This window comes from Salvelinus sp. IW2-2015, unplaced genomic scaffold (assembly GCF_002910315.2).
Source record: "Salvelinus sp. IW2-2015 unplaced genomic scaffold, ASM291031v2 Un_scaffold560, whole genome shotgun sequence".
Lineage (NCBI taxonomy): Eukaryota > Metazoa > Chordata > Actinopteri > Salmoniformes > Salmonidae > Salvelinus > Salvelinus sp. IW2-2015.
Genome location: NW_019942573.1, coordinates 271,841 through 407,311, shown reverse-complemented (window position 1 = coordinate 407,311; position 135,471 = coordinate 271,841). Strand labels below are relative to the sequence as shown.

The following is a 135,471-nucleotide window of genomic DNA, read 5'->3' as shown; positions in this document are numbered from 1 at the left end:
AGAGAGAATGAAAGGAAGAGACTTTGTGGACGCAGTATCAACTGGGAGCCAATGCATATTGAACGCTTCATGGAGATTATCTAGCCAAATATTCAACCAAAAGACCTGACTCACACACAATAACCACAACATCTTCACTGACAACACTATGCACACCACACCTGAGACACAGTCAGAGTAACCAACCATTTACACAACATACCACAGAAAGAAACCAAGCTTCCATGGTATCAGGAAGAATGTCATCCGGCTGCGCGGCTGCTTGCCCTCAAATCCCTATTGTACAAGAAATCTCTATGAAGACCTAAACACAGGAAAAGTCACAGTGACCAGAGGTGAAAGTGAGTGAAATGGACTCAGTACACAAGTACTGGGAGGGAACTAATAGCATTGCAGGTGTAAATATGTTCAGTCCCAAACAGACCATGAGCAATCTACGAGGCCAAATCCAAAGGTCTTCTAACCCTGGACCTCCCTGGTTCTGCTGGAGGCTCAGCTGCCACTGGATTTGTCATTGACCCAGTGAAGAACAAAAGCTCTCTGTAGAAGAGGCAGCCGCTCAAAGGTGTGGTTGGGACGAGTGGAAGAACACAACTGCTTCAGCAGAGAGAGCCAGTCACTGGATACAAAGATCCCTACACAGGACACTAATTTCCTTGTTCCAGGCCTTGAAAAAGGATCTAATTGTCAAGGACCATGGAATTCGCCTTCTTGAGGCAACAGATTGAACTGGTGGAATCCATCGATCCAGTGTACAGTCATCAGAGTGGCAGTAGAGGTGCGTCCAGAGAGGATACTTTGATGAGGAAATGACACCAGATCCTCGATGACCCTGACGATGCCACCAAAGGTTTTTTGACCCCCCAACACAAAGAGAACCTCACCTACCTGCAGCTTGTGGAGAGGTGTGTGACATGACCAGATACTGGCCTTAGCTTACTCGTAATTGTCAAAACGGAGAGTTTTCTTCTTCATTGATGAGCAAACCAAGAACATTCAAAGGCTATGACAACAACTAAGGCGGAGGCAAATTTCAAAGGACAGAAAGTGTCTCTATGGGATCTCCTCTACTCAAAATACATCACAGAGGAGAGAAGGAGAGAGCTTGTGCAGCAGTATAAATCTGGAGCAATCGCTATTGACACGCTTCCATGGAGATTATCCTAGCAATATTCAACCAAAAGACTACCACACAATAACACTAACATCTTCAGTGACACATGCACACCACCACCTGAGACAAAGTCAGAGAAAACACGCATTACACAAACAACCACAGAGACAAGCTTCCATGGTATCAGGAACGAATGTCACGCTGGCAGAGCTGCCTTGCCTCAAAAATCATTGACAGAAACTCTATGAACGACCTAAACCAGGACAAAGTCACAGTGAACCACGTGAGTGAAATGGATCCAGTAACACAAGTACCTAGGAGGGAACTAATAGCAATTGCAGGTGTATATGTTCAGTCACAAACAGACCATGAGCATCTACGGGCAAATCCAAGGTCTTCTAACCCTGGAACCTCCTGGTTCTGCTGGAGGCTCAGCTGCCACTGGATTTGTCATTGACCCAGTGAAGAACAAGAAGCCTCTCTGTAGAAGAGGGGCCGCTCAAGGTGTGCGTTGGGAACGAGTGGAAGAACAAACTGCTTTCAGCAGAGAGGGCAGTCCTGGATACAAAGGTCCCTACACAGGACAACACTATTTCCTTGTTCCAGGCCTTTGAAAAAGGATCTAATTGTCAAGGACCATTGGAATTCGCCTTCTTGAGGCACGATTGCCACCTGGTGGATATCATCGACCAGTGTACAGTCATAGAGTGCCAGTAGAGGTGCGTCCAGAGAGGATACTTTGATGAGGAAATGAACCAGAATCCTCGATGACCCTGAAGATGAAACCAAGGGCTTTTTTTGACCCAACACACAAGAGAACCTCACCTACCTGCCAGCTTGTGGAGAGGTGTGCTGACAGACCGATACTGGCCTTAGCTTACTCGTAATTGTCACAAAGGAGAGTTTTACTTCTTCATTGATGAGCAAAGCCAAGAACATTCTAAAGGCTATGACAACAACTAAGGCCGGAGGCAAATTTCAAGGACAGAAAGTGTCTCATGGGATCTCCTCTACTCAAATACATCACAGAGGAGAGAAGGAGAGAGCTTTGTGCAGCAGTATAAATCTGGAGCAATCCCTATTGAACGCTTCATGGAGATTTCATACGCAAATATTCAAAAAAGATACACCACAATAAACACAACATCTTCAGTGACAACATGCACACCACCCACCTGAGACATAAGTCAGAGAAAACAACCATTACACAACAACAACCGAGATAAGCTTCCATGGTCATCAGGAAGATATGTCACCGCTGGCGAGCTGCTTGCCTCAAAAATCTTGAAAGAACTCTATGAAGACCTCACAAGGAAAAGTCTACAGTGAACCAAGTGAGTGAAAAATGGACTCAGTACCAAGTACCTGGAGGGAACTAATTGCATTGCAGGTGTATATGTTCAGTTCCACCAAAACAGACCATGAGCATCTACAAGGGCCAAATCCAAAGGTCTTCTAACTCCTGGAACTCCCTGGTTCTGCTGGAGGCTCAAGCTGCCACTGGATTTTGTCATTGACCGCCATGTTGAAGAACAAGAAGCTCTCTGTAGAAGAGGCAGCCGCTCAAGGTGTGGTTGGGAACGAGTGGAAGAACAAACTGCTTTCAGCAGAGAGGGCAGTCATGGATAACAAAGTCCCTACACAGGAAACACTATTTTCTGTTCAGGCCTTGAAAAAGGACTCAATTGTCAAGGACCATGGAATTCGCCTTCTTGAGGCACAGATTTGCAACTGGTGGAATCATCGATCCAGTGTACAGTCATAGAGTGCCAGTAGAGTGGGCGTACCAGAGAGGATACTTTGATGAGGAAATGAACCAGATCCTCGATGACCTGAGATGACACCAAAAAGGGCTTTTTTGACGCCAACACACAGAGAACCTCACCTACCTGCAGCTTCTGGAGAGGTGTGTGAGGGACCCAGACACTGGTGCTTAAGCTTTCTGTCTCTGAATAAATTAAGGCTTATCAGGATTTGTCGTAAAATCGTCATCAAAGATGTGCAGATATAATTCTGAAGTATTTTCATTAAATTTTATATTGCATTCCATCTATATTTTATTACATGTAATTGGCTTTCGGTGTTTGATGGGAGAATTTATTTTGAATATCATTTAATAAAAGTGATTTTTAAGTGAATTTTTGTTATTGTTGAAGTAATCCCACAATTTAATTTTACAGTGCCTTTGGAAAGTTTTCAATACTCTTGACATTTAATTCTAAAATGTAATTAAATCTTTCCCCCCCTCATCAATACTAAACAATACCCCATAATGACAATGCAACAACATTTTTTTTAACATTTTTGCTAATTTAAATTAGAAACCCCGTAAAAATTACATTATTATTCAGACCCTTTACTCAATACTTTTTTTGAAGATCGTTTGGCCAGCGATTTTAAATCTTCTCAAGATCTGTCAGGTTGGATGGGAGCGTTGCTGCACAGATATTTTCAGGTCTCTCCAAAGATGTTCGATTCGGTTTTCAAGTCCGGGATCTGGCTGGGCGCTCAAGGACATTCAGAGACTTGTCTCCGAAGCCACTCCTGAGTTGTCTCTGATATGTGTTTAGGGTTGTTGTCCGTTGGAAGGTGAACCGTCGCCCCAGTCTGAGGTCATGAGCCATCTGGAGCAGGGTTCTTCATCAAGGATCTCTCTATACTATGCTCCGTTCATCATTGCCTTGATCCTGACTAGTCTCCAGTCCCTGCCATTGAAAAATATCCCCACCACCGTGCTTCACCGTAGGGATGATGCCAGGTTTCCTCCAGACGTGACGCTTGGCATTCAGGCCAAAGCGATCAATCTAGTTAGGTGTTCATTAGACCAGAGAATCTTGTTTCTTCATGGTCTTAGAGTCTTTAGGTGCCTTTTGGGAACTCCAAGCGGGCTGTCATGTGCCTTTTTCTGAGGAGTGGCTTCCGTCTGGTCACTCCACCATAAAGGCCTGATTGTGGTGAGTGCTGCAGAGATGGTTGTCTTTCTGGAAGGTTCTTCCATCTCCACAGAGGAACTCTAGAGCTCTGTCAGAGTGACCCTCAAGGTTCTTGGTCACCTCCAAGTCCCCGATTGCTCAGTTTGGCCAGGCGGCAGCTCTAGGAAGAGTCTTGGTGGTTCCAAACTTCTTCCATTTAAGAATGATGGAGGCCCTTTGTTCTCGTGGACTTCCAATGCTGGCAAAAATGTTTTGGTACCCTTTCCAGATCTGGCCTCTACCAATCCTGTCTCGGAGCTCTACGGACAATTCTTCGACTCATGGCTTGGTTTTTTGCTTGACATGCACTGTCACACTGTGGAACCTTATATAAACAGGTTCGTGTGCCTTTCCAACATCATGTCGCAATCAATTGAATAACCACATGTGGACTCCATCAAGTTGTTAGAAACATCTCAAGGATCATTAATGAAAACAGGATGAATCTGAGCTCAATTTCGAGTCTCTAGCAAAGGGTCTGAAATACTTATGTAAATAAGGGTTTGTTTTTTTTTTTTGCTTTGTCATTATGGGGGTATTGTATGTTAGATTGTTGCCCCCAAAAATGATTTAATCAATTTTATGAATAAGGCTGTAATGTAACAAATGTTTGAGAAAGTCAAGGGGTCTGACTATTTCTGAGGCACTGTATACTGTAATTCTTGTCAATGCCAATCTTATTCACTATTGCATGTATATATGCTATTCTATCCTACGTATTCTACAGATATAATAAATTATCAAATCAAAATCAAATCAAATTTTTTCAGTCCTACACATGGTTAGCAGATGATCAATATGCGAGTGTAGCGAAATGCTTGTGCTTCTAGTTCGACAATGCAGTAATAACCAACAGTATTAACTAACAATTCCACAACACTAACCTTATACAACACACAAGTGTAAAGGGATAAAGAATATGTACATAAGATATATGAATGAGTGGTGGTACGAACGGCATGGCAAGATGCAGTAGATGGTATAGAGTACGGTATATAACTATATGAGATGCGTACTGTAGGGTTGTAAACATAAAGTGGCATAGTTTTAAAGTGGGCTAGTGGTAGACATGTATTACATAAAGATGGCAAAATGGCAGTAGATGATATAGAGTACAGTATATACATATGAGATGGGATAATGTAGGGTATGTAAACATTATATTAAGTGGCATTGTTTTAAAGTGGCTAGTGGTACAATTTTTACATAATTTCCATCAATTTCCCAATTTTTAAAGTGGCTGGAGTTGAGTCCAGTATACATTGGCAAGCGGCCGCTAATGTTCTAGTGGTGGCTGTTAACAGTCTGATGACCTTGAGATAGAAGCTGTTTTTCCAGTCTCTTCGTCCTGCTTTGATGCACCTGTACTGACCCTCGCCTTCTGGATGATAGCGGGGTGAACAGCGCAGTGGCTTGGGTGTTGTTGTCCTTGATGATCTTTATGGCTTCCTGTGAATCGGGTGGTGTAAGGTGTCCCTGGAGGGCAGGTAGTTTTGCCCGCGGTGATGCGTTCTGCAGACCTCACTACCCTCTGGAGAGCCTTACGGTTGTGGGCGGGAGCAGTTGCCGTACACGGCGGTGATACAGCCGACAGGATTCTCTGATTGTGCATTCTGTAGAAGTTTGTGAGTGCTTTTGGTGACAGCCGACATTTCTTTCAGCCTCCTGAGGTTGAAGAGGCGCTGCTGCGCTTCTTCACAACGCTGTCTGTGTGGGTGGACCAATTCAGTTTGTCCGTGATGTGTACACCGAGGAACGTTAAAACTTTCCACCTTCTCCGACTACTGCCCGTCGATGTGGATAGGGGGGTGCTCCCTCTGCTGTTTCTGTAAAGTCAACATCATCTCTTTGTTTTGTTGACGTTGAGTGTGAGGTTATTTTCCTTGACACCACACTTCGAGGCCCCTCACCTCCTCCCTGTAGGCCGTCTCGTCGTTGTTGGTCAATCAAGCCTACCACTGTAGTGTCATCCGCAAACTTGAATGATTGAGTTGGAGGGTGCATGGCCACGCAGTCGTGGGTGAACAGGGAGTAAGGAAGAGGGCTCAGAACGCACCTTGTGGGGCCCCAGTGTTGAGGATCAGCGGGTGAGATGTTGTTACCGTACCCTCACACCTGGGGGGCGCGTCAGCAAGTCCAGGACCCAGTTTGCACAGGGCGGGGTCGAGACCCAGGGTCTCGAGCTTGATGACGAGTTTGGAGGGTACTATGGTGTTAAATGCTGAGCTGTATCGATGAACAGCATTCTCACATGGGTATTCCTCTTGTCGACATGGGTTAGGGCAGTGTGCGTGTGGTTGCGATTGCGTCGTCTGTGGACCTATTGGGTCGGTAAGCAAATTGGAGTTGGGTCTAGGGTGTCCGGTAGGGTGGAGGTGATATGGTCCTTGACTAGTCTCTCAAAGCACTTCATGAATGACGGAAGTGAGTGCTCGGGGGCGGTAGTCGTTTAGCTCAGTTACCTTAGCTTTCTTGGGAACAGGAACAAATGGTGGCCCTCTTGAAGCATGTGGGAACAGCAGACTGGGATAAGGATTGATTGAATATGTCCGTAAACACACCAGCCAGCTGGTCTGCGCATGCAGACCAGCTATCCACATACTGTCCATAATGTATATACATCCCATCACAGATAGATATATATTTATATTTATACTCCGGACTCCGACATTGCTCGTCCTAATATTTATATATTTCTTAAATCTATTCTTTGACTTTTAGATTTGTGTGTATTGTTGTGAATTGTTCCAGACATTTCGGCTTTTAATTTTGTATTAATTTGTACGCATTTCTAAAAACCAAATTGCACTTTGACATGATGGGGTATTGTGTGTCACAAAATCTCATTTTAATCTATATTAAATTCAAGCTGTAACATAACAAAATGTGGAAAAATTCAAGAATTGAATTTATTTGTCGTTGAATTTTTACACATTTTGTTGTGTTCCAGCCTGAATTGAATATAGATTAAATTGAGAATTTGCAACTATCTACACACAGTAATCATCATCTGGCCTACTATGGTGCAGTATTTGGACCTTTGTGTGCTATAGTGTGAGTGAACCATCATTATGTCTATTGACATGCTCTTTGGCCTACCTAAGAGTAGTGGACGTTAATACTATCCAGTTACCGACAGCTGCCACTAAGGCTCTGAAAGGCCTTCTCCGTCACGCCTGTACAGTATGACAGCTTGGGTGAGCGGAGATGAGGGCAGGACTGGGGCACAATCTGTTAGGTTTACAGTGGGATGTTAATAATGATATTGAGAACCTGACATGCAATCAGACTTCAACAGGAAATAATAATAATAATATGTCATACTGACTTTCACAGTGTGAATTTAATATCAAACAATTAACAGTGATTGAATGGAAAAGTATGTCAAACTAGTCTTAGTCTACATTCAACATTAGTAAAGTGCACGGATCCCAAAAAATGTTGAACAGGTATGAGGCAACATTAGGCTAATGGTGGCAGTAAATGGCAAAATAAACACTCATGTCACATTTGTATTTTGTAGATTAGATCTTATCTCTATAACATGGTCAACATTATTTTTCCAGTGATTAAGAGAAGTTTCTTAGTTGGGAGAATAATCAAAACAAAATAACAGAAATGGACCATTGTTACTTATTTATACAGGCATAGTTAGTAATCAGTTAATGTTCCCTTTTCAATTACTAAATTGTTGTAGGGCCTAGAATACATTTACTCTATGGGTCTGTCGATTTCCTGGACACAAATTAAGCCATGGACTGAAAGTGCCTTTTAGTCCATGATAAGGCTTAATCAATGTCTGTGAAACCCCAGAACTAGCCTATCCAATCCACATTTTACTTAGTAGGCCTACATACAGAGTTTCCCACCCAGCAAACATATTGCCAGCGGGCCAGTAGCGGTCCACCGGTGGCAAAGTTAGTGGCCCACCAGTGGGCACCGCCTGCGGTTTGTCGGCTTTTTGTTCATCGTTTTTTCCAGCGGACCACCAGCGGCAGCCGGCACTTTTCCGACAGAGGTCAACTACTGGGCCGCTGGTTCATAATAAGTATTTGTTGGCGGTCCATGGTCGGTCCGCCGTTCATATTTTCAGTATCTTTCCAAACAATAATGAACCCAAAATAATGTACACCACTCTCAATAATCGTTGCAAATTTATTGTAAAACACATTACAATATAAAAATATCTGCATTGAATACATGGTAATGATGAATATGCATTTTATACATTTCATTAAAAAATGTATAAGTGATATACAATTAGAAATAATAATAAAATAAATATACAGTTGAAGTCGGAAGTTTACATACACTTAGGTTGGAGTCATTAAAACTCATTTTTCAACCACTCCACAAATGTATTGTTAACAAACTATAGTTTGGCAAGTCGGTTAGGACATCTACTTAAAGCATGTCACAAGTAATTTTTCCAACAATTGTAAACAGACAGATTATTTCACTTATAATTCACTGTATCATAATTCCAGTGGGTCAGATGTTTACATACATGAAGTTGACTGTGCCTTTAAACAGCTTGGAAAATTCCAGAAAATGATGTCATGGCTTTAGAAGCTTCTGATAGGATAATTGACAACATTTGAGTCAATTGGAGGTGTATCTGTGGATGTATTTCAAGGCCTACCTTCAAACTCAGTGGCTCTGTGCTTGACATCATGGGAAAATGAAAAGATATCAGCCAAGACCACAAGTCTGGTTCATCCTTGGGAGCAATTTCCAAACACCTGAAGGTACCACGTTCATCTGTACAAACAATAGCCCACAAGTATAGACACCATGGGACCACGCAGCCGTCATACCGCTCAGGTAGGAGTCGCGTTCTGTCTCCTAGAGATGAACGTACTTTGGTGTGAAAAGTGCAAATCAATCCCAGAACAACAGCAAAGGACCTTGTGAAGAAGCTGGAGGAAACAGGTACAAAAGTATCTATATCCACAGTAAAACGAGTCCTATATCGACATAAGCTGAAAGGCCGCTCAGCAAGGAAGAAGCAACTGTTCCAATAGCCACTGCTCCAATCAATCCCATAAATTTGTGGGCAGGTATGCAAAAGCGTGTGCCAGCAAGGAGGCCTACAAACCTGACTCAGTTATCCCAGCTCTGTCAGGAGGAATGGGCCAAAATTCACCCAACTTATTGTGGGAAGCTTGTGGAAGGCTACCTGAAACGTCTGACCCAAGTTAAACAATTTAAAGACAATGCTACCAAGTACTAATTGAGTGTATGTAAACTTCTGACCCACTTGGAATGTGATGAAAGAAATAAAAGCTGAAATAAATCATTCTCTCTACTATTATTCTGACATTTCACATTCTTAAAATGAAGTGGTGATCCCAACTGACCTAAAACAGGGAATTATTAAGAGGATTAAATGTCAGGAATTGTGAAAAACTGAGTTTAAATGTATTTGGCTAAGGTGTATGTAAACTTCCGACTTCAACTGTATATACACTACAGTTCAAAAGTTTGGGGTCACTTAGAAATGTTCTTGTTTTTGAAAGAAAAGCAAAATGTTTTTTCCATTCAAATAACATCAAATTGATCAGAAATACAGTGCAGACATTGTTATTGTTGTAAATGACTATTGTTGCTGGAAACTGATTATTTTTTAAAGGAATATTTACATAGGCGTACAGAGGCCCATTATCAGCAACCATCACTCCTGTGTTCCAATGGCACACTGTGTTAGCTAATCTAAGTTTATCATTTTAAAAGGCTAATTGATCATTAGAAAAGCCTTTTGCAATTATGTTAGCACAGATGAAAACTGTGTGTGATTAAAGAAGCAATAAAACTGGCCTTCTTTAGACTAGTTGAGTTTCTGGAGCATCAGCATTAACATATGACAGTGCGCTAGTTATAAACTTTGGAAACCTATTCCTTTCTATTCCTATTCATTTTTCATCAATCCAAGATGGCATTGCAGTCAGACGTCCTTTGTCCTTGTCTTGTCGTGTCCCGTGTATATATATATTTACAACTTTCTTCGCATTTCTTTATATATTTTATTTTCCAAAAACTCAACTTCAAAACACTCTCCTGCAACCCGCCTCACCAATTAAAAATAATAATATTATTTACCTCAAATCTGGAATCCACAATAGAAGCTAGCCAGAAGCTAACCAGAAGCTACCCAGAAGCTAACCAGAAGCTAGCCAGAAGCTAGCCAGAAGATAGCCAGTTTACTGGCTAACGTTAGTATTCAGCTAACCACGGTTTGTGGTCATCAGCTKTCCTTTAGCTCGAAAAGCTATTGCCAGTTTTGTACAACGCGACTCAGACCAGAACATACCGGACCTATTTTTCTCTCCATATCCCCGGATTTCAACCGCAAGCTCTGGACATTTACACCTGGATCTCACAGTAGGCTAGCTGCTATCCGTGTGACTATTGGCTTACGTCGATCCCGGAGCAAACATCAATTATTCCGGAGCTAGCCAGCTGAAGAGTTCCATCAGCCACTCCTGGGCTACAATCACCTATCCAGACCCGTTTTACTGCCAATGCGGAGCCCCACCGGGCCTTCACGACTGGACTACCGACGTTATCTGCCCGAGGGAGTTATCCAACTGGCCCCTCCGTCGCGACGTTACCTGAACACCCATCTGCGGCTCGCTAATCGTTAGCTGCCTTATCGGCTACTATCTGAATAGGTCTATCGGACAATTTTTCTTGGGTCACTATAACTATATCTATTTTGCCAATTGGATTGATCCCCTCTACCACACGGAACCCCACTAATCTACCGACGGAAACGCACAAGGTGGCTAAAAACAGACCTCCATCCTATGCTAGCTTGCTACCGATGGCCCTGCTAGCTGTCTGAATCGCCGTTACCCCAACCAACCTCACTACTCACTGGACCCTTATGATCACTCGACTAAGCATGCCTCTCCTTAATGTCAATATGCCTTGTCCATTGCTGTTCTGGTTAGTGTTTATTGGCTTATTTCACTGTAGAGCCTCTAGCCCTGCTCATTATAACTTATCCAACCTTTCAGTTCCACCACCCACACATGCGATGACATCACCTGGTTTCAATYATGTTTCTAGAGACAATATCTCTCTCCTCATCACTCAATACCTAGGTTTACCTCCACTGTTTTCACTTCCTACCATACCTTTGTCTGTACATCATACCTTTAAGCTATTTTATCACCCCCAGAAACCTCATTTTACTCTCTGTTCCAGACGTTCTAGACGATTTACCCTTATCCTACTCCTCCTCTGTTCCTCTGGTGATGTAGAGGTGAATCCAGGCCCTGCAGTGCCTAGCTCCACTCCTGTTCCCCAGGTGCTCTCGTTTGATGACTTCTGTAACCGTATTAGCCTTGGTTTCATGCATGTTAACATTAGAAGCCTCCTCCCTAAGTTTGTTTTATTCACTGCTTTAGCACACTCTGTCAACGTTCTAGCCGTGTCTGAATCCTGGCTTAGGAAGACCACCAAAAATTCTGAAATCTCCATCCCTAACTACAACATTTTCAGACAAGACAGAACTGCCAAAGGGGGCGGAGTTGCAATCTACTGCAAAGATAGCCTGCAGAGTTCTGTCCTACTATCTAGGTCTGTACCCAAACAATTTGAACTTCTACTTTTAAAAATCCACCTCTCTAAAYACAAGTCTCTCACCYTTGCCGCCTGCTATAGACCACCCTRTGCCCCCAGCTGTGCTCTGGACACCATATGTGAACTGATTGCCCCCCATCTATCTTCAGAGCTCGTGCTGCTAGGCGACCTAAACTGGAACATGCTAAACACCCCGGCCATCCTACAATCTAAGCTTGATGCCCTCAATCTCACACAAATTATCAATGAACCTACCAGGTACAACCCCAAATCTGTAAACACGGGCACCCTCATAGATATCATCCTAACCAACTTGCCCTCTAAATACACCTCTGCTGTTTTCAACCAAGATCTCAGTGATCCGTAATGAGTCAGCGGTCAAACGACCTCCACTCATCACTGTCAAACGCTCCCTGAAACACTTCAGCGAGCAGGCCTTTCTAATCGACCTGTCCGGGGTATCCTGGAAGGATATTGATCTCATCCCGTCAGTAGAGGATGCCTGGTTATTTTTTTTAAATGCCTTCCTCACCATCTTAAATAAGCATGCCCCATTCAAGAAATGTAGAACCAGGAACAGATATAGCCCTTGGTTCTCTCCAGACCTGACTGCCCTTAACCAACACAAAAACATCCTATGGCGTTCTGCATTAGCATCAAACAGCCCCCGTGATATGCAATTTTTCAGGGAAGCTAGAAACCAATACACACAGGCAGTTCGACAACCCAAGGCTAGCTTTTTCAAGCAGAAATTTGGTTCCTGCAACACAAACTCAAAAAAGTTCTGGGACACTGTAAAGTCCATGGAGAATAAGAACACCTCCTCTCAGCTGCCCACTGCACTGAGGACAGGAAACACTGTCACCACCGATAAATCCATTATAATTGAGAATTTCAATAAGCATTTTTCTACGGCTGGCCATGCTTTCCACCTGGCCACCCCTACACCGGTCAACAGCACTGCACACCCCACAGCAACTCGCCCAAGCCTTCCCCATTTCTCCTTCTCTCAAATCCAGTCAGCTGATGTTCTGAAAGAGCTGCAAAATCTGGACCCCTACAAATCAGCCAGGCTAGACAATCTGGACCCTTTCTTTCTAAAATGATCTGCCGAAATTGTTGCAACCCCCATTACTAGCCTGTTCAACCTCTATTTCGTGTCGTCTGAGATTCCTAAAGATTGGAAAGCAGCTGCGGTCATCCCCTCTTCAAAGCGGGGGACACTCTTGACCCAAACTGCTACAGACCTATATCTATCCTGCCCTGCCTTTCTAAGGTCTTCGAAAGCCAAGTCAACAAACAGATTACTGACCATTTTGAATCCCACCATACATTCTCCGCTATGTAATTTGGTTTCAGAGCTGGTCATGGGTGTACCTCAGCGACGCTCAAGGTCCTAAATGATATCTTAACCGCCATCGATAAGAAACAATACTGTGCAGCCGTATTCATTGACCTGGCCAAGGCTTTCGACTCTGTCAATCACCACATCCTCATCGGCAGACTCGATAGCCTTGGTTTCTCAAATGATTGCCTCGCCTGGTTCACCAACTACTTCTCTGATAGAGTTCAGTGTGTCAAATCGGAGGACCTGTTGTCCGGGCCTCTGGCAGTCTCTATGGGGGTGCCACAGTGTTCAATTCTTGGACCGACTCTTCTCTGTATACATCAATGATGTTGCTCATGCTGCTGGTGAGTCTCTGATCCACCTCTACGCAGACGACACCATTCTGTYTACTTCTGGCCCTTCTTTGGACACTGTGTTAACAACCCTCCAGACGAGCTTCAATGCCATACAACTCTCCTTCCGTGGCCTCCAATTTCTCTTAAATACAAGTAAAACTAAATGCATGCTCTTCAACCGATCGCTGCCTGCACCTGCAGGCTCGTCCAGCATCACTACTCTGGACGGTTCTGACTTAGAATATGTGGACAACTACAAATACCTAGGTGGCTGATTAGACTGTAAACTCTCCTTCCAGAATCACATCAAACATCTCCAATCCAAAGTTAAATCTAGAATTGGCTTCCTATATTGCAACAAAGCATCCTTCACTCATGCTGCCAAACATACCCTTGTAAAACTGACCATCCTACCGATCCTCGACTTCGGCGATGTCATTTACAAAATAGCCTCCAATACCCTACTCAATAAATTGGATGCAGTCTATCACAGTGCCATCCGTTTTGTCACCAAAGCCCCATATACTACCCACCACTGCGACCTGTACGCTCTCGTTGGCTGGCCCTCGCTTCATACTCGTCGCCAAACCCACTGGCTCCAGGTCATCTACAAGGCCCTGCTAGGTAAAGTCCCCCCTTATCTCAGCTCGCTGGTCACCATAGCAGCACCCACCTGTATTACGCGCTCCAGCAGGTATATCTCTCTGGTCACCCCCAAAACCAATTCTTCCTTTGGCCGCCTCTGCTTCATGTTCTCCGCTTTCAACGACTGGAACGAACCACATAAATCTCTGAAACTGGAAACACTTATCTCCCTCACTAGCTTTAACCTGTCTAGCCCCCGGGTAGCGGATCCCCCCCCCACATTCCACTGAAAAGGCAGCGCGCYAAATTCAAAAAATATTTTTTTGAAATATTTAACTTTCACACATTAACAAGTCCAATACAGCAAATGAAAGATAAACATCTTGTGAATCCAGCCAACATGTCCGATTTTTTAAATGTTTTACAGCGAAAACACCACGTATATTTATGTTAGCTCACCACCAAATACAAAAAAGCACAGACATTTCTTTCACAGCACAGGTAGCTTGCACAAAACCCCCAAATAGAGATAGAATTAGTCACTAACCAAGAAACAACTTCATCAGATGACAGTCTTATAACATGTTATACAATAAATCTATGTTTTGTTCGAAAAATTTGCATATTTCAGGTATAAATCATAGTTTTTGTCACGACTTCTTCCGAAGTCGTTGCCTCTCCTTGTTCGGGCGGTGCTCGGCGGTCGACGTCACCGGTCTTCTAGCCATCATTGATCTATTTTTCATTTTCCATTGGTTTTGTCTTGTCTTCCCACACACCTGGTTTCAATCCCATTCATTACCTGTTGTGTATTTAACCCTCTGTTTCCCCTCATGTCTTTGTCAGAGATTGTTTTATGTCAGTGTTGTTTCTTGTTGTATAGGTGCGCGACGGGTCCTCGTACCCATGTTTATTTTATGTATGTACATTTTAGTGTTTGGAGCATGTTAAGTGGACATATATTAAAAGACTCCATTTACACTCCGTTTGACTCTCCTGCGCCTGACTACCCTGCCACCTATACACACGACTCTGACAGTTTTACATTGCAGCTACAATCACAAATATCACCAAAGCAGCTAAAACAATTACAGAGACCAATGTGAAATAACTAAATACTCATCATAAAACATTTATGAAAAATACATGGTGTACAGCAAATGAATGATAAACATCTTGTGAATCCAGCCAATATTTCAGATTTTTTAAGTGTTTTACAGCGAAAACACAATATAGTATTATATTAGCTTACCACAATAGCCAAAAACACAACCCATTTATCAGCAGCAAAAGTTAGCGATTGCAAAAAACCAGCAAAATATATATAATTTTTCACTAACCTTGACAAACTTCATCAGATGACAGTCCTATAACATCAGGTTATACAATACACTTATGTTTTGTTCGAAAATGTGCATATTTAGAGCTGAAATCCGTGGTTATACATTGTGAAAACGTAGCAACTTTTTCCCAGAATKTCCGGATATATTTCTGACACTCACCTAATCTGACCAAATAACTCATCATAAACTTTACTAAAAAATACATGTTGTACAGCAAATGAAAGATACACTAGTTCTTAATGCAATCGGCGTGTTAGAATTCAAAAAATAACTTTAGTACGACATACAGCTTACGTTATAGCGAGACAGCGCCTGCAATGAGGGCGGAAAATAGTACTAAACATTTTCCACAGAAATACGAAATAACATCATAAATGGTTCCTACTTTTGCTGAGCTTCCATCAGAATCTTTTACAAGGCGTCCTTTGTCCAGAACAATCTTTGTTTGGTTGTAGAATGTCCTTTTCTCCTGTCGAATTCGCGCCACAATGCTAGCCAATGTTGATGAGGTTCCCATTTTCTCTCGACGCAAAGAACGGAAAACTCCAAAAGTCCCAATAAACGTTGAATAATGATAAAACTCGGTTGCTAAAACATACTTTACGATGTTATTATCACATGTATCAAATAAAATCAGAGCCGGAGATATTAGCCGTGTATTCCGAACGCTTATCAGAAGACAATATGGAGGTCCTTCGCGCCCCTAGGTAGAGAAAGGAAATTCCTGACCTGCCACTCCAAAAGCTCTTGTTCGACCTCAGATCAAGCTAGACACCCCATTCTACCTTCCACTGCCTGTTGACATCTAGTGGAAGGCGTATGAAGTGCATGCATATCGATAAATATAAGGCAATTGAATAGGCAGGCCCTGGAACAGAGCATCGTTTTCAGATTTTTCACTTCCTGTATGGAAGTTTGCTGCAAAATGAGTTCTGTTTTACTCACAGATATAATTCAAACAGTTTTAGAAACTTGAGAGTGTTTTCTATCCAATAGTAATAATAATATGCATATTGTATGATCTAGAATAGAGTACGAGGCCGTTTAAATTGGGCACGATTTTTTCCAAAGTGAAAATAGCTATTGACAAGAAGTTTTAAGCGTGTACTGTAAATGTGGTAACGGTTTGATATCTGTGATATTCTCTGAAGTTGCAGATCCAGAGGACTTGAGGCCATGTGCCACCTCAAGACAGAGTGACAGTACGTATCCGGTTGTAATTTGTTAGGGTAAACAATTGAATTGTATGAAGTATTATAGCTTTACAAACCTTTCAAAGCAACTCAATAGAATACAATTATCATCACATTTTTACATATTAGGTTATTTAAAGTCTTATTACTACTTGGTGCATAATGTTCGAACTTTCCAAATACTTGTATGGGTGAAACTTGTACTGACAACAGTAGTGAAATCACCATATTCTTCTGGGGTAAAACACAAGTGTGATGCATTGCTTGTAAATATCTGTATTTATTTGCCATCAAACTAAAAGCATTAGTTAAAAAATTATTCTTAGGATTTATTTGTTGGGATTCATTAACCTTTCCACTGAGCTCCTGACTGACATCCCTTCACTTTTTGTGCTGTGCCAGTTTCAAAAGCATGCAAAGTATGTCTTAATTATGTCCAAGTGCCAGTGAGGAAGAAGCTGGCCAAGACAGAGAATCAGAATCAGGTTTCTTTAGCCATCAAGATATTGATCTTGAAATCGTAAATGTAGAAGGTTTAAACAACAGCATGCATTTTTACTTATATTTTAGTGCAAGATCTGCCATCCCTGCTTGATGAGCCCGTGACTTCTGAGATGCCCACTGGAAACATTAAAGGTATATTATATTATTCTAGCCTATATGTTATAAAATGTTGCTTCTCTTTTATTATCAACATCAATTCCATATTGTATGGCTGTCAGCAGCTAAACTCAGCAAAAAAAGAAACCTCCCTTTGTCAGGGCCCTGTCTTTCAAAGATAATTCGTACAAATCCAAATAACTTCACAGATCTTCATTGTAAAGGGTTTAAACACTGTTTCCCATGCATGTGCAATGAACCATAAACAATTCATGAACATGCACCTGTGGAACGGTCGTTAAGAGACTAACAGCTTACAGACGGTAGGCAATTAAAAGGTCACAGTTTCGAAAACATAGGACACTAAAGAGGCCTTTCTACTGACTCTGAAAAACACCAAAGAAAGATGCCCAGGGTCCCAGCTCATCTGCGTGAACATGCCTTAGGCAAGGAGGCATTAGGACTGCAGATGTGGACAGGGCAATAAATTGCAATGTCTGTACTGTGAGACGCCTAAGACAGCGCTACAGGGAGACAGGACGGACAGCTGATTGTTCTCGCAGTGGCAGACCAGCTGTAACAACACCTGCACAGGATCGGTACATCCGAACATCACACCTGTGGGACAGGTACAGGATGGCAACAACAACTGCCCGAGTTACACCAGGAATGCACAATCCCTCCATCAGTGCTCAGACTGTCCGCAATAGGCTGAGAGAGGCTGAGGGCTTGTAGGCCTGTTGTAAGGCAGGTCCTCACCAGACATCACCGGCAACAAGACAGGACTGCCAAAAAGTGCTCTTCAATGACGAGTCGCGGTTTTGCCTCACCAGGGGTGATGGTGGGATTTGCGTTCCTTGTTTCTTGTCAATCATTGGCTTATTGATGAAATCAGCAGTCAGACAATATCTTCTTTAACTAAATCAATCAAATCTTTATTTAATGCAATTGCAGACAGAAGTTGACAATGTAACCATAGCGTGTATGTTTCAGAGTAAGTTCTGCACCCCACCTAAGGGCGCAGCTGATTTTATACATGTGATCACTCCCTAGTGGAATGATCACCTACGTCAATGTATGTGTGTATCAGTAAGCGGAGGTTACCTTATAAGGCAACCTAGTACAGTAGCTTCTCTGAACATATTAGCATTGTCCACTGTCACACAAGATCAAAATGTCAAAACCAGACAGTGGTTACTTCTCTTTATCTAGTATAGGTCTGACTCAGACCTAGTCTGCAAGCACACTCTCGCAACAGCCAGGGCTTAATTGAAACTTCTTCAGGCTAGAGTTGTTATCAAGATATCATATGAATGAAATTTTGCAATCGTGCAATTTATCCAGGATGGTATTTTGGCCTTAATGATATTTCTTTGAGTCATTCCTTATGTATAATGTTTTCCTAAGATTTTTTTTTCTAGATCTTTTGTTACTACATTCAGGAAAGTTTTGCCTAGTCCTTTGTGTAGTTTGGTCAACATTCCAGGAGATAGCGCTATATAGATAAAGTAAAAGCACTGCCTGGCTTTCTTTATTGCTTTGGTACATTTTTCACATGTGTTTATGAATTACATTTCAAGATCCATCGCCAATTGAACTTCCTCTGCAAAGCAGTTTGTGAACCAAAGAGAAAGTGAAATGAGTGAAGTAATTAAGTATTACCTCAACAAAAGTTAAAGATCAAACCATTTAAAAAACGTATTTGAGCTCTGGAGAAATGAATGGAATTTGTTTGTGTATATGGAAAAACAAAACAAATTGTCCGTCTTCCAGTTTAGCTAATCCCCTTTAGCTCCTTAGATAGAATTACAGAGATGTTTACATACAACAATGTGTTGACTGAGCTATAACAAGTTGAAACGAAACATTGAAATTGGTGGTGTGATTCTTGTGAATAATTACATGTGATGTCCTCAAATGTGCATATTCACTGTGGATGAAATATGTGCCTTGGTTGGTTATCAATTGCACACCCATCAAGGAATGGGGCTATAATCCCCAGGTTCCCTCAGAGTAATCCCTCACCGCAAGACTCATACATAGGACTTTGGCTTCTCTGCTCTGCTGAACCTCTGACTGAACTCCCTGCTGTCTATGTGCACAGATGCATGCTATCCTCTTCTTAATGTTAACTTAAAAAAATAAGTGCACAATCTATTTTCTTGTGGTTTATTTTGAGCACAATGCAAAGTTGTGAAATATAATTCAAAGATATGGAATATATTTAGAAATACATATATTTTTTTTTTATTATGATATATGCATATGGTCAAGTCCTTTTTCATATATGTGTGATGTTGTTTTTTTGTACTTTTGAGTAGAATGTACTATTTTTAAATCCATAAATCCTCCCAAGAGACGGTCACCCACCAAAACTCACGGACTAGGCAAGGAGGGCATTAATCAGAGAGGCAACAAAGAGACCAAAGATAAACCTGAAGCAGCTGCAAAGCTCCACAGCGGAGATTGGAGTATCTGTCCATAGGACCACTTTAAGCCGTACACTCCAAGGAGCTGGGCTTTACAGAAGAGTGGCCAGAAAAAAGCCAAAGCCTGAAGATAAAAGTAAGCAAACACGTTTGGTGTTCGCCAAAAGGCATGTGGGAGACTCCTCAAACATATGGAAGAAGGTATTCTGGTCAGATGAGACTAAAATTGAGCTTTTTGGCCATCAAGGAAAACGCTATGTCTGGTGCCAACCCAACACCTCTCATCACCCTGAGAACATCATCCCAGGCCTCCCGTGTGGCGCAGTGGTCTAAGGCACTGCATCGCAGTGCTATCTGTGCCACAGAGATTCTGGCCCATGGGGCGGCGCACAATTGGCACAGCGTCGTCCCGGGTTAGGGAGGGTTTGGCCGGGAGGGATATCCTTGTCTCATTGCGCACTAGTGACTCGTGGCGGCCGGGCGCAGTGCACGCCGACCAGGTCGCCAGGTGTACGGTGTTTCCTCTGACACATTGGTGCGTTTGGCTTCCGGGTTGGATGTGCATTGTGTCAAGAAGCAGTGCGGCTTGGTTGGGTTGTGTTTCGGAGGATGCGTGGCTCTCGACCTTCGCCTCTCCCGAGTCCATACGGGAGTTGCAGAGATGAGACAAGACTGTAACTACTACTAATAGGATACCACGAAATTGAGGAGAAAAAAGGTCTAAAAAAAWTTATTAAATAAATAAATTAAAGAGAATCATCATCAGTAAAGCATGGTGATGGCCATCATGCTGTGGGGATGTTTTTCATCGGCAGGGACTGGGAAACTAGTCAGAATTGAAGGAATGATGGATGGCGCTAAATACAGATAAATTCTTGAGGGAAACCTGTTTCAGTCTTCCAGACATTTGAGACTGGGACGGAGGTTCCCCTTCCAGCAGGACAATGACCCTAAGCATACTGCTAAAGCAACACTCCAGTGGTTTAAGGGGAAACATTTAAATGTCTTGGAATGGCCTAGTCAAAGCCCAGACCTCAATCCAATTGAGAATCTGTGGTATGACTTAAAGAGTGCTGAATACCAACGGAACCCATCCAACTTGAAGGAGCTGGAGCATTTTTGCCTTGACTAATTGACTAAATCCCAGTGGCTAGATGTGCCAAGATTATAGAGACATACCCAAAGAGACTTGCAGCTGTAATTGCTGCAAAAGGTGGCTCTGCAAAGTATTGACTTTGGAGGGGTGAATAGTTATGCACGCTCAAGTTCTGTTTTTTTTGTCTTATTCTTGTTTGTTTCACACACAATAAATATTTTGCATCTTCAAAGTGGTAGGCATGTTGTGTAAATCAAATGCTACAAACCCCCCCAAAAATATATTTTAATTCCAGGTTGTAAGGCAACTAAATAGGAAAAATGTCAAGGGGGGTGAATACTTTCGCAAGCCACTGTAATATGTACATTAATGTATTGTTAAAGTGACTATGCATAGATGATAAACAGAGAGTAGCAACAGCTTAAAAGAGGGGCGGAGGGTGGCGGGACACAATACAAGTAGTCTGGGTAACCATTTGATTACATGTTCAGGAGTCTTATGGCTTGGGGGTAAAAGCTGTTGAGAAGCCTTTTGGTCCTAGACTTGGTGCTCCAGTACTGCTTGCCATGCGGTACCAGAGAAAACAGTCTATGACTGTGGTGGCTGGGGTCTTTGACAATTTTTAGGACCTTCCTCTGACACACCTAGTATATAGGTCCTGGATGGCAGGAAGTTTGGCCCCAGTGATGTACTGGGCCGTAAGCACTACTCTCTGTAGTGCCTTGCGGTCGTATGCCGAGCAGTTGCCATACAAGGCAGTGATGCAACCAGTCAGGGTGCTCTCGATGTTGCAGCTGTAGAACCTTTTGAGGATCTGAGGATCCATGACAAATCTTTTTAGTTTCCTGAGTGGGAATAGGCTTTGTCGCGCCCTCTTCACGACTCTCTTGGTGTGTTTGGACCATTCTAGTATGTTGGTGATGTGGACACCAAGGAACTTGAAGCTCTCAACCTTATCCACTACAGCCCCGTCGATGAGAATGGGGGGGGGTGCTCGGTCCTTCTCTGCAAACTCAATGATGGTGTTGGAGTAGTGCCTGGCCACGCAGTCATGTGTGAACAGGGAGTACAGGAGGGGACTGAGCACGCACCCCTGAGGGGCTCCAGTGTTGAGGATCAGCGTGGCGGATGTGTTGCTCCCTACCCACACCACCTGGGGGCGGCCCGTCAGGTAGTGCAGGATCCAGTTGCAGAGGGAGGTGTTTAGTCCCAGGATCATTAGCTTAGTGATGAGCTTTGAGAGCACTATGGTGTTGAATACTGAGCTGTAGTCAATGAATAGCATTCTCATGTAGGTGTTTCTTTTGTCCAGGTGGGAAAGGGCAGTGTGGAGTGCAATAGAGATTGGATCTGTTTTTGGGATATGCAAATTGGAGTGAGTCTAGGGTTTCTGGGATAATGGTGCTAATGTGAGTAGTCATTTAGGCAGGTTACCTTAGTGTTCTTGGGCACAGGGACTATGGTGGTCTGCTTGAAACATGTTGGTATTACAGACTCAATCAGGGACATGTTGCATGCCCTGACCTTAGAGATCCTTATTATTCTCTATGTTTGGTTAGGTCAGGGTGTGACTCGGGTGGGAAAGTCTATGTTTTCTATTTCTTTGTTTTTGGCCGAGGATGGTTCCCAATCAGAGGCAGCTGTCTATCGTTGTATCTGATTGGGGATCATATATAAGTTGTCATTTTCCTTTTGGGTTTTGTGGGATCTTGTTTTCTGTTTTGTTTTCTGTGCCTGACAGAACTGTTCGCTTTTGTTTTTTGTCTTTGTTATTTTGTTTTGTGTCATCAATAAAAATACAATGTACGCCTACCACGCCTACCACCAACGAGAGCCGTTACACATGTTGAAAATGTCAGTGAAGACACCTGCCAGTTGGCAGTGTGGTTGGAGCCTACATCATGGGCATGGCCGTGCTGAGTCCATGTTCTCTGCTGGTCAATGTAACTACAGGAACTTCCCTCATTGTAAGTTTCACAACATATGTTCATAGATGAAAGCATAACATAGAGCAGGGGTAGGCAACTAGATTCAGCTGAGGGACGATTGTTGTCGGAGCGGATGGTGATTATAATAGAACATTTATAATAATGTGTACACTGCAAATTGACCACAACTAAGCACAAAAGGAGATTGTATTTGAAAATAACAATGATTTCATACCTTGATATCATTGAGACATGATCATGTCTGTTTTTTGATTGTGGGAATACTTGGTGAACAGATTTCCTAAATGAAACCCATTTTTAGCTGAATTCCTGTTGATTTGTCTTTTTGACCAAAAACTCAAATCCTAATATTAACTAAACTAAAATATAAACGCATCATGTTAAGCATTGGACCAATGTTTCATGACTTGAAATAAAAGATCCCAGAAATGTTCCATACGCACAAAAGCTTATTTCTCTAAAATGTTGTGCACATATGTGTTTACATCCCTGTTAGTGATCATTATAAAGTTGCCTCTTGTGCTGGGGAAAATAAAAGGCCGCTCTAAAATGTGCAGTTTTGTCACACAACACAATGCCACAGATTTCTCAAGTTTTGAGGGAGCGTTCAGTTGGCATTCTTACTGCAAGAATGTCCATCAGAGCTGTTGCCAGAGAATTGAATGTTCATTTCTCTAACACAAGCCGCCTCCAACGTCATTTTAGAGAATTTGGCAATACGTCCAACCGGCCTCACAACAGCAGACTATGTGTAATCATGTCAGCCCACGACCTCCACATCCGGCTTCTTCACCTGGGGGATTGTCTGAGACCAGCCACTCGGACAGGTGATGAAATTGTGGACAACCGAAGAATTTGCGCACAAACTGTCAGAAACCGGAACGGTTTTGGTCTGCGGGCTGGCTGTTGTTGACCCCTGAAATAGAGGACTCCACATCTCATGTAAATAATTATATTACACATACGATATATAGTGAACATTACAATGGATTGAATAAGTACATTTTATACTTGTCTCTAATCTCAGGTGTGCTCCTGCATGTGAAGGTGATCATTGGCGTTATCCTCTGTGATGAAGGCCACAGCGCGGTCGTGTGGTGGGGAGCAGTGGTGTAGTTGGGCTCCTTGATGGGTGCCGTCACCATGTTTCCCTTAGTCAGTGTGTATAGTTTATTTTTGTCAGGAGACCCATGTAACACAAAGTGCCCTTGAATGATGCTCAACAAATAAGAATGAAGGGTGCTCAACAAACAACCAGGCATATTCTGAGGAAAACACATTTAATGAATTCTTCTGAACTGTCCAAAGCATGTCTACTCTATTAGTAAAATGCAGTTGAACAACTAACCAGTGAGCTGAATTCAACCAAATTGTCATAGTACAGTACAGTAAGTATATATAAGGTTCAGGGTGATTTACTATTTGTACAACAACCTCCAAATATCTTGTCATGTAACATTGGTGCTATTTGATCAGCTACCATGGGAGTCTATTTTCACTCACTAGCAGCTTGTGGATAGTACAATTAGGGACTGTTGTCAGTGCATGCAAATAATACCAGGTAAAGAGTAAGCACATATCAGGTAAAAATAAAGAACATTCAGCTCTCAGGGGGGTCAAATTCTAGCTTTTTGTAGTAGACACTACGTGTAGTAGACACTAATGTAACTACGTAACATTCCGTGTCTTATGTTCATGTGCACACAAATCCATAACAATAAATGCAATTGCAGAATCGAATGCTTCTAATCAAAAGAGTCACCTTACCTTCATTCATAAAACCTAAATTGATACTGTCATTAACGTGGTTCTTCAGTAATGATGCATAATACTTGGTGGATGTAATTTGGTGTCCAGCTGATTAGTTAGGCCTACACCATGATATTTTCACACATCATCTGATCTAGGAAGGAACAGATAGCACATTGGATCTAATATCCTCTAATATCCTTAGCGAATTGATGTTGATCATCTGTTTTTTTATGCTTGATTTACATCAGGGTCTAGTTAGATTTAAAAGAGAAAACATCAAGGTAATGTGTTCATGTTTTTGTGCCTCGGATTAGACACAGTATACTGTGCGCAATTGTGTAGGATAGACTATTGCCCACTTCCCAACGCTATTCCTATTAATTATTCTGGATATGACAACAAATGACATAGCCTAGTGGGTTTATTCATAATGTAATGACAAATACATTTTGTTTTCCATGTAACACTTGCAATTTTAAACAATACAAGGGGCTTGAAGCAGCCTACTTGAATTTGGAGCTCAGAAATTCAAGTAGACTAATGGAATAGGCCTACCTTGAAAATCAGACATTTCCTGAATTTGGTACTTGAAAAGTCCTTGTAATTATTGTAGCCAATTTATAAGTTATCTTGCTCCCTTAGAATTATCTGTGATTTAATTTTTGATCAGTTTTTGTGAGATATGTGGCAACTTTTGTTTGTTTCCTGCCGCTTCAATTGAAGGTTGTTGCACTACTCTGTTGTGGTAAAAACATGTGTGGTTATTATTAGGATGACATCTAATGTTGGTTCAACTTGGCTTTCCATACAAATCCTTCCTTTAAAAAAGGAAGCTGGTTTTTGGTCACTTTCTCATTATAAAAAAACGGCAATGGTGAGATTTAAATCTTGTGAGATTTTTGCTACCGCTATTCATAACTTGCCTGTGTCGGCTAGAAAAATAACCAATCTATTTAGTTAGGCTGTTCTCATATTATTCTCACATATTTTAGAATGTAATAATAATTTGAATATCAATGCATTGGCAAGGCCTAAAAAATGCATTATTCTAAAAGTGGTAATGGACAACTTTTTTGACACATTTCGCATGCAAATGTTTTTTTTTTTTTGGGGGGGGGTGTTCTATATTAGGCTCTATATGTACAGTTATATAAAGTATACAATGGTTTAACATTGAGGTCCTTGAAAATTGCTTGAAAAGAGCTTGAAACTTCAATGAATTTGACTTACCAATGTGTGTATGAGAACCCTGCTTAAACGATGTATGAGCCTAAGCCTATGTTGTTGTGGGTCAATTTGCATATATTCCATGAAATGTAATATATATATATTTTTGGGGGGGGTGGTTGGGGGGGGTGGTTGGGGGGTAGATAAGCTTAATACTGAAGATAGATTGTAGCTTCCATCAATGTAATTGTCTGCATCATTTCCAATCCCCCATATATTTTTTTGTAAATATATAATTTTGAAGTTGGAAGTTTACATACACCTTAGCCAAATACATTTAAACTCAGTTTTTCACAATTCCTGACATTTAATCCGAGTAAAAATTCCCTGTCTTAGGTCAGTTAGGATCACCACTTTATTTTCTGAATGTGAAATGTCAGAATAATCATCAGATCATCCTGCCTACTCTGACCTTGATTCTGCCTGCCCTTCGGTACCTTTTGGATCTGAACTGGTTTTGACCCTTTTGCCTGTCCACGACCATTCTCTTGCCTTACCCTTTTGGAATAATACATATTGTAAGACTCCAACCATCTGCCTCCTGTGTCTGCATCTGGGTCTCGCCTTGTGTCATGATAATATAGCCTATATATTATATGCAGTACAAGTCAACTTTGGACACAAGGGTTTTTATATATTTTTACTACTTTCTACATTGTAAAATAGTAGTGAATACATCAAAACTATGAAATAACACATATGGAATCACGTAGTAACCAAAAAAGTGTTAAACTGCCTTGACAGCTTTGCACACTCTTGAAATCCTCTCAAACAGATTCATGAGGTAGTCACCAGGAATGCATTTCAAGGTGTCCTATGTTAATATGTGGAATTTCTTTCCTCCTTAAAGCTTTTGAGCCAATATGTTGTGTTGTGACAAGCTAGGGGTGGGGTACAAAAAATAGCCCTATTTGGTAAAAGACCAAGTCCAAATTCTGGCAAGAACAGCTCAAATGAGCAAAGTGACACGACAGTCCATTACTTTAAAGACATGAAGGTCAGTCAATACGAAATAGTAAATGTACAAATATAAACACTGTCTCATTCCCTATATGCAATCCAGATGTAACGATGTTTTTTTTTTTTTTAATGTACAGATAGCCAGGGACACATTGCAACACTGACATAATTTACAAACGAAGCATTTGTGTTTAGTGAGTCCGCCAGATCAGAGCCAGTAGGGATGAACAGGGGTGCTCTCTTGATAAGTGTGTGAATTGGACTATTTCCCTGTCCTAATAAGCATTCGAAATGTAACGAGTACTTTTGGGTGTCAGTGAAAATGTATGGAGTAAAAAGTACATTATTTTCTTCAGGAATGTAGCGGAGTAAAATAAAAATATATAAATAGTAAAGTAGAGCTGCCGCAAAAAAACTACTTAAGTATTATGTCACGTTCTTCGTCCGACGAAAGAGAGGAGGACCAAAATGCAGCGTGGTGTGTATTCATTTTAATTAGAATACTTGAAACCAAGAACAAAACAATAAACCGACAAATGAACGAAGACGCAACAGTCCCAAATAGTGAACACCGAACACAGGAACAGGAACAATCACCCACAACCCACAATACAAAACAGGCTACCTAAATATGGTTCCCAATCAGAGACATCTACTAACACCTGCCTCTGATTGAGAACCATATCAGGCCAAACACAGAAACAGACAAACTAGACATACAACATAGAATGCCCACTCAGATCACACCCTGACCAAACAAAACATAGAAACATACAAAGCAAACTATGGTCAGGGCGTGACATATTACTTTAAAGTATTTTTACTTAAGTACTTTACACCCCTGGGTGGTACACAGAAGATTGTCTTTTACCAAATATGGCTAAGTCCATATTATGGCAAGAACAGCTCAAATAAGCAAAGAGAAACGACAGTCCATCATTACTTTAAGACACGAAGGTCAGTCAATACGGAACAATTCAAGAGCTTTTAAAGTTTCTTCAAGTGCAGTGGCAAAAAACATCAAGTGCTATGATGAAACCGACTCTTATGAGGACCACCACAGGAAAGAAAGACCCAGAGTTACCTCTGCTGCAGAGGATAAGTTCATAAGAGTTACCTGCCTCAGAAATTGCTGTCCAAATAAATGCTTCACAGAGTTCAACATCAACTGTTCCGAGGAGACTGCGTGATTCAGGCCTTCATGGTCGAGTTGCTGCAAATAAACCACTACTAAAGGGCACCAATAATAAGAAGAGACTTACTTGGGCCAAGAAACATGAGCAATGGACATTAGACCGGTGGAAATCTGTCCTTTGGAGCCTGAATTTGAGATTTTTGGATCCAACGGCCGTGTCTTTGTGAGACGCAGAGTAGGTGAACGGATGATCTCCGCATGTGTGGTTCCCACCATGAAGCATGGAGGAGGAGGTGTGAAAGTGTGGGGGTGCCTTGTTGGTGACACTGTAAGTGATTTATTTTGAATTCAAGGCACACTTAAACAGCATGGCTACCACAGCATTCTGCAGCGATACGCCATCCCATCTGGTTTGCACTTAGTTGGACTATCATTTGTTTTTCAACAGGACAATGAACCAAAACACACCTCCAGCCTGTGTAAGGGCTATTTGACCAAGGAGAGTTGAGTGCTGGATGAGATGACCTGGCCTCCACAATCACCCAACCTCAACCCAATTGAGATGGTTTGGGATTTTTATTAAATTTTTATTTCACCTTTATTTACCCAGGTAGGCTAGTTGAGAACAAGTTCTCATTTGCAACTGCGACCTGGCCAAGATAAAGCATAGCAATTCGACACATACAACAACACAGAGTTACACATGGAATAAACAAAACATACAGTCAATAATACAGTAGAAATAAAAGTCTATATACAATGTGAGCAAATGAGGTGAGATAAGGGAGGTAAAGGCAAAAAAAGGCCATGGTGGTGAGGTAAATACAATATAGCAAGTAAAACACTGGAATGGTAGATTTGCAGTGGAAGAATGTGCAAAGTAGAAATATAAATAATGGGGTGCAAAGGAGCAAAATAAATGAATAAATACAGTCGGGGAAGAGGTAGTTTTTGGGCTAAATTATAGATATGCTATGTACAGGTGCAGTAATATGTGAGCTGCTCTGACAGCTGGTGCTTAAAGCTAGTGAGGGAGATAAGTGTTTCCAGCTTCAGAGATTTTTGCAGTTCGTTCCAGTCATTGTCAGCAGAGACCTGGAAGGAAAGATGACCAAAGGAGGAATTGGCTTTGGGGGTGACCTGTGAGATATACCTGCTGGAGCGCGTGCTACGAGTGGGTGCTGCTATGGTGACCAGTGAGCTGAGATAAGGCGGGGCTTTACCTAGCAGAGACTTGTAGATAACCTGTAGCCAATGGTATGTACAGTTGGATGACTTGGACCGCAGAGTGAAGGAAAAGCAGCCAACAAGTGCTCAGCATATGTGCATATATGGGAACTGGGAACTCCTTCAAGACTATTGGAAAAGCATTCCTCATTAAGCTGGTTGAGAGAATTCCAAGAGTGTGCAAAGCTGTCATCGAGGCAACGGATGTCCAAACTTTTGACTGGTACTGTGTATATATACACGAACGTTCAAAAGTTTGGGATCACTTAGAAATGTCCTTATTTTTTAAAGAAAAGCAAAAAAATGTGTCCATTAAAATAACAGCAAATTGATCAGAAATACAGTGTAGACATTGTTAATGTTGTAAATTACTATTGTAGCTGGAAACATCAGATTTTTATGGGATATCTACTGTACAAAGGCGTACAGATGTCCATTATCAGCAACCATTACTCCCGTGTTCCAATGGCATGTTGTGTTAGCTAATCAAAGTTTATCATTTTAAAAGGCTAATTAATCATTAGAAAACCTTTTTGCAATTATGTTAAAACAGCTGAAAACTGTTGTTCTGATTCTTTTTTATCTAGTTGAGTATCTGGAGCATCATCATTTGTGGGTTCAACTACAGGCTCAAAATGGCCAGAAACAAATATATGTCTTCTGAAAATCATCAGTCTATTCTTGTTCTGAGAAATGAAGGCTATTCCATGCAAGATATTGCCAAGAATCTGAAGATCTCGTACTACTCCCTTCATAGAACAGTGCAAACAGTCTCTAACCACTATAGAAAGAGGAGTGGGAGACCCCGGTGCACAATTGAGCAAGAGGACAAGTATATTAGAGTGTTTAGTTTGAGAAACAGACGCCCTCAACCGTCCTCAAAAGTCCTCAACTGGCAGCTTCATTAAATAGTATCCGCAAAACACCAGTCTCAACGTCAACAGTGAAGAAGCGACTCCGGGATGCTGGCCTTCTAGGTAGAGTTGTGAAGAAAAATACATATCTCAGACTGGCCAATGAAAATAAAAGATTAAGATGGGCAAAAGACCACAGACACTGGACAGAGGAACTCTGCCTAGAAGGCCAGCATCCCGGAGTCGCCTCTTCACTGTTGACGTTGAGACTGGTGTTTTGCAGGTACAATTTAATGAAGCTGCCAATATTTAACACTTTTTTGGTTACTACATGATTCCATATGTGTTATTGCATAGTTTTGATGTCTTCCTTATTATTCTACAATGTAGAAAAAAGTACAAATAAAGAACAACCCTTGAATGAGTAGCTGTGTCCAAACTTTTGACTGGTACTGTATACTAAATATGACTGAGCGTATAATTATTTAACTAAAGATAACTTTGTAAAAGCTAAACTACACGTATGCACATTATTCGATGCAAATAATTGAGACTATAATTCAAAAAATAGTATTTATTGACAGTACATGAAGCAGAATTGGAGCCCACAAAAAAACTTTGAACAATTCATCTACATATCTGAACAATATAATTGTCATTTTTCAGTAAACATGGCTCTATGGCTTTTAAGTTTGTGGATTAAGACTTAATATAAATACACATAAACATATGCAGTTCTAATAAGGGAACTTGTGCTAGCTAAAGATACAATCAAAGCTGGAAGTATAAAGCAACAAAAAAAATGTTTCACGTATTCAGTCTAGCTATAGTGCATTCTACAAACGGAATATTGGTATTGCAGTGTATTATACAGTTAACCATTTGGTAATATGAGGAGCAACATGAAACACTTGAATAAACAGAATACATGCTATAAGAATAAATACATACGTTCATCTCGGAGGTTTTTGATCTCCAACATGAGAATGTATTGCTTTTCACAATTGTTACCTATTCTTCGGATTAAATAGTTGTGCAGAAGAGACAAACCTTTTCCTATTACAATCTTAAATGCATACATTCTTTGAGAGACAAACGCAATACCTGCATACTGCATAGGTATCAAGGTATTATTTTAGAATTTACAATTTTAACCAAAGTGTGATGATTCCTTTCCGTTCATATCAATGAAATAATTATTGCTAATGTACGTATTATCAGCTTCCCCCACTGTCTGTACCAGCAAAACAAACCTAACAAAACTGAGTTTCAGGGATGGCATAATTAGCGTGGAGAAAACCTGCTGCAGTTGCTCTTTCCCATTCACTTAGTTTTCAAGCATAATTCTTTCCCTTAGTATCTTGTAGACAAGAAATACACAACTATGTAACAACTATGTAAAGGCAATACATTTAAATTAGCATATGGCAACCATATGAAGCATATGCAAATCAAGCATTAGCCAGTAAGCAACAGTGTTACGATCACAAACTGACTATTAGCTAATCAAGAATATGAAATGCAAACATTCCATTGTTCTAACAGGACAGAGGCAGCACTGGTACTTGCGATTACATTTTGGCTTTCCAAAAGGCACTAGCTTGGTTGAATATCTTCAAAATCCTCTTAGCAACGCATTGCCATAGTTTTATTTCCTTAAAATAAATATACACCTGAACAGATTGAGGTCTCTGTCTTTTTCAAGGCATGTGCTTTTAATTCGCTATACTCAAGGACTCAATGTAGATGCCATTTCTAAGTCCTTAGGCCACTTGAAGAGATGACTCAAGCCACAAACATACAAAGCTGTACAAAACAGATCAAAAGTAAAATGTAACACGCAAGTAAAGCTATCAGTGGTGAGTGTGAACAAGTGCTTAATTCTCACCATGAATGAAAAAACGTGACCTCAAATTTGGTTAGTTTCCCTATACTCATTTACTTCCAGTCAAAGGCACTTCTTTTGGCTGAAATTATCTCATTGTAAAGCCAAGAATGCAATCTGAAGCTCTGTACACAAAACACACACTTAGGCATTCAATAATTTACAATATCTGCAGACAGAAGTTAAAAAACACTCCTTGGTCAACTGAAAAGCATACTTCTTGGAATTGAGCCTGGAAGGGGGCGGTGCTACATAATTTTTTTTCTAAGAGGTCAGCCATTTAATTACATTTTCAATTTCTGTACACTGGAAAATCCTCTGAAACGGAACCTTCTGAAAGGCACACATTGGATTCTGATCTTCAGGATGCTGAATCTCTTGTTTGTTCCACATAGTTGGTTTTTGGGCAGACTGTAGTCCAAGCATGCAGATGATGTAAAAACTATTGGTATGGTATTTTCCTCTTTCTTCCCCCTCAGTCCTTCTGTGTCCATAATGAAAGTGGTGCTACGCATGACTTTGGACGGAGATGGTTGAGAGGTCGTTCCTGATGATCTCATTAACTGTGAAGAAAGGAGAAGGAAGATGTCAATATCTCACAATCTACATCAAAGCATCTCCGGTAGAGTTCATAGTATTTGAGAGCTATAGGTGTTTTAGCAGGTAATACGTCAAAATACGTTCAATGCGTTCAGTGTGAAAAATATAGTCATTTGTTCAAACAGCACAAAATAAATGGAGCCATGTTAACACAGATGAACAGCAGTCTCAGACGGTTTGGTTTGGAGAGGATGCAGCTTCTTGCCCTCTACAAAAGATCCAAATGCACTTGTCTCTCCTCTTTTCCAGCCTACTGCCACTCTTTCAGTGTTCGCACACTTGAGGAGCCCTGTCCCCTTTAATCAGCTGTGTTCTTTGGCTGATGGGAGGAAGTGACCAAACACCAAAGGGACCAACTGGAGATAAACAAACAATAAATGTGCCAGTGTGGGCCTTCTGATCAAGAAGAAGATGGCAATGGCAGCCATCTTGATTGAGGAGTCCACCATGAACCGCTCACCAGGAGGACCTTGCTCTCCCTTACAGTGCTGATTTTTTGGCAAGCTTTATCAGCTCTATAGAGGAGTCTGGCAATATTTCACAATCTGGTAACACCTGAAAAACCAAGAGTTTGTAGTAAGAAAGGTCTCCTTTGTATTAGAATAAGCTATGCCCCTTTATTACGTATAAGACCACATCCCTTCAGCTGTGTTATAGTTGCTTCAGTGTCTGTATAAAAACAATACATTATTTTCCTATGACGATGATAGGATAATGGGTCAATGGTACAAGGCACTTTTTAAAATTTACACAGACGCCTGATTGAGGAGCTCTAAAATGCCTGATATATTCTTTATTTATTTTTGGGGGCCCTGGTCAAAAGTATTGCACTATATTGGGAATAGGGTGTTATTTGGTACTGAGCCTCTAACTGCCTCAGCAGCAGGTCCTCCTGGACTCAGATCTAGCAACAGGCCCAGGATGTCTCACTGCTCCACCAGAGAGCAGCCATATAGGAAATGGGTGAGAGGAAGACCCCTGGAGCCTGGCAGCGGAAGCCAAGCGCACAAGCTTACAGAGGAATTCCCTCTGACCGAACACTGGCTCTGCGGCGTTAGCTCGCTCCCGCCGCAGCCAGGAGCTGGGGCCTGGAAAAGCAACCTGGAAATGTGAGATTCCCTCCAAACAATGGAGTGGTGCTTGTTCATTTGAGGTTGTGCGGTGCAGCTGTTCCCTGTGTGACCCAGCACTGACACAGCCACTTCCTCTCAGCGTTTTTCCTTCACTTCCCTCCACAAGAAGAGTGGCTGGGTGTGCCTTGCAGTGTTTGGCTGGTCTCAGAGGACAAACCCCGGAGGTGTTAACATGGAAGTCTTTGTGGTCCAAATCATGTGCAGGTCCAACTAATTTGACATGGTCGCCACAGCTGAATGTGAAACATTAAAACCACATAAGCAACCAATAAACTAAACTAAATAACTAAAGAGGTATTCCATAACATGTACAGGGATCTCGAAGACAAATCACTAGAATTTTGAAAATAGTGAAGTTATTTTATTTTGGCTACAGAGTACAGTACAAAACTTCCCTCTGAATCTGATCTGTGTTTGGTTAGCTGATTGACTGCTATTAATAAAGAAATAGGATCGGAGTGTTGGCTAAATGAAGGAGTAGAGTTCTCACACGCTTGTGTCATAGAAACACAGACACACTGAACCTATAATGTGTCTTTGAGGACAGGGGTATATTTCAATGTGATACGACTTCATGAGTAACTTGGCAAGAGCAGATACTTGTCAGTAGAGTTACAACATTTATATTCAGGTGCATTAAATCACCTTTTCTTGATCTGTCATGATATGGTATTTAGAAAAAATGGATGACTATTCAGTTTCCAATGGTTCACCTCAGTGCTACAGTTTAATCTGTGTAATACATCATCAACAGACGGTTTCCAAGCCCATCTTTCAGATATGAATAAGGTATGTGCTATGAGAGATGGGGCTTTTGTGAAGAGCAGACTTGCCATCTGAAGCACAGATCTTCAATCTTATTGATTGGGAATAGTCCAAGGTCTCTTTCAACAGTGTGGAAAATGTACCATATTAGGACTTCAATTTTATTAACATCTTTAGCTCTATTGAGGTATAGGTACATTATACACTGCTCAAAAAAATAAAGGGAACACTTAAACAACACAATGTAACTCCAAGTCAATCACACTTCTGTGAAATCAAACTGTCCACTTAGGAAGCAACACTGATTGACAATAAATTGCACATGCTGTTGTGCAAATGGAATAGACAACAGGTGGAAATTATAGGCAATTAGCAAGACACCCCCAATAAAGGAGTGGTTCTGCAGGTGGTGACCACAGACCACTTCTCAGTTCCTATGCTTACCTGGCTGATGTTTGGTCACTTTTGAATGCTGGCGGTGCTTTCACTCTAGTGGTAGCATGAGACGGAGTCTACAACCACACAAAGTGGCTCAGGTAGTGCAGCTCATCCAGGATGGCACATCAATGCGAGCTGTGGAGAAGGTTTGCTGTGTCTGTCAGCGTAGTGTTCCAGAGCATGGAGGCGCTACCAGAGACAGGCCAGTACATCAGGAGACGTGAGGAGGCCGTAGGAGGGCAACAACCCAGCAGCAGGACCGCTACCTCCGCCTTTGTGCAGGAGGGCAGGAGGAGCACTGCCAGAGCCCTGCAAAATGACCTCCAGAGGCCTCAAATGTGCATGTGTCTGCTTCAAACGGTCAGAAACAGACTCCATGAGGTGGTATGAGGGCCCGACGTCCGCAGTGGGGGTTGTCCTTACAGCCCCAACACCGTGCAGGACGTTTGGCATTTGCCAGAGAACACCAAGATTGGCAAATTCGCCACTGCACCCTGTGCTCTTCACAGATGAAAGCAGGTTCACACTGAGCACATGTGACAGACGTGACAGAGTCTGGAGACGCCGTGGAGAACGTTCTGCTGCCTGCAACATCCTCCAGCATGACCGGTTTGGCGGTGGGTCGTCATGGTGTGGGTGGCATTTCTTTGGGGGCCGCACAGCCCTCCAATGCTCGCCAGAGGTAGCCTGACTGCCATTAGGTACGAGATGAGATCCTCAGACCCTTGTGAGACCATATGCTGGTGCGGTTGGCCCTGGGTTCCTCCTAATGCAAGACAATGCTAGACCTCATGTGGCTGGAGTGTGTCAGCAGTTCCTGCACAGAGGAAGGCAGTGATGCTATGGACTGGCCCGCCCGTTCCCCAAGACCTGAATCCAAATTGAGCACATCTGGACATCATGTCTCGCTCCATCCACCACGCCACGTTGCACCACAGACTGTCCAGGAGTTGGCGGATGCTTTAGTCCAGGTCTGGGAGGAGAATCCTTCAGGAGCCATCCGCCACCTCATCAGGAGCATGCCCAGGCGTTGTAGGGAGGTCATACAGGCACGTGGAGGCCACACACACTACTGAGCCTCATTTTGACTTGTTTTAAGGACATTACATCAAAGTTGGACCAGCCTGTAGTGTGGTTTTCCACTTTAATTTTGAGTGTGACTCCAAATCCAGACCTCCATGGGTTGATAAATTTGATTTCCATTGATAATTTTTGTGTGATTTTGTTGTCAGCAAAATTCAACTATGTAAAGAAAAAAGTATTTAATAAGAATATTTCATTCATTCAGATCTAGGATGTGTTATTTTAGTGTTCCCTTTATTTTTTTGAGCAGTGTATATCATGACATTTTCTGATACATACAAGGTGCATAGTTTACTTTCAGCATAATCTTAAATTGAGAGCACCACATTAAGTTTCTTAGTCTTTGTCAGCAAGAAAGGTGCACCTGTGTGATGATCATGCTGTTTAATGATATGCCACACCTATCAGGTGGATGGATTATCTTGGCAAAGGAGAAATGCTCACTTACACGGATGTAAACAAATTTGTTCACAACATTTGGGAGAAATAAGCTTTTTGGGCGTATGGAAAATTTATCGGATTTTGTATTTCAGCTCATGAAAAATGTGACTAACACATTACTTGTTGCATTTATATTTTTGTTCAGTGTAGAAAGAAAGTTGATTAAATCTGTAAAAACACATTGACAGAAGTTTACATGAATCAAAATGTAGGATTGATTATTTAAGAGTAAGTGTTGAGTTTAACACCAACTATATTGGTGGAAGACTCTACAGCGCTGTAGCAAGTACAATGTCCCCTTCTCTGAATCAGTGCTGTTCATTCTGACTCTGCAAAAGCAGGCTGACCTACTGACTACAAGCAGAAAACATGGTTTACCCCCACTGAGCCCATATTGTTGTCTGTATACTTACGTTGCCATGGACTACATTTCATTCTGTTGCTACATTTCATGTGAGGGATCTAATTAAAAAACGCTAGCCGTTGATCTGTGTATGTTTACGGATGACTCAGGCTCCCCGCCCTCAGCATAACACAAAAAATTGCCTCCCGTACCAAACATCAGTAGCATGTGGATCTGCTTACTTTGATGATGTTCAATACAGAATCTGGCGATAGAGACATTTAGAAAAACGATGTGTTGTCCAAACACCCCAGATGGGAATTTGTGTGAATGGCAAGGACGGCTATTGAAGGAATGGTGCAAAACGATGACTCTGCATGGCTAGAGAAACTAAGTCAGTCACTCTATTCACAATTTGTCACACCTGCTCCCGCTCTCCCTCTCTGGAGCTCGAGGGTGCGCCAGGCTGCCTTTCATTACGCACGGCTGTCACCATCATTACGCGCATCAGCGATCATCGGACTCAACTGGACTCCTTCACGTTTGGATTATTTTGGTTATTAAATGTTCACTCCCTGTACCTGCTTCTCGTCTCCAGTGTCGATCCTTACAGAATGCTGACACCACTATACGAAGCATCAGGGAGGTTTTTGTTTTTTGTTTTGTTGGTGACATCGGGTCCGGGTGCTGCTGCCGCAAATGGTGCCTTAGCTGGCTCACCGGGCTCTCACGCCTTAGCTGGCTTGAGAGGTTTCCTTTCCCCGGTTGGGTCGGCAGGCTCCCATCCCACGTCATGCCTTAGCCGGCTCGTCAGGCTACTACGCCTCAGCCGGCCTGTCGAGCTCCCACGCCTCAACGGGATCGTCAGGCTTTCACGCCTCAACGGGATCGTCAGGCTTTCACGCCTCAGCGGTATCGTCAGGCTCCCACGCCTCAGTCAGATCGCCTGGCTCCCACGCCCCAGCCGGCTTGTGTCCAGCGCCCATGCCTTGGACGGCCCATCATGCTCGCCCAGGCGCCCCCGGGGGGGGGGGGGGGTTACTGTCACGCCTGTTCCCGCTCTCCTCCTTGGGGCTCGAGGGCACCGGCTGCCTTTCATTACGCACACCTGTCGCCATCATTTATGCGCATCAGCGCTCATTGTACTCACCTGGACTCATTCACGTTTTGATTGCCTTCCCTATATCTTTCTTTTCCTCTGTTTCATCCCGTGTCAGCATTATTGTCGTTTCGACTGGGGACGGGGGACCGTCGCTGGGGCTCCGTGCCTGGATATTTCACTGTAGGCTCCGGGCCATGGATCATCACGCTTCGTGCAGGATCATCATAGGCTGCGGGAGAATGGATCATCACTGGAGGAGGAGCTTCGTGCATGGATCATCACTACAGGCGTACCAAGAGGGCCATGGATCATCACTGGAGGCTTCGTGCCATGGATCATCACTACAGGCTCCGGGCCATGGATCATCACTGGAGGCTGCGTGCCATGGTCATCACTACAGGCTCCGGGACAATGGATCATCACGTGGAGGCTTCGTGCCATGGATCATCACTACGGGCTCCGGGCCATGGATCATCACTGGAGGTTTCATGCCATGGATCATCACTAGAGGCTTCGTACGTGGAGCCGGAACAGGTCTCACCGACTGAGGAGACGTACTGGAAGCTGGTGACCATACCAGCCAACAGAGATAAACACCTAGATAGGAACACCCCCCTAGTCACACCCCGACCTAAACAAAAGAGAATAAAAAAGCTCTCTATGGTCAGTGCGTGACATAACCTTAGGTTGGAGTCATTAAAACTCGTTGTTCAACCACTCCACAAATGTCTTGTTAACAAACTATAGTTTTGGCAAGTCGGTTAGGACATCTCCTTTGTGCATGACACAAGTCTTTCCAACAATTGTTTACAGACAGATCATCATCATGTATGAACAAATCCAGTGGGTCAGACGTTTACATACCCTAAGTTGACAGCTTGAAAATTCCAGAAAATGATTCATGGCATTAGAAGCTTCTGAGTAGGCTAACTGACAACATTTGAGTCAATTGGAGGTGTAGCCTTGTGGATGTATTTCAAGCCACCTTACACTCAGTGCCTCTGATTGACATCATGGGAAAATCAAAAGAAATCGGCAAAGACCTCCAAAAAACAATTGTAGACACCACAAGTCTGGTTCATCCTTGGGAGCAAATTCCAAACACGCCTGAAGATACCACGTTCATTGTACAAACAATAGTACGCAAGTATAAACACCATGGAGACCACGCAGCCGTCATACCGCTCAGGAAAGAGGCGCGTTCTGTCTCTAGAGATGAAGGTACTTGGTGCGAAAAGTGCAAATCAATCCCAGAACAGCAGCAAAGGACCTTGTGAAGATGCTGGAGGAAACAGGTACAAAAGTATCTATATCCACAGTAAAATGAGTCCTATCGATATAGGACCCATTTAACTGTGGATATAGATACTTTTGTAATAACCGACATAACCTGAAAGCCACTCAGCAAGGAAGAAGCCACTGCTCCAAAACCGCCATAAAAAAGCCAGACTACGGTTTGCAACTGCACATGAGGACAAAGATCGTACTTTTTGGAGTAATGTCCTCTGGTTTGATCAAACAAAAATAGAACTGTTTGGCCATAATGACCATCGTTATGTTTGGAGGAAAAAGGGGGATGCTTGCAAGCCAAAGAACACCATTCCAACCGTGAAGCACGGGGTGGCAGCATCAGGTTGTGGGGGTGCTTTGCTGCAGGAGGGACTGGTGCACTTCCAAAATAGATAGCATCATGACAATGAAATTATGCGGATACATTGAAGCAACATCTCAAGACATAATTCAGGAAGTTAAAGCTTGGTCGCAAATGGGTCTGTCCAATGAACAATGACCCCAAAGCATACTTCCAATGTGTGGCAAAATGGCTTAAGGACAAAAAAGTCAAAGGTATTGGAGTGGCCATCAACACAGCCCTGACTCAATCCTATCGAACATTTGTGGGAAGAACTGAAAAAGCGTGTGGGAGCAAGGCATACAAACCTGACTCAGTTACACCATGCTCTGTCAGGAGGAATGGCACAAATTCACCCAACTTATTGTGGCAATGCTACCAAATACTAATTGAGTGTATGTATACTTCTGACCCACTGGGAATGTGATGAAAGAAAAAAAAGCATAAATGAGTCACTCTCTCTACTATTATTCTGACTTTTCAAATTCTTTAAATAAAGTGGTGAGCGTAACTGACCTAAGACAGGGAATTTTTACTAGGTTTATTTGTCAGGAATTGTTAAAAACTGAGTTTAAATGTATTGGCTAAGGTGTATATAAACTTCAACTGTATATATACAGTTGAGGCAAAAAAGTATTTAGTCAGCCACCAATTGTGCAAGTTCTCCCACTTAAAAAGATGAGAGAGGCCTGTAATGTTTATCATAGGTACCTTCAACTATGACAGACAAAATTAGAAGAAAAAAATCCAGAAAATCACATTGTAGGAATTTTAATGAATTTATTTGCAAATTATGTGGAAAATAAGTATTTGGTCACCTACAAACAAGCAAGATTTCTGGCTCTCACAGACCTGTAACTTCTTCTTTAAGAGGCTCTCTGTCCTCCACTCGTTACTTGTATTAATGGCACCTGTTTGAACTTGTTATCAGTATAAAAGACACCTGTCCACAACCTCAAATAGTCACACTCCAAACTCCACTATGGCCAGACCAAAGAGCTGTCAAAGACACCAGAAACAAAATTGTAGACCTGTACCAGGCTGGGAAGACTGAATCTGCGATAGGTAAGCAGCTTGGTTTGAAGAAATCAACTGTGGGCAATTATTAGGAAATGAAGACATACAAGAACACTGATAATCTCCCTCGATCTGGGCTCCACGCAAGATCTCACCCCGTGGGGTCAAAATGACACAAGAACGTGAGCAAAAATCCCAGAACCACACGGGGGGACCTAGTGAATGACCTGCAGAGAGCTGGGACCAAAGTAACAAAGCCTACCATCAGTAACACACTACGCCGCCAGGGACTCAAATCCTGCAGTGCCAGACGTGTCCCCCTGCTTAAGCCAGTACATGTCCAGGCCTGTCTGAAGTTTGCTAGAGAGCATTTGGATGATCCAGAAGAAGATTGGGAGAATGTCATATGGTCAGATGAAACCAAAATAGAGGAGGACAAAGAATGCTGAGTTTATCCAAAGAACACCATACCTACTGTGAAGCATGGGGGTGGAAACATCATGCTTGGGGCTGTTTTTCTGCAAAGGGACCAGGACGACTGATCCGTGTAAAGGACAGAATGAATGGGGCCATGTATCGTGAGATTTTGAGTGAAAACCTCCTTTCATCAGCAAGGGCATTGAAGATGAAACGTGGCTGGGTCTTTCAGCATGACAATGATCCCAACACACCGCCCGGGCAACGAAGGAGTGGCTTCGTAAGAAGCATTTCAAGGTCCTGGAGTGGCCTAGCCAGTCTCCAGATCTCAACCCCATAGAAAATCTTTGGAGGGAGTTGAAAGTCCGTGTTGCCCAGCAACAGCCCCAAAACTTGCACAATTGGTGGCTGACTAAATACTTTTTTGCCCCACTGTATATACAGTGGGGAGAACAAGGATTTGATACACTGCCGATTTTGCAGGTTTTCCTACTTACAAAGCATGTAGAGGTCTGTAATTTTTATCAGGGTACACTTCAACTGTGAGAGACGGAATCTAAAACAAAAATCCAGAAAATCACATTGTAGGATTTTTAATGAATTTATTTGCATTTTATTGCATGACATAAGTATTTGATCACCTACCAACCAGTAAGAATTCCGGCTCTCACAGACTTGTTAGATTTCTTTAAGAAGCCCTCCTGTTCTCCACTCATTACCTGTATTAACTGCACCTGTTTGAACTCGTTACCTGTATAAAAGACACCTGTACACACACTCAATCAAACAGACTACAACCTCTCCACAATGGCCAAGACCAGAGAGCTGTGTAAGGACATCAGGGATAAAATTGTAGACCTGCACAAGGCTGGGATGGGCTACAAGACAATAGGCAAGCAGCTTGGTGAGAAGGCAACAACTGTTGGCGCAATTATTAGAAAATGGAAGAAGTTCAAGATGACGGTCAATCACCCTCGGTCTGGGGCTCCATGCAAGATCTCCCTCGTGGGGCATCAATGATCATGAGGAAGGTGAGGGATCAGCCCAGAACTACACGGCAGGACCTGGTCAATGACCTGAAGAGAGCTGGGACCACAGTCTCAAAGAAAACCATTAGTAACACATTACGCCGTCATGGATTAAAATCCTGCAGCGCACGCAAGGTCCCCCTGCTCAAGCCAGCGCATGTCCAGGCCCGTCTGAAGTTTGCCAATGACCATCTGGATGATCCAGAGGAGGAATGGGAGAAAGGTCATGTGGTCTGATGAGACAAAAATAGAGCTTTTTGGTCTAAACTCCACCCGCCGTGTTTGAAGGAAGAAGAAGGATGAGTACAACCCCAAGAACACCATTCCAACCGTGAAGCATGGAGGTGGAAACATCATTCTTTGGGGATGCTTTTCTGCAAATGGGACAGGACGACTGCACCGTATTGAGGGGAGGATGGATGGGGCCATGTATCGCGAGATCTTGGCCAACAACCTCCTTCCCTCAGTAAGAGCATTGAAGTTGGGTCGTGGCTGGGTCTTCCAGCATGACAACGACCCGAAACACACAGCCAGGGCAACTAAGGAGTGGCTCCGTAAGAAGCTTCTCAAGGTCCCGGAGTGGCCTAGCCAGTCTCCAGACCTGAACCCAATAGAAAATCTTTGGAGGGAGCTGAAAGTCCGTATTGCCCAGCGACAGCCCCGAAACCTGAAGGATCTGGAGAAGGTCTGTAGGGCCAAAATCCCTGCTGCAGTGTGTGCAAACCCGGTCAAGAACTACAGGAAACGTATGCTCTCTGTAATTGCAAACAAAGGTTTCTGTACCAAATATTAAGTTCTGCTTTTCTGATGTATCAAATACTTATGTCATGCAATAAAATGCAAATGAATTACTTAAAAATCATACAATGTGATTTTCTGGATTTTTGTTTTAGATTCCGTAGAGACCGCTACATGCTTTGTAAGTAGGAAAACCTGCATCGGCAGTGTATCAAATACTTGTTCTCCCCACTGTATATACAGTACACACACACTACCAGTCAAATGTTTTAGAACACCTACTCATTCAAGGGTTTTTCTTTATTTTTACTATTTTTTATATTGTAGAATAATAGTGAAGACATCAAAACTATGAAATAACACATATGGAATCATGTGGTAACCAAAAAAGTGTTAAACAAATCCATCCATTGAGATTCTTCAAATAGCCACCCTTTGCCTTGATGACAGCTTTGCACACTCTTGGCATTCTCTCAACCAGCTTCACCTGGAATGCTTTTCCAAAAGTCTTGAAGGAGTTTCCACATATGCTGAGCAGTTGTTGGCTGCTTTTCCTTCACTCTGCGGTGTGACTCATCCCCATCCATCACAATTTGGTTGAGGTCGGGGGATTGTGGAGGCCAGGTCATCTGATGCAGCACTCCACCACTCTCCTTCTGGGTCAAAAAGACCTTACACAGCCTGGAGGTGTTTTGGGTCACTGTCCTGTTGAAAAACAAAGAATAGTCCCACTAAGCCCAAACCAGATTGGATGGCGTACCGCTGCACAATGCTGTGGTTGCCATGCTGGTTAGGTGTGCCTTGAATTCTAAATAAATAACAGATAGTGTCACCAGCAAAACACCCCCACACCTCTTCCTCCATGCTTTACAGTGGGAAATACACAAGCAGAGATCTGTTCAACCACAACGAGTCTCACAAAGACATGGGGGTTGGAACCAAAAATCTCCAATTGCTCATGTTTCATGGCCCAAGCAAGTCTCTTCTTATTGGTGTCCTTTAGTAGTGGTTTCTTTGCAGCAATTCGAACATGAAGGCCTGATTCACACAGTCTCCTCTGAACAGTTGATGTTGAGATGTGTCTGTTACTTGAACTCTGTGAAGCATTTATTTAGGCTGCAATTTCTGAGGCAGGTAATTCTAATGAACTTATCCTCTGCAGCAGAAGTATGTCTGGGTCTTCCTTTCCTGTGACGGTCCTCATGAGAGCCAGTTTCATCATGGTTTTTGCGACTGCGCTTGAAGAAACTTTAAAATTTATTGAAATTTTCTGCATTGACTGACCTTCATGTCTTAAAGTAATGATGGACTGTCATTTCACTTTGCTTTTTTGAGCTGTTCTTGCCTTAATAATAATACTTGGTATTTTACCAAATAGGGCTATCTTCTGTATACCAAGAGTGTGCAAGAGAATGAGTGCCAACAGTGTGCAAAGCAGTCATCAAGGCAAAAGGTGGCTATTTGAAGAATCTCAAACATAAAATATATTTTGATTTGTTTAACACTTTTTTGGTGATTCCATATGGGTTATTTCATAGTGTTGATGTCTTTTAAAAATAAAGAAAAACCCTTGAATGAGTAGGTGTTCTAAAACTTTTGTCTGGTAGTGTATAGATATTTTTTTTCCTGAAGGAACGCAGTCCGGTATTAAACTTACTCTTGAAAGTTGTAATAGTTAGAACGCACAAGGTTCAATTTCGAAATTGGGTAGTGCATCATCAATTCCTCTTGTCATGTTAGTCATTGCATACCTTAGAGAGCTCTTTATAATCTGTCAGAAATGTCCAGATCAGCAAGCCCATATCAGCTAACTTTTATTTTTATAAAATGTTTTAATAAAATGTAGCCCATAGATTTAGCTGTATTAGACATTAGACATAGCTAAATGTATAGAATGGCAGAAAATGTTTTGTAAAACTGCAAGATTTTCTTTGAACCCCATCACAAAATGTGTATAATTACAGGAAATAAACTTTAAACCTGCAAAATTCTCTCCACCAACAAAAGGGGTGTGAACAGTTTGTGTCATGAACAATGCTTGTGCCCATAGAAATAGACGTGTGTGCGTGAGATGTTCCCCAATGCTGGATGGGGGGCCCAAGTAAAACATTTGAGAACCCATGCTTTAATCTACTGTATCTCACCATTTTAAAATAATACAAATCCAGGAAGCATGACTTCAGCAGCCAACTTAATGAGAATTTTCACAAATCAAATTTCCTGTTAGTGCTGAATCGAATAAGTTACTAGCCCATGGACAGTAGGATTCTCTGCACAAAATAAAACGCTTTCTATTTGTTTATGTGGGCTTCAACATGTATGGTCGACAATGAATTAACATGACACCACACCTGAGTGAGTCTATAAAATACAAATCCACATGTAACCGTGCCAAAAACATTTGCTGAAGTGAGAAGCCACATTTGATTGGAACGCCTAGTGTTTCTAAAAATCCTATTTGCCAAAATACACTGTGTAATTGGGAGGCCTTTCTCCTCAGAAACTCACATCCTGTTCTCACATCCTGTCCAAGTATACCACTCCTGGTCCAAATCCACCATTGCTCACTAAGTATACAAGAGAAGCACAATTCCTGATAAATGTGGTTAGTGATGACATGATTATTAGATGAGCAATGTAAATAACCTACCACAGCATGAGCTCTGCTGCTTGATTTTCCCCAGACAGACAGAGCAGGCTAACAGAGCTTCAGTCAGTGTGTTATTTACCCAGACTGTTAGCAGGAAGGGGACCATGAGAATGGTTGGACCGTAGCGCCAGCATAATAACCAATCCACCAGGGCCAGGAAGCCCCAGCCCAACATTTGAGCTCAGTTCAGTGGGGGGTGGGGTCTGGTCAAAGAACTCTAATTTCACTGCTGCTGATAGCTGCTGGTTAGCAACTCCACATCTCCAACTCTGAAGGATGGTTTCCTCCAAGTGATTGATATTGGGACAGGCAGCACTGTTGTCTAGCTAACCCCAGGGAAGAGAATGTATTCCATGTATTTCAAATCAGCAGCACACAGCCCAGAACCCTTAGAGATGGTGAATGCTGGAATCCTAGACCAGTGAGATCATAATACTGGGTTTCTAAAAATCCCCAGCTTGCAGTCTACTTGGGAGGAATAAAAGAGGTAGAGGAGGAGAGATGTTTATTTTATCAGGGCTTTTAAAAGGCCTGGCCATTATTCATGGGGTTCAAAGTACAATATTTCCATCACAGACCTACCAGGGTTCTATGATTTAACTGTAACTGCCTGTTCTAGTCAGCTGATAGCAGTGGGAGGACAAGGACCAGAGGGTGTTAATCATATAAGCCTTTCTCACCAAGTTCATGAGAAGGCAATTGCTGTAAATAGTAAAAGAGAGTAGAATAACATAGTATTGTATATCAAGTGTGCATTTAGGTAACTTCTAAGCACCTGGCTTTACAATAAATAATTTACCATATGACAAGAATATGACTTACTGTATGTTTCAATGGTGGCTTTGATTGTCACAGTGATCCACAATGCAATAGGATCACCTGGAGAGGTGTATGATTAATAACTCACCATCATCTAGGTACATCTGGTCCAGTTCCTGTGGCTCCTGTTTGATGTTGATAGCCAGCGTGGGGCTCGACGAGCGGCCGCCTCTCTCTGGCACTTTGGGTAGCTGTTCGGTCACTGGGCTAGAGCTGCTACTGATGGGCTGGGACGGCGTCAGGCAGTGGGTGGGGGAGAATGGGGCTTCTGGGCCGCTGGTGCCAGGGGTAGAGGGCTGCGAGCCTGGGGAGGATGAGGCACTACTGGGTGGGTAGAGGACAGGTTGTGGCTGGTAGCGTCCAGGAGTCTCCTGGATAATGGAGACATGTGGGATCGGAGACTGGGATGGGCCTGCTGACAGGCACTTGGAGAAGGGCGTGGTGGGTGACAGGTCATGCAGTTTGGGACTGGTGCTGGGGGAGGATGAGGAGGACAGTGAGGAAGGCTTCCCTCCCAGTCTCTGTTGGCAAGCGGGGTAGGCACCCCCCATGCACGGCCGGAGTTCTGTGGGTATCATGGAGGTCATCACCTGTGGAGTGTAGTAGGGCTTGGGGTGTAGCGCCAGGCCAGGGCAATGCTTGGGACACACCTGAGGGGGGTCGCAGTCATCATGCGGCTCCATTTTTATCATTGGAACTGAACAAATTAGAAAAAGGAGAGGAAAAGGAGAAAATGTATAAACATGCGGTTCGATCTCCTGTCGAGCGTGAGCGGGTGAGAGAGTGAGCAAGTGTCAGTGAGTGAGTGAGTGAGTGGGTTTGTGGCTAGGATACCCACAGACAAACAAACACTCTCATCAATGAGACTCTGTGTCTGGGCCTAAGCGCTCCCACCCTGCTGAAAATATTTTTACAAGAAAAAAAGGGATGAATCATCACCACAAGAGACTTCCAGCTGGTTCTATAATAAAAAGGCCTATTTTCCTTGGATCTGACCCAAGCACTAGTATCCTGTAAATGTGACCGATCGGCTTGATTCGGTATTATGTATCAAAGTTTGAAATTGTGTTTTTTTACATTGGATAAAAATATAGTCAGAGCTAGAACATTGTATATCATACACTACAGTTGAGGAACAATAGGAAAGTAATTCTGCTTTGAAAGTTAATAAACGTGTAACCTCAATTTTGAAAAAATGGCCTTTGAATGTTTTGGTACACCTATTCAGCATCATTCACACCCTCTTAAGCTTTAACCCTGGCCATCTCTTTAAGGATTCAGATGTGATGACATATACTAAACAACCAAAGATTTCAAGACTAAAGGCTGGTTTACACTACGGCAGTGGCGACCCGTCATTCCGGGCAGGTGGGGCAGAGACCCAACTGTTTTGAGCCCCACATTTTTGCCAAAAATGGGCTTGCCTGTTTTGTATGTTATTTTGGCATTAACTTCTTTGGGACAAGGGGGCAGTATTGAGTAGCTTGGATAAAAAGGTGGCCAGAGTAAACTGCCTGCTACTCTGTCCTAAAAGCTAGAATATGCATATAATTAGTAGATTTGGATATATAACCCTCTGAAGTTTCTAAAACTGTTTGAATGATGTCTGTGAGCATAACATAACTGATATGGCAGGCAACAACCTGAGAAGAAATCCAACCAGGAAGTGGGAAATCTGAGGTTTGTAGTGTTTCAACTCTTTGCCTATCCAAGATACAGTGGAAATGGGGTCATGTTGCACTTCCTAAGGCTTCCACTAGATGTCAACAGTCTATAGAACCTTTTTTGATGCTTCTACTATAAAGGAGGGGGGAATGAGAGGGAATTGAGTCAGAGGTCTGGCAGAGTGCCACGAGCTGGCCATGCGCATTTACATGAGATGTAGCTTGCGATCTATCGCATTTCTGAAGACAAAGGAATTCTCCGGTTGGAACATTATTGAAGATGTATGATAAAAACATCATAAAGATTGATTCTATACTTCGTTTGACATTTTTCTACAGACTGTAATATGACTTTTCGTCTGAACTTTCGCCTGGACCTGCCAGTGCGTCGTCAGTTTGGATTGTGTACTAAACGCGCAAACAAAAGGAGGTGTTTGGACATAAATGATGGACTTTATCGAACAAATCAAACATGTATTGTGGAACTGGGATTCCTGGGAGTGCATTCTGATGAAGATCATCAAAGGTAAGTGAATATTTATAATGCTATTTCTGACTTTGTTGACTCCACAACATGGCGGATATCTCTTTGGCTTGCTGGGCTCTGAGTGCTGTACTCAGATTATTGCATGGTGTGCTTTTTCGGTAAAGTTTCTTTGAAGTCTGACACAGTGGTTGCATTAAGGAGAAGTTTGTCTAAAGTTCCATGCATAACACATGTATTTTCATCAACATTTATGATGAGTATTTCTGTAAATTGATGTGGCTCTCTGCAAAATCACCGGATGTTTTGGAAGCAAAACATTACTGAACATAACGCGCCAATGTAAACTGAGATTTTTGGATATAAATATGAACTTTATGGAACAAAACATACATGTATTGTGTAACATGAAGTCCTATGAGTGTCATCTGATGAAGATCATCAAAGGTTATTGATTCATTTTATCTCTATTTATGCTTTTTGTGACTCCTCTCTTTGGCTGGAAAAATGGCTGTGTGTGTGCTTTCGTCGTAAAGCCTTTTTGTAATCTGATACGTTGGCTGGATTCACAACAAGTGTAGCTTTAATTTGGTGTATTGCATGTGTGATTTCATGAAAGTAAAATTTTTATAGTAATTTATTTGAATTTGGCGCTCTGCATTTTCACTGGATGTTGGCCATGGACGCTAGCGTCCCACATATCCCAGAGAGGTTAATACATGTCACATATCAGTTTGCAAACAATGTAAATATATATATATATATATATATCACTGAGTTAATAAAGCCGCATACAAACATCGTCTCTTTTGTTTTTTGAGTAAGGCAGTTCCAAAATACAGGTGTTTCAACCTACCTCAGTGCTTTCTGTGGTGGTAGGGCAAGTCAGCAGAAAATACATAGCATTGGCTCAGTGTGATTGGCTCAGTGTTCTGTCACTCATGGGGACACTACATCACCGCAAAGTTTAAGGGTAGAGCTTGAAAATTCAAACCCCTTGGGTGCTGCCATAGATATACAATAGACGTGCCCATCCAAGAAGGCTCAAGGTCATTGGTCACAGATAAATTACGTCAAATCACAGTAGCTACCGTTATATCTACGGTAGCTCATACTTTCTAAATCTCAGCTAGCAGTCGTCATTATGAATCAAGTTGACAATCTACTGGCAAATCCTTGTTAATCCTTGTCATATGAAGAGACATAATGAAGAGAAATTATAGATAAAACGTATTGGTGCTCATACAAAAACATTACACAACAAGTTGGAAATCGCAAATTCAACAATGACTGATTTGGAAGGACTCAGTGGCGAACTGCAAGCTTTGCAAAGCAATTATTAACATGCTATTCAGTGGAGAGGCTGTGTGGTCACAAGTCTAAGATTAAGGGTCTCTTTTCCTAGTTTAAAATTATTAGCATTCAACATTGGCCATGCTGTCAATGAGCATGATTTGTGCCGCGCTCAAAACAACTGTTAACTCGGAACTACAAAATCTGACTTTAGTGAGTTCAAGACAACTGGGAACTCTTGCCTCTTTCTAGAGATACGACCTGAAGATCACTGACATCATCATGATTCAACCTTTTTTCAGTTGTCTTGAAAGCACCATAAATCCAGAGAATGCCAGACTTTGATGACAAAGTTTGCCCACGAAGGACCGCCGCGCCACCTTTAAGTGAGCAAAGCACAACAAGGTAAGTTCAAGAATTTATTGTATGCTGCTGCATAAATGATGTAATATGCCAGGGAGATATGTATACTGTAGCTAAGAAAGTAATAATAAGTGTATGTTGTGTAGTAAGCTGATAGTAGCTGACCCTAATAATTTGGTCTATTTTCACCTCTTAATTTCGCCTACTGTTCTGATTTGGTGGTGCACATGTTTTTGAGAAATGTAATAATTTTGTATTGTAAGAGCTTTCATCGTCTGCTTATATGTCCCCTTTATTTATCCTGCGGTTCTGACTTGGTGTACAGGTAGAACACTGTAAGAATGGCCCATGTTCTGAATTCTGTCTCTGTACAATTCAAAAGTGCCGAATAAATAGTTAATGACTACGTCTGTCCTAGCTCGCTCATTAACGTCTTAAATCGAAATTACGAATTTCCACTTATCCGCTTGTCATCCTATTATGCCAAAGTTTGTACATCTCAAATGTCAGTAGAAACCACATTTGTTTAAGCAAGTCAGCCATATTAGCTATGTTTTTTGAAAAGGCAGTAAACAAGACTGAATGAACAGTTTCGCTGCCAGACAAGGCTCTGCTGATAGCCAGGTGTAGCAGTGGTATAGTGCAATCAATGTATTGTTTAGTGTTGTGTAGTGACTTTGCTGGTATGCATCCCACATTTAAAAATATTTGCCGCAGCGAGATTTACATGCTAAAATCACCACAGACTACGGGTGTGTTCGTAAATTTAATCTGAAGTGTCAGAGTGTGCTCTGGGCATTCGTATCACAGCATTGTCATATTGTCCGTTTGTAAATTCAGAGCATTTCGCTGTCGGAGCACACTGGACGCCTTGGCTGAGGAGTAGGGTTAATCTGAGCATTCTGTCCTAACAACAGCAGTCAATCACCCAAGCTAACTGGCTAATGTTGGCTAGCTTGCTAGCTACTTCCAGACACAAATGAGAGAACAGCTCACTCTGACCATTTTACTCGCACTAGCAGAGCTGGTTATGCTGTTTTTATGTTATCCAGAGCATTGGTGACTGCAACTGTGCTGCTGGCAACAATTTAATTATGCTTTTTTCCAACGTTTATTCACACCGGCTATATTCAACGGACGTTGGACATTCATAAATGTGTCAGTTATTCTGTGCTCTTGCACATTCAGACAAGAGTGCTTTGAAATCAGAGTAGATAGACGTAGCTGGTAAGTTTACTCTGGCTATCAACAGTTGTCCCAGTGACATCATGAACATTCTATTCTATTTTTAAGAGAAGTAGCTAGCTAGCTAGCTAAATACTGAATGGATGGACGCTACTCCCTCTCTGTTACGGATGCCATGGTTGCCATTAGTTTAAAGATGTTTTTTATTTTCTTTAATTTCATGTTTATTTAACCAGGTAGGCCAGTTGAGAAGAAGTTCTCATTTACAACTGCGACCTGTCCAAGATAAAGCAAAGCAGTGCGACAAAAACAACACCACAGAGTTACACATGGGATAAACAAAAGTACAGTCAATAACACAATAGAAAAATCTATACACAGTGTGTGCAAATGGAGAAAGGAGGTAAGGCAATAAATAGGCCAATAGTACCGAAGAAATTTCAATTTAGCAAATTAACACTGGAGTGATAGATGTGCAGATGAGGATGTGCAAGTAGAAATACTGGTGTGCAAACAAGTAAATAAAAACAATATGGGAATGAGGCAGGTAGTTGGATGGGATATTTACAGATGGGCTGTGTACAGCTGCAGCGATTGGTAAGCTGCTCAGATAGCTGATGCTTAAGGTTAGTGAGGGAGATATGTCTCCAACTTCAGCGATTTTTGCAATTCGTTCCAGTCATTGGCAGCAGAGAACTGGAAGGAAAGGCGGCCAAAGATATGTTGCCTTTGGGGATGACCAGTGAGATATACCTGCTGGAGCGCATGCTACAGGTGGGTGTTGTTATGGTGACCAGTGAGCTGAGATAAGGCAGAGCTTTACCTAGCAAAGACTCATAGATGACCTGGAGCCAGTAGGACTGGCGACGCATATGTAGCGAGGGCCAGCCAACGAGAGCATACAGGTCGCAGTGATGGGTGGTATATGGGGTTTTGGTGACAAAACGGATGGCACTGTGATAGACTGCATCCAGTTTGCTGAGTAGAGTGTTGGAGGCGATTTTGTAAATGACATCGCCGAAGTTGAGGATCGATAGGATAGTCAGTTTTACGAGGGTATGTTTGGCAGCGTGAGTGAAGGAGGCTTTGTTGCGAAATAGGAAGCCGATTCTAGATTTAATTTTGGATTGGAGATGCGAGTCTGGAAGGAGAGTCTGGAAGGAGAGTTTACAGTCTAGCCAGACACCTAGGTATTTGTAGTTGTCCACAAGTCAGAACCGTCCAGAGTAGTGATGCTCGTCAGGTAGGTGCGGGCAGCGAACGGTTGAAGAGCGTGCATTTAGTTTTACCCATGTCTGGAGTGTTTAAGAGCAGTTGGAGGCCACAGAAGGAGTGTTGTATGGCTTTGAAGCTCGTTTGGAGGTTTGTTAACACAGTGTCCAAAGAAGGGCCAGATGTATACAGAATGGTGTCGTCTGCGTAGAGGTGGATCAAGGAATCACCCGCAGCAAGAGCGACATCATTGATATATAGAGAAAAGAGTCTGGATGTAATCTGGAGACTCTCCATCTCCTTAGCTATCATATTCTAATTCCACTGATTTCATAAACTCAGTCCTCCAGAAAGTGGAGAGCAACACTTATGCAGTTCTACTACGTGATATCTTTCAAAAAAAGCTACACATACTGACCAGCTCAAATAGAAAGAAGCCTGCTACACGGCAGACCAATCTGAACTCATCTCTTGGAATGTCCAGCCCACTCATTATCTCAGCCAATCGGGTTGCTGTCTTTTTCTTTTGCTAAACCAACTAGGCTTATAATTCAACAATTTCATTCATATTTACAGATGGAATACACGTTTGTTATTAAGGCACATGAAAGTTCACATGTTCCAATTGACATTTCTGCCAACAAAAGCATTTAGATAAAAAAAAAAAAAAAAAAGACATACACCTAGTATCCTGAAACGAGTCACAAATGTGCATTATGAAATATGTTGCTGCTGCAGAAGCTTCATACTGTACCTCACTGAGATCTACAACTTGAAATAAATGACTGCGCTCTCAAAAACACACAAAAAACGTTTTTACTCAATATACTACATAGTGCTGTGCTCCTTCAAACGTGACAGACCACACAGCTTGTTTCGTGAAGAGACTCTGAGTCTAACCCTTTAAGAGATACTGACCAGGCCCAATGTCACCTCTCTCTCCCCTCTCTGACTCTCACCAGAGGCTGAGGACAATGCTGCACTTTCAGAGGGGACAGAGACTGAGCCACATCAGTGCCCACATACAGGGCTGGGACCGCAGTTAAATCAGAGCTTTGAACCACCCACTGGATGCTAGCTAGCTCCAAGCCGGCTACAATTAGAAGTTTTTTATTTTTATTTCTTTACAATGGAGCTGCTTTTTCAATTTGGTCTGGCAACAGGTTGGCTAGTCAAATAACACAGCGTTCCCATATCCCTTCTCCACCCTGGTGCAGTTCACTCCATGTGTTCTTATAGCTACAGGTATGGAAAATAATAGATTTTATTGAGGTGCCTTTTTACAATGGGAATAACTCAAACCATCGCTTTGTTCCACCCTTGAACACCACCAGACAAAGAGGGAATACAGAATGTTTGTGTTCTTTTCTTCAGATGTAAAAATTGGTGCTTAAAGTTGTATTATTGGTCTGGGATATGAAAGGACAAGGATAGACAAAAAGAGGAGTAGGGGATAGGGTGATGGTAGAGAGACACAGAGAGAGAGAGACGGAGACAGAGGGAATGAAAGAGAGTTTACCATTGGCAGGCACATAGGTGAATCCCTGGTACTGGCTCCTTTTCCTCTTGCCATTGCACACATAGAAGTTCACCTGAACAGGACTGGATATCCTCTGGTTCCGATAAGGAGGGATTTCAATGCGAAGAGATGTCTGCAATGCAAAGTCAAAGGCAATGCCATCCATAGTGAGACACAACCGAGACCCATATACAGGCACAGAGATGCACACAGAGACTGTTAGTTACACATACATTCAGACACACAAAAATGATCAGATATTTTAAAAGATGTATTTTGCGAACCAAGGACACATCTGAGATGTGTCACAGGTTTGCCATCAGGTGTCTGTCTTTAACTCATGCTTTTATTGTGTTGGCACAACAGCCATTTTATTCTGCACTGTCATTTTATATCCCATTCATGGAGTGCATGTGATACTCCAGTCCAGATGGGGAATACAGTGGCAGCCCGTACGTGAGGTAAGCTTAGACAGTAAACCACGGTTGTTTTTATGGTGAGTAACTATAAATTCATCCAGGAGTATCCAGATGTTTCATTTCCCCCAGCACTGCTCCCTGCTGTCTACGAAGTGAATGCAGGCCAGAACTGAACGTGTGTGATTGGGTTCAGCTCAGTCTGTGACGAGACAACAGTGCTACGCTGCATGGAGTTTTACAGACCTGGGTTCAAATACTATTTGGAATCATTAAAATACTTGTAGTGTTTGCTTTAACCTACCTGGAGTGCCTAATGGGTGGGACTGGTGCTGGTGCAGTTTTGAGACAATTTTATTGGATCCATTGCACCAGGAAAGCTCAGTCAAGCCCAGCTCAAGTATTTGAAATTAATTTGAATAGAATTTGAACCCATGTCTGGAGTTTAACTCAATCTATTGCAGACTGATGGAGGTGCTGAGCAGTAGCCAGACTGGAAGTTATTTATTCTTGGCATTAGGCTTTGGAGGAAGGCTGGGCCTGACAGGTTCAGGTGAGGCCTGACACACTTTATATTAAATCAGTACAGCCGTAAACTAAAGTAAAGCCAGATGAAGCACTTCTGTTGCATAGCATGCTCCGGCTTCACTCCGCTCTAGCCTGGTCCACCCTGATAATACATCAGAGGACTAGTTAATGAAAAAGGGTCAAAATAGAGTTTACTGTTTTAATCTATCATACTTTCAGTCGTGAACTGTGTCTGGGAAGCTAGGGACCGTGGACAACATTTATTTTATAGTGAGGGTGGGAAACAATAAGAACGTTAGCAGGGAGGTAGTTATTGAGAGAAACAAAAACATACACATTAATTCATAATATTTTCATTCACATTCCTACCAGATTGCTATTGCGCTACAACCAATACTTTTCTGTTTGTCAAAAAACTTTTGAGTTAATCGGCAATGACATCTTCAATTGCACACCTTATACCTAATTTGAGTAACTCCCGTCACAAAAGAAAATTGTCTATATGACTAACCCTAGACTAAACAGTGACATAGCCGAGATGGAGAAGTTAAAATAGGCCTGATCATACAATTATTCACAAGTAACACGTCTAAATTATGGTTTATTCTCCTCTGAGTCTTCCCTTAGGGGAAGGCAGGACATTGACTGATGCGGTGACGTGTTTAAAATTCCTCAGTGCTGAATGTGCCGTTTCGTAGCTTTGTAGCACAATAGGCAGAGGTTAAACCTGGCCAAGGGTCTGTCGGTGTTTAGAATGGGACTGATCCAGCAGTCTGGCCTGTAAAGAAAGACCCTTGTTTATTTGAGATTCACACAGATGTGTCCCAACAGCAACAGTGAGCGTGTGCCCTACTGAAAAAAACTGCATAAACCAGCATAGGCTGGTGACAAGACTTCACTGTGTTTTCTCTGGTGACCAGCCTTCATTATGTTTTCGCTGGAGACCAGCCTTCACCTGCAAAACCAGCATCAAGTCACATAATTATTATTTTTTTCTTTATTTAACGGAGTCACCATTTTCAGAAGGGAGCCCTGCCCGATACAATTCACAAGATAACATCAAATCTAAATCAGATATAGTGCAAAAACAAACTAACATATAGCACAACACTGGCTTGCAAAGTGATGGCTAATTCCTATTTGAATCAAACCTGAGTGGAAATATTCAACAATTGGAACATTTATTCACCGTCAATCTACAATCAGAATGATTATTCTTCTTCTGTGGGTTTTATGGCGGACAACAACCCCAAAAGGTGTATTGCCACCACCAACTGGATGGGTTGAAAAAACAAAACAAGGTAAAAAGAAAATCCATACGTGATAGGGAAACTAACTTAATCCACCCAAATAAAAATTGTACATTGAAAAAACCAAACCTAAACTCACACTTCTTCCTTCTTTCAAATCTCCATATCTCCCTTCTCAGGCTCCAGGGCCTGAGAGGGTGGTATGGCTTGTGACAATATTCCATGTAACTCCTCCGCTGAGAAATCTTTCAGTCCCAGGAACCGCTCCACCCGATCCACAATGATATCCATCTTCCTGGACCTTCTCTCCACCTTGGCAGTGCCATCAATCAGTATAGCTATAAAGGCCACAAAGTCCACCTTCTTAACCTTTAAAATGTCTCGGCTTCTCCCTTCTGCAAACACTTGAAACATGATCAAAAACTTTACAATGATCACACTGTATTGGTCTTAGGATAAATGCTCTGAATCTGTAATTTATATACCCCAACTGCACTTGAGTAGGGAGAGACTCCATATCAAAAAACAAAAAAACAGATAGACTTTTCTTCATTCACCACATTCACTTTTTCTTCATTCACCACACGATTCATCCAACTTGCATCAATCACTCCAGGAATATTTTTCATTTCTTCAACATCAACTTCCCACGAGATGCCAGATATAATTCCCTTGACGGGTGCTCTGTTTCAAAGAGACACACACAACACTTCAAACGTATCGAATCGAGTGAGACGCAACACACGTTCCTTCGGATCCGCAGAAGCACAAAATATCTAAACAAGCCCGCCTCTCGTGATCCTCACAGCCTTCACTTTACCCAGCACTCTCTCCACCAGTTTGGATAGCTCAAATGGATTCTTCAGGATTGGTAATCCGATCAGCTGCTCCTCATAAAAAAAAAATACTCCTACAAGATACGAAGGGATATTGTACACTACTTTTCTCCGTTTTCCATTCTTTTGGACAATATTCTAATTCACCTTGATTCTACCACCATTAGATTCAGAATCTACTTCATCATCCTCTTCCACCATCTTTCTCCCGACGAGAACAACTGCGCTCAAATTCCTCTAGCGCGTTCAAAGAAACCACTGGCAAGTCGCAATCAGAATGATTGCCAGGGTTAGACAGATAAATTAATGAGACTAGCTAAACCATCTAAACTGGAAAAAACATTTCAGTAACGGATGCAACTAACAGATTGGATTAGTTTAGAAAAATGTATGTTATCTATCTGTTTCTAGCATAAGATATATTAATTGATTAATGAATCAATTAATGTGCATGCCAAAACATAGATATGGACACAAACAATTCTAAAAATCAAACTTCAATAGAGCATGCTGAGAAATACAATAATAATGGGCGTGGTTTTGCAGACCAGTTTGACCAGACCATGCTGGACAAGCATACACTCAGCATACAAAAAAATGCACAAAAATAAAAGGTTCTTGAGGGGTGAGGGTCAGGGGTGAGGGTGATATTTGTAACAATTTTTTATTTGCATTTCAGTAAAGGTTCTTTACTGCTTTGATGGTTGTGAAGAACCATCCTGTGCTTTCCCTCTCCTCTGTGTTTTCCTTTTATACAATAAAATGCTACACTGTTAAAACATTCCTGTATTTTTAGGGTATACTACAGGCTATTGGTTGCAGTGAAAGTATGGAAAACAACAACACATTACTGAATTTGTAAAGCTGAATTCAGGTGTTATTTCTGTAAAAGGCAGTATGCTGCTGAATGCTGGTTACTTGAAACTATACCTCATTTAGGATTTGAATTCACAACCTCTTGGTTGTTACTGTCCTGAATGTCATCCTACGCCACCAGGTCTGTGGGCATGACAGAGATTGGCCACAGATTTAATGGTAAAAATACATTTATACACTGCTAAAAGTTGCCCAGAATCAAGTCAATAATTGTCAGAATATCTGACAACACCAACACCAACATAAAAAATTGCAGTGCTCAGGGACACTTGATGTAAAGCGTTCTTAACTTCTTATGGCTACAGGGGCAGTATTGAGTAGCTTGGATGAAAGGTGCACAGAGGTGCCCATATTAAACGGCCTGCTCCTTAGCCCCAGTTGCTAATATATGCATATTATTATTCATATTGGATAGAAAACACTCTGAAGTTTCTAAAACTGTTTGAATTATGTCTGTGAGTATAACAGAACTCATATGGCAGGCAAAAACCTGAGAAGTTCCACTTCCTGTTTGAAATGTTTCTGAGGTGTCAGATTTTCAACCATGCTCTCAATTGAAATGACAGCGAGATATAGATGAGTTTTCACTTCCTACAGCTTCCACTATATGTCAACAGTCAACAGAACTTTGTCTGATGACTCTAATGTGAAGGGGGGCCGAAGGAGACAGGAATGAGTAATCACTTCCACGAGCTGATCACGCATTCACCATGCGCCTTCACATGAGTAGGACGTCCGTTCCATCGCTCTTCTGAAGTCAATTTAATTTTCCGGTTGGAACGTTATTCAAGATGTATGTTAACAACATTCTAAAGATTGATTCAGTACATCGTTTGACATGTTTCTACTGACTGTTACGGAACTTTTGGACATTTCGTCATGTTATAGTGGAGGTGCTTTCTGACTTTGGAATTGTTTACCGAAGGCGTGAACCAAAGTAGCTAATTTGACATAAATAACGGACATTATCGAACAAATCAAGCATTTATTGTGGACCTGGGATTCCTAGGACTGCATTCTGATGAAGTTCATCAAASGTAAGGAAACATTTATCATGTATTTTCTGGTTTCTGTTGAGTCCAACATGGCAGCTAATTTGGCTATTGTTCTGAGCTCCGTCTCAGATTATTGCATGATTTGCTTTTTCTGTAAAGCTTTTGGGAAATCTGACACAGCGGTTGCATTAAGGAGAGGTATATCTATAATTCCATGTGTATAACTTGTATTATCATCTACATTTATGATGAGTATTTCTGTTGAAACAATGTGGCTATGCACTATCACTGGATGTTTTTGGAACTAGTGAATCTAACGCGCCAATGTAAACTCAGATTTTTTGTTATAAATATGAACTTTATCAAACAAAACATGCATGTATTGTGTAACATGAAGTCCTATGAGTGTCATCTGATGAAGATAATCAAAGGTTAGTGATTCATTTAATCTCTTTCTGCTTTTTCTGACTGCTATCTTTCGCTGGAAAAATGGCTGTGCTTACTGTGGTTTGATGGTGACCTAACATAATCGTTTGTAGTGCTTTCGCTGAAAAGCATGTTTGAAATCGGACACTTTGGTGGGATTAACAACAAGAATACCTTTAAAATGATATAAGACACATGTATGTTTGAAGAATCTTAATTATAAGATTTCTGTTTTTTGAATTTGGCGCCCTGCACTTTATCTGGCTGCTGTCATATCGATCCCGGTAGCGGGATGCAGCCATAAGAAGTTTTAATGTGGACCTTAGTCATAATAACCAGCTGAGACTAGTAGGAGTGTATCGCTCTCCTTCTGCTCCCTCATGTGTGAGTAACAATTTATCTGAATTGCTATCTAAGTCTGGTAAATCTGAACTATTTATTATGGGCAATTTTAATATTGATTGGAGGAAGCCAGTGAACATGGCCGAAAATCTATTTTTAGGCCCTATCCGGCATGATGATATTGATATTGATATATATATTAATGATATTTGCTCTAAACTAAACCTGTCTGAGCTGAGCCAACACGGCTGAATCCTAAATATCCATCGAAATCTACCCTGACTGATCTTATGTTGACAAATACGTTGCTTGTGGGTTTTTTCCAACTGAATTGTACTGCCCAGTTGTCTGTGTCAGCGATGTGAAAATGCATAAATCTAAGCCTCATGTCATCACTAAGAGGAACTTTAGTGAACAAGCTTTTTTACATGACCTTTATATTGATTATATCTCTGCTATCCCTGAATGTGATTTAGCTTTAAGATTTTTTTGTAATGTCTTCAATACTATTGTAGATAATCATGCCCCCTTCAAAACACATCGTTCCATCTCCAGGCTTCCATGTCTAGCCAAGATTCTCAAAACTTTGATAAATAAGCAACTTTGCTTTTTTATTATCTTCATTTTTTATATCAATCAATCTGGGCTTAGGCCAGGGCACAGCATTATCACAGCAACCATATTGGTTGTTAATGATATTTTCAATGCTTTAGATGATAAAATTAATTGTGGTGCCTTGTTTGTAGACCTGTCAAAAGCGTTTGAAACTGTTGATCATGATATTTTATTGAACTATTTGTCCTCGATTGGCCTGGGCTCTTACATCTGCTCTTGTTTTCATGATTATCTTAGTAGATTAAAAAACATGAGCTGGAGCACACCCGGAAAAATGTGTGTGGAGGTGCTGACTAATGGCGAATAAACTATCAAAATAAAGAAAGTCGCACACTCCATATATAAACTCCCAGCAATTTAATGGGTATTTACCAACGTTTCGGCATCATTGACCCTGAGGAAGGCACAGTGATGCCGAAACGTTGGTAAATACCCATTAATTTTCTGGGAGTTTATATATATGAGTGTGCGACTTTCTTTATTTTGATAGTTCATGATTATCTTAGTGACAGAACTCAGGCCATCGTGATTGATGGGGTTAAGTCTGAATTTGTTGAAATACATAAAGATGTTCCGCAGGTGTCTATACTAACACCTGTTTTTTTTTCAATATTTATGTACATGCTATTGGTCAATCTGTTGAAAAAAAATATTTAACATACAGTGGGGAGAACAAGTATTTAATACACTGCCGATTTTGCAGGTTTTCCTACTTACAAAGCATGTAGAGGTCTGTAATTTTTATCATAGGTACACTTCAACTGTGAGAGACGGATACTAAAACAAAAATCCAGAAAATCACATTGTATGATTTTTAAGTAATTAATTAGCATTTTATTGCATGACATAAGAATTTGATCACCTACCAACCAGTAAGAATTCCGGCTCTCACAGACCTGTTAGTTTTTCTTTAAAAAGCCCTCCTGTTCTCCACTCATTACRTGTATTAACTGCACCTGTTTGAACTCGTTACCTGTATAAAAGACACCTGTCCACACACTCAATCAAACAGACTCCAACCTCTCCACAATGGCCAAGACCAGAGAGCTGTGTAAGGGCATCAGAAATAAAATTGTAGACCTGCACAAGGCTGGGATGGGCTACAGGACAATAGGCTAGCAGCTTGGTGAGAAGGCATCAACTGTTGGCGCAATTATTAGAAAATGGAAGAAGTTCAAGATGACGGTCAATCACCCTCGGTCTGGGGCTCCATGCAAGATTCCTCCTCGTGGGGCATCAATGATCATGAGGAAGGTGAGGGATCAGCCCAGAACTACACGGCAGGACCTGGTCAATGACCTGAAGAGAGCTGGACCACAGTCTCAAAGAAAACCATTAGTAACCACTACGCCGTCATGGATTAAAATCCTGCAGCGCACGCATGTCCAGGCCCGTCTGAAGTTTGCCAGTGACCATCTGGATGATCCAGAGGAGGAATGGGAGAAGGTCATGTGGTCTGATGAGACAAAAAATTAGCTTTTTGGTCTAAACTCCACTCGCCGTGTTTGGAGGAAGAAGAAGGATGAGTAAACCCCAAGAACACCATCCCAACCGTGAAAGCATGGAGGTGAAACATCATTCTTTGGGATGCTTTTCTGCAAAGGGACAGGACGACTGCACCGTATTGAGGGGAGTGGATGGGGCCATGTATCGCGAGAATCTTGGCCAACAACCTCCTTCCCTCAGTAAGAGCATTGAAGATGGTGCGTGCTGGGTCTTCCAGCATGACAACGACCCGAAACACACAGCCAGGGCAACTAAGGGTGGCTCCGTAAGAAGCATCTCAAATCCTGGAGTGGCCTAGCCAGTCTCCAGACCTGAACCCAATAGAAAATCTTTGGAGGGAGCTGAAAGTCCGTATTGCCCAGCGACAGCCCAAAACCTGAAGGATCTGGGGAAGGTCTGTATGGAGGAGTGGGCCAAATCCCTGCTGCAGTATGTGCAAACCCGGTCAAGAACTACAGGAAACGTATGATCTCTGTAATTGCACACAAGGTTTCTTACCAAATATTAAGTTCTGCTTTTCTGATGTATCAAATACTTATGTCATGCAATAAAATGCAAATTAATTACTTAAAATCATACAATGTGATTTTCTGGATTTTTGTTTTAGATTCCGTCTCTCACAGTTGAAGTGTACCTATGATAAAAATTACAGACCTCTACATGCTTTGTAAGTAGGAAAACCTGCAAAATCGGCAGTATATCAAATACTTGTTCCCCCCACTGTATATGTGGATGATACTATTATGTAAACAAGTGCTGAACTGGCTGGCTACAGGATATTCAGCTTTTAGTTTTCATACTCCACATGTTTGGGATGACCTCCACAATACATTTAGAATAGATGGGTGTGACCCTAGGACAGTTCAGTCAATGAACAGAGTCTTTTTTATAATGAAGAATGTGTTTGTTTTAGTTGACTGTGTTTTGTGTATATTTATGTTTGTCTGTGCAATATGTGTTGTGCTGTATTTGATACATTTTATATTGTCTTTTTTAAGTATTTTATGAAATTGTATATGCAGGGCTCCCTTGTAAAAGAGACACTGGTCTCAATGGTAATTCCTTGATTAAATAAAGGTAAATAAATGCTTTGGAGATTTAAACTTGCAAGCTTTTGGGTGGATGTGCATGAATGTTTCAGCAGTGCCACCAGGTAATCTTTATTACCAAGAACATATAGTATATCCACAAAATCTCAAAATTAGGGTACAGTGTTGTTCCCTAGGGTACATAAAGGTCAAAGGTACACACAAGGTACCTTCAGATGGTATTGGTCAGTTCCTTTTAGGGTACATGTGCAGATAATGTAGCATAAATGGTACATTTTTCTACCCAATATTTTGAATATACGGTAAAATTATCACTGTGTTTTGAAATGTACACTAACATTCAAATGTTTGGGGTCACTTAGAAATGTTCTTGTTTTTGATAGAAAAGCTAATTTTTCGTCCATTAAAATAACATCAAATTGATCAGAAATACAGTGTAGACATTGTTAATGTTGTAAATGACTACTGTAGCTGGAAAGGGCAGATTTTTTATGCGATATCTACAGTACATCGGGGTCCCGCTAGCGGGACAACTTCCGGTGAAACTGGAGAGCGCATAATTCAAATAAATTCTAATATTTATATTAGATTGTAAACATTTAGGTACACATACAGTTTACATACACTTAGGTAGGAGTCATTAAAACTCGTTTTTCAACCACTCCACAAATTTCTTGTTAACAAACTATAGTTTTGGCAAGTCGGTTAGGACATTACTTTGTGCTTGACACAAGTAATTTTTCCAACAATTGTTTACAGACAGATTATGTCACTGTATCACAATTCCAGTGGGTCAGACATTTACATACACTAAGTTGACTGTGCCTTTAAACAGCTTGGAAAATTCCAGAAAATGATGTCACGGCTTTAGAAGCTTCTGATAGACTAATTGACATCATTTGAGTCAATTGGAGGTGTATCTGTGGATGTATTTGAAGGCCTACCTTCAAACTCAGTGCCTCTGTGCTTGACATCATGGGAAAATCAAAAAAATATTAGCCAAGACCTCAGAAAACAAATTGTAGACCTCCACAAGTCTGGTTCATCCTTGGGAGCAATTTCCAAACGCCTGAAGGTGCCACGTTCATCTGTACAAACAATAGTACGCAAGTATAAACACCATGGGACCACGCAGCTGTCATACCGCTCAGGAAGGAGACGTCTGTCTCCTAGAGATGAACGTAATTTGGTGCAAAAAGTGCCAATCAATCCCAGAACAACAGCAAAGGACCTTGTGAAGATGCTGGAGGAAACAGGTACAGTTCAGTCAATGAACAGAGTCTTTTTTATATCCACAGTAAAACAAGTCCTATATCGACATAACCTGAAAGGCCGCTTAGCAAGGAAGACGCCACTGCTCCAAAACCGCCATAAAAAAAGCCAGACTACGGTTTGCAACTGCACATGGGGACAAAGATCGTACTTTTTGGAGAAATGTCCTCTGGTCTGATGAAACAAAAATAGAACTGTTTGGACATAATGACCATCGTTATGTTTGGAGAAAAGGGGGAGGCTTGCAAGCCAAAGAACACCATCCCAACCGTGAAGCACGGGGGTGGCAGCATCATGTTGTGGAGTTGCTCTGCTGCAGGAGGGACTGGAGCACACCACAAAATAAATGGCATCATGAGGGAGGAAAATTATGTGGATATATTGAAGCAATATCTCAAGACATCCGTCAGAAAGTTAAAGTTTGGTCGCAAATGGGTCTTACAAATGAACAATGACCCCAAGCATACTTCCAAAGTTGTAGCAAAATGGCTTAAGGACAACAAAGTCAAGGTATTGGAGTGGCCATCACAAAGCCCTGACCTCAATCCCATAGAAAATTTGTGGGCAGAACTGAAAAAGCGTGTGCGAGCAAGGAGGCCTACAAACCTGAGTCAGTTATACCAGCTCTGTCAGGAGGAATGGGCCAAAATTCACCCATCTCATTGTGGGAAGCTTGTAGAAGGCTACCTGAAACATTTGACCCAAGTTTAAATTGTTTAAGGCAATGCTGCCAAATACTAATTGAGTGTATGTAAACTTCTGACCCACTGGGAATGTGATGAAAGAAATAAAAGCTGAAATAAATCATTCTCTCTACTATTATTCTGACCTTTCACATTCTTAAAATAAATTGGTGATTCTAACTGACCTAAGACAGGGAATTGTTACTCGGATTAAATGTCAGGAATTGTGAAAAACTGAGTTTAAATGTACTTTGCTAAGGTGTATGTAAACTTCCGACTTCAACTGTAAGTGTCTTATATCGGCTGAAAGTTTAAATTCTTGTTAGTCTAACTGAACTGTCCGATTTACAGTAGCTATTACAGCAAAAACATGCCAATGCACCCAACATCAAAATATTTTTCCACCGGCACAGGTTTCGTACATACACATTTAAAGATTAAATATCCCTTCCATTAAAAATCTGCCGTTTCCAGCTACAATAGTCATATACAACATTAACAATGTCTACACCATATTTCTGATCAATTTGATGTTATTTAAATGGACCAAAAATGTGCTTTTATTTCAAAAACAAGGACATTTCTAAGTGACCACAAACTTTTGAACGGTAGTGTATGTGTTTGTGTGTACGAGTGTGTGTGTCAGAAAGAGAGAGTGAGAGTGTGTGTGCACATTTGTGTATGTGTGCACATTTGTGTGTGTAGGACTGTGTGTGTGTGTGCGCACATGTGTGCTTGCATCTGTGTGTGTGCGCATCTGAGTGTGTATGTGCAGGGGAGAACATGGGGAGCAGGTGCACTACCTCACATATAAATACGCTCTAATCCCCCAGTCTCAGACCCAGTCTCCCAGAAGAACAGAGTGCTCTGGGTGACTCACCCGGTCCAGAGAGAGAGAGAGAGACGCAACAGAGTGTCTTCCAACTAATACAAACATTGCTATGAAATACCTAGAAAAAATGCAGAATGTCATGCTTATAAGACTTACAGATTTGGAGGAGTCCTTGTCAACCTTGGCCTCTGTCTCCCATAGGTTATGACCATCTATAGAAGGGAGAGTAGAGAAGAGTGAGGGTGATCATGTGGAAAAATAATTTGTGAGAAATGTACCAGTATTCAGACTTCCACAAATGAGTAACCACCAAAAATAGCTAGACTAATGAGATCCCTATTCATGTCAATGTTGACATCATTAGCCATGATGCTGTTAACAGTGTGATTATTAGCTCTGTCTGACATCAGTGATCTATAAAACAGCTCCAACAGAACCAAGGTTATCACCAACATCAGTTGAGACTGATGATGAGCTCATATCTTCAGTTTCAGTCTAGGCTAACCCACTCGGGCCGAGGGGGCCGATCTGATGCAACTCTGAGACCCGATCCATAGGCCATACCAAAGGGATGAGTGACGTCTTTGGTCGATGAGAGAAACCCTGACTTCATTCCTTTGTGGAATCCCAAACGGAATGACCAATTGTGACTCGCGTGCTTGTTAATGAAGTTAAAAATCCGGGGTTCCTATAACCAGTGGGCTGTGAATAACTGGAAAGTGAAGCCTTGGCATAGTCTCCCTCCCTAAGCCACCGTCAGTCTTTTCAAATAGCTGATTTTTAAATATCGGTCCTTTTGTCATGCTCATTAAAGTATTATTAAATGTTTGACTTGTTTTATATTCTGTTAATACACTTATTTTAACTTTCAACTTGTCGTAACAAACTGGCTACCCATCAGGCAATAAAATAGGGCATCACAGCTGTTGAAAACAATGGTCCTAAAAAATATCCTATTTTGCTATTCTTCTATGAGACATCAGCAAAAAGTAATTTTCACACAGTTTATAAGAAAAAGGGTAAGCACTGCACTATTTTCTCTTACACCAATGACTCGTTAACAAAGCCTGAAATAGAAATTAAATCACATAAAAAATGTCCTTGGTGAGAATGAAACTTTCTACGAAGTGCCTTGCTAACAATTCTGACAATTCTTAAAGCTGACATCTGTGAAACAGCGTCACAGGCCGCCACCCCACCACCATTGTTATTGTTTTTATTGCTGAGTTGAGGAGTGTCTCGCAGCATGGTAAAATAAATTGCAGCACAGTGGTTCGTCATTTAAAAGCTGCAGCGTACTGCGGCACTGCTTGCATGGTGCCGCAGAATTCTGTGGCAAGTTATTTAAGTGCCAACCACTGGTACCATTAATGCTAGTTAGTGCTAGTTTGACCACCAGAGGGCATCTTTGAGAAGCATTTGATAGCCTTCAATAGTGGCTGTACTACAGAAATTAAAACCTTTTTTTGTAAGAACATAGTATATGGGATTGATTTTAAGAAATGTTGCTTAATTAATTTGATTAATATTATAGTGTTTCTATAAAAATATAAATAAAACCCCTCTGGGTTTCCGTTAGGATGGAACGGAAAATATGGCGCTGTACAACATGACGGTCGGGAGTAGGCTACAGTACTGGGCTATTTAGCTAAAGTATCCCCGTATCGTACGGGCACGAAGGAGACCGGGGTTCAATTCACCGACGGGGAGGAAGGAGTAGGCTGTCCTTGTAAATAAGAATTTGTTCTAAACTGACTTGCCTAGTTAAATAAAGTTTACACTAAGAGCATAACATTTCTACACCCTAATTGTAGTCTAACCAATACCCAAACGGAGATTCAGTGAAAATAACAATCTCATTGATTTATCAAGACCAGTCCCTATGCTTGTCTCAGAGCAGTGCAAAACAGTGCTAAAATAGTTGTAGGCTATTGCTTCAAATCCTATTGCTTCTAACTTCAATTTGCTCTTTAAATAAATAAGACTTACACCACTTTTAACAGCACATTATTCAACACTAGTGAGACTCATGTCGCCTACGGTAGGCCTACAGTAAATCGAAAAATATGATGTGACAATAATTACATAGAGGATTGGAGGATATTTCTGTAATTCAGTGACATTTATTCCCATAGTAATTAGTTATGGATCCATAACTAAATAAACATCGGCATTTTGAAAGAGTATTTTTATCACTATTTTATTAACGAAAGCATAAAGATGCCATTATCAGTTACATTGTTTCAGTTTGAACGTGCAGACTGGCACTAAGAACAGTGGGAACGTTTCCCTAGTCAGCGCCAAGGGGGGGTCCACCCCCCTTCCTTCTCCTTCCTTCCCCATGGGCTAAGTCTGTCTTCTGTGCGAGGCTCTGCGGCAGATCCCGTGCCCCCTGCCCTTGTGCCTTGAACCTCGTGTGCTTTCAGTGGATACAGCTGCATTGTGCGCCACTCGGGAGCCATGACCAATATGACCTGTTAATAATATGACAATATCCAACAGGCTTTTATATAGTTCTAAATGAATAATAACAATAATAATAAAAAAAGCTTTGTTTAAAAAATAACAATATTTTTGAGATTATTTCATTTTCAAATAACGTAAAATGAGTGAGAAAAAGGTCATTCTTGAACATGGGGTGAGACATTGTTACTAATTTATAAACAAAGCCGGTTTGTTATTTAGAATAATTTATTTCTGTTTTTAGAGGGAGAGAAACCAAAAACCTACAGTCATCTCATGGGTCTCCCAGTCGAGGCCGGCACGGGTATTGAACCAGCATCTGCATCTGTAGCAACACGGTTTGCACCTGCTATGCTGTGTCTTAGACCGTTGCACCACTCAGGTGCCGTACAACATGACCGGTCGGGAGTGGGCTACAGCTCTACAGTAAGAGCAAAATAATTCTAACAAAATAAAATAATATAAACTTTAGTGTAACAACAGTTTTAGTAAGTAATACTGAAGTCGTGCACAATTATCAGGTTCTATTTAGGTTTATAATCGCAAAACTTTCAGTGGAATAACCACTGAACATATTGTGCTCTTCTATTGCATGTGCAATGTGTTCGATGCTTGCTGTAACTTTTGTTGTTGTTGTAATATTGCAAACGGACGTGGCAGTTTCATCATTAAGGATTGCAGCTTTCTTTAACATCACATATAGAAGCACTCTTGATTAGGTCTATATTACGACAGGTTATCTTGAAGGCTGTCTGGTCTTATGAATTGAGACTGAGACTGAGAGGTAGACACAAACACAGGCTGGGAAGAAGACAGCCCATTGCAGACAAGGCACCCTTGGTCTGGGTCTGCTAGGGCTGTGATGTGGCAGAGGAAGAGACTGAAGCTGACACTGATGCCCAATGCCTCCCATTATATCTGGAGACCAGAGGCAGGAGGGAACCTCTCCGGCTCCATCTCCACTCTCTCACTCTATCTCTCTCTGGGAACGACTCCAAAAGGGAAACCTTAGAAGGCTACGTCAACCCGCCACCAGAGATTTAAAAAAAAACAATTTCAATCTCCCCCTCCCCGTTTTTTTTTTTTACTTGCTCTCTCTTTCACTCACTCTCTCAATTTTTTTTCACTGGCCACACGTTCATGCAGAGACAAAACATTAAATTGAGCAATTTGTTGTTGCCCATTTGCCAGGAAATGTTTCTACAGAGCATCACATGTACCTTTACTTTGATGGCGAGAGGTGTTGTGCAGAGTGTACTGAGGAACTGATGACCACAGAATGTTCCATTCCATTGGGCCTTAACAACATCTGCACAATTCCTCTCACCATCAAAACCCTTGGCAACAGTGCCAACCAGACCAGACCAGTCCCTCTCCTCAACAAACCCAGAACCTCTCACAACTCCCCCAACCCTTTTTCTTGGCTTGATTCCAACATTGCCAAAGTTAGATGACCAGTCGACAACCCTCTCTCTAGTTGTGGTCTACAGGAGTAATTACCTTTCATAAGGCAGACATAACACAGGGTAGCCAATAGACACAGCACTGGTGGTGTACTACACTGTTACGGCAGCCAGAGTTGGGTCAGAATAAAGTAGTATACAATACAGATATTTGTTATGCAGAGTTTATAAAGGGAATCAAACAGCTCCTTGTGCTCTTTAATTGGGGTGGGGTGGAGTAAAACTCTAGTGTCCAAAGCCAAACAGCGGGGTGGCGTATACCCAAAGCCCTCATAACGTACTGTAAATATACACACATGCGCTATCCAGGCCCATGTGGAATGGTGAAAGGGAGCCCTTGTCCTTGGTCTGATGACTGTAAGTTCTTCCTCCCACCGCTACCCCCAGAACACGTGGATTGTGGGTATTGCATGCAAGCGTACTGTCTCAGGGAAGGGCAGAAATTGAGGGAAGCCATCTATTCAAACTGAATCAATCAATGGCTGATGGGGGGACACTGTATTTGCTAAAGTGAAGTTCACAACTCAATAGAACACAGTTTTGAATTCTACATCTCCATCTCAGCACAGCACATCGTCTGTCTTCTAAACACAGCAAAAAAAAGAAACGTCCTCTCACTGTCAAATGCGTTTATTTTCAGCAAACTTAACATGTGAAAATATTTGTATGAACATAACAAGATTCAACAACTGAGACATAAACTGAACAAGTTCCACAGACATGTGACTAACAGAAATTGAATAATGTGTCCATGAACAAAGGGGGGATTCAAAATAAAAAATAAGTCAGTATCAGGTGTGGCCACCAGCTGCATTAAGTACTGCAGTGCATCTCCTCCTCATAGACTGCACCAGATTTGCCAGATACCCGCCATGTTGTGGAGTCAACAAAAGTCAGAAATAGCATTATAAATATTCACTTACCTTTGATGATCTTCATCGGAATGCACACCCAGGAATCCCAATTCCACAATAAATGTTTGTTTTGTTCGATAAAGTCCATCATTTATGTCCAAATACCTCCTTTTTGTTCGTGCATTTAGTCCAGTAATCCAAATGCACAAGGCGCGAGCACTAAGTCCAGACGAAAAGTCAAAAAAGTTATATTACAGTTCGTAGAAACATGTCAAACGATGTATAGAATCAATCTTTAGGATGTTTTTATCATAAATCTTCAATGATATTCCAACCAGACAATTCCTTTGTCTTTAGAAATGAAAAAGAACGGAGCTCGCGCATGACTAAACTCAAGGCATTCTACCAGACCCCTGATTCAAACAGCTCTTATTCGCTCCCCCTTCACAGTAGAAGCCTGAAAGTTCTAAAGACTGTTGACATCTAGTGGAAGCCTTAGGAAGTGCAATCGGACCAAATTTACACTGTATATTGGATAGGCAATCACTCGAAAAACTACAAACCTCAGATTTTCCACTTACTGGTTGGATTTTTCTCAGGTTTTCACCTGCCATATGAGTTATCTTATACTCACAGACATCATTCAAACATTTTTATAAACTTCAGAGTGTTTTCTATCCAAATCTACTAATAATATGCATATCTTAGCTTCTGGTCCTGAGTAGCAGGCAGTTTACTTTGGGCACACTTTCATGTCAACCGGACGTGAAAATAGCGTCCCCAAGCCATAAGACCGACCATTCCACATGTGCATGTTCATTAATTGTTTATGGTTCATTGAACAAGAATGGGAAACAGTGTTTAAACCCTTTACAATGAAGATCTGTGAAGTTATTTGGATTTTACGAATTATCTTTGAAAGACAGGGTCCTGAAAAAGGGAAGTTTCTTTTTTTGCTGAGTTTACATTACAATATATCACTTTACACTCTGTGCCATCATCAGTTCTCTGGTTTTCCTCAAATATGTTTTTATGAACAGTACGCTGTAATTTATAAAACATAAACTCCCTGTTTATGTGCGCGTAATTGATTTGTTTATGAAACCAGCCACAGTTCTCTGAAGTGTCGAGGCCGGCCAAACTGCTGAACGGTTTCAAAGTGGAAGTCATTATTTTGTAAATGCAATGAATTGGATCCAGAAGCACTGACCAGTCATGTAACACAGAGTAGAGCACCCCTCCCACAGCTAACCGTTACTTGGAGAAAGACCCCTAAACCGCTAACCAAAAAAAATACAATTAATCTCTGTCGAAAGAAACACTATTCACTCCACTTTCATCCTCCTCAGGCACTTTCAGATTTCCCTTCTATAGACGGATGGTTATCTATCATTTTCTTGGGTAATTCCACCACCTGGCAAGGTTCTTGAAGTTTGATCATTCTCACAAAATTCTATTTGGAGGTCCTCAATCATACTGTAGACATAATAGACACCTCTGGCCAAGAACACCCAGGCCTGTGTAGGTTTGTTGCCGTTCCAGGGCAGGTCTGTACAGTACCTGGTTGGACTGACTCTCCTCATTGGCTCTGACTCATAGGGAGACGGTGAGCTTTGGGTCATGGGTCACAAAGTAGTCGGTCGGTTCATGTAGGGGAAACTGGTGAAACTGGAGGCTTGTGGGTCTCTGACTCTGACACAGTGACAAATTATCCATGGTTACTTCTAGCCTGCCTAGAGTAGACCAGGCAGCCAGCCAGTCCCAGATGTGAAAGCACTCTTTTTGTAAGGGACTTTCTCTCCACGTCTCTTTCCTGCTAGGAGGATACCCTCAAATCTCCTTTGCTCTCACTCTCTCTCAGGCTTAACTCATGGTGGTTGGGAAATGATGTGCAGACACAGACACACACCATCGAGATACTCTTACAGTAATGTGAACACAAGCACACAACTTGACATGCTTAAAAAATAGGTTTCACCATTTTGAAAAGGGTAACATTCTGCATGACTTATAGTTCTCATTAAAATGTCAGAAGTGCAAATGAATCTGGTGACTAACCTTAACCTATCAATCTTGGTCTGGAGATCCAAATCCAAACAAAAGCAATCTCAATTTTTCACACCTTTACATAATGTTGTGTTTTGAGTCAACAAACTTCAGCCGCCAACATCAATTTGAAAACAAATTCAGGGGCAAAACCTTGAGAAAGTGACGGCTAAGCGATTCATAATTTCTCTAAGCGGTACTGAGGTTTATCAAAGAGCCCATCTCTGGGCAGGCTGAGGCTCGAGAGAATGGAAAGCAAGGTCAGATTGAGGCAGTTTCACATTACAGCCTGATGTCTGGGAGATCTAAGGGCTGTAGTGTAATCTCCTATAAGGATCTCCGTGCTCTACACCAGCGGTATTCAAACTTTTTCAGCGGGGACCCCATTTTTTCCCTAAGAATTTATTGTGACCCCACCCCACCCCAAATCTAATGGCACAACCTTAAAATCAGTCAAACAAATAACCTTAAATTCATTTAATTTGTATCTTTTATTAACAAATGAATACACATTTACTCAATAAAATTTTATTTGTCAAATTATCTTTCTCAAAATGTTTTGTAGATTGTCCCATACCATAATCGGTACTCCTCATTTTTTGTTTCCTCTCCCCCCAAAATAAAAAATATATAATTTCATTGGCGACCCCACAGCAGTTCCCCCAACATTGAACACCACTGCTCTACACTGTAACCACGGGTGACAACTGCATTGATGTTATCTCTGCTCCCTCTAACTGTGCGGCAACAGACTGGACAGGAGCTCTGAGGCAGGACTGTGTCGTCATAATGAGCTGCTGCTTATGGGGCTGGACTGGTTCTGAGAAGCAGGTGAATGTCAGTGTACCTCACTACAGGGACACAGGGATTCCTCCTGTATGAAGATATTTTTTTTGGGGGGGGGGTGAGGCTATGGTGACCAGTGAACTGAGATAAGGCGGGGATTTATCTAGCAAAGACTTATAGATGACCTGGAGCCCGTGGGTTTGGCGACGAATATATAGTGAGGGCCAGCCAACGAGAGCATACAGGTCGCAGTGGTGGGTAGTATATGGGGCTTTGGTGACAAAACGGATGGCACGGTGATAGACTACATCCAGTTTGCTGCGTAGAGTGTTGGAGGCAATGAGTCACTGAGTACAACACTCTCTTACCCCTGTGTACACACACACACACACGGATGTGTGCACCACACATGCGTACTGACATACACAAAGTTATATACACACACGACCTATACGTTATAGGCTAGTTATTCTCTAGAGTAGGAGCCTCAAAAATCTGGGAGTTGTTTTTTGGAATATTCATAGGAAACTTTTCCATTGGTAAAATGGGTAAACCCTCTGTGGCAACAGAATCCCCTATTCAGGATTTATGAGAAGGATTGTTAAACCGTTTTTAGACCTCGGCCTTGGCATGGACAAAACAATAATAAAAAAACATTCCAATTAAAGATGCACTAGGCAGAAATTGCTCCGTCGTTTCTTAAGGCTGGCTTAAGGGTGTTTCCATGGGAGCATCAACGCCACCCCAGAGGCTGTGCTAGGACCTAAAGACAGTCTTCTTAGCTTCAACAGATCTGAGGGGGCTACTGATCTTCTTCAAACTGACACAAATTTAAAAATATATATATTTTTTAAACATTTAATTAGGCAAGTCAGTTAAGAACAAAATCTTATTTATAATGACGGCCTACCCCGAACAAACCAGGACGACAATGGGCCAAGTTGTGTGCCGCCCTATGGGACTCCCAAACACGGACAGATGTGATGCAGCCTGGATTCGAACCAGGGACTGCAGTGACACCTCTTGGACTGAGATGCAGTGTCTTAGACCGCTGCACCACACAAAACTATAAACCAAAAAGAGAGTTATCTAGAATTCTGGGCAAGGTAAATATTTAAAATATTTAAAATTTCACATACATAAATTAATAGCAATAGAGATTAGGAGAAATCAAGAGATGTAGAAAGATATATAGCAAAGCTTTCACACAATCTCACACTACTATTGTATGATAATGGGGATGATAATGGGGCTCGAGCCCCCACCCAACAAACCTAGAATTCCTCTCCTCACACAATGGCAACAGGTTCCCCTCTGCTCTGAGTGACTCATGAGCCATATGATCAGATGTGTTTACATAGCACAACCTTGGCCCAAACCATACCTCATGTTGCCTTTCTAAAGCTAATCAAGGAAATTGCTGTTAGTAAACCCTAAGCATCAACATCTGGGAGCAGTCCCTCCCTCCCTCCTTCCTAACAGAGGGCTTAGAGAGAAGAGAGGAAACAAATACTGAACTGTGAGGGACAGCACAGCAGCCTACATGGCACATAGTGCATTTGTGATCCATTCCTATTCTGAACAGGCAATGGAAACTTCTGCAAATGTAAATCTGCTGGGTTAAAAATACAGCGCATTAATGTGCACCACATGTGGCACTCTGGCAGGATGGGGGATATTTTGATGGCGGGGGAAGAGAGAGGGAGTAGCCCTGGGGTTTCTCAAACCCAGAGGGGAAAAGAGGGAGAGAAAGTTAGAGCACAAACACACACGAGTGCTAGCACACACACACACGTGCGCACGCACAAACACACACACACACACACACACTCGTGTTCCTATCCTTGTGGGGATCAAAACAATTGATTCAAAATCCTATTTTCCCTAACACCTAACCCTTAACCTAAATCCTAATTCTAGCTCTAACTGTAATTGTAAACCTAAATCTAACCCCAAAGCCTAAAATAACCTTTTTCCTTGTTTTACTATCCTTGTGAGGACTTCTGGGCCCCACAAGGATAGTAAAACCAAACACACACACACACGTAGACACATACGCACATAAATATGCACACTAAGCCACACACATCTGCATCCAGCTCCAGCTTCAGGTCCTACCTTGGGCTTTCTCCATGAACACCACTTTGGAATCGTGCTGGAAGTTGTGTCCGCTGAGGAGCATCTTCTCTCCCCCAGCAGCAGGGCACGTCTGCAGGGTCTGCTTATCCACTAGGGGCAACTCCTGGGCTGATCTCTGGGCTGCAGGAGGGGGACAGCACTGTCTTCACTACAGAATCATTACAAACCCACTCCCCCTTCAGCCCCGAGTATCCAGACAAAGTCATTTTCACAAGCTTGACAACTCTTAAAGAATCCTCACCACAAACAATGCCAAGAGCCATTAGCTCTCGAGACATATTCCTCTGACCTAACGGTGAGGAAATGGATCCATTTAGTATTTGTTATTGTATAATTTTCTCAAATTATTGTTTTTACAAATATCATACTTGGCCATCACCTCCTGGTTAACTTCAACCGCCGTAAAGTGTGTGATATTCTTTAATAAAACTCAGATGTTGTCACGACTTCAACCGAGGCAGGCTCTCCTTCCCGTTCGGGTGGCGCTCGGCGGTCGTCGTCACCGGCCTACTAGCTGCCACTGACTCTTTTTCCTCCCCCTCCTTATGTGTTAATTTGTATCACCTGTGTTTAGGTAATTGGTAATTAGTGTGGCTTTATTAGTCAGCCAGCCCGTACGCTTCTTTGTGCGGGATTGTTCYTTTGTAGCTTTGGATTTCGGGAGTGGTTTATGTATTGTGGACTGGGTTTGTCTCCCGTGTTTTTGGACAGTTGTTTATGACACCCAGTAAGTCCGTGTTGGACATTTTGTTTGCCAGTTGGGCATTAAAGAATCAACGTATTGAAGCTCTGCTGTTCCTGCGTCTGACTTCACACCCCCCAACACCCAGGTCGTTACAGATGTTTACAAATAAAAAATTGATCTGGCAAAGAATGTGTCCGACAATTACCCTTGACAATGAAAAAAAGAGGCTTGGTCAATAACAGTTTTGTGGCAGTGTATCAGCGACCAACAATGGTCTATTCTTAAGAGCTGAGATCATGGTTTAACCACATTTCTCATTTACCTCATAGCACTTCATCTTTGTGATGTGATTCCAGCCAGAAACCCATTAGATTAGCAGATCTGCTCAGATTTCTATCTAGCGCTTTGGTGCTTAATGGTGCAACGTGTGCTTATCTACCAAAGTCAAAATGATCTGCCATGTTAAACCACCCCCACCCCCAGGCCTGATAGTGAAGGTGTACTCACAGCACTCCATGGGGTTGGATGCAGCCTGCAGGGACAATGTTCTTCCTGTGGGCTGGTTGATGTGAACCCGGAACACCATCCTCACACGTGTGTTTTTACGCCCGATGTCTGTCTCGCCCTTCCGCAGCTCGATGTCCGAGTTGCGAAGTTTCAGGATGCCGGAGCAGTCAATTCTACATTAAACAGATAGAAAATAAACTTAGTTAGACCTTTAGAGAGGCTCATAGATAAACACATTCGATAGACACCATCGTTATTGAGATCTCAAATCGTTATCCCTGTGACAGTTACCACATACCTAGACAGTCAGCTTATTAAGTTCCCTCCGGCACCAGAAAGGGATTTCAGTATAGAATGACTCAATAGTCATCAGACAACAGTATTTCAGCAGAAGATTATCACACGTATCCCCAATGAAAGGTTTCCTGTGTACTCAGCAACTACTGCTTTCAGGTCTAATCCCAACCATCCAGCAACTCAAATGCTGTGAATGTTAATAGTTTCATAAATAGATTTCTAATGGACCAAAAGAGAACACCCATGGGATACTGGTCTAACCTTGATCCCTCTACGGCTCTACCAGCCAACCTATTGGCTGTAACTATGCTTTTTACGGAGTCTTCATCAGACACTTTATAAATATCTAATTTCTCACCCCCTCCCATCTATGCTGTGCACTCCCTTCTAACATTTCAGACTTTTATGGCATTAGCCTTTCCAACCAAAGTTTTTCCATGGCTGTGCTCCTCGACGCTGCATTCCTTATAATGGAGTTAATGTAAACTGTTTCACTAACTGAACACTCCCAAACTTTCTTTGTCAGACACTGTGGGATGCGCCGCTGGTGAGGCAATCAGGTGTTGAGGCTAAGGATTCCCAGCTGGTCAGCCCTCCCTCCAGGCTCTTGTCAAAAGTAGTGCACTATATAGGGACTAGGATGCCATTTGGGACACAGATGAAGTCTCAGTCAGCTGTGCCAAGGGATCAACACAATGCAAATCTCAGGAGAAAAAGAGTGTTTGGCTTTTGAGTGTATTCGCTCATTGGTAACAAAAACATTGGAAGAGGGCTGTCACATGTTGAATGGATCTCTAATCGAGTCAAATTAAGTTGTCAGCATTGGTGCCTTACACACACGCACACACACACACACACACACACACACTATCCAGCTGGGACTGATCAGCCGTCATGGACAAAACTCTACACACACACACAGTACTCACATGGCGCGCATGTTGTTCTCGGGCAGCAGTGGAATCTCCAGCACCTTGGTGTTAGACTGCAGGGTCTCATGGCTGGGGGTGGAGACAGTCTTGCCAGTGATGCGGTGGACCTGGTAGAAGGCATGGGGCCGCAGGAGACGGTCGTCTGCCGTGCCAATGAATAGCTGCAAGATCAGGGGCTCGGTCTCCATGTAGCCGTGGAGCTGGAAGGAAGACATATAATTACATTTCAAAAATGTATTGCCAATCAACAATGGTTGATAGGAATTTGTTCCTCCAGTACTTATGTCTAATCAAAAACAAAGTATCACACACACACACAACTCTTGACAACCCGTTAAAAAACCCAGAAATACCTTTCAAACACAGTTGACATTTTTCTGAGGAATCTTTATCCAAGGCCAACAGCCCATACACATATTTCCTCCATTAATATCAGTTCCTGTCTGTATTGAAGGGCTGAGGCACAGCATGATCCTACAGTAAGTATCTCCATCCCCAGGGTCCCACCAGCTGAGACAAACAACCCAGGACTAAGCCTGGGTCACAGTGTACTAAAGGTTACGCTTACGTCTCAAATGGAATCCTATTCCCTACATAGTGCACTTATTTTGACCAGAGCCCTTTTAGGCTCCCGAGTGGCACAGTGATCTAAAGCATTGCATCTCAGTGCTAGAGGCGTCACTACAGGCCCTGTTTCGATCCCGAGCTGTATCACAACCGGCCGTGATCGGGAGTCCCATAGGGCGGTGCACAATTGGCCTAGTGTTGTCCGGGTTTGGCCAGGGTAGGCAGTCATTGTAAATAAGAATTAGTTCTTAACTGACTTGCCTAGGTAAATAAAGGTTACATAAAATAAAAAAGTAGTGCACTACTGTATATAGGGAATAGAGGGTTACTTTTATTTATGTAATTATTTATTAATTTCATTGTTTACTTTATTTAATTTAAATGTATTTAAAACCGAGAACCCGAGGGAGACCAAGGCCTATTTTTCAAAGGAGCCCTGCAATTACACCACAATAAAAGCATACAATATTTATAAGCAATTTAAGAGGGGAAAAACTATTTATATTAAAATCCCATTCGGTGCTTTCAGAAACACCCCTGGACTTTTTCCACATTTAGTTTTGTTACAGCATGAATGTAAAATTGATTACATTGACATGTGTCACTGGCCTACACACAATACCCAATAATATCAAAGCGGAATTATGTTTTAAGAAATTTTAACAAATAATAAAAAATGAAAAGCTGACATGCCATGAGTCAATAAGCCCCCAAAAGTCATCCTTTTGAGCATGGTGAAGTTATAAATTACACTTTGAATGGTGTATCAATACAGCCAGTCACTACAAAGATACTAATCAAAATCAAATCACATTTTATTCGTCACATGTGGCAAATACAACAAGTGTAGACCTTACAGTGAAATGCTTACTTACAAGCCCTTAACCAACAATGCATTTTTTTAAAGTACGAAATAAAAGTAACAAATAAAGAGTAGCAGTAAAATAACAATAGCGAGGCTATATACAGGGGGTACAAGTACAGAGTCAAAGTGCGGGGGCACTGGTTAGTTGAGGTAATTGAGGTGAGTAGCAGCAGCGTAAAGGGGGGGAGGGGGGACAATGCAAATAGTCTGGGGTAGCCATTTTATTAGATGTTCAGGAGTCTTATGGCTTGGGGGTAGAAGCTGTTTAGAAGCCTCTTGGACCTAGACTGGCGCTCCGGTACCACTTGCCTTGCGGTAGTAGAGAGAACAGTCTATGACTAGGGTGGCTGGAGTCTTTGACAATTTTTAGGTCCTTCCTCTGACACAGTCTGGTATAGAGGTCCTGGAAGGCAGGAAGCTTGGCTCCGGTGATGTAATGGGCCGTACGCATTACCCTCAGTACTGCCTTGCGGTCAGACYGCCGAGCAGTTACCGTACCAGGATGGGATGCAACCCGTCAGGATGTGCTCGATGGTGCAGCTGTAGAACCTTTTGAGGATCTGAGGACCCACGCCAAATCTTTTCGGTCTCCTGAGGGGAAATAGGTTTTGTCGTGCCCTCTTCACGACTGTCTTGGTTGGCTTGGACCATGTTAGTTTGTTGGTGATGTGGACGCCAAAGAACTTGAAGCTCTCAACCTGCTCCCCTATAGCCCCGTCAATGATAATGGGGGCGTGCTCGGTCCTCCTTTTCCTGTTGTGCACAATCATCTCCTTTGTCTTGATCACGTTGAGGGAGAGGTTGTTGTCCCCTCCTCCCTATAGGCTGTCTCGTCATTGTCGGTGATCAGGCCTACCACTGTTGTGTCATCGGCAAACTTGATGGTGTTGGAGTCGTGCCTGGCTATGCAGTCATGAGTGAACAGGGAGTACAGGAGGGGACTGAGCACGCACCAGAGGGGCCCCCGTGTTGAGGATCAGCGCGGCGGATGTGTTGTTACCTACCCTTGCCCCCTTGGGGGCGGCCCGTCAGGAAGTCCAGGATCCAGCTGCAGAGGGAGGTGTTTAGTCCAGGGTCCTTAGCTTAGTGATGAGCTTTGAGGGCACTATGGTGTTGAACGCTGAGCTGTGGTCAATGAATAGCATTCTCACATAGATGTCCCTTTTGTCCAGGTGTGAAAGGGCAGTGTGGAGCGCAATAAAGATTGCATCATCTGTGGATCGGTTTGGGCGGTACGCAAATTGTAGTGGCTCTAGGGTATCCGGGATGATGCTGTTGATGTGAGCCATGACAAGCCTTTCAAAGCACTTCATTGCTACAGACGTGAGTGCTATAGGTCGGTCGTCATTTAGGCAGGTTACCTTAGTGTTCTTGGGCACATGGACTATGGTGGTCTGCTTGAAACATGTTGGTATTACAGACTCAGACAGGGAGAGGTTGAAAAGGACAGTGAAGACATTTGCCAGTTGGTCAGCTCATGCTTGGAGTACACGTCCTAGAAATCTGTCTGACCCTGCGGCCTTGTGAATGTTGACCTGTTTAAAGGTCTTACTCACATCGGCTGCAGAGAGCGTGATCACACAGTTGTCCGGAACAGCTGATGCTCTCATGCATGTTTGCGTTACTTGCCTCAAAGCGAGCATAGAAGTAATGTAGCTCGTCTGGTAGGCTTGTGTCACTGGGCAGCTCACGGCTGTGCTTCCCTTTGTAGTATGTAATTGTTTGCAAGCCCTGCCACATCCGACGAGGGTCGGAGCTGGTGTAGTACATGTTCAATCTTAGTCCTGTATTGACTTTGTGTCTGTTTGATGGTTCGTCAGAGGGCATAGCGGGATTTCTTATAAGCTTCTGGGTTAGAGTCCCGCTTATTGAAAGTGGCAGCTCTACCCTTTAGCTCAGTGCGGATGTAGCCTGTAACTCATGGCTTCTGGTTGGGGAATGTGTGTACAGTCACTGTGGGGACAACATCATCGATGCAATTATTGATGAAGCCAGTGACTTATGTGGTGTACTCCTCAATGCCATCAGAAGATTCCCGGAACATATTCCAGTGTGTGCTAGCAAAACAGTCCTGTAGCTTAGCATCTGCTTCATCTGACCACTTTTTTATTGACCGAGTCACTGGTGCTTCCTGTTTTAATTTTTGCTTGTAAGCAGAAATCAGGATAGAATTAGGGTTAGATTTGCCAAATGGAGAGCTTTGTACGCGTCTCTGTGTGTGGAGTAAAGGTGGTCTAGAGTTTTTTCCCCCCTCTGGTTGCACATTTAACATTCCGATTGAAATTAGGTGAAACAGATGTTTCCCTGCATTAAAGTCCCCAGCCACTAGGAGCGCCACCTCTGGATGAGTGTTTTCCTGTTTGCTTATGGCAGTATACAGCTCATTGAGTGCGGCCTTAGTGCCAGCATTGGTCTGTGGTGGTATGTAGACAGCTACGAAAAATACAGATGAAAACTCTCTAGGTAGATACAGTATCTCACAAGCTGTAGACCACACTACCTCAGACGAGCAAAACATCAAGACTTCCTTAGATATCGTGCACCAGCTGTTAACCGATATTCATAGAACACTACCACTTGTCTTACCAGAGGCTGCTGTTCTGCCGATACAGTGTGTAACTGGCCAGCAGTATGTTATTAAATGTCCTCGTTCAACCAAGACTAGGTGAAACATAAGATATTACAGTTTTTAATGTCCCTTTGGTAGGATATATGTGCTTTTAGTTTGTACAATTTATTATCCATCGATTGTACATTGGCCAATAGTACGGATGGCAAAGGCAGATTAGCCACTCGTCGCCTGATCCTCACAATGCACCCAGATCTCCTTCTGCAAAATCGCCGTCTCTTTCTCCTGCGAAAGATGGGGATGAGGGCCTGTTGGGGTGTCTGGAGTAAATCCCTCTCATTAAAGAAAAGTATTCGTACAATTCAAGGTGAGTAACCGCTGTTCTGAAGTCCAGAAGCACTTTTCAGTCATAAGAGATGGTAGCAGCAACATTATGTACAAAATAAGTTACAAACAATGCAAAGAAAACTAACAAAATAGCACAGTTGGTTAAGAGCCAATAACAACAGCAGCCATCCTCTCTGATGCCATTACACAGCCATATATGCGTCCTTCCTAATACAGTTGCCGGAGAGGAAGGAAACCGCTCAAAGATTTTACCATGAGGCCAATGGTGACTGAAACAGTTACAGAGTTTAATGGCTGTGATAGGAGAAAACTGAGGATGGAACAACAACATTGTAGTTACTCCACAATACTAACCTAAATTACAGAGTGAAAAGAAGGAAGCCTGTACAGAATAAAAATATTCCAAAACATATATCATGTTTGCAATAAGGCACTAAAGTAATACTGCAACAAATGGGGTGAAGAAATTAACTTTATGTCCTGAATACAAAGCGTTATGTTTGGAACAAATCCTACACAACACATTACTGAGTAGCACTTTTTGTATTTTCAAGGATGGTGTTGGCTGCATCATGTTATGGGTATTGCTTGACATTGGCCAATACTACAGAGATTTTTAGGATTAAAAACAAAAAAGGAATAGAGCTAAGAACAGGCAAAATCCTAGAGGAAAAACTGGTTCAGCCTGCTTTCCAAAAGACACTGGGAGACAAATTCACCTTTCAGCAGGACAATGACCTAAAACACAAGGTAAAAAAATATATATATATAAAAAATAAAGGGAACACTTAAACAACACAATGCAACTCCAAGTCAATCACACTTCTGTGAAATCAAACTGTCCACTTAGGAAGCAACACTGATTGACAATACATTTCACATGCTGTTGTGCAAATGGAATAGACAAKAGGTGGAAATTATAGGCAATTAGCAAGACACCCCCAATAAAGGAGTGGTTCTGCAGGTGGTGACTACAGACCACTTCTCAGTTCCTATGCTTCCTGGCTGATGTTTTGGTCACTTTTGATTGCTGGCGGTGCTTTCACTCTAGTGGTAGCATGAGACGGAGTCTACCAGGAGACAGGCCAGTACATCAGGAGATGTGGAGGAGGCCGTAGGAGGGCAACAACCCAGCAGCAGGACCGCTACCTCCGCCTTTGTGCAAGGAGGAGCACTGCCAGAGCCCTGCAAAATGACCTCCAGCAGGCCACAAATGTGCATAAATACTCACAGCTCTAATTGCTGCCAAAGGTGTTTCTAGGGTTGTGAATACTTACGTAAATTAGATATTTATGCATTTCATTTACAATAAATATGCACGGATTTCTAAAGACATGTCTTTACTTTGTCATTATGAGATAGTGTGTCTATATCAAGTATTAGGGAAGAACCAGATGCAGACAGTGTCAAAGTAACAAAAGTGTATTACTAGAACAGCGGGCAGACAAAAGTCCAAAAGGGAGTCCAAAAGGTACAGAACGGCAGGCAGTCTCGGAGTCAGGGCAGGCAGAGGTCAATAATCCAGGGTGGTGTGACAAGTACAGAAACGGAAGGCAGAATTGTCAAAACCTTGAAAACAGGAACTAGAACAAAGACAGGAGCAAGGGGAAAACTACTGGTAGCCTTGATGAACAAAATGAACTGGCAACAGACAGAAAACACAGGTATAAATACACTGGGGATAATGAGGAAGATGGGTAACACCGAGAGGTGGGTGGAGACAAGCACAAAGACAGGTGAAACAGATCAATTTTGAATTCAGGCTGTAATACAACAAAGTCAAGGGGTATGAATACTTTTTGTAAGTACTTTATAACCAAAAGCACAACAACAACAAAAAAATTGGGAAAGTGATATTTAAGGAACATGATGCCACAAGAGTTGATTTCACATATACAACCCCCCCATGGGTGGCTAAATAAACTCATAAAAAAATTAAAAAAGATAACCTTCAAAGAGAATTCGTAAAAATCCAAATAACTTCAGATGTTAATTGTAAAGGGTTTAAACACCGTTTCCCATGCGTGTTCAATGAACCATAAACAATTAATGAACATGCACCTGTGGAACGGTCGTTAAGACACTAACAGCTTACAGACGGTGGGCAATTAAGGTCACAGTTATGAAAACTTAGGACACTAAAGAGGCCTTTCTACTGACTCTGAAAAACATCAAAAGATGCCCTGGGTCCCTGCTCATCTGCGTGAACGTGCCTTAGGAATGCTGCAAGGAGGCATAAGGACTGCAGATGTGGCCAGGGCAATAKATTGGAATGTCCGTACTGTGAGACGCTTAAGACAGCATTACAGAGAGACAGGACGGACAGCCGATCGTCCTCGCAGAGCAGACCACGTGTAACAACACCTGAACAGGATCGGTACATCCGAACATCACACCTGCGGGACAGGTACAGGATGGTAACAACCACTGCCCGAGTTACACCAGGAATGCACAATCCCTCCATCAGTGCTCAGAATGTCCGCAATAGGCTGAGAGAGGCTGGACTGAGGGCTTGTAGGCCTGTGGTAAGGCAGGTCCTCACCAGACATCAACGGTCACAAAGTCGCCTATGGGCACAAACCCACCGTTGCTGGACCAGACAGGACTGGCAAAAAGTGCTCTTCTCTGACGAGTCATGGTTTTGTCTCACCAGGGGTGAATGTCAGATGAGTTTATTGTCAAAGGAATGAGCATTACACCGAGGCCTGTACTCTGGAGCGGGATCGATTTGGAGGTGGAGGGTCCGTCATGGTCTGGGGCTGTGTGTCACAGCATCATCGGACTGAGCTTGTTGTCCATTGCAGAAAATATCAACGCTGTGCGTTACAGGGAACACATCCTCCTCCCTTCATGTGGTACCCTTCCCTGCAGGCTGAATCCTGACATGACCCTCCAGCATGAAATGCACCACGCCTTACTGCTCGTTCTGTGGCGTGATTTCCTGCAAGACAGATGTCAGTGTTCTGCCATGGCCAGTAAAGAGCCCGGATCTCAATCCCATTGAGCACGTCTGGGACCTGCTTGATCGGAGGTGACGGTAGGGCCATTCCCCCAGAAATGTCTGAGAACTTGCAGGTGCCTTGGTGAAGATTGGGGTAACATCACAGCAAGAACTGGCAAATCCGGTGATGTCCAGAGGAGGAGATTGCACTGAGCACTTAATGCGCTGGTGGCCACACTGCATACTGACTGTTACTTTTGACCCCCCCCCCCCCCCCTTTGTTCATGGACACTTTCCATTTCTGTTAGTCACAATGTTTGTAGAATTGTTCAGTTTGTTGCACGGTTGTTGAATCTTTATTTCAACAAATATGTTAAGTTTGCTGAAAATAAACGCAATTGTGAGTGAGAGGACGTTTCTGTTTTTGCTGAGTTCATAGCACATATATAGCCACCCATTTTCAGTCTGTCACACCTGAAGATGTTGTAATCAGCAATGTCAATGTCCTTATCCAGGATCGAGCTATTTAGCCAAGCTCATGCACCCAGATATCAAGAAGGTTGATCTTTGACATTAAACGTTGTACGTTTATACGTGACAGCCCAAGCCCTCTACCAGATTTGAAAACAGCGGGGGTATCCATATTTATAAAAATATATATTTCACCTTTATTTAACAAGGTAGGCTAGTTGAGAACATGTTCTCATTAACAACTGCGACCTGGCCAAGATAAAGCAAAGCACTGTGACACAAACAACACACAGAGTTACACATGGAATAAACAAACATACGGTCAATAACACAATAGGGAAAAAAGTATATATACACAGTGTGTGCAAATGAGGTAAGATAAGGGAGGTAAGGCAATAAATAGGCCATAGTGGCCAATTAATATAATTTTTGCAATTAAACACTGGAGTGATAGATGTGCAGAAGATGAATGTGCAAGTAGAGATACTGGGTTCAAAGGAGCAAAAAAATGAAATAACAGAATGGGGATGAGATAGTTGGATGGGCTATTTACAGATGGGCTATGTACAGGTGCAGTGACCTGTGAGCTGCTCTGACAGCTGATGCTTAAAGTTAGTGAGGGAGATATGAGTCTCCAGCTTCAGTGATTTTTAAAATTCGTTCCAGTCATTGGCTGCAGAGAACTGGAAGGCGGCCAAAGGAGGAAATGGCTTTGGGGGTGACCAGTGAAATATACCTGCTGGAGCGTATGCTATGGATGGGTGCTGCTATGATGACCAGTGAGCTGAGATAAGGCGGGGCTTTACCTAGAAAAGACTTGTAGATGATCTGAAGCCAGTGGGTTTGGTGACGAATATGAAGCGAGGGCCAGCCAATGAGAGCATACAGGTCGCAGTGGTGGGTAGTATATGGGGCTTTGGTGACTAAACGGATGGCACGGTGATAGACTGCATCCAATTTGCTGAGTGGAGTGTTGGAGGCTATTTTGTAAATGACATCGCCGAAGTCAAGGATCGGTAGGATAGTCAGTTTTATGAGTGTATGTTTGGCAGCATGAGTGAAGGATGCTTTTTTGCGAAATAGGAAGCCGATTCTAGATTTAACTTTGGATTGGAGATGTTTAATGTGAGTCTGGAAGGAGAGTTTACAGTCTAACCAGATACTTAGGTATTTATAGATGTCCACATATTCTAAGTCAGAACCGTCCAGAGTAGTGATGCTGGACCGGCGGGCAGGTGCTGGTAGCGATCGGTTGAAGAGCATGCATTTAGTTTTACTTGCATTTAAGAGCAGTTGGAGGCCACGGAAGGAGAGTTGTATGGCATTGAAACTCGCCTGGAGATTAGTTAACACAGTGTCAAAAGAAGGGCCAGAGGTGTACAGAATGGTATCGCCTGTGTAGAGGTGGTGCAGAGAATCACCAGCAGCAAGAGTGACATCATTGATGTATACAGAGAAAAGAGTCAGCCCGAGAATTGTACCCTGTGGCACCCCCATAGAGACTGCCAGAGGTCCGGACAACAGGCCCTCCGATTTGACACACTGAACTCTGTCTGAGAAGTAGTTGGTGAACCAGGCGAGGCAGTTATTTGAGAAACCAAGGCTGTTGAGTCTGCTGATAAGAATGTGGTGATTGACAGAGTCAAAAGCCTTGGCCAGGTCTATGAATACATCTGCACAGTACTGTCTCTTATCGATGGTCAATGGAGGTTATGATATCGTTTCGGACCTTGAGAGTGGCTGAGGTGCACACATGACCAGCTCTGAAACCAGATTGCATAGCAGAGAAGGTACGGTGGGATTCAAAATGGTCGGTGATCTGTTTGTTAACTTGGCTTTCGAAGACCTTAGAAAGGCAGGGTAGGATAGATATAGGTCTGTAGCAGTTTGGGTCTAGAGTGTCTCCCCCTTTTGAAGAGGGGGATGACCGCGGCTGATTTCCAATCTTTGGGGATCTCAGACGATGCAAAACAGAGGTTGAACAGGCTAGTAATAGGGGTTGCAACAATTTCGGCTTATCATTTTAGAAAAAGGGTCCAGATTGTCTAGCCCTGCTGATTTGTAGGGATCCAGATTTTGCAGCTCTTTCAGAACATCAGCTATTTGGATTGGGGTGAAGGAGAAATGGGGGAGGCTTGGGTAAGTTGCTGTGGGGGGTGCAGGGCTGTTGACCAGGGAAGGGGTGGCCAGGTGGAAAGCATGGCCTTCCATAGAAAAATGCTTATTGAAATTCTCAATTATCGTGGATTTATCGGTGGTGACAGTGTTTCCTAGCCTCAGTGCAGTGAACAGCTGGGAGGAGGTGTCTTATTCTCCATGGACTTTAGTGTCCCAGAACTTTTGGGAGTTTGTGCTGCAAGATGCAAACTTCTGTTTGAAAAAGCTAGCCTTTGCTTTCCTAACTGCCTGTGTATATTGGTTCCTAACTTCCCTGAAAAGTTGCATATCGCAGGGGCTATTCAATGCTAATGCAGTACGCCACAGGATGTTTTTGTGCGGGTCAAGGGCAGTCAGGTCTGGAGTGAACCACGGGCTGTATCTGTTCCTGGTTCAACTTTTTTGGAATGGGGCATGCTTATTTAAGATTGTGAGGAAAGCACTTTTGAAGAATAACCAGGCATCCTCTACTGACGGAATAATGTCAATATCCTTCCAGGATACCCGGGCCAGGTCGATTAGAAAGGCCTTCTCGCTGTAGTGTTTTAGGGAGCATTTGACAGTGATGAGGGGTGGTCGTTTGACCGTAGACCCATTACGGACGCAAGCAATGAGGCAGTGATTGCTGAGATCCTGGTTAAAGACAGCAGAGGTGTATTTTGTAGGGCAGGTTGGTTAGGATGATATCTATGAGGGTGCCTGTGTTTACAGATTTGGGGTTGTACCTGGTAGGTTCATTGATAATTTGTGTGAGATTGAGAGGGCATCAGGCTTAGATTGTAGGATGGCCCGGGGTGTTTAACATGTCCCAGTTTAGGTCACCTAACAGCATGAGCTCTGAAGATGGATGGGGGGCAATCAATTCACATATGGTGTCCAGGGCACAGCTGGGGGCAAAAGGTGGTCTATAGCAAGCGGCAAGGGTGAGAGACTTGTTTCTGGAAAGGTGGCTTTTTAAAAGTAGAAGCTTAAATTGTTTGGGCACAGACCTGGATAGTAAGACAGAACTCTGCAGTAGATTGCAACTCCGCCCCCTTTGGCAGTTCTATCTTGTCGGAAAATATGTGTTCCTATTGTTGGTAGAGGCCCGGAAATGAAAACCGGCTTGTCTGTGTGAGCATTCAGGTGCTTCTCCATCACAGCAGGGCTCCAGGGGTCCTTGATTCCGCAACCACCACATGTTATAGGGAGCTATGGAGCTTCCTAAAACCTCCATCACTGGAAGATGTGGAGAGGGTCGCTAACTAAGCTTAGGTTGGGAAAGCAATAGGCAAAACATGTCATCCCTTTGAGGGTTAAGAGCCTGCAAACGCTCTGTATATTTGTGTAAGGAAATGGGTTGCTGCCTAGCAATGCTGTTTATTTAGGATGTAGGGAGTGTGTGATGGAGTTAGAGTTAGCTCGTTTTGGCACTGGCAGTGCAGTCTCCCCTCCCTAGATCGTATTATCACCCACTAGAGGAATGTCAAGACTCTGGCCGCTCATGGCACCAGAAAGGGAGGAAAATAAGGAGGGGAGAGGGCAACCCTCTCTCTATTTCTCTCTCCACCCCTCCAGCTCCAAGGGATGGTTACACAATACACATCCTCATTTACAGTATTATCTTTGGCCAGTTTTAGATATTTTCACTCACTATATTTTACATTAGTTAATGATTTGCGCCATAAAAGAGCATTACTCAGTCTGCCATCTGCAAAATGGCGCATGTGGCTTGCAGCAGCAGCAGCCGTGGCATTCGAAAAGAACAGAAAGCTGTGCTCGACAAGGAGGGAACTGAAGCAGCTTCCAGAACAAACTCTGCACAGTTTGGTCAAGGTTTGACTCATAGGAAGAGCCAGCGAGAAGGACCAGTCAGCCAGTGTCCACAGCCCACAGAGTGTACCATGTAATCAGGAAGATACACTTTTAGAAAAAAAGGTTATATTTAGAACCTAAAAAGGGTTCTTCGGTTGTCCCCATAGGAGAACCTTTTTTGGTTTCAGGTATAACCCTTTTGGGTTCCAAGTAAAAACCCTTTCCACAGTGGGTTCTACATGGAACATAAAACGGTTCTACCTGCAACCAAAAAGGGTTATCCTATGGGGACAGCCGAAGAACCCTTTAGGAACCATTTTTTCTAAGAGTGTAGGGAGATTGAGCGGCCTTCTCTGAGGTTTCCTCTAACATCTCCGTCAGACTGCCAGAAACGTGTGGTTTGAGCCCGGCCTGGTCAGGCTGTCTCCATAGGAAGCCACTGGGGATGATGTCAGCATTACAGACGGGAACTTTCCTAAACAAAGGGAAGTCTGTGTGTTTGGTCAGAAGCTGGGGGAGGGAGGGAAGAGGAGGGAGGTGGAGGTTTTCAAAAGAGCACACTCTCATTTCATGATGAGAGTAACCCAGACCCCATGTCATTAAATCATTAGCACCTAATCACAGAGAAAAACTACCCAGCACAGATGTGCATGCTGGTGTTTAGACACATGGGATTGTTCAATATGCTTAGCTAGCTACGTTCCCAGGTTCCCATTCAGCCCCACTGTAGCCTACTGGTTGGATTCTCAGGGTGGTCGCAAACTTTGGGGTGTCACCGCACAAGAATATGTGAGACGTTCAACCGTCTAGATACCACTCAACACATTCTAACTTTGCCTGCAGACACCTTTGATGACTTACTTTCCCTTCTCACAGTAGACTCTGTGGTTTATTCAGAGGTTGAAGTCAAGTCAGTGATGTGGTGCAATGATTGGGAAGACCGGCCTTGTAGTCCAAGAATTACTATTACTCAATACTTCTTCTGATTCGACCACCAAAGTTACTGTGGTTTAATCTCATGACTAAGCTTTACTGGTCACATTACCTCGCTTTGCAACTGTCTGCCTGCACTTGAGACATAATGGAAAAGTTTGAGTCACCCTCGTCTGGACAGGAACTGACTGAGCGGACTGGTCTGTCTAATAGCATACCTATGGTATTTCATTCAGAACTATGACGTCTTTCGAATAACTTTATAGACTTGTAATGATAAAAAAAAGAGTTAAAAACACATACCCACTAACCTATTTCAGCGCTGGAGATTTAAATAAGTTGGAGAGAAAGTGATCGTAGAAATAGGTTGGAGAAAGTGGTAAGCAGAGGAGTGATAGGGCTAATGGTATTACATGCAGACTACTCTATTTTAACAGTACGGTATGTTAGTATAAGGAGGATAGCAGACCTGCACCACAGGGTGTCCTCCTGCCAGAGCCTTGACTGCCCCTCTGCTCCCTTCGGTCTCGTAGTGGGCGCGGTGGTGAGATTTGGGCTGCACATCGATCTGCAAGCTGTACGGCCCGGAGCTGGAGGGCAGCTGCCAGTCAAGGGCTGGCAGAGATGGGCTAAGATGGAGAGGGTATATTTAAAGTTTGCCATCTAGCAAGACACAACTGCAGATTGTCAGTGCTTTGCTGGGATGTTTCCTCATAATGGATATTTCTGAATTGACTTTAATTTGACCTCAATAAAGTTTAGTTGTCTGGAGCTGTCAACCTTATAATGAATATTATTTCAGTCAGTCAAAGTCTTGCATCAGCTTACCTGACATATTGCTTTGGCTTGGACCATGAGTATGGGTGCGATGGCACATCCAGTAACCTCCCACAGTAGTTCTCCTTCTTTAAGGGCAGTCGGGAGGAGTACTCATCCTGGCAAAGCTCCCCAGGGCTGAGCTCCTCTCCTCCAGGCTCTACCTTCAGGCAGACTGCCCCAGGCTCCAGGCTGGTCTTCCGGGCCTTCAGAGGGATGCCCTCCCCCAGGTCTGCCACACCGTCTGTGGTCAGAGCGTTGATGGCTGCAACTATGGCTGAGTTGGTGTACTGGTTGGTGTTGTTAGGCATCCASGACTCYRCTGTGACYCTGAGGCGTGGGGAGGTGTGAGGGGACGGCCCYGGGGAGTGGTTYGGGGAGTAGGGGTACTTGMAGGTTGRGGTTCCGTTGAAGCTGTATTTRCTRTTMCCACCACAAGGGGAGTTGGGCCTGGAGCCCTGCTGGCCCATCCAGCTGTCGTCCGTGACACTGGTGCCGGGGGAGGTGGAGGGGGAGTGCCGGGGGGAGCCCGCATTGGCGCAAGCATCACCCGGAAGGGCGAGAGAGGAGGAGCCCRTGGGCGAGACGCAGGGCGACTGCCAGGGCGAGTTCTGGGGTGAGTTTTCYTAGTTGTAGGAGAAGCCCGACTCGTAGGACGAGGCCTCGGAGTGACAGCTGCGTGACGACACACTGCTGGCCGGGCTGAGGCAGCTGGGGTCACGGTAGCCATCTGCGTTGGGCAACGTCAGGGTTACAATGGAGTTGACCTGTTTAGGCACAGGAAGGTTGTTGCTCTCTTCCACCTCCTCCTCAGGAAACTGCCCGTAGGCTGTGATCTCAATACGAGGGCTCTCGAGGACCGGGGCCTTGTTTGGATGGATGCTAGGGGATGAGTAGTAACCCACTGTCCTCATGTCGTTCTGGGCGCTGTAGCTGGGAGGCTGGCTGATGGACACTGAGATGGTGGGGCCAGACTGGAGACTGTGGTACTGGGAGGGCAGGCAGGATTTGCCCAGGGAGAGACTGATGTTGGGGGTGTGGCTATATTTATCTGAAAAGCAAATACATAGAATGAGTTAGAATTATGGTCCATACATACTCTCATTGGCTCACACACTGAAACACATACTGTAGTCGCCAGTTAATTACAAAGAAAGCTGCTGTGATGGTGTTGCTCATGATGGGGTGCCACATGGCTAGTTTGTTTACATGACTAAAAGGTGCAATCTGTGCCCAACAGGGGAGGTTCAAGATGCCAGCTCCCTCACTGGGTATGAGGGCATAAGAGACAGACTGACTACCCATGTGGCACAGACAGAGGAGAATGGGGGAAGGGATGTTTAAGGGTACACGGACCTGAGTAATCTTACTAGTCAGCTCTTAAAACCAGTCCAGTCTCAGACAGCATGCAGTCGCCAGAGCTCCTGTCTGCTGTGAATTAAGAGACTACTGAGGCAACCATAAAGACATGACATCAGTGCACCACCACATGACTCCCACAACATAATCACAATGTAATAACCTTTAACATCACAGTGGTGTCACAGCTTTGCAATGTCTCCATGTCAATTCTAAATGGATTGCATAGAAGATGTCATTTTACCAACGAGAACCACTGGTAGTTGTGCGCTCTCTGACTGAATTGTATTAAATCTAGACTTACACACTGAAACACTGTGCATTTTGGGTCAATTTCTCTTCAAATGGGGTCTGTTTACTTATGCAAGAAAAGGCAGAGAGGCATGGATAACCAATTTGAGTAAACCATCCTGAATGAGAGCTTTTGTGCCACCGCTGCCACGCCCACCACTCCCTACTCATAGGAGGTGTGCCTCATAATGTAATGTAGCTCTCATAATAAAGACCCATGTGTTTCAAAGTTCATCATTCCTTAAGGCAATATAAACATATCCCCAATATGTACAGTATAAACCATTTTTCCCCTCAATACATATAATTTTAATGGGTACTATATATAAACCTTTTGATGAAACCAAATATTTATTTCATAACGTAAGTAGCTACCATGGATATATACTGAACAAAAATATACACGCAACATGTGAAGTCTTGGTCCCATGTTTCATGAGCTGAAATAAAAGATCCCTGCATTTTTTCACTAACAAAAATATTACTTATCTCAAATTGTGCACACATTTATTTACATCCCTGTTGGTGAGCATTTCTCCTTTGCCAAGATAATCCATCCATCTGACAGGTGATGATTGTCAAGAAGCTGATTAAACAGCATGATCATTACACAGGTGCACCTTGTGTTGGGGACAACAAAACACCACTCTAAAATATGCAGTTTTGTCTCACAACACAATGCCACAGATGTTGACGGAGTGTGCAATTGGCATGCTGACTGCAGGAATGTCCACCAGAGCTGTTGCAAGATAATGTTATGTTAATTTCTCTACCATAAGCCGCCTCCAACATCATTTTAGAAAATTTGGCAGTTCGTCCAACCGGCCTCACAATCGCAGACCAAGTGTAACCATGCCAGCCAAGGACCTCCACATCCAGCTTCTTCACCTGCGGGATCATCTTAGACCCCAGGCAGCTGATGAAACTGTGGGTTAGCACAATCAAAGAATTCCCACACAAACTGTCAGAAACCGTCTCAGGGAAGCTCATCTGCATGCTCGTTGTCCTCACCAGGGTCTTGACCTGACTGAAGTTCGGTGTCTTAACCCACTTCAGTGGGCAAATGCTCACCTTCAATGGCCACTGGCATGCTGGAGAAGTGTGCTCTTCACGGATGAATCCCGGTTTCAACTGTACCGGGCAGATGGCAGACAGCGTGTATGGGGTCGTGTGGGCCAGCGGTTTGCTGATGCCAACGCTGGCAAGAGTGCCCAATGGTGGTGGTGGGGTTATGGTATGGGCAGGCATGAGCTACGGACAACAATCACAATTGCATTTTATTGATGGCAATTTGAATGCACTGAGATACCGTGACGAGATCCCGAGGCTCATTGTTGTGCCATTTATCCACCGCTATCACCTCATGTTTCAGCATGATAATGCACGGCCCCATGCCGCAAGGATCTGTACACAATTCCTGGAAGCTGAAAATGTCCCAGTTCTTCCATGTCCTGCATTCTCACCAGACATGTCACCCATTGAACATGTTTGGGATGGTCTGGTTCGACGAGTACTACAGCGTGTTCCAGTTCCTGACAATGTCCAGCAACTTTGCACAGCCATTGAAGAGGAGTGAGAGAACATTCCACAGGCCACAATCAACAGCCTTATCAACTCAATGTGAAAGAGATGTGTCACGCTGCATGAGGCAAATGGGGTTCACACCAGATACTGACTTGTTTTCTGATCCATGCCCCTACCTATTTTTTTATTCAATTTCAATTCACATGACTGTATTGATGTCCACAGATTAGGACCTCATTTATTTATTTCAATTGACTGATTTACTTATATAAACTATAACTCAGTTAAATCTTTGAAATTGTTGTATGTTGCGTTTATATTTTTGTTTATGTAAATTAGGCTACGTCTTATTGTTAGCATATCCTATAATCATCTCAGTATTCAGTACGCTTCTACATTGTCATACCTGTATAATAGTAGGGCATCGAAACAGAGGAGAAACCCATTCACAGACACCTGAAGAGAAAGTGCACCACTAGACAAGACAGGCAGCTATCCAACACGCAAAATCATCCGTTCAGATGTCGATGGAATTATCGTTTATGAATGCAATATTACTCTTAAACGCAGTCTGACATTCAAAAGTAACAGGGAGAGTCTACTCACCCTCTTCAGCAGATTTCATTTTTTCCTACAGACAAGGTAACCGCACGTCCGAAATCGAACTTTGAAGACAGCCGCAGGTCTGCGTTATCCAATAGCCATAAAGCTTCGCTTTAGGACTCTAATGATGATGGTGATGCGCTCTCGCTATATTCTAACAAAACTTCGAAACTATGCCAAATCTGCTTAATGAGAAAGAAAAAATGAATGTAGATTATTTTAAAAGCGACTCGAAGAAAAATACAAATCGTATCTGCAGAGTGAAACACTTTTGGATACAATTGGATAAAGCAAAGAAATCAAAACGCAGGGACGGGATTCAATGTATGATTCCCATGGAGAGTAAATATTATTTGAGCGACTGATTTGTAATACCTGATTGATTGTGTGGAAGGGGATCCTAGCTGGTCTGGGCATGTGTGACGCACTGCTTGGTTACAGAGAGCTCCTTGGCGATTATAAACCCGGGGATCACCTTCAGCGCAAGCGCACCGCCCCTTGAACAGTGATGCTGATCTCCATGTCTGACCAGCAGATACGTTTAATTGAGATTCACTCCACTCACTGTGGTTTTCAGCTACTTCCACACGTGGTTGATTAGCTGGGCTGGCAGCGACAGTTGCTGTTCAGAGAGCGCTGCAGGCTAGTGGAAAATGAAATGCAATATTTACATGTAAAGAGCATGAGAAGGAAGATCAGATAATGGATATGCCATTTGTATTTCTATTTTTTTGGGATCCCCATTAACTGCTGCCAAGCAGCAACTACTCTTCCTGGGGTTCAAACACATTAAGGTGCATCAAAAAATAATATTTACAAAAAATAATAATCTAAAAATAAAAGCTTCTTGGAGTATCCTTAGTGGTTCTTCAAATTGAAACTGTGGGGGAACCCCTATATGTTCTTCAAATAACGCCTTTTAATAGCTCCTCAAATAACCTTTTGAAGAACCTTTTGGGGAACATTTGTACTACTCCCCCCTCCCCTATTATTATTAATAATAATATGCATAACAATAACAAACTATTTTAGTTTTCAGTGTTTATTATGATTTTAGTGGCAAAGCAGAATTAAAAACAAAATATGAGGTAAACACCCAGCAGAGCCCCATGTCCAATGGGTATATCCTCTGACATGTTGATGTTAATGTGTTGATGTTCTCCCTATCCATAGCCAGAATGATTTTTTTGGGTGCATGGTGATCAAACAGCTTTCCTGTTATATTCATAAGAGGTGTAGATAGGGTGAAGTCTGTGAACCAAAAAATAGTAGTTACACAGATGATCAACAAAACATGCACACAACAGTATTCATACCTTTGGTTTTTGTGTAAATGTGAATAATGTAGAGGCCTATGGGATGAGCAGCAGTTTAAGGCACTGCATCTCAGTGTTAGAAGTGTCACTACAGACCCTGGTTCTATTCCAGGCTGTATCACAACCGGCCGTGACTGGGAGTCTCATAGGGCGGTGCACAATTGGCCCAGCGTCGTCCGGGTTAGGGTTTGGCCGGGGTAGGGCATCATTGTAAATAAGAATTTGTTCTTATCTGACTTGCCTAGTTAAATAAAGGTTTAATACAAAATGCAATAAATACACTACCGGTCAAACGTTTTAGAACACCTACTCATTCAAGGGTTTTTCTTTACTTTTACTTTTTTCTACATTGTAAAATAATGTAGTAACCAAAAAAGGGTTACATTTTTTTTAAATATATTTTAAATTTGAGATTCTTCAAATAGCAACCCTTTGCCTAGATGACAGCTTTGCACACTCTTGGCATTCTCTCAACCAGCTTCATGAGGTAGTCACCTGGAATGCATTTCAATTAACAGGTGAGCCTTCTTAAAAGTTCATTTGTGGAATTTATTTCCTTTCTAATGTGTTTGAGCAAATCAGTTGTGTTGTGACAAGGTAGGAGGGGTTTACAGAAGATAGCCCTCTTTGGCAAAAGACCAAGTCCATATTATGTCAATAACAGCTCAAATAAGCAAAGAGAGACTACAGTTCATCATTCGTTTAAGACATGAAGTTCAGTCAATACGGAACATTTCAAGAACTCTGAAAGTTTTCTCAAGTGCAGTCACAAAAACCATCAAGCGCTATGATGAAACTGGAGCTCATGAGGACTGCCATAGGATTGGAAGATCCACCTCATCCAAATTGAGATAGTTTGGGATGAGTCGGGCCGCATAGTGAAGGAAAAGCAGCCAACAAGTGCTCAGCATATGTGGGAACTCTTTCAAGACTGCTGGAAAAGCATTCCAGGTGAAGCTGGTTGAGAGAATGCCAAGAGTGTGCAAATCTATCACCAAGGCAAAGGGTGGCTATTTGAAGCTGAAATAAATAATTCTCTACTATTATTTTGACATTTCACATTCTTAATTAAAATGATTAAATGTCAAGAAGAGTTTAAATGTATTTGGCTAAGGTGTATGTAAACTTCAGACTTCAACTGTAATAGGGAAGGTAATCAGGGAAGTGATGGAGTCTAGGTGAGTCTAATGACACGCAGGTGCACGTAACGATGGTGACAGGTGTGCGCCATAACGAGCAGCATGGTGACCTAGAGGCCGGAGGAGAGCACACATGACAAATATAAAATATATTTTGATTTGTTTAACCCTTTTTTGGTTACTACATGATTCCATATGTGTTATTTCATAGTTTTGATGTCTTCACTATTAATCTACAATGTAGAAAATCGTAAAATAAAGAAAAACCCTTGAATGAGTAGGTGTTCTAAAACTTTTGAGGGTAAATTCATTGAAGAGGTAAGGGAGGAGGATGGTAAATCTGATCTGCATTACATACCGATGCCAATTTGTATGTCTCCTTGTCTTTATACCTAAAGACACATACACAAAAGTGAGCAGTTCAGTCATCTGCACCAATATAGCTAGCCTTCAACATATACTTACCTCTTTGTTGAATGATATCCATTGAATTGTGTCCATTTTCTGTTTTAGAAAGTTTTGCACAAATATGAAAAGATAGATGGTGTCATCAGAAAACAATATAATTGTAGATCATACAAGGGACAAACCTTACCTTAAATTGAGGAGATCTTTCCATTGTTCAGTTAAGTGCCTGCCCCTGCTGTCCTTTCAAATTCAAATCCAAATATTTCAGTAGGGAATTTAAGTTCCTGCAAGTAACCACGCCAACTAACGAGGTTCCTCGATGAACTCCACCTCCTATGGATTCTTGGAAAAATATTTTGTGGGCAATTATCAGTGCCAAGAACCCTAAAGGTTCTTTGAAGAACTTTGAGGGTCTAAGAAGAACCCTTGTTGAGCCCCTAATTTTTAGAGTGTATAACATCTTTGCACCACTACATATCTGCCTGTGTGTGTCTCTTTACAGTCCGCATTGTTCCATGAGGTGTAGTATTATTATAATCTAATTTTACTGCTTTCCTGAGTTACTTAATATGGAATAGAGTTCCATGTAGTAATGGCTCTGTGTACAGTCGTGGCCAAAAGTTTTGAGAATGACACAAATATTAATTTCCACAAAGTTTGCTGCTTTAGTGTCAGATGTTACTATGGAATACTGAAGTATAATTACAAGCATTTCATAAGTGTCAAAGGCTTTCATTGACATTTACATGAAGTTGAAAGAGTCAAAATTTGCAGTGTTGACCCTTCTTTTTCAAGACCTCTGCAATCAGCCCTGGCATGCAGTCAATTAATTTCTGGGCCACATCCTGACTGATGGCAGCCCATTGTTGCTTAATCAATGCTTGGAGTTTGTCAGAATTTGTGGGTTTTTGTTTGTCCACCGGCCTCTTGAGGATTGACCACAAGTTCTCAATGGGATTAAGGTCTGGGGAGTTTCCTATCCATGGACCCAAAATATCAATGTTTTGTTCCCCGAGCCACTTAGTTATCACTTTTGCCTTATGGCAAGGTGCTCCATCAMGCTGGAAAAGGCATTGTACGCCACCAAACTGTTCCTGGATGGTTGGGAGAAGTTGCTCTCGGAGGATGTGTTGGTACCATTCTTTATTCATGGCTGTGTTCTTAGGCAAAATTGTGAGTGAGCCCACTCCCTTGGCTGAGAAGCAACCCCACACATGGATGGTCTCAGGATGCTTTACTGTTGGCATGACACAGAACTGATGGTAGCCCTCACCTTGTCTTCTCCAGACAAGCTTTTTGCCGGATGCCCCAAACAATCGGAAAGGGGATTCATCAGAGAAAATGACTTTAACCCAGTCTTCAGCAGTCCAATCCCTGTACCTTTAGCAGAATATCAGTCTGTCCCTGATGTTTTTCCTGGAGAGAAGTGGCTTCTTTGCTGCCCTTCTTGACACCAGGCCATCCTCCAAAGTCTTTGCCTCACTGTGCGTGCAGATGCACTCACACCTGCCTGCTGCCATTCCTGAGCAAGTTTTGTACTGGTGTTGCCCCGATCCCGCAGCTGAATCAACTTTAGGAGACGGTCCTGGCGCTTGCTGGACTTTCTTGGGTGCCCTGAAGCCTTCTTCACAGCAATTGATCCGCCCTCCTTGAAGTTCTTGGTGATCCGATAAATGGTTGATTTAGGTGCAGTCTTGCTTGCAGCAATATCCTTGCCTGTGAAGCCCTTTTTGTGCAATGCAATGTTGATGGCACGTGTTTCCTTGCAGGTAACCATGGTTTGCAGAGGAAGAACAATGATTCCAAGCACCACCCTCCTTTTGAAGCTTCCAGTCTGTTATTCGAACTCAATCAGCATGACAGAGTGATCTCCAGCCTTGTCCTCGTCAACACTCACACCTGTGTTAACGAGAGAATCACTGACATGATGTCAGCTGGTCCTTTTGTGGCAGGGCTGAAATGCAGTGGAAATGTTTTTTTTGCGATTCAGTTCATTTGCATGGCAAAGAGGGACTTTGCAATTAATTGCAATTCATCTGATCACTCTTCGTCACATTCTGGAGTATATGCAAATTGCCATCATACAAACTGAGGCAGCAGACTTTGAGAAAATGTATATTTGTGTCATTCTCAAAACTTTTGGCCATGACTGCAGTACTGTGTTTCCCAAAATGTGTTCTGGACTTGGGGACTGTGAAGAGACCCCTGGTGGCATGCCTTGTGCATGGGTGTCTGAGCTGTGTGCTAGTCATTTAAACAGACAGCTTGTCGCTTTCAACATGTCAATGCCTATCACAAAAACAAGTAGTGATGATGTCAATCTCTCCTCTACTTTGACCCAGGAGAGAATGATATGCATGTCATTTATGTTAGCTCTTTGTGTACATTTAAGGGCCAGCCCTGCACCACCCACCCTCCATCGTCCCTACCACTCAGCCTTCCTGTCTCCCATCATCAATGTGCTCCTTTTTTCTCTGGCGTTGTGACAGAGTCCCTCAGTCTGTTTCCTGTTGTGTGTGGCAGTTGCCAGGTAACGATGGCAAGCCTTCAGTGGAGATGGAGTTTTCTGAAGCAGCGATTCCCCCAAGGCTGAGAGAGCACTCATAGTGAGTGGGGCTCAGCTTATAGGGTTAATGGGCCCCAAAGCCAGCATGAAGCCCAGACACAACACTGACCAACAGTTCCCTAACGTGGCACCAAACACAATCTCCACTAAACACAGAGCATGCGTGAGCATTTTATTATGTGTTTGCTGATCTTCCTTGAGCACAGAGTATAGTGGAAAGCCCGGCCATTATAGCTGGTCATTTTATTTGCATTGGTCACTCCTACTTAAACAGGGTGCACTGGAATTCCAGAACAAACCGGGTCAAATGTAATTAGGCTAGAGAAGCCATTTGGCCATTTAGTAACAAGATACAGTAGCATAATAGCATAATGGTAGGTCTTTCCAGCACATAAAAAGCTGAAAATGTTGTAGAAAATACAAATGACAAAATGTTCATCCACACAGCTAACATTTATGCGATATAAATGTTTTAGTGTTCCACCCAGGGGATTGCTAACATAATTTTGTCAAGAAATGTCAAATAGATACATCATCCTGCAGCATTTAAAATGATCTCATTCACAACCATCAAACAGAAAATAGACCTGACATATTGATTACGTGAATTTACTGTCAAGTCTAATTTTGACTCTTATTACAGCTCTTTGATAAATTGCTCCAATGCTCCCTTAGTCTGTGCTGACCAATTACTGATGCTCCGCAGGATCTTCTATTTCATTCCAATGAAGGTAACTCTATTATTGAGTGTAATGGGCTTACAGTAGCTTTGACATAGGTCACTCACCTGTGTAGATTTTCCACAACACAAATCATTTTATTTGTCACATGCGCCAAATACAACAGGTGTAGACCTTACCGTCAAATGTATATTTAAAAGCCCTTAACCAACAATGCAGTTCAATAAATAGAGTTAGGAAAATATTTACTAAATAAACTAAAGTAAAAAACAAAATAAAAAGTAACACAATAAAATAACAATACCGAGGCTATATACAGGGGGTACCGGTACGGAGTCAATGTGCGGGGGTACAGGTTAGTCGAGGTAATTTGTACATTAGTCGAGGTAGGGGTACACCGAGTAGTAGCAGTGTAAATAGTCCGCGTGGCCATTTGATTAATTGTTCAGCAGTCTTATAGCTTGGGGGTAGAAGATGTTAAGGAGCCTTTTGGACCTAGACTTGGCACTCCGGTACCGCTTGCCGTGTCATAGCAGAGAGAACAGTCGATGACTTGGATGACTGGAGTCTTTGACAATTTTTGGCAGGAAGCTTAGCCCCAGTGATGTACTGGGCCGTACGCACTAACCTCTGTAGTGCCGTACGGTCGGATGACGAGCAGTTGCCATACCAGGCGGTGATGCAACCGGTCAGGATGCTCTCGATGGTGAGGCTGTATAACTTTTTGAGGATTTGGGGTCACATGCCAAATTTTTTCAGTCTCCTGAGGGGGAAAAGGTGTTGTCGTGCCTTCTTCACGACTGTCTTAGTGTGACTAGACCATGATAGTTTGTTGGTGACGTGGACACCAAGGAACTTGAAACTCTCAACCCACTCGACTACATTCCCGTCGATGTGAATGGGGGCATGTTCGGCCCCCCCCCTTTTCTGTAGTCCACGGTTATCTTCTTTGTCTTGCTCACGTTGAAGGAGAGGTTGTTGTCCTGGCACCACACTGCCAGGTCTCTGACCTCCTCCCTATAGGCTGTCTCATCGTTGTCGTTGTGTCGTCAGCAAACTTAATGATGGTGTTGGATTCATGCTTGGCCACGCAGTTGTGGGTGAAAAGGGAGTACTGGAGTGGACTAAGCACACCCCCCTGAGGGGCCCCCGTGTTGAGGATCAGAGTGGCAGATGTGTTGTTGCCTACCCTTACCACCTGGGGCGGCCATCAGGAAGTCCAGGATCCAGTTGCAGAGGGAGGTGTTTAGTCCCAGGGTCCTTAGCTTAGTTTTAGAACCAGGAACAGATATAGCCCTTGGTTCACTCCAGACCTGATTGCCTTTGACAAGCACAAAAACATCCTGTGGCGTACTGCATTAGCATCGAATAGCCCCCGCGATATGAAACTTTTCAGGAAAGTTAGGAACCAATATACACAGGCAGTTAGGAAAGCAAAGGCTAGCTTTTTCAAACAGTAAAGTCCATAGAGAATAAGAGCACCTCCTCCCAGCTGCCCACTGCACTGAGGCTTGGAAACACTGTCACCACCTATAAATCCACGATAATTGAGAATTTCAATAAGCATTTTTCTACGGCAGGCCATGCTTTCCACCTGGCTACCCCTACCCCGGTCAACAGCCCTGCACCCCCCACAGCAACTTGCCCAAAACTCCTCCATTTCTCCTTCACCCAAATCCAGATAGCTGATGTTCTGAAAGAGTTGCAAAATCTGGACCCCTATAAATCAGCTGGGTTAGACAATCTGGACGCTCTTTCTAAAATTATCCTTCGCAATTGTTGCAACCCCTATTACTAGCCTGTTCAACCTCTCATATTGTCTGACGTCCCTAAAGATCGGAAAGCTGCCACGGTCATGCCCCTCTTCAAAAGGGGGAGACACTCTAGACCCAAACTGTTACAGACCTATGTCTGTCCTACCCTGCCTTTCTAAGGTCTTCGAAAGCCAAGTTAACAAACAGATCATCGATCATTTCGAATCCCAATGTACCTTCTCCGCTATGCAATCTGGTTTCCGAGATGGTCATGGGTGCACCTCAGCCACGCTCAAGGTCCTAAATAATATCATAACCGCCATCGATAAAAGACAGTACTGTGCAGCCGTATTCATCGACCTGGCCAAGGCTTTCGACTCTGTCAATCACCACATTCTTATCGGCAGACTCAACCGCCTTGGTTTCTCGAATGACTGCCTCGTCTGGTTCACCAACTACTTCTCAGATAGAGTTCAGTAGGTCAAATCGAAGGGCCTGTTGTCCGGAACTCTGGCAGTCTTTAAGAGGGTGCCACAGTGTTCAATTCTCGGGCCGACTCTTTTCTCTGTATACATCAATGATGTCGCTCTTGCTGCTGGTGATTCTCTGATCCACCTCAAACCAGATGACACTATTCTGTATACTTCTGGCCCTTCTTTTGACACTGTGTTAACTAACCTCCAGACGAGCTTCAATGCCTTACAACTCTGATTCCGTGGCCTCCAACTGCTCTTGAAGTAAAGTAAAACTAAATGCATGCTCTTCAACCGATCGCTGCCAGCACCCTCCCGCCTGTCCAGCATCACTACTCTGGGCGTTTCTGACTTAGAATATGTGGACATCTACAAATACCTAGGTGTTTGGTTAGACTGTAAACTCTTCTTCCAGACTTAAATTAAGCATATCCAATCCAAAATTAAATCTAGAATTGGCTTCCTATTTCGCAACAAAGTATCCTTCACTCATGCTGCCAAACATACCCTCGTAAAACTGACTATCCTACCGATCCTTGACTTCGGCGATGTCATTTATAAAATAGCCTCCAAAACTCTACTCAGCAAATTGGATGCAGTCTACCACCGTGCCATCCGTTTTGTCACCAAAGCCCCATATACTACCCACCACTGCGACCTATATGCTCTCGTTGGCTGGCCCTCGCTTCATATTCGTTGCCAAACCCACTGGCTCCAGGTCACCTATAAGTCTTTGCTAGGTAAATCCCCGCCTTATCTCAGCTCACTGGTCACCATAGCAGCACCCACCCGTAGCATGCGCTCCAGCAGGTATATTTCACTGGTCACCCCCAAAGCCAATTCTTCCGTTGGCTGCCTTTCCTTCCAGTTCTCTGCAGCCAATGACTGGAACGAATTGCAAAAATCACTGAAGCTGGAGACTCATATCTCCCGAACTAACTTTAATCATCAGCTGTCAGAGCAGCTCACAGATCACTGCACCTGTACATAGCTCATCTGTAAATAGCCCATCCAACTATCTCATCCCCATACTGTTATATATTTAATTTTTGCTTCTTTGCACCCCAGTATCTATACTTGCACATTCATCTTCTGCACATCTATCACTCCTGTGTTTAATTGCAAAATTGTAATTACTTTGCCAGTACGGTCTATTTATTGCCTTACCTCCCTAATCTTACCTCATTTGCACACACTGTATATACATTTTTTCCTATTGTGTTATTGACTGTACGGTTTTTTTCTTCATGTGTAACTCTGTGTTGTTGTTTGTGTCGCACTGCTTTGCTTTATCTTGGCCAGGTAGCAGTTGTAAATGAGAACTTGTACTCAACTGGCCTACCTGGTAAAATAAAGGTGAAATAAAAAATCCCCAAATAAAAATAGTGGTGAGCTTCGTGGGCACTATGGTGTTGAATGCTGAGCTGTAATCAATGAACAGCATTCTCACATACGTGTTCCTTTTGTCCAGGCGGGAAAGGTCAGTGTGGAGTGTGATTGAGTTTGAGTCATCTGTGGATATGTTGGGGCGGTATGCGAATTGGAGTGGGTCTAAGGTTTCCGGGATAATGAGCGATGACCAGCCTTTCAAAGCACTTCATAGCTACTGACATGAGTGCTACGGGGAGGTAGTCATTTAGGCACTCTACTTTCACTTTATTGAGCACAGGGACTACGGTGGTCTGCTTGAAACATGTAGGTCTTACAGACTTTGTCAGGGAGAGGTTGACCAGTACACATCCTGGTAATCCGTCTGGTCCCGCGGCCTTGTGAATGTTGACCTGTTTTAAGGTCTTGCTCACATTGTCTGGCTATGGAGAGCGTGATCACACAGTCGTCCGGAACAGCTGGTGCTCTCATGCATGCTTCAGTGTTGCTTGCCTCGAAGCGAGCATAAATGGCATTTAGCTCGTTTGGTAGGCTGGTGTCACTGGGAAGCTCGCGGCTGGGTTTCCCTTTGTGGTCTGTAATAGTTTCCAAGCCCTGCCACATCCGACAAGCGTCTGAACCGGTGTAGTAGGACTCAATCTTAGTCCTGTATTGATGCTTTGACTGTTTGATGGATTGTGAGGGCATAGCGGGATTTCTTATAAGCGTCCAGGTTAATCAAATCAAAGTTTATTTGTCACGTGTAACGAATACAACAGGTGTAGACCTTACAGTGAAATGCTTACTTACAGGCTCTAACCAATAGTGCGAAAAAAAGGTGTGTGTGTGTGTTTAGGTAAGTAAAGAAATAAAACAACAGTAAAAAGACATTTGAAAATAAGAGTAGCAAGGCTATATACAGACACCGGTTAGTCAGGCTTATTGAGGTAGTATGTACATGTAGGTATGGTTAAAGGGACTATGCGTGTCCCGCTCCTTGAAAATGGCAGCTCTAGGCTTTAGCTCGGTGCGAATGTTGCCTGTAATCCATGGCTGCTGGTTGGGATATGTACATACGGTCACTGTATGGACGGCATCATCGATGCACTTATTGATGAAGTCGGTGACTGAGGTGGTATACTCTTGAATGCCATTGGATGAATCCCGGAACATATTCCAGTCTTTGCTAGCAAAACAGTCCTGTAACGTAGCATCCGCGTCATCTGACCACTTCCATATTGAGCGACTCACTGTTGCTTCCTGCTTTAGTTTTTGCTTGTAAGCAGGAGTCAGGAGGATATAATTATGGTCAGATTTACCAAATGGAGGACGAGGGAGCGCTTTTAATGTGTCTCTGTGTGTGGAGTAAAGGTGGTCTACTTTTTTCCCCCCCTCTGGTTGCGCATGTGACCATCTGGTAGAAATGAGGTAAAATGGATTTAAGTTTGCCTGCATTAAAGTCCCCGGCTACTAGGAGCGCCGCTTCTGGATGAGCATTTTCTTGTTTGCTTATAGCCTTATACTGTCATGTTTTGTCTTTGATCATGTCTTGTCCCTGTGCTTCCCTCTGCTGGTCTTATTAGGTTCTTTCTCTTTCTCTCTCTCTATCGTTCCGTTCCTGCTCCCAGCTGTTTCTCATTCTCCCTACGACCTCATTTACTCTTTCACACCTGTCCCCTATTTTGCCCTCTGATTAAGTCCCTATTTCCCCTCTGTTTTCCGCTCCTGTCCTTGTCGGATTCTTGTTTGATGTTTGCTGTTCCTGTGTCGTTGTTTCGCCCTGTCGTGTTCTTTGCCTTCTTCAGATGCTGCGTGTGAGCAGGTGTCTATGTCAGCTACGGCCAGTGCCTTCCCGAAGCGACCTGCAGTCTGTGGTCGCGTCTCCAGGCGTTCCCCTCTATTGACGAGAGGATTTCAGTTTCCTGTTTTGGATTACCATTGATTATATCCAGGAGAATCATTATTTGTTTTATTACTGGAATAAAGACTCTGTTACTATTACGTCGCTTTTGGGTCCTCATTCATCAGCATAACAGAAGAATCCGACCAAGATGGACCAGCGACTATGGATTCTCTCAACACTGCCGTCGAGTTCCAGGGAGCAATGCTCGGCAGACACGAGCAGGAATTGTTTGCTGCTCGTCATGCCGTTGAGACCCTGGCCGCTCAGGTCTCCGATCTCTCTGGACAGTTTCAGAGTCTTCGTCTCGTGCCACCAGCTACTTCCTGGTCTTCCGAGTCTCCGGAACCTAGGGTTAATAACCCACCCTGTTACTCTGGGCACCCACTGAGTGTCGCTCCTTTCTCACCCAGTGTGATATTGTGTTCTCTCTCCAGCCCAACACGTACTCAAGAGAGAGAGCTCGGATCGCTTACGTCATATCACTCCTTACTGGTCGGGCTCGGGAGTGGGGCACAGCTATCTGGAGGCAAGGGCTGAGTGTTCTAACGATTATCAGACTTTAAAAGAGGAGATGATACGGGTTTTTGATCGTTCAGTTTTCGGGAAGGAGGCTTCCAGGGCCCTGGCTTCCCTATGTCAAGGTGATCGATCCATAACGGATTACTCTATAGAGTTTCGCACTCTTGCTGCCTCCAGTGACTGGAACGAGCCGGCGTTGCTCGCTCGTTTTCTGGAGGGACTTCACGCTGAGGTTAAGGATGAGATTCTCTCCCGGGAGGTTTCTCCAGCGTGGACTCTTTGATTGCACTCGCCATCCGCATAGAACGACGGATAGATCTTCGTCATCGAGCTCGTGGAAGAGAGCTCGCGTTAACGGTGCTTCCCCTCTCCGCATCTCAACCATCTCCTCCCACCGGCTCAGAGACTGAGCCCATGCAGCTGGAGTATTCGCATCTCGACTAAGGAGAGGGAACGGAGAATCACCAACGCCTTTGCCTCTATGCGGTCTGCTGGACATTTTGTCATGTCATGTCCAGTAAAGCAGAGCTCATCAGTAAGCGGAGGGCTACTGGTGAGCGCTACTACTCAGGTCTCTCCATCAAGATCCTGTACTACCTTGTCGGTCCATCTACGCTGGACCGGTTCGGCTGCTTCCTGCAGTGCCTTGATAGACTCAGGGGCTGAGGGTTGTTTTATGAGCGAGCATGGGCTCGGAAACATGACATTCCTCTTAGACAGTTAGGGAAGCCCACGCCCATGTTCGCCTTAGATGGTACTCTTCTCCCCAGTATCAGATGTGAGACACTACCTTTAACCCTCACTGATGCTGTAACCACAGTGAGACCATTTCCTTTTTGATTTTTCGTTCACCTTTTACACCTGTTGTTTTGGTCATCCCTGGCTAGTATGTCATAATCCTTCTATTAATTGGTCTATAATTCTATTCTATCCTGGAACGTTTCTTGTCATGTGAAGTGTTTAATGTCTGCTATCCCTCCTGTGTCTTCTGTCCCCTCTACTCAGGAGGAACCTGGTGATTTGACAGGAGTGCCGAGGAAATATCATGATCTGCGCACGTCTTCAGTCGGTCCAGAGCCAGCTCCCTTCCTCTCACCGGTCGTATGATTGTTGTATTGATTCCTTCCGGGACCACTCCCCCTCGGGGTAGACTATACTCTCTGTCGGCTCCCGAACGTAAGGCTCTCGAGGATTATCTGTCTGTTTCTCTCGACGCCGTACCGTGGTGCCTTCTTCCTCTCCCGCCGAGCGGGATTTTTCTTTGTTAAGAAGAAGGACGGTACTCTGCGCCCCTGCGTGGATATCGAGGGCTTAATGACATACGGTTAAGAATCGTTATCCCGCTTCCCCTTTATGTCGTCAGCCTTCGAGATTTTGCAGGGACCAGGTGCTTTACTAAGTTGGACTTCGTAACGCTTACACATCTCGTACGCATCAGAGAGGGGACGAGTGGAAACGGCGTTTAACACTTAATACCAGTTTATGGTATTGGCCTACCCTCTCTTCATATAGCCCGTGTGTGCACTATCATTATGTGATCCACTCTGTATCGGACTAATTTTTCCCTACTGTTGTTTCATTGACTTGTTTTATTTGTTTACTCATGTGTACACTCTGTGTTGCTGTCTGTTCACGACTGCATGAACTTGTATCTTTGGCCAGTCGCAGTTGTAAATGAGAGAGCTAATAATCGCTCTCTCACATAGCAACTTGTACCCTTTAGCTATGGCATTATAATAAAAGGTGAAAGTATAAAAATCATTAAAGGAAGACATTGACATAGAGGAGCATATGCTGATAGTGTGTATAGTCTGCATAAGACAGGCCTGGTTGACGCTTTGCATGATGGTAAATTTGGTGGCTTTCAACGTGGGGTAGCACAACTAGGTGCTACACCTGAGAGCGTTATTACATATCCTCCAATTGTTCAGAGCCGGGTATCCTATTCAGTTTTTTGTCACTGGGGATACCCAGCCCTCGGTGGTACTCTAGTGTCAAACGGCCCCATTACCACATTAGAGAGGTAATGTGTAGTATCGTTAATTAAAGATGTCTCGTGGACACCGCCTAGTAGACGGGGATATAGTTAGCGTCAAAATCTACCTCATACTTACATACCTCTACTTCTCTCTCGTGGTCGATTCACGGCATATATATCCGGCTCGGTTGAATACTAGGCCACTTTCTACTTACATACACATGGTCACTAAAAACTACTTTCCAGGGCTGTCAAGGCGATTGGCCCGTCCCTAATCAAGTGGTCGAGTTGCAGGCGTTTTCGGTTCGCTAAATTTTATCGCGGTTTCATTCGTATTTTCGGTCAAAAAGGTGGCTGCCCTCTCGCAAACAAACTCTGAGACTCTTTAGTCTGAGCTTTATCGCTTTAAGGTGAGTTTCATGCACCGTTACTCCGCCCAGGGAGCTTTTTGATCTTCCTCTCCAGTATGACCTATTAACTGAGCTAGACACATGAGCTTTTTATTTTGCTTATCTGCCTGGAACTGTCACTTAAAAACAAGTTGTGGGTACAGTATATGACAATACGCGTCAAGAGTGATGGGGTCTGTAATGAAGCAAGTCATTCTTCAGGTTCTTACAAGCGAGCTAGGAATCAATACTATCATGCAAGAGAATCCATCATGTACATGCTTTGTCGTTCGTTGTGACAGCATTTTGCACTTTGTTCAATCCGGGCCTGGTCACGCGTCGCATCCTGCTTTTAAACTAGCTCGCTAAAGTCTATTTGGTGAATGTTTGAGGTAACCTGGAGTAGATGGGTAAACTGGCTTTCCGCGTGGAGCACTGAAATACAAATTCCCTTACGCATAGGCGAATGGGACAATTGTCATTGTAGAGTGATGGAGCGACCGGTCCAGCACTTTTATACTGGTGAGTATATGACTCGTAGCAACAATGAAAAATTAATTCTCCTATCAGGGAATTACATTTAGCTGCTCGTGGGTCGGGCTAATTTCAGCAATGGGATTATGAGAGTTCCCAGGAAATTTGATATTTTCACGTGGCATGCTATTTCAGCCATGTGCCCTCTAGACTGGGACAGGATTGTGTTTGGGCAGCTGCCCACCGAAAAGCTGAGTCTTAATTAAATTGTTCCACATTTCAGATCCCTCAGCTTACTGTTAGTGGCGGTTCTTGGCCAATCATTAGCATGTTTGTTTCCCTGGACGTCACGGTAGTCTCTTACGAGCTTTGTTCCTTCCGATGGACTTCATTTTTTCTAGCTTGGTTCCCGCCCGATGACAGCTAAATGATGGGCTGATGGAAAGACATTTAAAGAAAGCTACGAAGCCTTGGTCGAATTACTGGTGTTGTACTCCCACGACATTGACCCGGTCTCTTTCAGTTGTTATTTCTGGTGGTATCCCTTAGTACTGGGGGATTTGGGCAACCTCGAAATAGCGAGAATGGTGGCTTCCATCACTGAAAGGTGCGTGTATTAGTTCTGAAGGCTCTTCTTGGGAGATCTTGTCACGAGGATGCTAGGACCAAGCAACTGGAAACCGCAAAGGTCTTTCTAGACTTATATATGGAACGTTATTCACCAGGCCGGTTGAGCGACGCTCTTTATTGGGTTCCTAAGGGTACGGTCTCTACTAGCGGGTGCTGGCTTGGTTCCTCCAAAAGCGGATCTTATTCCTGTTTGTGAGAAGATCTGCAAGTTGCCTGATCGCGATCGTCCTCTGCGAGCGGTACCACGGGTGGATTTCCTGGAGTCTTTCTTATTTGCGAGTCTCATCGATTTCTTGTACTGGAGATTCTGATCAAACCAAGAGCAGGGGAAATTTTGTAATTATCTGACATTGGCCTGCTCCGTGTGTCTGGGCTGGGTTTTGTGTGGTGTTACGAGTGTGGCTGGTGTCTTGAAGAACTTGTAAGATGTTTCAGTGTTAGAGCTCTGGCTTGCTCCTGGCTCATGGCTACATTGAGACACATTTGCAAATACTTCAAGTCTATCGAGGCTCAATTACCCATACTGATATGGTTGATAAATCCGGTATTCCAGACCTTCAGTCTAGTATAGGGAGATTGCTTTTATTCACAACAGTCACCCCAAGGTCTGAACCACGACACGTTTAGGCTGCAGGAGCGGAGGTTTCTAGGCGCGCATAGCTAATTACCTTGCACTAGACGGCCATACATCAGATATTTCAGAATTCATGGCTCCCGTTTAGACGGCCGTTTAGAGAGTTCCGCACCGTAAGGTATGGAGGGAGTTCTTGCTCGTTTGATTGGTGCTTCGTCAGTCTTCTTCCGGGTTTCATCCCCAGTCTAACGTCAAGCAGAACGCGAATTCAGTGTCGCTGATTTCGCAGCCTTTCGTTTCGAAACCCTGCGTCTTGGCAGAACGCTCCCCTGGGCTGAGTACGCTCACAACTCGCTTCCTTCGTCTGCTTACCGGGCTATCCCTTTCAGAGTAGTCTGGGCTACCAGCCTCCTCTGTTTTCGAGTCGCGAGAGTCCAGCGTTCCCTCCGCTCAGGCTTTTTGTCCAACGTTGTGAGCGCACCTGGAGGAGGGTCAGGTCTGCACTTTGCCGTTACAGGGCGCAGACTGTGAGAGCCGCCAATAAACGTAGGATTAAGAGTCCTAGGTATTGTCGCGGTCAGAGAGTGTGGCTTTCCACTCGTACCTTCCCCTTACGACAGCTTCTCGCAAGTTGACTCCGCGGTTCATTGGTCCGTTCCGTGTCTCTCAGGTCGTCAATCCTGTCGCTGTGCGACTGCTTTCGCGACTCTTCGCGTCCCACCCTGTCTTCCATGTCTCTTGTGTCAAGCCTTTCCTTCGCGCCCCCGTTCGTCTTCCCTCCCCCCCCCCTCTGTCGAGGGCGCTCCTATTTACAAGGTACGGAAGATCATGGACATGCGTTCTCGGGACGTGGTCCCAGTACTTAGTGGATTGGGAGGGTTACGGTCTGAGGAGAGGAGTTGGGTTCCATCTCGGGATGTGCTGGACCGTTCGTTGATTGATGATTCCTTCGTTGCCGCCAGGGTCCTCCTCGAGTGCGCCAGGAGGCGCTCGGTGAGTGGGGGGTACTGTCATGTTTTGTCTTTGATCATGTCTTGTCCCTGTGCTTCCCTCTGCTGGTCTTATTAGTTCTTTCTCTTTCTCTCTCTCTATCGTTCCGTTCCTGCTCCCAGCTGTTTCTCATTCTCCCTACGACCTCATTTACTCTTTCACACCTGTCCCCTATTTTGCCCTCTGATTAGAGTCCCTATTTCTCCCTCTGTTTTCCGCTCTGTCCTTGTCGGATTCTTGTTTGATGTTTGCTGTTCCTGTGTCGTTGTTTCGCCCTGTCGTGTTCTTTGCCTTCTTCAGATGCTGCGTGTGAGCAGGTGTCTATGTCAGCTACGGCAGTGCCTTCCCGAAGCGACCTGCAGTCTGTGGTCGCGTCTCCAGGCGTTCCTCTCTATTGACGAGAGGATTTCAGTTTCCTGTTTTGGATTACCATTGATTATATCCAGGAGAATCATTATTGTGTTATTACTGGAATAAAGACTCTTTACTATGACGGTTCGCTTTTGGGTCCTCATTCATCAGCATAACATATACAGCTCGTTGAGTGCGGTCTTAGTGCCAGCATAGGTTTGTGGTGGTAAATAGACAGCTACGAATAATATAGTGTGGTCTACAGTTTATCATGAGGTACTCTACCTCAGGCGAGCAATACCTCGAGACCTCCTTAATATTAGACATCCCGCACCAGCTATGCAAATTGACAAATAGACGCACACCGCCACCCCTTGTTTTACTAGACATAGCTGTTCTGTCCTGCAGCTGCACGGAAAACCCAGCCAACTGAATATTGTTCTGCTTTTGACTGATTTGACTGTCAAACTTGTAGACTGACAAAGAAAATATAAAAACCAGGGAGTCAGAGAACACATCTCCTAGTTGTGTAATTAAGCAAAAAAGGCACAGACAAAAACAAGTGGAATCAGTGTCTGAAACCCTTTATCAGCATACTCTCTTTAGTATACATTGTCAAGTACACCAGCAGTATTGTAATTTTCCAAATAACCACATAGAAAAATCTATTCTTTGTACTTATAGTACCATTTCCCTATTTGTGAATGTGAAGCTGTGAGTGAAAACAAGGGGGAGATGAAAGTGGCGTTTTCCTCACATATTTGAGCCGTCGGACTATCACATTCCTAGTACACTCGGGAGGGGAGGTAACACATTATCTTCTGCTTATTGAGCAGCTCAGGTTACCCCAAATACCGATTTTACAGTATATAGTAACCCCCTCTCTGAGGGTAAAATAGCAGAAGTCAGTGTTACTACGGCTTCAGCATCGTGATGAGTTTTGTATTGATCAAGTCATCCCTTTGTATTTACTTAACATTCTGAATAAATTACTGCCTTGGGAAAAGTTGACTAAATGGTTAGGTTAGTCCAATTATTTGGAGGTGCCTACGGAGGAATAGATGAGCCCACAGACTAGCATGAGGCAACCTGATAGGCCCATGAGGGATGGATACCACAAAGATAGTTGCAGAACTTATCCTCCACCACTGATTTTCATTTTCAATTGCTTCATCCCACAAGCCATTGTTTAGAATGGCTCGTTGCAGGACGAAGCAAACACTTCAAATGTGTAATCAAACGAATATACTCTACAAGACTTGATTCTTAACCAACTTTAGATTCAGCTTACCACCCTGCATCCCACTGCTGGCTGAAGCTAAGCAGGGTGGATCCTGCTCGGTCCCTGGATGGGAGAGCAAATGCTGCTGGATGTGGTTTGGAGGGTCAGTAGGAGGCACTCTTTCCTCTGGTCTAAAAATACACTGCTCAAAAAAATAAAGGGAACACTTAAACAACACAATGTAAATCCCACTTCTGTGAAATCAAACTGTCCACTTAGGAAGCAACACTGATTGACAATACATTTCACATGCTGTTGTGCAAATGGAATAGACAAAAGGTGGAAATTATAGGCAATTAGCAAGACACCCCCAATAAAGGAGTGGTTCTGCAGGTGGTGACTACAGACCACTTCTCAGTTCCTATGCTTCCTGGCTGATGTTTTGGTCACTTTTGAATGCTGGCGGTGCTTTCACTCTAGTGGTAGCATGAGACGGAGTCTACAACCCACACAAGTGGCTCAGGTAGTGCAGCTCATGATGGCAACATCATGCGAGCTGTGGCAAGAAGGTTTGCTGTGTCTGTCAGCGTAGTGTCCAGAGCATGGAGGCCCTACCAGGAGACAGGCCAGTACATCAGGAGACGTGGAGGAGGCCGTAGGAGGGCAACAACCAGCAGCAGACCGCTACCTTCTGCCTTTTGTGCAAGGAGGAGCAGGAAGAGCACTGCCAGAGCCCTGCAAAAATGACCTCCAGCAGGCCACAAATGTGCATGTGTCTGCTCAAACGGTCAGAAACAGACTCCATGAGGGTGGTATGAGGGCCCGACCTCCACAGGTGGGGGTTGTGCTTACAGCCCAACACCGTGCAGGACGTTTGGCATTTGCCAGAGAACACCAAGATTGGCAAATTCGCCACTGGCGCCTGTGCTCTTCAATAGATGAAAGCAGGTTCACACTGAGCACAATGTGACAGAGGTGACAGAGTCTGGAGACGCCGTGGAGAACGTTCTGCTGCCTGCATATACCTCCAGCATGACCGGTTTGGCGGTGGGTCAGTCATGGTGTGGGGTGGCATTTCTTTGGGGGCCGCACAGCCCTCCATGTGCTCGCCAGAGGTAGCCTGACTGCCATTAGGTACAGAGATGAGATCCTCAGACCCCTTGTGAGACCATATGCTGGTGCGGTTGGCCCTGGTTCCCTCCTAATGCAAGACAATGCTAGACCTCAAGTGGCTGGAGTGTGTCAGCAGTTCCTGCAAGAGGAAGGCATTGATGCTATGGACTGGCCCGCCTGTTCCCCAGACCTGAATCCAATTGAGCACATCTGGGACATCATGTCTCGCTCCATCCACCAACGCCACGTTGCACCACAGACTGTCCAGGAGTTGGCGGATGCTTTAGTCCAGGTCTGGGAGYAGATCCCTCAGGAGACCATCCGCCACCTCATCAGGAGCATGCCCAGGCATTGTAGGGAGGTCATACAGGCACGTGGAGGCCACACACACTACGGAGCCTCATTTTGACTTGTTTTAAGGACATTACATCAAAGTTGGATCAGCCTGTAGTGTGGTTTTCCACTTTAATTTTGAGTGTGACTCCAAATCCAGACCTCCATGGGTTGATACATTTGATTACCATTGAAAATTTTTGTGTGATTTTGTTGTCAACACATTCAACTATGTAAAGAAAAAAGTATTTAATAAGAATATTTCATTCATTCTGATCTAGGATGTGTTATTTTAGTGTTCCCTTTATTTTTTTGAGCAGTGTATATATCCCAATGCCCCAGGGCAGCGATTACCCTGTGTAGGGTGCAGTCTTCAGCTGGGACTTTAAACGGGTGTCCTAACTCTCTGTGGTCACTAAAGATCCCATGGTACTCATCGTAAGAGTAGGGGTGTTAACCCCGCTGTCCTGGTGAAGTTTCCAATCCGATCATAATGTCCACATCATCCCCAGCTTCCAATTGGCTCATTACTCTCCCTTGTAACTATTACCTGGTTTAATAAAATATTCAGTGTCAGGTCTTTGCCACCATCTTGTGGTCAAAAATTATTATCCCGCTGCATGAATACAAACAATACTGAGGGTTATCAGTATTATAACCAAAGACAACCTAGCTACTGTACTTTCTAAACTCTGATATAACATTTACCACTCAAATCAGAAACAATTTAACCAGAAGAGATTACTGAGCTATAAAACACCTACTTAGTTCCTTGAGCATGCCTTTGGGGAATCCTTGTCAAGCAATCACAACATACGATACTATTATTTGTTAAAATGTCAGTTTATTGCATTAATCAATGGTAATACCATAAATAGTCTTACTTTTAGAAATTGCAGTCTATGACATGGAAAGCAAGTCCTCGACAGATTAAACACACACAACACCATACAAACAGAGCACACGTATCAACAGAAAACACATTGTCAGACGATTGGGATCAAGTTACCAACTTCTATTAAAGTGACACAGCCATGTCCATTCGTCCTTCATAAATAAACATAACAGCCATGTCTGCCTCATGCAGCATTGCCATGTACAGTACATATGGTTGCCACATTTCTATTCAGATTATTCAGGAATGATTTACCCCAGTTCAACTTACTGTACAGACAAAAACAATCAGGAAAAGAGATGTGTGAGCATGATGATACATTTATTCAATTGGTGTTTGGACTAGAAACCTATATCTAAATGCACACACTCATATGGCAAGAATGAAACAACTTATTCCTAGAAACCGCTGTCAGGTTTCGTCTTTGCATCCATAGGTAGTTTCATCTCAAGCCCAGATGACATGATCAGAGCTTAATAAAGAAACTGTTTATAATTGTCAGAGGATGACTACAAAACTACAGCCTTAATATTCTGTGGCTGTTTGTGATTGAGAGAGAACAGTATTGTCATTGTAAAACATTGTCAGAAGTGAGTGCTTACAGCAAGGTAGATCCCCTGTGCTCAAACCGCTGGCCCAGGAGATCTTCCAAATAAGAGACAGAACACACTAGCTAGTCTAGCTAATCCTCTGATTGACATCCGGATTTATGAAAGACGATATCCAAACGCAACAATCAAAGCAATGAGGCACAAAAGCCCTATGGCATAATACACCGCTCAAGAATAGGATGCACAGAACACAATTGCCTAAATCAAAGTAACTATGGAGTGCTGGTTTCATACTATGAGGTAGTTTATATGATATTCAACTTCTTTTACTTAATGTAAAGGACTTGTTGTACAAAGAGAGAACATCCTAAGCCAGTTGGGTGTTGTTCCCAGAACAAATGATTTGTGAAACGTAGCTAATTTTGGTTAATGTAAATTACCCCAGGTAAGTACAGTTAAGTGTCAGGGTACAGTAGTAAAATGCTGTACATGTTAAGTTGGTATTTACAGTGCTTGGGAATCACAACACAAAAGTAGAAAATCCAAATTAAACCATCATATTAGTATCTCTACTCATTAACGTTCAAAGTAATAAAAAAAAAACATACAAAAAGTTAAATGCGGAAAGCATAGTCAGAGTTATAAAAAATTAAAAACAGAAGGCAAATTGACCCAAACGTTCCTGTCCAGTGCACCAAAGGGCAATTTGTTCAGTTTTTACCTCTTCCCTCAGTCCCTTTTTGGTTTTGTGCTCACACAGTCTTTTCAAGTATTACCACATTCCAGTGACAAATCCGGAAAATTTTCTCATCATGTTTTTGCTTCTAGTGGTTCCTTGACCTCTTCAGACTAAGAAAAATATTTGAGGAAGCGTGTAAGTAGGAGAGAGCTTAAAATGGCTATGAGGACAGATTGGAGTAGCTGGGTGGTGAGAACTTTCGCTTCAGGTATTTGATGATATAGAGAGGAAGACAGCTGACGACGGGGATCACTGACAGCTTCCACAGGAAGGCTGGCGTTGTGATGAAGGCCAGGTCTGGGTGAAAAAACAACACAGGTTAGAAATCTGTCCAGATATCAGCACATTCAATATGTGACAGACACTAACATGTTGATATACATTATTTTGCTATCACAATACCGTTCAAAAGTTTGGGGTCACTTAGAAATGTCCTTGTTATTGAAAGAAATACGCATTTTATTTGGTCCATTAAAATAACAGCAAATTGATCAGAAATACAGTGTAGACATTGTTAATGTTGTAAATGACTGTTGTAGCTGGAAACGTCTGAGTTTTTTATGTAATATCTACATAGGCGCACAGAGGCCCATTATCAGCAACAATCACTCCTGTCTTCCAATGGCATGTTGTGTTAGCTAATCCAAGTTTATCAATTTAAAAGGCTAATTGATCATTAGAAAACCCTTTTGCAATTATGTTAGCACAGCTGAAAACTGTTGTTCTGATTAAAGAAGCAATAAAACTGGCCTTCTTTAGACTAGTTGAGTATCTGGAGCATCAGCATTTGTGGGTTCGATTACAAGCTCAAAATGGCCAGAAACAAAGAACTTTCTTCTGAAACTCATCAGTCTATTCTTGTTCTGAGAAATGAAGGCTATCCATGCGAGAAATTGCCAAGATACTGAAGATCTCGTACAACGCTGTGACCTACTCCCTTCACAGAACAGAGCAAACTGGCTCTAACAAGAATAGAAAGAGGAGTGGGAGGCCCCGGTGCACAACTGTGCAAGAGGACAAGTACATTAGAGTGTTTAGTTTGAGAAACAGACGCCTCACAAGTCCTCAACTGGCAGCTTCATTAAATAGTACCCGCAAAACACCAGTCTCAACGTCAACAGTGAAGAGGCGACTCCGGGATGCGGGCCTTCTAGGCAGAGTTGCAAAGAAAGCGCCATATCTTAGAATGGCCAATAAAAATAAAATATTAAGATGGGCAAAAGAACACAGACACTGGACAGAGGAACTCTGCCTAGAAGGCCAGCATCCCGGAGTCGCCTCTTCACTGTTGACGTTGAGACTGGTGTGCTCTTCAAATTAGCGGACTCAGCTATTTCAGCCATACCCGTTGCGGACAGGTGTATAAAAGCGAGCACACAGCCATGCAATCTCCATAGACAAACATTGGCAGTAGAACAAAGTGGAAAAGTAGCCAATTGTCATACTTGAGTAAAAGTCACACAGTAAAATACTACTTGAGTAAAAGTCTAAAAGTATTTGGTTTTAAATATACTTAAGTATCAAAAGTAAAAGTCATTTCAAATTGCTTGCATTAAGCAAACCAGACGGCACAATTTTCTTGTTGTAAATTGTTTACGGATAGCCAGGGGCACTCCAGTCTCAACACACAGACATAATTTACAAACTAAGCATTTGTGTTTAGTGAGTCCGCCAGATCAGAGGCAGTAGGGATGTTCTCTTGATAAGTGAGTGAATTGGACTATTTTTTACCTTAAAAATGTAACGAGTACTTTTGTGTGTCAGGGAAAATGTATGAAGTAAAAAGTACATTATTTTCTTTAGGAATGTAGTAAAGTGAAAGTTGTAAAAAAGTGGTTTAAAGTATTTTTACTTAAGTACTTCACACCACTGGTAGAATGGCCTTAATACTGAAGAGCTCAGCGACTTTCAATGTGGCACCATCATAGGATGCCACATTTCCAACAAGTAGGTTCATAAAATTTCTACTGTTATTGTGCTGTTATTGTGAAGTGGAAACGTCTAGGAGAAACAATAGCTTAGCCGTGAAGTGGTAGGCCACACAAGCTCACAGAACGGGACCGCCAAGTGCTGAAGCGCATAAAAATAGTCTGTCCTCAATTGAAACACTCACTACCGAGTTCCAAACTACCTCTGGAAGCAACGTTAGCACAATAACTGTTCGTCGGGAGCTTCATGAAATGGGTTTCCATGACCGAGCAGCCACACACAAGCCTAAGATCACAATGCTCAATGCCAAGCGTTGGCTGGAGTGGTGTAAAGCTCACCACCATTGGACTCTGGAGCAGTGGAAATGTGTTCTCTGGAGTGATGAATAACACTTCACCATCTGGCAGGCCGAAGGACGAATCTGGGTTTGGCGGATGCCAGGAGAACACTACCTGCCCGAATGCATATTGCCAGCTGTAAAGTTTGGTGAAGGAGGAATAATGGTCTGGGGCTGTTTTTCATGGTTCAGGCCCATTAGTTCCAGTCAAGGGAAATCTTAACACTACAGCATACAATGACATTCTAGATGATTCTGTGCTTCCAACTTTATGACAACAGTTTGGAGAAAGCCCTTTCCTGTTTCAGCATGACAATGCCCCCATGCACAAAGCGAGGTCCATACAGAAATGGTTTGTTGAAGATCGGTGTGGAATAACTTGCCTGGCCTGCACAGAGCCCTGACCTCAACTCCATTAAACATCTTTGGGATCAATTGGAATTCCGACTGCAAGCCAGGCCTAAATGGGCAACATCAGTGACGACCTCACTAATGCTCATGTGGCTGAACGGATGTCTCCGCAGCAATGTTCCAACATCTAGTAGAAAGCCTTTCCAGAAGAGTTGGGGCAGTTATAGCAGCAAATGGTGGACCATCTCCATATTAATGCCAATGATTTTGGAATGAGATGTTAGACAAGCAGGTGTCCACATACTTTTGTTCATGTAGTGCATATGTCACATCAAATAGGGCTGCAAAAGACATGGTCAGAGTCTGGTCACAGAAGGAACATGAACAGGGCTGAGCAGTCACAGCACGGTCAAAAACAGTGATTAGAGGAAAGATTGAAAAGGAGGTGGAACAGAAGACAGGTAGCATTTCCACAGTGCTGTACAGCTACCCAGAAAAGCTCCAAAGGACACCCTGCCTATGCCTGTCCCAAGGCCACATACAATGGAAAAAGAGAGGACAAGTAGCAGAGAGAAAGCGAGAGAGAAAGAGACAAGGTGAAGTGCCAGCATGAGAGAGAGAAAATAACAGGGAGCGAGAGATACAAAAGAGAGCGAGGGAGAGAGACAGAAGACGGCAGACACAAGCAAAGCAAAGCACAGACCTCCAAGGTTTAATTGGGTTAACTCATAAACATAAGTGCAAAGTGCATCAAACTAAAAACACAAAAGCTGCAGTGTAGTGTAGTGCAAAGGGTGATATTGTTACTACAAGAGTAAAGTGTTTGGAAAACCAGCCTTCGACATAACAAAAAGCAACATAACAAAATGATTATTTCCCCTCAATACTTCTGAGCACAATAGCTAACAGCATAATAAAAAAAATAAGGGGGGATAAATAAAGTTGAATTTAGTTGTTTTACTCCTCAGGTAAAGAATATTTGCTTACCAAAGTACTCGTTGAGGAAGGCGAGCGAGGCTATGTAGCAGCCCAGACTGAGGAACTCTGCTAGCACCATGAGCCAGGTACAGATGTTGTGCGCCACCATGAGCAGCTCGGTGAGGATCAGCGCAGTGAAGGAGATGGCCACCACGTGCACAAACTCCGACTCAAAACAACAGCAGTTCACCGTACATCAGGATGCCACCTGGGGACGCCTCAAAGAAGTGTTAGTGACGTAGTAGCGGTTGAGTAACTGTTTAAATCAGCTTGAGAAAGAAACTAGAGAATTGATGAACTAGAATGTATTCTAGTAATCAACTAGAATCAATTTGTTTCTATTTAATAACGATAAGACCTAAAAATACAATGAATTGGTTTATTCTTTTAGGGGACGAAATATGTACATTAGGCCTTTGTTTTGGTTTATTTATTTTAAGTTACTTTGATCCTCAATGGGGAAAGATGGATTGTCACGGCTGTTGAAAGATGAGTACCAAGGTGCAGCGTGGTGAGCATACATTTTCTTTATTTTAATCAAAACGACACCTAACAAAACAATAAACACTACAAAAAAACTAACCGTGAAGCTCAAAGGCTATGTGCCCTAAACAAAGTCAACTTCCCACAAAGACAGGTGGAAAAAAGGGCAGCCTAAGTATGGTTCTCAATCAGAGACAACGATAGACAGCTGTCCCTGATTGAGAACCACACCCGGCCAAACACAAAGAAATACACAACATAGAACACCCATCCCAACTCACGCCCTGACCAACCCAAAATACAGACATAAAAGGGATCTCTAAGGTCAGGGCGTGACAGGGATACCTAGTCAGTTGTACAACTGAATGCATTCAACTGAAATGTGCCATCCGCATTTAACCCAACCCCTCTGAATCAGAGAGGTGCGGGAGGCTGCCTTAATCGACATCCACGTCATCAGCGCCCAGGGAACAGTGGGTTAACTGCCTTGCTCTGGGGCACAACAACATATTTTTACATTGTCAGCACAGGGATTCGATCAAGCAACCTTTCAGTTACTGGCCAAACGTCCCTACCCGCCAGGCGGCTACCTGCCGCCCCTTCAATGCTCACTGAAAGTCTGTTATTCAATGCATGTTCATTGACACACCAGACAGAGTCCACCTATTAGGATTACAGTAAGTCTGAAGACACAGGGTTTGACGCTCTTTGATTGTGGACATAATAGGGGTGTACCTTCTTATTACTGGGTCTAGTTTCTTCATTTTCAAAACAAAGTAGTCAATAGTGAGATACAGGTATATTACTGGTAGGCATTTTCTACAATCTATTTTATAATTTGGCATTCACTGTACACAGATCATTGTAGCAGTTCCGTATCTCATACAAAGGATGAGAGTGGTTAGTTGGTACAGAACCTCGGCCATAGGTGAGCCCCTTTCCACCTATGGCACAGGGGCTCACCTATGGAACAGGTTCTGTTGTCTGTGTGCTGCTTGAGCAGGTGGACGATCTGGGCTTTCTGAGTGGTTGGAGCAGCGACAGCAGACTACCGCTGGACACTGACACGCCAGCTCCACAAACTCATGCTCATAGTCCCGCAGACACACCTGTGGGAAGAGAAACATATGGATTTGGAAAATGCAAACACATCCGGACCCACAAGCACATTCACATATAACTTACTGTACCATCTCTTCAGATCAATGGTGATAAAATGTAGTTTGTTTTGCTTATAAAATCATAATTGATGATGTGCTTTGTTGCTCTTTTTGTGGTTTTGGACTCAAAAGGTTTTAGTTTTGACACCAGAATATTTTTGGCTGCATCTACAGTACCATCTTGAGAGAAGTGTGTTGTGTTGTAGTACCGCCAAGGGGTCTCTAGAGATGACCAGAGCACAGTCGTGTTTCCTTCTGAAGGCATTGAGCTCCAGATGGGCCTCTCCACCGTTGGAGACCTGCTCGAGAGCCCGGCAACACAATTAGTGGATGGACAGATACAAGACCATTTCCTCATCCCTTTAAAACACTCATAAAGTGACAGATTATTATTTTAACATTAAAAAGAAAGAGAAGCGTACCAATCTTCACTTCTGGACACCAAATGGGAGCTTTTAGCGATACAAGTAGCTGTCTCCAGCTTGTCCCCAGTAAGCATCCATATCTGAACAGAAAACAAAACCATGACATGGAATCAGTGACAGAGTATCCGCAATGGCATTAACAGGACCATCTTGCAGTATTTCATATTATACAAGGACCAGTCAAATTCTATGGAGTGCCTCTTTTTCACAGCTAACATTATACTGTACATGGAAACAACAGCACAATATAAATGCAGCCAACATGAACAGTACGTTCACAGTTGTAGTAAAACACAGAAGGATAGTGTGGTCTCACACCTTGATTCCAGCATTGCTGAGGAGCTCCAGGATTGGCCTGACATTGGCCTGTAGTTGGTCCTCAACCCCAGTCAAACACATAAGCTCCATCTCTTTCTCCAGACTTTCTACCACCGCTGACACCTTCAGAGCCCGGTCATGCATACTCAGCTTGGCCTGGTTGTACCAGTTCTACACCAACACAGAGAGTGAAAGAGAGACCATCAGTGTGGGAGGAGAGATGAGAAAGGAAGTGATAATTAAAGAGAGGTAGGGAGGTACAAATAGATAGTCAAAGGGAGAAATCTGAGATAAATAAATAGCCATGGCAAGAGAGAGTATAGTGCAAGAGAGGAGAGGAAATAAGTGGAACGAGGGAAAGTAGGCAGCGCATTGGGTTTGTAGGTTATTTTGAAATCAGCAGGACATTAATCCTCTAGTCTAAGCCTGGGTGGGGATTCTATTACGCTAACATATGGAATTGTTTTAAGATGGTCATACAAAGGATCATTTAGATATTTGACTTTGCATTTTAAGAGCCCTTTAGGCATCAAAAAAATATACAGTACCAGTCAAAGGTTTGGACCTATTCATTCAATGTTTTTTCTTTCACCTTACATTAAAACTATGAAAAAACACACATGGAATCATGTAGTAACCAAAATAGGGTTAAACTAATCAAAATATATTTTTGATTCTTCAAAGTAGCCACCCTTTGCCTTGATAACAGCTTTGCACACTCTTGGCATTCTCTCAACCAGCTTTATGAGGAATGCTTTTCCAACAGTCTAGAAGGAGTTCCCACATATGCTGAACACTTGTTGGCTGCTTTTCCTTCACTCTGCAGTCCAAATCATCCCAAACCATCTCAATTGGGTTGAGGTCAGGTGATTGTAGAGGCCAGGTCATCTCATCCAGCACTCCACTCTCCTTGGTCAAATAGCCCTTACACAGCCTGGAGGTGTGTTTTGGGTCATTGTCCTGTTGAAAAGCAAATTATAGTCCCACTAAGCACAAACCAGATGGGAAGGCATATCGCTGCGGTAGCCATGCTGGTTAAGTGTGCCTTGAATTCTAAATAAATCACAGACAGTGTCACCTGAAAAGCACCCCCCACACATCCTCCTCCTTGCTTCACGGTGGGAACCACCCATACGGAGATCATCCGTTCACCCACTCTGTCTCTCACCAAGACACAGCATTTGGAACCAAAAATGTCAAATTTGGACTCATCAGACCAAAAGGACAGATTTCCGTCAGTCTAATATCCATTGCTCATGTTTCTTGGTCCAAGCAAGTCTCTTTTTCTTATTGGTGTCCTTTATTAGTGGTTTCTTTGAAGCAATTCGAGCATGAAGGCCTGAATCACGCAGTCTCCTCTGAACAGTTGATGTTGTGTCTGTTACTTGAACCCTGAAGCATTTATTTGGGCTGCAATTTCTGAGGCTGGTAACGGTAATGAACGTATCCTCTGCAGAATTTAACTCTGGGTCTTCCTTTCCTGTGGCTGTCCTCATGAGAGCCAGTTTCATCATTGCGCTTGATGGTTTTTGTAACTGCAAATGAAAAAAACTTTTAAAAGTTCTTGTTTGACTGACCATGTTTTAAAGTAATGATGAACTGTCACTGCTCTTTGCTCATTTGAGCTGTTCATGCCAAAATATGGACTTGGTCTTTACCAAATATGGCTATCTTCTGTATACCACCCCTAACTTGTCACAACACAACTGATTGGCTCAAATGCATTAAGGAAAAAAAGAAAATACACAAATTAACTTTTAACAAGGTACACCTGTTAATTGAAAAGCATTACAGGCATTACAAGCATTACATTCATGAAGCTAGTTGAGAGAATGCAAAGTTGTCATCAAAGCAAAACGCACAGACATGACACAGGAACAGAAACAATAATGTCTGGGGAAGGAACCAAAGGGAGTGACATACAGTTGAAGTCGGAAGTTTACATACACTTAGGTTGGAGTCATTAAAACTCGTTTTTCAAACACTCCACACATTTCTTGTTAACAAACTATAGTTTTGGCAAGCCAGTTAGGACATCTACTTTGTGCATGACAAGTAATTTTTACCACAATTGTTTACAGACAGATTATTTCACTGTATCACAATTCCAGTGGGTCAGAAGTTTACACACACCAAGTTGACTGTGCCTTTAAACAGCTTGGAAAATTCCAGAAAATGTCATGGCTTCAGAAGCTTCTGATAGGCTAATTGATATAATTTGAGTCAATTGGAGGTGTACCTGTGGATGTATTTGAAGGCCTACCTTCAAACTCAGTGCCTCTTTGCTTGACATCATGGGGAAATCAAAAGAAATCAGCCAAGACATCAAAAAAAATAATTGTAGACCTCCACAAGTCTGTTTCATCCTTGGGAGCAATTTCCAAACGCCTGAAAGTACCACGTTCATGTGTACAAACAATAGTACGCAAGTATAAACACCATGGGACGACGCAGCTGTCATGCCACTCAGGAAGGAGACGTGTTCTGTCTCCTAGAGTGGAACGTACCTTGGTGCGAAAAGTGCAAATCAATCCCAGAACATCAGCAAAGGACCTTGTGAAGATGCTGGAGGAAGCAGGTACAAAAGTGTCTATATCCACAGTAAAACAAGTCCGATATCGACATAAGCTGAATGGCCGCTCAGCAAGGAAGAAGCCACTGCTCCAAAACCGCCATAAAAAAGCCAGACTACGGTCTGCTACTGCACATGGGGACAAAGATTGTACTTTTTGGAGTAATGTCCTCTGGTCTGATGAAACAAAAATAGAACTGTTTGGCCATAATGACCATCGTTAGGAAAAAGGGGGAGGCTTGCAAGCCGAAGAACACCATCCCAACCGTGAAGCACGGGGGTGGCAGCATCATGTTGTGGGGGTGCTTTGCTGCGGGGGGACTGGTGCACTTCACAAAATAGATGGCATCATGAGGTAGGAAAATTATGTGGATATATTGAAGCAACATCTCAAGACATCAGTCAGGAAGTTAAAGCTTGGTCACAAATGGGTCTTCCAAATTGACAATGACCCCAACAATACTTCCAAAGTTGTGGCAAAATGGCTTAATGACAACAAATCAAATCATAGTTTATTTGTCACGTGTAACAAATACAATAGGTGTAGACCTTACAGTGAAATGCTTACTTACAGGCTCTAACCAATAGTGCGAGAAAAAAAAGTGTGTGTGTGTAAGTAAAGAAATAAAACAGTAAAAAGACATTTGAAAATAATAGTAGCTAGGCTAACAAACTCACCCCATTCCATACAAATGTGCGCAACCGCGACATTCAAATGAGGCCGCAAAGAAAACGACTGGGACTGTAGCAACTGTGTTGACTTCAAAATCTGGGGAGTGAACTACGTTTGTATTCATCGACATGGTAATGGCTCTATAGTATTGGAGAAAAGTTGGAAAAAACGGACCCTCCGTTACATCGTGGCGTGTCATGCCGTAACGTACAGCACGCATAAAGCAACTATTTCTGCCTTACAATCTCTCTCCACCAGGTGTAGCACTTCTCTCATCATTTAAAAACAAGAAATGGACAGTGACGGGGGTAAGGGGGTATACTTAGTCATTTTTTTGCGTCGTCACTGCAAGCGATCATGACTCMCAAAAGACAATGTTTACTTCTGAAGATCACTTTAGCACCGCCCTAAAAACCCAATTCAAATTCGACACAAACCTTCAAATAGGTATGTAATGACGCATTACATAAACTCTTTATAGTGTTTTATTTACATTTGTGGTGATAAGTTGGACAGATCGAGTGAAAAAAAGTTGTTTTCCCACACGACATCTCTCCTTCTCTCTATCACGCATTAGTTTCGCTTCCCCACCCGCCATTTTTAAGAAGACCCGCCGGAGCTCATTGCCTTCTTGAATCATGCAGAAACGGGCAGCGTGGAGGTCATGTCATTTATTTTGTTGGAAGGGGGAGAAATTAAGCTTTACAATGGTATTGACATTAGTTGATCTGGAAGTATTAAGTTTTTGTGGCGCTAAAATAAGGTCAATTGTACGGACCAATGCGATGTACAAATATGAGTGAGTTTACATTATATACAGACACCGGTTAGTCAGGCTTATTGAGGTAGTATGTACATGTAGGTATGGTTACAATGACTATATATATTTGATGAACATAGAGTAGCAGTAGCGTAAAAAGAGGGGTTGGCAGGTGGTGGGACACAATGCAGATAGCCCAGTTAGCCAATGTGCGGGAGCACTGTTTGGTCGGGCCAATTGAGGAAGTATGTACATGAATGTATAGTTAAAGTGACTATGCATATAAGACAAACAGAGAGTAGCAGCAGCGTAAAAGAGGGGTTGGGGGGGGCACACAACGCAAATAGTCCAGGTAACCATTTGATTACCTGTTCAGGAGTCTTATGGCTTGGGGGTAAAAACTGTTGAGAAGCCTTTTTGTCCTAGACTTGGCACTCCGGTACCGCTTGCCATGCGGTAGTTGAGAGAACAGTCTATGACTGGGGTGGCTGGGGTCTTTGACAATTTTTAGGGCCTTCCTCTGACACCGCCTGGTGTAGAGGTCCTGGATGGCAGGAAGCTTTGCCCCAGTGATGTACTGGGCCGTACACACTACCCTCTGAAGTGCCTTGCGGTCAGAGGCCAAGCAATTGCCATACCAGGCAGTGATGCAACCGGTCAGGATGCTTTCGATGTTGCAGCTGTAGAACCTTTTGAGGATCTCAGGACCCATGCCACATCTTTTTAGTTTCCTGAGGGGGAATAGGTTTTGTCGTGCCCTCTATACGACTGTCTTGGTGTTTGGACCATTCTAGTTTGTTGTTGATGTGAACACCAAGGAACCTGAAGCTCTCAATCTGTTCCACTACAGCCCCATCGATGAGAATGGGGGCATGCTCGGTGCTCCTTTTCCTGTAGTCCACAATCATCTCCTTAGTCTTGGTTACGTTGAGGGATAGGTTGTTATTCTGGCACCACCCGGCCAGGTCTCTGACCTCCTCCCTATAGGCTGTCTCGTCGTTGATCAGGCCTACCACTGTTGTGTCGTCTGCAAACTTAATGGCGTTGGAGTCGTGCCTGGCCATGCAGTCGTGGGTGAACAGGGAGTACAGCAGGGGACTGAGCACGCACCCCTGGGGAGCTCCAGTGTTGAGGATCAGCGTGGCAGATGTGTTGCTACCGACCCTCACCACCTGGGGGCGGCCCGTCAGGAAGTCCAGGATCCAGTTGCAGGGAGGTGTTTAGTCCCAGGTTCCTTAGCTTAGTGATGAGCTTTGAGGGTACTATGGTGTTGAACGCTGAGCTGTAGTCAATGAATAGCATTCTCACATAGGTGTTCCTTTTGTCCAGGTGGGAAAGGGCAGTGTGGAGTGCAATAGAGATTGCATCATCTGTAGATCTGTTTGGCGTATGCAAATTGGAATGGGTCTAGGGCAGGGGTGTCAAAGTCAAATGGACGGAGGGCCAAATAAAAAATTTAGCTACAACCGAGGGCCGACTGTTCGAATGTTCATTGAAAAAATTTTAAATGACGCATATAGTCTAGTGAACCTAATTGAACCTACTGAAAACCTAACAAATATATTCCAATATGATCAGATAAATAAAGCAATATTTTCTTATGGCTCCAGTAATCTTTAATTTTCAACAGACACAAAAGACAAATTCCTTTATATAAAAATCCCCATAACATGAACATTAAATGAAAGAAACCGGTATTCAAGGCACCATCATAGCCTATATTTTCTATTTTAGCAAAAGTGGGCTAAATTTACTTCAAAGAAAAAAACAATAATAGCAATTTTCTATCATCCACTCAACTTAAATATTTTAAATATAATTGGATTGAAATACAATAAAATAAAGTGCAAAATCTATTAATCAAAAACAACACTTTGTAAGGAGAAGTAACATGCAGTGAAAACAAATATTAAACTTGAACTTTTTAAACTTGAACTGAGTAAAAACTCTAAATATGTGTATTGCACAGTAATGTTCACTTGTTTGAGGTTGAGGGTGATACTTGGTGGTGTCCCATCTTTTCCACAAGTTCATCAATGTTCGGGGTAAGGCTCTGAGCTGAGGAAATCCTCAGAATTGAGTGGAGGTGTTCAGCAGTAAGTCGACTTCTTGTGATGTTTTGTTCAGGTTCATCAAAGAAAACAGTTGTTCACACAGGTATGTGCTGCCAAACATAGACAACGTTTGAGCAGCCTGGATGCGCAGCTGGGCATTGTGTCGGGAGGAACGGCGAACTCCGCAGCACCCACTGCCGCTATATTTTGCCCTCAGTGCATCATTGCATTGGAGGTCAACAACTCCATTTGGAGTTTGTGGTGAGCTTTCCACGTCAACAGCAATGGTTACCGAGCAGTTCCAACCTGCTTTTTTTGCTTCAAAGTCAGCAAAGCGCGTCGAAAGTCAGCGGCAAGCATACCTATTTTATCAGCCAACTGTGCGCTCGGGAACGCACTGGTAGAGAGCTTCTCTTTCATGGTCTGGCACTGGGAAAGTGGCTCAAATTTTCTTTCCGCATCTGCGTCTCCCACAGAGTCAGTTTGTTTTAAATGCCTTCACTGTGACTGTACATATCAGAGATGACATGATCCCGACCCTGCAGCTGCAAGTTCATTGCATTCAGATGACTCGTAATGTCACACAGAAAAGCCATTTCACACAGAAACATTTCGTCTCGGAGTTTGTTGTGTCTTTCCCTTTGCTGTCCAAGAACAGACAAATCTCCTCACGAAGCTCGAAACATCTTTGAAGCACCTTTCCCTGGCTTAGCCATCGCACCTCTGTGTGATAAGGCAAATCACCATGCTCCGTTTCTAACTCCGTCAGAAATGCCTTGAACTGGCGTGATTCAAACCTTTGGCTCTGATAAAGTTAACTGTGCGCGTGATGATGCTCATTACATGCTCCATTTTCAAGGCTTTACCGCACAACGCTTCCTGGTGTATGATACAATGATAAGCTGTCAGCTCACCTGTCGCGTTTTCCTCTTGCTTCTTTTCCCGATCTTCGCCACCAGTCCGCTCCTGTGTCCACACATCGCAGGTGCTCCGTCGGTGTCAAACCCACGAGTTTTTCCCAAGGCAGCTCCATCTCATTTACACATCTTGACACCTCTTCATACAAATCATGCCCCGTAGTTGTGCCATGCATAGGACGTAAAGCCAAAAACTCCTCTGTCACGCTTAGGCTGGAGTCCACTCCGCGGATGAAAATTGACAACTGGGCAATGTCAGAAATGTCGTGCTCTCATCCACAGCCAAGGAATATGCAATGAAATCTTTTTCCTTTTTCACAAGCTGCTCTTTTAGATTGATGGACAACTGGTCTACTCTCTCGGCAATGGTGTTTCTGCTCAGACTCACATTTAAAAAGAGTTGCCTTTTTTCTGGCAAACTTCGTCACAAACTTTAATCATGCAGGTTTTGATGAAATCCCCCTCCGTAAATGGCCGGGCTGATTTAGCGATCTCTCTGCCAAAATAAAACTGGCCTTGACAGCAGCCTGGCCTTGTGATTTGGCTTTTTGAACAAGGCCTGTCGAGATTTGAGGCCTCGTTTTAATTCCTCTGCCTTTTGTAGCCTTTGTTCCATGTCCATATTCTTGTTTTGTCCGCGTTTTCGTTTCATAATGTCGTCTCAGATATACTCTTTCAGTACCGCCACACTTTCTCCACACAGAAGACACACAGGTTTTCCAGCTACCTCCGTGAACATATACTCCGACTCCCACCTTGTTTGAAACCCCGGTTCTCAGTGTCCACCTTCCGTTTTGCCATTTTTGATGGGTATCTGAAAGTTAATTTACTGTGATGCTGACGACTGCTGTGCCAATAAAATATTGAAATGAAGCAGCTACTGCTCGGTGCGTCACCGTTGCATTGTGAAATGTAGTATTGGTGCGTGTAAAAGATCTGCGGGCTGCCGGCTTGCTGCGGGTCTGCGGGCCGGTTCTAATAATAAATCAAGATCATCCCAGGGCCGTAAAAAACCTTCTCGCGGGCCGGATGTGGCCCGCGGGCCTTGACTCTGACATATGTGGTCTAGGGTTTCTGGGATAATGGTGTTGATGTGAGCCATTACCAGCCTTCAAAGCACTTCATGGCTACGGACGTGAGTGCTACGGGTCTGTGGTCATTTAGGCAGGTTGCCTTTGTGTTCTTGGGCACAGGGACTATGGTGGTCAGCTTGAAACATGTTGGTATTACAGACTCAGACAGGGAGAGGTTGACAATGTCAGTGAAGACACCTGCCAGCTGGTCTTCACATGCCCGGAGCACACGTCCTGGTAATCCGTCTGGCCCCGCAGCCTTGTGCATGTTGACCTGTTTAAATGTCTTGCTCACGTCGGCTACGGAGAGCGTGATCACACAGTCGTCCGGAACAGCTAATACTCTCATACATGCCTCAGTGTTACTTGCCTCGAAGCGAGCATAGAAGTGATTTAGCTCGTCTGGTAGGCTCGTGTCACTGGGCAGCTCGTGGCTGTGCTTCCCTTTGTAGTCTGTAATAGTTTGCAAGCCCTGCCACATCCGACCAGCGTCGGAGCCGGTGTAGTATGATTCAATCTTAGCCCTGTACTGACGCTTTGCCTGTGTTGGTTCGTCGCAGGGCATAGCGGAAGTTCTTGTAAGCTTCCGAGTCCCGCACCTTGAAGCGGCAGCTCTACCCTTTAGCTCAGTGCGAATGTTGCCTGTAATCCATGGCTTCTGGTTGGGGTATGTACGTACAGTCACTGTGGGGACGACGTCCTCGATGCACTTATTGATAAAGCCAGTGACTGATGTGGTGTATTCTTCAATGTCATCGGAAGAATCCCGGAACATGTTCCAGTCTGTGATAGCAAAACAGTCCTGTAGTTTAGCATCTGCTTCATCTGACCACTTTTTTATTGACCGAGTCACTGATGCTCCCTGCTTTAATTTGTGCTTGTAAGCAGGAATCAGGAGGATAGAGTTGTAGTCGGATTTACCAAATGGAGGGTGAGGGAGAGCTTGGTACGCGTCTCTGTGTGTGGAGTACAGGTGATCTATAATTTTTTCCCCTCTGGTTGCACATTTAACATGTTGATAGAGATTTGGTAGAACTGACTTAAGTTTCCCTGCATTAAAGTCTCCGGCCACTAGTAGCGCTGCCTCTGGGTGAGTGGTTTCCTGTTTGCTTATACAGCTGACTGAGTGCGGTCTTAGTGCCAGCATCTGTTTGTGGTGGTAAATAAACAGCCACGAAAAGTATAGCTGAGAACTCTCTAGGCAAGTAGTGTGGCCTGCAATTTATCACAATATACTCTACTTCAGGCGAGCAAAATCTAGAGACTTCCTTAGATTTCGTGCACCAGCTATTGTTTACAAATATGCACAGACCGCCTCCCCTCGTCTTACCGGAGTGTGCTGTTCTATCCTGCCGGTGCAGCGTATATCCCGCTAGCTGAATATCCATGTCGTCATTCAGCCACGATTCCGTGAAACATAAAATATTAGAGTTTGATGTCCCGTACCTCACCTAATTTATTGTCCAATGATTGCACGTTGGCGAGTAATATTGACGGTAACGGCAGCTTTCCTACTTGCCTTCTGTGGGTCCTGACGAGGCATCCGGCTCTTCGTCCTTTGTACCTGCGTCGCTTCCTCTTGCGAATATCTGGGATGTCTGCCCTGCCAGGTGTTTGGAGAATGTCATGGGAGTCTTGCTTGTTGTTGAAAAAAATCTTTGTCTAATCCGAGGTGAGTGATCGCTGTCCTGATATCCAGAAGCTCTTTCCTGCCGTAAGATATTGTTGCAGAAACATTATGTACAAAATAAGTTACAAATAACGCGGAAAAAAACACATAATAGCACAATTGGTTGGGCGCCCGTAAAACTGCTGCCATTTCTTCCGGCGCCATTTTAGGTTGTTGCCCACAAAGTCAAGGCATTGGAGTGGCCATCACAAAGCCCTGATCTCAATCCTATAGAAATGGTGTGGGAAGAACTGAAAAAGAGTGTGCGAGCAAGGAGGCCTACAAACCTGACTCAGTTACACCAGCTCTGTCAGGAGGAATAGGCCAAAATTCACCCAATGTATTGTGGGAAGCTTGTGGAACTTGGGTAACGTTTGACCCAAGTTAAACAATTTAAAGGCAATGCTACCAAATACTAATTGAGTGTATGTAAACTTCTGACCCACTAGGACTGTGATGAAATAAATAAAAGCTGAAATAAATAATTCTCTACTATTATTCTGACATTTCACATTCTTAAAATAAATTGGTGATCCCAGCTGACCTAAAACAGAAAATTATTAGTAGGATTAAATGTCAAGAAGAGTTTAAATGTATTTGGCTAAGGTGTATGTAAACTTCAGACTTCAACTGTAATAGGGAAGGTAATCAGGGAAGTGATGGAGTCTAGGTGAGTCTAATGACACGCAGGTGCACGTAACGATGGTGACAGGTGTGCGCCATAACGAGCAGCATGGTGACCTAGAGGCCGGAGGAGAGCACACGTGACAAATATAAAATATATTTTGATTTGTTTAACACTTTTTTGGTTACTACATGATTCCATGTGTTATTTCATAGTTTTGATGTCTTCACTATTATTCTACAATGTAGAAAATAGTAAAAATAAAGAAAAACCCTAGAATGTGTAGGTGTGTCCAAACTTTTGACTGGTACTGTATATAAAAACATTATTTGACAAAACATTGAATTTGGCTTTACTGCTATTAGCCCATAGAAACGCATTGAATAACAGATTCATACATGGATAAACAGAAGAAAGATCAGGAAACAATTCATTTTTTTACACATATTTAACCCTTTCTTTTAGGCACTAAACTACTTACATATACTTCTACTCATTATTTTTTTAAACGGGTACCGGGCTACCTTCAGGCGAGTCTRGTGATGCTTGTGGGCGTCCTAGAGCAAAACAACAGGCATGTTCGTGAGAGACTCACCTTTACATAAAGGAGTCATACCACCCTGCATCCCACTGCTGGCTTGTCTCTGAAGCTAAGCAGGGTCGGTCCCTGGATGGGTGACCAGATGCTGCTGGAAGTGGTTTTGGAGGGCCAGTATTTATTTACATTTTATTGAACCTTTATTTAACTAGGCAAGTCAGTTAAGAACAAATTCTTATTTACAATGACGGCCTACCCCGGCCAAACCCTAACCCGGACGACGCTGGGCCAATTGTGCGCCGCCCTATGGAAGGCACTCTTTCTTCTGGTCTAAAACAATATCCCAATGCCCCAGGGCAGTGTTTGGGAACATTTCCCTGTGTAGGGTGTCGTCTTTCGGATGGGACGTTAAACGGGTGTCCCGACTCTCTGTAGTCACTAAAGGTGCCATGGCACTTATTGGACGAGTGAGGGTGTTATTCCTGTGTCCTGGCTAAATTCCCAATCTGGTCCTCATTCCATCATGGCCACCTAATCATCTCCCCTGTAACTATTCCCCAGGTTGTTGCTGTAAATGAGAATGTTCAGACAACTTCCTGGTAAAATAAAAAATAATTTTTTTTATATATATATATTAGTCCGTAGCCCATACTGTTCGGACGCAACAGACAGAAGTTGGCAGAGCGGCGGTACGACTTCATACGAGTCCCGTGACGCTTGTGGGGGTCGTAGAGCAAAACCACTGACATGAGTCTCGCCTTTCCATAGTGGGGTCATAATAGTTTATAGGCCAAACCGTTCGGAGGCTACAGACATTTTTCGTGAGAAGACCAAGACCAACAGAAATCAATGGGGAATAAAGCCACCTCGGGGCTAAATTCAGAGGACACAGAATCCACAAACGGCGGTTTATTTTTTATATGAAACGCCAATGAGCTGAAACTGACACGCTGATTGCTTATTGACATGGTACCCATATAGCACCACTGCTTGGACAGTCTACAGGATATTACAGTCAATGGAACATCATTAACACTATTGTTAGGAATATGACATACTGCATGCGTCCCAAATGGCACCTTATTCCCTATATAGTGAACTGATTTATATAAAACCACAGCCTTGGTCAAAAATAGTACATTAAATAAAAAACAGGGCACAATTTGGGAGGCAGACACTGTAATGCAATTCATGTAGGTCACTAATTAAATCGAAAACAGCCTCTGGTCATAAATGACTCAATACTGCCAATACAATTATGAACATACAGTAACTGCACACCCAGTCATGGGTGTGCCTGTTGATCTTGTGATGAATGAATGTCCTGGTTAACAATTGAGGTAATTAGCCTGCATGTGTTAGATACATTTTTTTCATATAATACAGCCTGGATGGAAGCCTTACCTCCTCCTCCAGCCACTCATTGTACTGCACGATACTCGCCATGGCAACATCAGTGCCCTTAATAAAAATGTGATGTCACCTGTGGTCTGCTCCTAGAGCAAAGTATGAAAAAAATTATAGATGTTTAACCATATAAAAAGCATTTTTAGTGCCATATCATACTAACAACAGACCTGAATTCAAATACTACTTTAAATCCTTCAAATGAGTTGAATGTTTGTGTTAACCTGCCTAGATGGGGTTTGCACTTTTCTGACTTATTGGTTCCATTGCAACAGGATAGCTCAAT

General features: G+C 43.1%; 1 long non-coding RNA gene and 4 pseudogenes across 1 annotated transcript; 3 read left to right on the top strand and 2 right to left on the bottom strand.

Moving 5' to 3' along the window:
- LOC139023950 (desmoplakin-A-like) overlaps positions 1-949 on the top strand; it is a 1,172-nt pseudogene extending 223 nt beyond the window's left edge.
- Positions 950-1,004: 55 nt separating this feature from the next.
- Positions 1,005-3,051, top strand: LOC139023949 (plectin-like; annotated as a pseudogene).
- Positions 3,052-15,407: 12,356 nt separating this feature from the next.
- LOC139023952 (uncharacterized) lies at positions 15,408-20,880 on the top strand. The gene is made up of 3 exons (XR_011475185.1): positions 15,408-16,486; positions 17,048-17,113; positions 17,641-20,880. It is a non-coding gene; the product is annotated as an uncharacterized lncRNA (long non-coding RNA).
- Positions 20,881-30,265: 9,385 nt separating this feature from the next.
- On the bottom strand, positions 30,266-94,967 carry LOC112068527 (nuclear factor of activated T-cells, cytoplasmic 1-like; annotated as a pseudogene).
- Positions 94,968-115,657: 20,690 nt separating this feature from the next.
- Positions 115,658-135,471, bottom strand: part of LOC112068540 (probable phospholipid-transporting ATPase IIB) — a 37,448-nt pseudogene continuing 17,634 nt past the window's right edge.